The following is a 144,179-nucleotide window of genomic DNA, read 5'->3' on the forward strand; positions in this document are numbered from 1 at the left end:
TTTTGGATCTGCTAACTATAGTGGTGGCTTCTCTAGTCAACGAGAATTTTCCTGGTCCTGACAAAAGGCATCCCACTTTGTATCCAAGTTAAGCAATGGCATTTGGGAGCTACTCAAGATGAGTCAAGAAAGCTAGAGAGTTGATACAGTAGATAGGGGTCTTGCCTTTTACGTGGGCAGCTGGGTTTTCTCTGGCACTTCATAAGTTCCCCTGAGTACCAGCAAGAGTGATTCCTGAGGGCAAAACCAGGAATAATTCCTATGCACTATTGGGTATGTCATCATCCCCTACCCCACCCACCCCCAGAAAAGATTGTGTCTTAGCTTTACTCATAACTGTAGAGAATATTTAATATTCAACACACCAATCTATCTAATGTAGCTAGGTGAAATTCTTCTATTATGACACTGATCAATAGAATTGGTCATTGTTTTACTGATAATGGATATTTGTTTCATTCTTGAGATGCTTTATTCCTCTTCTCTCATATGTTAAGAAACACATCTATAAAGTTCTATCTCTTATGAATGTACTTACACATCCAGAATGTCAACCAACCAGAAAAAAAATAACTCAAGAGTTCTCACCAGACAGCTTATGTCTGTATATTTGAGCTTTTCATTGGCTCAACTCAACATTCAGTACCCAGATTTTTCTCTTTATTTTCTAACATTGTGATGATACAATTTTATTAATACATTGTTGTGTATCAAGAACTCCACAAAATCAAAGAAATACACTGTGGGCTAAGAATTCTAATCCACAAGATAAAATACAGAGAATCTAAGGTGAGAAAGGGAGGAAACTAGTTCTGAATTCTTTCCTTATCAGAGAAAGTTTGCTATTTCTTTAGTTATAACTTCAGCTCATATGACAACCCAAAATGTGCACATACGGGAAAGGACATATTTTAGTTAACTACCATCAAAATACTGTTTTAAGTGGTCATTAAGCACAATCATTTCCCCTTTGGAACTGAATGCTTATAGCTGCACATGAAAGGAAACTTAGAATCCATTAGTGTCAACGTACTGCCAACAGGATACTAGGAGAGGTTGTGTGAATAACATTATTTGATTTCTGGGTCTCAACCTTTTATAAAATTGCTGAAGATTTTTTCCTCCTTTCTGACAAAGTAAAATTTCTATCTCATCCTAAAATTCTACTTTAGGATAAAATGAAAAATTTTAGAATTAGGTCTTTGTAATATGTTCAAAATAATTTACTGCATTAATAAAGTTTATTGTTCAAAATATTATATCCTCAGGAATATGTTGGTAAAATTAACATATTGTTTTTTAAGAAACTTTAGGGCATATCTATGGAAATTAAATAAGATACATAGAATTACTCTGCCTACAGAAAGTTATCATCATCCTTACTCTATATACCAATCTCAAGTGGTACTAGATCCAAAGACTAAATCTCACCCAACAGCTTTAAATTTATATAAATATGCAATTAACTTTATTTTAGTGTCTTTATACTAAATACTAAATTCATCAATACAGTCATTTACACATATTCTGTTGCTAATGAGAAGAGGAGCTCCACCTGGGCATACTATCTTTTCCCCCATCCCCCCCAGAGGAGAGCGTAAACTCAATCCCCCACTCACCACAAATTATGCAACTGCTGTTTAACACATTTTGGAAATTGCTGAGATCAGCACACCCAGAATCTTAATGAACAATAAATTGCTGTCTTAAACTACTAATTTTTATGTTTTAAAAAAGGGCATCCAGACAAGTTCTCACTGACTTTTAGACATCAAAGCACTGAGAGAAGAAGGAAATCTAATGAATAAGCCAAATAAGCCAAATCTAATGAATAACCACCCCCTCAGTGGTGGTTTTCCCAGAGACCTCAGAGACCTCAGTGATCATGGAGTGTCACCTGCCAGATAAGTATGGGCATACTATCTTGTAGATCAGTTAACAATATAAAATAGTGGTTAAGAGCTCAGATTTAACTTCATTCTAGGGGGTTACACACAAGATCCATCATATGCCAAGCAATCTCAGATTATCTGTTCAACCAGTGTGAGGTTATGTAATCTCTAAGTCTAGATTTTTCCATTTGCAGTGTCAATAACAAACATTTCATGAGATTCTTATGTTAAGATGATGGAAATGTAGTTGGGGTAAAAATTCAAGAAATTAGATTTCCTTCTTCTCTCAGTGCTTTGATGTCTAAAAATCAGTGAAAATTTGTTTGAATGCCTTTTTTTTAACATAAAAATTAGTAATTTAAAGCAGCAATTTATTGTTGCTTAAGAATCTATAGCTTGACTAGTTCTGCATTGTTCGGTACCAGCTGAGGTGCTGAGAAAGGAAGAGGACTGTAAAGAGTCTTGCTCATGTGGTTGCCATTTGATGCCGGTCTAGCCTGATCATCCATCTGTATCTGACTGGGGACTCAACTCTCTTTCACATGAACAATTCCACGTGACTTCTTGGACTTTCTCACTGCATGATGATCTATAGATAATAGTCAAAATCCTTAGAGAGCAGCCAACTTTCAAGAACGTCACAGAGGCTTCTAGGAATTTTAAAGATTAGGTCTGGAATTGACAGTGCTATCTGTTTCCATACTTTCCAATGATAGAAATTCAAACCATATTGAAGGTGACATAGGTAAGATTCACTAAAATATTAATAGTTGGAGAAATTGCTGTTTTCCCCCAAGACCCTGAGAAACATATATCTATTTAGCACTGTCTGTAACACTGTCATCCATTGTTCATCAATTTGCTCGATCAGGTACCAGAAACGTCTCCATTGTGAGACTTGTTGTTACTGTTTTTGGCATATCGAATATGCCATGGGTAGCTTGCCAGGCTCTGCTGTGCAGGAAGGTAGCTTGCCGGACTCTCTGAGAGGGATGGAGGAATCAAACCCGGGTTGGCCACATGCAAGGCAAATGTCCTACCCGCTGTGCTATCACTCTAGTCTGTGTCTACTTAGAAGACCAGTAAAATTTATTTTCATGTTTAGCACTATTTTTAGGTGCTACAGTAATACCGTGGTGCTCTTGAGTTCTGGCTACTTTCTTGGTCTCTTTTCTCTGATGGGATGTCTTATAGAGTGTCTTTACAACACATACTAAGTGGTCTTAGGATGCAATGTGAAAATCACCAACTTCTTGTAAGAAAAAACATAGCTACAATACATATTATCAATAAACAGGTTTTCATAAAGAGCAGCTGCTCAGGCTTAGCAGAACACCATTTGTAGGAGAGGGGGAAGTAGAAAAACATGTTTGAGTGAATGTAGGACTTAAATAAGAAAAATAAGGGCCTTAACGCAATGTCTAATGACATTTAACCTTAAAGTTAACCTTTGCCTTATGGGAGAAAGGAAAATAATTGAGACTACAGAAAAATATCGGCATTTCACATAGAAGTCTAGTCTGGTCAATCATGCCAGGGGTGAATTCAGGGCTGCGCGAACAATTTAAGGGACATGAGGCTGGAGCGATAGCACAGCGGTTGGGCGTTCACCTTTCACGCAGCCGACCCGAGTTCGATTCCTCCACCCCTCTCGGAGAGCCTGGCAAGCTACCGAGAGTATCGAGCCCGCGCGTATTGGATATGCCAAGAACAGTAACAATAAAAGTCTCTCAATGAGAGACGTTACTGGTGCCCACTTGAACAAACCGATGACCAACAGGATGACAGTGACAGTGACTAGTAGAGGCTGACAGGTAAGATCTAAGGCACAATATAAATAGCACTATACCTCCTCACATATATTGTGGTCAGTCCTACAAAGGAAAGAAATCCATCCTTGGGTTCATTGCAAAACAAAAATTATAACCTAAAACCAAACCCCACCTTAGCTATTTACAGCATCAACTCGGGAACCAAAAGTGCCAGGTGAGGTGTTTATGAACACTCTCCAGAGACATAAATGGAAATTACTAAAATTAAAGATGACTTGGCTATTTAGGGGTCAGTTACACACATTTCTAAATTAGAATGATGCTTGGGTATGTTGAAGCCCTTGACATTCCAACCACCTTTCTTAAAACCACATAATATTAAAATTGGGGCCTGAATATATAAAGTCAGAGCAAAATGTTGATATTTGCAATTCTGTGCTTCTTAAATGGGATGGATCACACTTTGTAAATCTTGGCTGCTCAAGATATTTCAGCATTAGAATATTTGTCCTGGTATAGTAACAGCAATAATCTAGACTAGAAACCAAATGTTTATTTGTAAAATTTAGCCTTGTCCAAATTTGACAAAATTGGCTGTTTTTCTGCATTTGAACTATGTTTTTCTTCCCATCATAATCTTGTAATGCGGGGTCATATGTTAAAAGAACATATATTTCTCAGAAAAAATAGAACTATCACCCATGGGAAAAGTCAGCAAGATTTTTACTAGAACATATATAAGATTTGTGTGGAACTTGTTAATTCTTACTAACTTACTTGTTCATTCTTGTCTAAAAATGAGTCACAACACTTTTGGGATATATTCACTTTTGAGTGAAATTGAACTATCAAGAGCTGGACAAACTTAAGAGTGAGATAATAAGCTACTATGAGATGGGAACAAATTAGGTTGTAAAAAGTCTGATCAAGAGAGATAACCTTTTCCTCTGGTAATACAATTTTCTCATTTCAGAACTTCTAGGTCACTGGATTCAAGGTTGGCATGCTCTTTATATCATATCAAGTCAAATTTCAGATGGTTAAGTAACATGGAAGTAACAGAAATTATAAGTTAATGATCTTAGAGTAAGGAAGGGCTTTTCCTAGAATAACTCCATAGGCATAAATCAGAATGAAAAAATTATATATTTCAAGTTTTGCATACTAAATGTCATAAACAAAATGCAAAGTTGTGAAATTAAAGAGAATATGTTCAGTATGTATGACGAAAATGCCATGTAATTGCTATAGGAAACTCTTAAAAAATTGATTTGGAAAAGATAAAACCTGGTGTTGGGTTATAGGCAAATAATAGGTAAACAACTCAGAACAATATAAGGGTCAAGAGACTAATGTCTCTATCACTAGTTTTACAAGAACAAGATATTAAACAATAACACAGTTTTATACTAGAATGACGAAAAGGATAATGAAGGGTTATCAAGGATTTAAATAGGGTTCTCAGACATTACTAGCTGGATTCAACATGACACAAACTTTCAGGAAGGCAATTTGACAACCTATCACAAAAGCCCTTTTTTGTTATGAATAATGCAAAATAATTTGATCTCATTGATTGTTTCTGGATGTTGTAATAAGTGATTTTTCAGTTTTATGTGTCTATTTTCTCTACTTTTCAATATACATAATGAAAATGCTTCTTATTGTAATTAATCAAAATAATTTTTACAAGATACATCATGAAAGATCCAAGAATGTAAACAATGCCTCATTTTCAGTCTCTCTATGTTATTCTGGACCCTACAACACTTCTCCACTGGCTAGAGTTACTGGTGATCAGCTTGCTTTGCATTTCTCTTTTCCTTGTTTCACTGCCTTCTCCCCTTCAATCCAAACTTTCATTGTTCATTCATTACTTTCCTAAAGTCATTTCACTGCTCAGATTGTACATCAGCTCCCCAACTCCCTTAGCCTAGAATGCAAGACCCTCCCCACACCTTACAGGCCTCTCATCTGTGAACTTTTTTCTTATAGCCCTAGTATTATGAATCATATTCAAGCTATGCTACTCATTATTGCTCTAACTGCATTCTGTATTTTGTCTATTATTAGTAGTACTCAAACTATCTCACATCTCACATACCATATATTTCCTCCTCACTGTTTTCTTTGTGACATAGATAAAATTTGCCTATTCATGAGTCCTGGTCTCATCAACTCAAAAAAAAAAAAAACCAAAACACCAGTAGTTCTTTTCCAAGCCATTAATTCTAGCCCATTTACACAATGATACCACAAAAATTGGTTTTACCTTCCCTATTAGATTATAATTCTTTCCCAATACCCAGTAGCCTAGAAATAATAGACAATGAACGTTTGAACACAAGAGGCTTTCCAGACAAGAAATGAGTACATTTCTACAAGTCTTTAATAAGTAAATATATTAGATTTCAATCTGATGCAGGAACAGACTCCTGTGAAGTATTAGACCTCTGTGATGGAACCCTAGCAGAAGCCGACCAGCCTAAGGGTGCTGGGGAAGCTCTTGCGCATGCTCATGCACTTCTCCTGGTCGATGTAGAGAGTGTTGGCTTTGACCGCCAGCTCGTGCTCCAGGGTGGCTTTGTTGTGGGCCAGTGACTGCAGGGAGTCTTCTGCATCCCTTAAGCGCTGCTGCAGGGTCTGGATGGTGTCATCGACCTCATACACCTCATTAACAAGGCTGTCAAAGGGACAAAGAATACAGTTAGCACGGATCACTCGAATTAAGGCCATTTGTAGGTATTGAATTCCTGTTAGAAGCTTGGCTGCTGTGCTGGGTGCACTTGGAGCCTCACAGCAACTTCAGAACCAAGATGCAACGATATGTAGTTCTAGTATGGGGCCCCGGGCATTCCCATTAACTATACCCTTGATCCAAAAAGCAAAATGAAGCATATATACCAAAACATTTTTATATACACAATTATACACATTCATGTGTGTTAATATTTAAAGAAAATATTTAAACAGTCAATATTTTCAAAAATATAAAAAATAAGAAAAATCAAAACAAAGGGGTATTTTCTTACATTTGTTTTATAAATGAAACTATTTTTATGGTTAGAAAGAGGGAGATATACAACTTTTTTCAGTGGCTACTGGAATTCAATCACCTATCAACATACCTTGGTGGTGGTGGTGGAGAGGGGACAATTAACGGGATGGTCCTCAAATTATAATACTGACCTCAACCAGAAATGTTCAAAGTGATGCTTCAATGTTCCAGAATATATATATATATATATATATATATATATTTACAATTGTCTAAAATCTATTCAACTATAAAATGACTGCACTATTAAATTAGTTATATTAACCTTGAAATAACTTTGTTTTGATAATGCAACAATGATGGAAAATATTGAACACATTTTTGTAAGGACAGAAAGAGGGAAAAACATTTTAGATATATTCGGAAAAAAATCTAGTAAGTTTTTTAATCATTAAATCAGCATTGTCTTAATTTTAATGTCTTTGACTATTAAGAAAGCTTTCCTGGGGCTGGAGAGATAGCACAGCGGGTAGGGCGTTTGCCTTGCACGCGGCCGACCCGGGTTCAAATCCCAGCATCCCATATGGTCCCCTGAGCACGGCCAGAGGTAATTCCTGAGCGCAGAGCCAGGAGTAACCCCTGTGCATTGCCAGGTGTGACCCAAAAAGCGCAAAAAAAAAAAAAAAAAAAAAAAAAAAAAGCTTTCCTGAATATCTATTGGCTTTTTTTAATTTCTCCTGTACATTGCAACTATTTTTTTGCTTATTATTATATCATTTCAAAATTTCCATTCCTTATTTGTAAATAGAGTCTTTTGTTGGGGCTGGAGCAATAGCACAGCAGGTAGGGCGTTTGCCTTGCACCGGGCCAACCCGGGTTCGATTCCCAGCATCCCATATGGTCCCCTGAGCACTGCCAGGAGTAACTCCTGAATGCAAAGCCAGGAGGTAACCGCTGTGCATTGCCAGGTGTGACCCAAAAAGCAAAAAAAAGTAGAGTCTTTTGCCCCTGTGCTTGGCTGTCTTCACCAGGGCCACTCAGAGCAGGGCTGGTTGAGTTTCTCTCCTTACCCTGAGCAGAGCCCTGGCAGCCGAAGACCTCTGGAGCCCAGCCACAGCCATGCTCAAGGCCCCTCTCCACAAGTTCAGACGAGCCTCACGCATGAAGGAACCGGCAGAGGAACCCAGTGTGCAGAACCAGGGCTGAGATCTCCAAGTCTGCTTCAATTGGGACTGGACCTCTTTCACGCAGACCCCCCATTTTCCAGTAGCTAATCAGCAACACCCACAAACTGCCCCCGTGCCGTGTAATCCCATCAACGGCCAAGATCAAGAGATTAGATTTCAATTTGATGCAGATGCAGACTCCTGTGAAATATCAGACAACACTCTCAGAATTAGACCTCTTATAGCCTAGTTCTCCCTCTCAGAGAACCTGGCAAGGTACGAGAGCATGCTGCCCGCAAGGCAGAGCCTAGCAAGCTCTCCGTGGCATATTTGATATGCCAAATACAGTAACAACGATGGGTCTCATTCTCCTTACCCTGAAAGAGCCTCCAATGCGACATTACTGGGAAGAACGAGTAAAGAGAGGCTGCTAAAATCTCAAGGCTATGATGAATGGAGACATCTGGCGCCTGATTAAGCAAATTGATGATCAACAGGATGATAGGGATAGTGATAGTGATATTTGTAAATGACCCTTTAAGTATTGGGAGCTAAAGAGATAGTACAGTGGGCAGAGTGTTTGTTTTGCATGTAGCTAGCCAGGGTTCAATCCTGGCATTCCATATGATCTTCAAGCTTGCCAGGTGTGAATCCTGAGTGCAGAGCTAGGATAAGCCCTAAGAACTGCAGATGTGTTCCACAAACAAACAAACAAACAAATAATAGACATTAAAATAAACAATAGACATATTAATTTTTTCCAAAGGAGTGAGAATGGGGCTTGAGCAATAGTACAGCGGTAGGGCATTTGCCTTGCATGCAGCTGACCCAGGTTTGATCCCCGGCATTCCATATAGTCCCCCAAGCACCGCCAGGGATAATTCCTGAGTGCAAAGCCAGGAGTAACACCTGAGCATCTCTGGGTGTGACCCCAAAAACAAAAATAGGAAAAAAACCAAGGGAGTGAGAACACAGTACCCCACTACCACAAATGATGCAGTCGAGTTTCCCACATTTTAGGAAATCGCAAGGGTCAGCACCTCCGGACTGCAATGGAGAAGCTTCGCCTGGGAACACCACCTTCATGACCATGGTATCTCCCCCGCCAGGTGAGCTTATAATATCAATCTTTTTACCTGTTAAACTTGAAGCATTTTTGAATCTTATTTTAAACTTTTAATTTTATGATTTTCATAAATCACATTTCACTTTAAGTCAAATTTTCCTCTTTCTCGGTGCTTTTTGCTCTTGCGTTTATATTCAGATATTATATTCACAACTAACAATTAAGCAAGAGAGCTTTACCCACTGATCTGGCCAATAAAATCCAAGGGATAAAACTACTTTGTTACCTGAGAAAAATAATAATAATGATAATTGCAATGATTGATTGCTTTAGCAATACATATAATTTCATTTTTGGTTTGGGGAGGCCACACTTGGCTTTGCTCAGGGTTTACTCCTAGCTTTGCACTGAGTGAGCTCAGTCACTAGAACAACAGTATGAAGTAGTGTAAATATTCCCATCTAACAGATGAGGAATCTGAAGAAGGGACAAGGAATTTAGTTTAGGGATTTACAGTTTTGCACGGAACTACCTTTGGATCAGAGTCTTTTAATTACCTTTTAGCTCTTTTAACACTGGTCAGTTAAAAATAATTACACATTGATCAAAACTTAACCAGCTTCATAAAAATTAAGTTTTCTTTACATTGGAATCCATTTATCAGCAGACTGTGCATATATTAAATAAAAATATACAATAAAATAAAGAGAACAGTTACAATGAACAAATACAGATAGATGTTTCTAGATAGAATTTTGCTGTCACAGTAAACTATCCAGACCATGTTAAGCTGATTAGACCAAGGCAATGTCAATTGAGTTTCAGAACACTGCAAATGGATAATAAATGTTAGAGGTCATCAGACCCAGCTTCCGTGTTTTATAGGCAAGGAAATTAAGCTGGAGGATTGATAAATTGCCTTCTGCAGGGGCAAGCAGCCCACATGTGTTTGCATATAGTTATTCAGGAAGTTAAGGAGGAAATCAGGAGTTCTCAGTGGCCATAATCAGGACCTGGTTCCCATTTCCTGACCCCACCCACTAAGCTCCCTCAGAAAAAAGAACAGAAGCAGAAACCTGAAGTTGGCTTCAATATACTAAACCTGGTTATAATCAATCTGATTTGTAGGTGGAATACACAAATAAAGGATTACAGATAATTCTGTGAATGTCCAGTTTTTAATGAAAATTTTATATTTTAAATTATGGAAAATGCATGCCACATAAAATTAGAAATCTAAACTACCACCTTCCAGTCACAGAACTACATCTTAACATAATGAAACTCTGTCCCCTTTATCAGTTCTCCATTCCCATGACCCTGCCAACCCTGCAACCTCCCTTCTTTCTATCTCTATGAATTTGACCACTCTAGATACATTATACAAATGAAACAATAGAGCATTTTTTGTCCTGTGGCAGCATAAAGCAGAATTTTCTTTCCTTTTAAGCGAAATATATTCAATTATAATCAATTTTTATTTAATAAAAATATTTTCAAGGTAAATATTTCATGCAATATGTGGTATGTATTTATACTAAAAATATAACTTATTATTTGTCTGAAATTCAAATTCAATGGGCTTATCTGTGCTTTAATTTGTTAATCTGGCAACCCTACCATAGAAGCCAGAATAGAGCCAGGTACAAAGTGGGCTCTAACAATGACACCAAAGCAATAGCTTTTCTACTCAAGACCTCTCATGCTCTTCTCTTCTGAAAAGACAAACAGAAATTGTTCTTAGTAATGCATCCAATTGGCAGCTGTAGATGGGGCAGGGAGATAGGGGTGGGTAGAAAAGTCAACTCTGATTTCTTACTACATTTAGAGCTGTAGTATTTGGATTTATTTTAAAGTCAGAATGTGTATGTTCCTATCTAACTAAATTAAATACATTAACTTTTAGGAAAAATAAGGTGGACATTGTGGTTTGTAATATTGACACTGAGAAGTTATCAAGAATATCCCTTTACCTACTTTTCACATTCAGATCTTGTCCAGTGTGATCATTCCCAGCTATTATTATCATCATACTGGTCTCTTCTCTATTTTACCTACCCTCTGCCCCCCACACACTTGTGGTTGATTCCAACCATTGACCAGTCCCCCCTACCCCCATTTTCCCTGGCCATGGATATTAGTCTATACTACATATTTTATATACCACAAATGAATGCAGTCATTCTATATCTGTTCCTCTCCTTCTGACTCATTTCACTCAGCATAATATTCTCCATGTCCATCATTTATAGGCAAATTTCATGACTTAATTTTATCTAACAGCTGCATAGTATTCCATTGTGTAGATGTGCCATAGGCTGGGCAGTAGGGGGTGGGAGTGGGATGATGGAAGGGATCACTTGGGGACACTGGTGCTGTGAAATGTACACTGGTGGAACGATGGGTGTTGGAATCTTGTGTGACAAATCTAACCATGAACATCTTTGTACGAGTCTATCTCACAGTGATTCAATTGTAGCACTGTCGTCCCATTGTTCTTCAATTTGCGCGAGCGGGCACCAGTAACGTCTCCGTTGTGAGACTTGTTGTTACTGTTTTTGGCATAATAAATATGCCACGGGTAGCTTGCCAGGCTCTGCGTGTGGGCTGGACACTCTTGGTAGCTTGCCAGGCTCTCCGAAATGGATGGAGGAATCGAACCTGGATTGGTCTACCTGCTGTGCTAGCTCTTCTTAGGCTTGGGTCTGGGGTTAAACATCGGTGAAGGAGAGGTGTGGGAAGGATCAGACTTCCCTTGAGAGGTTTAAAAAGGTCAAAGAATTTTCTCAGGCTTTAGTGGCCGGTGTTAAATATGTTTCCTTTGGGGCCAGAGAGATAGTACAATGGATAGAGTGCTTGCCTTGCATGCAGTTGACCCAGATTCAGTTTCCAGCATCCCAGGTATTCTGAACCCACCAGGAGTGACCTCTAAGTAAGAAGTAAGTGAGCCAGGAGTAAGGTGTGCCCCCCAAACAAAAAAGTTTTAATTACCATACATTTATATCGTATTACACACATTCTTACCCCATCAAGAAAAAATCATTCATCTGGGCAGCAATTTCGTCTGGAGAGTCTCAGCAATGTGCTCTCAGTACTGAGATATTCCAAGAAAATGGAGAAGTGACTTATTTCATCGGGAATCTCATTCTACTGGGCCTTGGGTACCGATTTTATTTAAGTTTGGCAGGTGGGGGCATATCCAGCTGCACACTTAGTATTTACTCCTGGCTCTGTACACAAGAATCATTCCTGGTAGTGCCAGGGATCAAATCCATGTCAGTCAGTGGACAAAACAAGTGCCTTCCCACTATTCTATTTCTCTGATCCTAAGTACCAACTTTAACCAGTGTAATGGCATGTCTCTGCCTCAGGAAGGACACTGAAGGAATTCACTTTCTGAGCCTGCATATTTGGGAGCACCTACACGGGGATGGGTTGTGGAGGCTTGGGTCAAAGTAGGCAAGGATAATGCTGCCTTTCTGGAGGCTAGTCATGGAAGGAGACAGGCAATCACTGTGACAAGTGATACAAAGGAGAAACACAAGGGACTGGGCTAGAAGGGGAGGCCATGACAGAGAGGGTGAGGGAGGGTCTCGAGAAGGAGTTCCTTCAGTTGAGTCCCAAGGGAGGACCAGAGCATCCCAGCGCAAGGGAAAAGCAGGCGAGTCCCCTCGCTGAGGACTTGGCGGATCCAAGGCAGTGTGCTCAAGAGACACAGAGCCGAGGAACACAGCGATTCAATTAAAAAATTTAAATAAATAAATAAGGTGGGAAGCTTGCATAACATTAATGCTTTTACAATACTTTCTTCAATGTGTCATCTCATATTTAATAGTACGTGAGAGAAAAGAAATAGCACTAATAAGTAATAATGATTTGACAATGGTGCAGCTTAATAACACTGTATCACTGTATCACTGTCATCCCATTGCTCATCAATTTTCTTGAGCAGGCACCAGTAACATCTCCATTCTGAGACTTGTTGTTACTGTTTTTGGCATATCGAATATGCCCCCAGGCAACTTGCCAGGCTTTGCCGGCAGGTGGGATACTCTCAATAGCTTTCCGGGATCTCTGAGAGGGATGGAGGAATTGAACTCAGGTTGGCAGCATGCAAGGCAAATGCCCTACCTGCTGTGCTATTGCTCCAGCCCCAACACACACACATAGCAAAGCATTAAAAGGTAAAAATAATATCGGATCAGCCTGCTATTTGAATGTGAATGGGCAATAATAAATGCTTCTGAAGTGATAGCCTGAGTAATTTAAACATAGTCCTTAATTCTTACCTATGATAACACCATCCTATAGAACCAAGACCAAGATCTAAATTATGTTTGGTTTAACATAAAATTACAAAATACAGAGATTAAGCAGCTAGTCACCATATTTCTCTACTGTCATATCTGATAGAATATAATGAACTCTACTCAGTCAATACATATGGCAAACTGACTTTGTGTTTTCAACACTCAGGAGGTCCGAGGCCCCTCTTGGTCAGTCAGGCCAGCAGTTCAAGGCTCAGGCTAGAGGCTCTGGTGCTGCTCAGGCCCCGAAGCGAGGATTTCCTGGGCCACCCCTGGTGCTCAGGGGGACAGAGTGGTGCTAGAGACCCAGCTGAGGTCAGCTGCATGCAAAGCATGTTTGCCCCTATTGTCTCTCCTGCCTCACAAGCAGACTCGGCTTTCTGCTTACTATCCTATTATAAATTATAATTAAAATGCATACAGCAGCCCTTCCTTTTATATTCTTTTTCTGATGTGAAGTTCTTAAGAGTAATCAAACACTTAAAAGTCCTCCTAAATCTATGCTTTTAAATTAGCATTTCAAAATGTGTTCAATCGCACTATATACTCCCCCCCCATAGAAACACAAATTCACACAAAGAAACCCACCACTATCCAACATGCTTCTCAGAGAAAGCAAATACACCCTCCTTGTCACATTAAAATGGAAGGCTTTTAAGTGACTAGGATGTACTGAGATGAAGCAGCTCCAGAGCGAATGGTCACAGACCCTGAGAGCCACCTGCAGAAGTGAGTCTGCTGAGGGACGGGGCAGCAGGGAATGATACCTCAAGAGAGACGTGACAGGGCAAGGACTTTCTGGTGCAGAAATACAGGATGCCTAGATTACTATTAACTATTACTATTGCTATTAAGAATTGAGAATCATGGTACCAAAATTACAAAAAAGAAACCTCAAAATATAAAGTTGAACATTCATGTATAATTAAACTGAAAAAGAATGGTGGAAATTCGAACCCCTGACATCAAAGGTGAAAGTGAAAGGTGAAATTCAAAGTCCCAGCCCATCACAGAACTCTGGAGTAGGGATGGTGTTTGAAAGTAGAATTAAATTGAAAGGGTAGAGGATGAGGGCCAGAGAACAGAGGGTATAGCCTTGCACACAGTCAACCCAGGTTCAATCCCAGCACTGCACATGATTCCTGAGGACTATGGGGTGTGGTCCTAAACACAACTGCCCCCCCAAATAAAACCCCACAAAGGGTACAGAATAAAGGTAATCACAATCCTAACTAATAATTAATGGCAACAGATGTGGTGTAGCAGAAATAAAGTGCAAGCAGGCATGAGAACTGTACTCCATACAGACATATTTGCACCACACCCTTCATTCTATCTTCTCCCCCCCACCAACGTCTCAGTGCCCCCCACCGGTTATTTCCAACCACTCCCCCTGCCCCTACTTCCCATTCCCTGTCAACCCCTTTCATGGTGAACTCAGTTCTGAGATCAGGTTTTAGGTTTTGTTGCCTTTGGCCATTTTTTATTATTTTCCTGTGCTTCTTTATATTCTTTATATTCTAAAAATGAGATGATTCTATATCTGTCCCTCTTTTGTGTTCCAGGCTCAGCTTGATACTAATGAGATCCATTCACCTAGTAGCAAATTGTATTATTTCATCTTTTAATATAGCCACGTAGCATTCCATTATCTGCATAATACATATATTATTTACATATACAAAATATATTCCATTTTATATACATACAAAATAACTAAAGATAGATAAGATGATATATACATAATATAATATACATCTATCTCCAGTCATCTGATCTTGTACACTTGGATTGTTGGACTTTGCCTATTGTGAATAGTGCTGCAAAGGACACAAAAGAACAAAGGTATTTTCAAAACAAACCTACCTCCAATCCTTTACTGGCTTGTCCAGAAAGAAACAGGAACCCTCCCAAATACTTTCTATGAGACAAACATTACCCTGGTACCAAAAGCATACAGAAATATCATTTAAAAAGTAAACTATAGACCTATATTACTGGGGCTGGACTGAGCTATCATAATGAGCCCATGTAGACTGTACCGTACAATGGGCAGGAACATAGGGCCCCATGAAAATGGGCAAGATTTCTCCTGTGTCCTGACCGGATGGATGAAGTTGAACATTTTTCCCTTCCAAACTGCCTTCAGTAAATAATTTAATAAATTTCAGTATATTGAAAGGGGCAGTTTTCCTTTTCTCACAGAAGCCTGGCTGGTCTTTGACATGCAGATCTCAGGCATTAGCCTGGCCTGATCTTTGACATGTAAATTCCAGGACTCTGGCCCAGCCTAGTCTTTGGGATGCAGATTTCAGGTGCAGGCCCAGCCTTGTATTTGGGATGCAAACCCAAATACTTGTAGCCCAAGAAAGGTTTTGGTTTTGGTTTTGGTTTTGTATATTCTTTCCTGAGGCTGAAATTACTGGCCTGCAGACACAAGGGAACAATGCATGTTTTGCTACCTCAATGTTCTTTCTGTAACTTCTTTTGATGACATCACTGTATTGTGCCCTTTAGAGGTACCATGATCAGTAAAAGAAGATTTTAGGGCACTCTACTTATGTCACAGGCTTGAGAGAACCTAGACCCTCCATGACATAAATTTCTCTCACGTTCCTTGTCTCAGCGCTTTGGACTGAACAAATGTTCACGCAACACAATATTTTTGATTAATATAGATGCAATATAGATTGCATCTATATTTTGATTAATATAGATTATAAATAATCCCATCAATGGCCAACATCCAGAGAGAGACTTAAAAGCAAGCTCCCAGAAGCGCACGGCCGCTTTGTGGCCACAAGATATCTTTAGCCTTCTTCTCCCTCTGGGAGAAACTGGCAATCTTCTGAGAGTTTCCTGCCCACATGGGACAGCCTTACAAGCTTCCCATGGTGTATTCATATGCAAAATCCAGTAACAAGCTGGATCTCATTCCCCTGACCCTGAAGAGCCCCCAGTGCAACATCATTAGGAGGGCCGAGTCAAGATAGACTTCTAAGATCTCAGGGAAAGGACGAAATGAGATGTTACTGTGCCCGCCCAAGAAATCAGTGATTAACAGGATTTCATGATTTTGTGATCGTGATAGATGCAAAGATCCATAACAAAATATTAGCAAATTGAATCTAACAATATCAGAAAGACCTTACACCTTATGACCACGTAGTATTTATCCAAGGGATGCATTAATATTTGAAACTCAATCAACATAATGTGCCATATCAATACAAGGAAAAATAAAAACTATGAGAATATCAGTGAATATAAAGAAAACATTTTACAAGCTCCAATACACTTGTTAATGATAAATTAAAAAGTGAAAGTATCAATTTGCAAATGATACTAAGAAAACCATAAATACTTCAAAAACCTCTTTAAAATAATAAACATACAATAAGGTGGCAGTTTTCAAAATCAATGTGCAGAAATCCATGGCATTTCTTTTTCAAAGACTTTTTTTTCTTCTTTATTTTTCTTTTAGGGCCACAGCTGGTGATGCACAGGGGGTACTTCTGGCTCTTGCACTCAGGAATTACTCCTGGACATGCTCGGGGGATCATATGGGATGCTGGGGATCGAACCCGGGTTGGCTGTGTGCAAGGCAAACACCCTACCTGCTGTGCCATTGCTCCAGCCCTAATCCATGGCATTTCTACATGGAAACAATGAAGTAGAAGAGGGAGAGGAAGAAGGTGAAAGAGAGAGGTTTAAAAATAATATGGGTTCACAAAAAATCAAGTACCTAGGAATCAGCTTAACAAAAGAGGTTTTGTTAACAAAAGAATAACACAAAGAAAACTATACATTGCTATCAAAATAAATGAAGACAGAGAAAATGGAAACATATCTCACTTAGAGATTGGAAGGATTAATATTTTCAAATAGACGATTCTATGGGCTGGAACTATAGCACAGCGGGTAGGGCGCTTTCCTTGCATGCAACGAACCCAGGTTCAATTTCTCCACCCCTCTTGGAGAGCCTGGCAACCTACCAAGAGTATCTTGCCCAAACAGCAGAGTCTGGCAAGCTACTTGTGGCATATTTGATATGCCAAAAACAGTAACAACAAGTCTCACAATGGTGTCCACTTGAGCAAATTAATGAGCAACGGGATGGCAGTAATACAGTGATACAGACAATTCTACACATAAGATTCAATGCAGTTTCTACAAAAATACTTATAGCATTTTTTAAAAAAGCATAGACCAAAATGCTGTTGAAATTTATATGGAGTAATAAAAATTCCCAAATAGCCAAAGCTATCCTAGGAGGAGAAATAAGATGGGAAACTTCTCCTTCCCAGTCTTTAAACTGTAATATAAAGCTATAGTATTCAATTCAAATTAAAAGGTTTATGCACTGAGAAAGAAATGATGACCAAAATAGACATCCCAGAGACAAGAAGATATTTGCCCACCACTCATCTGACAAAGGGCTAATATCCAAGATATATAAAGCACTGGTAAGAAACGCGTCCAGATTTCGCATTAGGTTTAAAGTGCCGGGCCACCTCAGGTGGGATCAGGTTTTGTGCCTTGGCCTGTTCCCCCTGGCAGCTCGGTCACCACCATCTTCCAGAGGCCTATGGATGGCCAGGTAGGGGCCCACAGTGAGGAGACAGACAGGACCCATGGGATGGGGGTGGAGCCAGCCCTTTCCTCCCTCGCCCCAACGAGATCTTGCTGCCCATGAACGAGTACTCTGGAGACCAAGCAAGCTGCTTAACGGCCATTACCCCTGAAATCCCTCCAGATTTAATTATTAAAAGTTCAGAATTCTAAAATCACGTGATTGCAATAGCGGCTGCACAACATCATATGCTATTCATAACCAGCAATAGAAAACAAACTGCTAATGTTGCCTTTTCAGCAGATCTGAGTGTTGGGGTAAATCCCCCATTTTCTAGTAGCTAGGCAGTCACACCCAGAGACTGCCCCTGGTGCTGTGTAATCCCATCAACAGCCAACATCCAGAGACTATAAAACCAAATATGGCTTCCCGACATCTTATAGCCTAGTTCTCCCTCTTGGAGAACATAACAAGCTACTGAGAGTCTATTGCCCACTCGGGAGAGCCTGGCAAGCCCTCTGTGGCGTATTCATATCCCAAATACAGTAACAGATATATACACACCTCTTGGAGAGCCCTGGCAAGCTACCGAGAGTATCCCGCCCCCACAGCAGAGCCTGGCAAGCTACCTGTGGCATATTCAATATGCCAAAAACACTAACAATAGGTCTCATTCCCCTGACCCTGAAAGAGCCTCCAATCATTGGGAAAGACGAGTAAGGAGAGGATGCTAAATTCTCAGGGCTGAGTGTAATGGAGGTGTTAGTGGTGCCCACTCAAGTAAATCGATGAACAATAGGATGACAGTGATACAGTGATACACACACACACACACACACAAATATATATTATTCTCTATGATTTGTTGCCTACTATCTGAACTCCATTAAATATGGTGTGGTAATTATGGAAAATGGGTAGGAAGTGTCTTTATAATGTGTTGCATGGCCACTTCACGCTTCACAGCCGCATGGTCCAAAAAGCGGCCTGAAGCATTTTGTTGAAATATTGAATGTAATCCAAGTAGAGAGAGAACAATGTGGAAATCATCTGCCACAGAGGTAGGGGAGGGTGTGTGTGGGGGTGTATCCTGGGATTTTGGTGGTGGAAAATGTGCACTGGTGAAGGGATGGGTGTTTTATCATTGTTTGCCCGAGACTTAAATCCAAAAGCTTTGTAACTGCTCTCACGGTGATGCAATAAATAAATTTTAAAAAAAAATAAAGCACTTATAAAACTTAACTAGAAAAATACAAGCAACCACATCAAAAAATGAAGAGAAGGGATGATAAGTCATAGAGATGGGTAATAAATATCACTGTCTGTCACTGTCATCCCGTTGTTCATCAATTTGCTCGACCGGACACCAGTAACGTCTCCATTGTGAGACTTGTTACTGTTTTTGGCATATCAAATAGGCCATAGGTAGCCTGCCAGACTGCTGTGCGGGCGAGATACTCTTGGTAGCTTGCTGAGCTCTCCGAGAGGGGCGGAGGAATCAAACCTGGGTCAGCTGTGTGCAAGGTGAACACCCTACCCACTGCACTATCACTTCAGCTCTTAAAGGTAATAAATATATTAAAAATAATGCTTTCCATCACTTATTATTAGGTAAATGCAAATACAAACAGTACTGGTACACATCCAAAAGAACAAAAACTATCAGTTTTAGCATGGATGTGAGGAAAAAGGAATCTTCCTTCACTGATGATGAGAATGTCAATTGTTTTGGAATGTCAATTTTTTGAGGATGTCAGTGTTTTGGAAAACAACATGAACACTTCTTGAAAAACTAAGTACTTACTGATGACCCAACAATTCTGTTTCTTTTTTTACTTCTACCCAAAGGATTCAAGAAATCTATTCAAAAACAGACATTTGCGCTCCTAGGTTCATTGCAGCACTATTCTCAGTAGCCAAAATCTGGAAATAGTCCAAATGTCCAAGAACCCAAGACTGTATAAGGAAACTATGGTACACATACACAGGGTAATACTGGGTTATAAGAAAAGATGAAATCATGCAATTTAATTCTACATGGTATCATGCTGAGTGAAGTCAACCAGAAGGAGAGAGATGGAGATATGGAATTATAGCTGTCATATGTGGGAGATAAAAACCCATAGTAAGGGCAGTCAAATAGAGGAAACAACAAAAATATGTTAAAAAACTGTTGCCAAAAGACATTTGGCTTTTTCTTAAGACAAGAAATAGCACAGTGAACGTAAATGCTTTTAAAATAACTTAATTTTGAAGCACTTGAATTAATTGGTCCTTATGGAGGTTATCCAAAGTATCTCAGCTGACCTATATAATCTCTCCTAGCCAAAGAAAGAGCAAATAAATGGAGGGAATTGCAGACACCTAGGACAGGTCTCCCAGTCCACCTCCTAGCAAAGACTCCCTGGTGTACAATGCAGATAGTGACTGATGCAGGCTCAGGTGGAGTGATAAGTATATGTGTCACTCAAGCTACCTTTGACCCCATCTCATAAAATTTAAAGTCATCCTCACATACCCTAACTGAAACCAGAAAACCTCTGATTATCTTGACCTTGCCTCCTTTCTCATGCCTCCACATCCTCAGCCATAAAGTCTTGCTATTCTGTCTCCCAAAAACCTCACCATGTGCCACCATCCCATTATCTCTATGCTTCACAGGCATATCTTAGAATTGGTTTCTCTGCCTTTGATTTTAAGGGCTTCACCCCTTGTACCATCTCAGTCCAGGTGGCTCTTAATCCCACACTTGATCCTACTAATTTATTTAATTATCGGAAGCCCCTGTGACTAGACGCTGCTTCCATCTTTGGGATTGCTGTGTCCAGAGGTATCAACCCTTCCCTTCTGCACTTCTTAAGGCGCTAACCACCGTCACTTAGTTTATGTCTTCCCTTCAGGCCACTAATCTGCAAAAGCACCATCTACCTTGTTTGTGGATGTATCCAAAGCCCTTCCTTCAGCTGATAGGCAATGCAGAAAATAAAAAATCTTTTGGATAAGGACAGACTTCCAAGTCCTAGGTGAAGGTAGTTACCATCTTGGGAGAGAGCTTCCCAGAGATCTAAGGATCTTTCAATAACCAGAACCAAACCAGGAATCAAAGATAATACATAGGGCTCCTCTTCAAAGCGCCCTGCAGGCAGCACAAAAGAAAATATGAGCAGGGATTAGGAAGTACAAAGAATAAGGTCCCAGAAAATCTCATAGAAGTAATATGCAACAAGGAACCAAATTCAATTGGTGTATTGCTTTTAATCTTAGAACCTGTTTTTCTTTCAGTTAGGGAGAAAAGGAATTGACACATAACTGCTGAAGTTTCTTTTGGTTTCAGAGAGCTAAGTAATGAGAACAAACTTCTGGGATTCCATCGTTTTAGATCTTTTTCTATTTAGGTAAAGTTGGATTAAAAACAAAAATTTTAAACTAAAATCAAGTTGAATTAAAAGTATTAGATCTTTTTCAAAGATTCCAGGTATAAAGTTTCATAGTAAAGAGAGAGATTTTCCAGGAAGCATCTTCACGTGTGGTAACAAGATTTATACAGACTGTTGGTAATAACCATGGTAGATCTGCCTGTTGCTCACTCACCTGGTCTGCTTCCAATGGCTCCCCCATAAACGAACAAACCCTGAGTCCAAAGGTAGGAAATATGTGGCAGAAATTTTTGAAAATATGTATCATCTTAAAGTTCTTTCTTTTTTAAAAGGAAATAGACACAGATTGCAGTCATGGCATTGTTTTCCCACTGCTGTGCGAACAAGATAATAGGCACTACACTTCCCTTCAGTTTCACTGATGGAAATACTATTCCAAGATCTTTCAAGGCCAACATTTCACTTGCAGTTTCCTTGTCCCTGGTATATTTCAGACAGCTTTTCTACTGAAACCACGTATTTCAGGGGAGTTACAAGAACTGAAAATATTTTGCATTCAAATAAAAGAAAAGCTATCATGAAATGTTTTTTAAAATCAAGATTATTTAAGTAAAGCACAGACTGTCTGGTCTGCCACCAAAGATGCCAAGAATGTTTAATTACTTTTGAAAAAAAATTGGAAAAGTTTAAATGAAAATAAAAGTCAAAACATTTGGATTTTTCTCAATCCTCATTGTCAAGATTATGTTTTTTATTTTTTAAATATAGATAGCTACAGGGTTATTTTCATCATGATCAGTGGAATAAGTAAAATAATTCCTTCGCACAATTATAACCTTAAATTCCAGTGTTTATTTTCCATATTGATGGTGATAGTAATATTTTAGCAAAAACATTGTAGAAACAATAAGAAATTTTGTGATTAATTCAAAAGGGGAACAGAAAATAGATATAATATAAGATAAGGGAAAGCAAATTTTCTTCAGCTGTGAAGAAGCAGAAAGTGTAAAACTTATCCAGCTTTTCTGAAGTTGCTGTGAAAGCCTTGTTGTTTGATAACTCTGGTGTCAAATTGGACCACAACTTAAACCCTTTTAAACAGTGACTCTGTGTTCAATAGCAAGCTGGACAATTTATTTAATCCCATCTCCACTTTTGATGACTGCAGAAATTTGCAGAGAATGAAACTACAGCTCAGCCTCTTTTAATCTTTGCATAAAGGCACAATTCACGACCCAGTTCCAGCTGGCTAACTGGGTTTGTTTTTAATGCTAGGCTCCTGTGAAACAAGCGAGAATCCGAACTGACTGCTCTAGGCCTCTCTGGTCTAGAATAGGAGATTCTATGAAACCCACTCAAAATCCACATAGCCTGAGACAACTATTTGCCTAAACATCAATTCCACAGACAGAAATGCAGCTAATGCACACGATGCAGAGCATGCTATTTAGCATCCAACTCTAGCAACAAGACAATTAACAAAAAATGTCTAATTTATGTTAGACACAAAGGGTTTTTACAGTAATGACCTCCTCCATAACCATCAGTTTCATTCTCTGGGAAAGAGATGAGAATACTCTTCTTTTCCAGCTTTTATTGATGGGCTTTGTGAAGTCCATGAAATCAGTTCCCTAACAGAGGAAGGATAAAATCACCATGCAATGGATAAAGCAGGAATAAGTAGTCTGTCTGGTTGAAGAGAACTCTAAGTAATTAACCTGTGGCAAAATTATTTAAAGAGCTTGAGCTTCAGTTCCTACCTTCACTTCCCATCTGTAAGTGAAGATAACAAATTCTGTGCAAGTTGATGTGTTCATTGACAGTTTTTGTGAAGTTAGGATAGGCTAGGTTAGTTGAGTATTAACATATAGTAACTAAGATGATCAGGGAGTTCTTCGGAGGAACGGGTTCAATCAATTGTGGTCAAAGGACAATGCATGGAATGGTAAGAAAAATATCTGCGGCCGCTCCGGAAAGAGGCCACGCCCACTTTTGAGGCCACGCCCCCCAAATGAGAGGACATGCCCCTAACCTGTTCGGACTCGAGGGCAGGCTCAGGCGCGGTGGGCGAATGATGGGACCTGCCCGGCGGGGCTGGGGTGCTCCGAGCTGTCCCGCTGCTGCGGGCGGGCACGGGATGCGGGGGGAAGATAACAAATTATGTAGTTCAAAGTGCCAGGATAGTATCCAGCACAGAAAAAGATATTATTCTGTGAAATTCCAGCAATCATTATGGTCAAAACTACTATTTTTTATTACTTTCATTATTTCCAGACTCACAAAGACTACCTTTTCTTTTCCCGCCTAAAAATTCACACTTATTTCATTGGTAGAACTTGACATTATTTATCCCTGGGATAAATTGCTGGTGGTGACCAGCGACTAAGAGCTTCCACAAGCAAGGCCCAGGTATGCGGCTTCCAGGACTAAATCTCCATGCTGCATGGCAGCAGAGGCACCAGACTGTCTCTCCCCAGCTCCCCACCTGACTGTCACCCCTACAATGCACCTCTGGGTGTCATCTTAGCGCACCAACAGTCCTGGCCCAGAGATGCCCAGTTGAATCCCAAAATGATTTAGTGCCTTACAGAAATGTCTCTGGAACCCAATCATTTACAATCTAGGATTCCAGAAGTGCGCAGCCATGGCACCCATGATATTCAAAATGAGCAATGGACAATAAATGAGCTATCATCTGCCCCTGGCAAGCAGGTTTGAATGGTGGTGGGAAAATTTGAGCAAATCATAATGCCCAAAAGTAGAGAGAGTATTGGGGAAGTTGTCTCCCATGGAGGCAGGGTGAGGACTGGGATGGGGGAGGGGAGGAATATACTGGGGACACTGGTGGTGGAAAGTGTGCATTGGTGGAGGGATGGGTATGGCTGAATCTCAAACATGAAAACTTTGTAACAGTATCTCAGGGTGATTCAATAAAAATCATAAAATGTAATGTGGCGTTCATGCCCAATTCAATCATCTTAATCAATAGCTGAATAAATAGCAGTACTCCTACATTAAAAAATATCTGTTGTTGGTGGTTGGTGGTGTGAATTCCTTTTCTCATTGTTTTTTGTTGTTGTTGTTTGGATAACTGTTCATAAGTCTGTACTCAGGGGTCATTCCTGGCACGGGTTGGGGGAGGACTTATGGGGTACAAGGCAAGTGCTTTAACCCTGTGCTATCCTTTTGGCTCCCACATCACACTATTTTTGGCTTGAGGGCTACACCGGTCAGTTCTCAGGGCTTTTCTCTCAGGGGTCACTCCTGATGAGCTCAGAGGACCTTATGGGATGTTGGGGATCAAACCCAGGTTAGTTCCATGCAAAGAAAATGACCTACTCACTGTACTATTTCTCCATCCCTGATTATGTGAATTCTATCACCAGAGCAGGCAAAAGACATACTAGTGGAATCACCCTACTACTACACCATAAAGGATTTTGTAGTTCAAGTGCTGGATCTTTGTTCTTTCAGGTTGCTACAAATTTGTTTTGACTCTGCATGGAGTATTTCTTGACCTAAGAATAACAATGATGACATCTTGAAAGCAAAGGCAGGCTGACAGCATTGAGCAATTGTAAATGAGTTCAGTATTCAGGTGGAGGGGGAGAGGACAGTTGTAGAGTCCTTAAAATCCATCCGAAAAGGAATATTGAAAGTTAAATTATAACAAGAATAACATTCATTCAATATTTAGTAGATAAACTACACTGTTAAATTTCTTCTGTATAAACCACATTGTATAAACTACACTGCTAAATTTCTTCTAAATAATCAAAACCATCTGCTTTTGATTTCCACTGAGAACTGAAATGAGCCTGAGTAAGACTCTCAGGGGTTTTATGGGATTGTAAAGAGAATAGTAATGACAAAAGCAGATTTTAACCACCCAAAGAGGCCCGTCAGAGCAAATGGGTGATAGGAAATATGGCCACTGGAACTGGTACACAAATACTTTTCTGAAAAGTTTCCAGTATCAAGAAATACACAGAAAGTAATGAACTTTGTGACTTTGAGAAGTGTTCAAGAAATTCTAGAAAAGTATTAGGTAACCCAAGTACAACTTTAGGTCCCACTGAATGAAGTTTGATAAATTTTTATTAACATTGTTTATGCACCTTTCTAAAACAGTGGCAAGACTATGTATAACATGAAATTTACCATCTTCACTATTTTAAAATATATATTTATGAATGGGCTGGAGCAATAGCCCAGTGGGTAAGGCATTTGCCTTGTATGCAGCCAACCTGGGTTCGTTTCCTCCACCCCTCTAGGAGAGCCCGGAAAGCTACTGAGAATATCTTGCCCGAATAACAGAGCCTGGCAAGCTACCCGTGGCATATTCAATAGGCCAAAAACTGTAACAAGTCTCACAATGGAGACGTTACTGGTGCCCGCTTGAGCAAGTCGATGAGTAATGGGATGACAGTGAGAGTGTTACAGTGATATTTATAAATATATATGCTACAGTGACATTCACAATGTTCAGCAATAACCATCACTATATGATCTTTCATCATCTCAAACTGAAGAAACCTCATGTCCATTAAAGCAAAACTCACATTATGGATATTTTAAAAGAAGTCTCCAACACAATGACAATATGTCCCTTCTATAGTACGTGTTTGCAGAAAGTACCTTTTATAAAGCACATGGCCTGCCCTCAGACCCTGAATCTGCTCCTGTGCAAGGGCAAAAGCCTCACCGTAGCTGAGCCATGTCTCTGCACAGCTCAATGTTTGGTCTCCTCGTGCGCTCGTCCAGTCTGGTCTGAGCTACCTTTAGGAAGGCAGACTTTTCCTTGATGGCTTTCTTGATGGATTCTATGGTCATTTCAGTCTGGAAAATCTCCTGGAGGGTCTGCAGGAAGAGCAGATGTCCAAGGCTTATGTTATGCCTTGCTTTCTCATTCTGACCTATCCATTAGTGCCAGGCATAACCCTTGCCCTCCCTGATGGAGAGGTCCAACACTGTGGGTCTTGCTCCCCTCAAGAGGCTCTGCAATGTGATGCTGCTCTCTTACACCCACTCTGCAGCACTGAGGATTTGTATGAACAATTCCCAACTCCCAATTTAGCCCTCAGTAGAATTAATTACAAAACCAACAAATGCTACAAACTAGAGTTTTCACCCCACCCACATTACTGCTCATTAACTTGTCCAGTATTTACCAACTCAGATTTGTAGGAAACTCTGAGAAAAGGGGGGTTCAAAGCATTGGGTGGCCCTGAACACCATCACCCCAATATCTTCTTCCCTCCTTAACTTCCCACTCTCTTCCTTATCGCTCTCTAGTGGAAAATTTTCTTTGAAGTGAATCAAATTCCATCTTCAGGATGTCTCATTTTTAAGAAAGTAAGACTGACAAATTTTAGTACTCATTTTAATATGCTGTTTTCTTAGAGTACTCCAATTATATAAACCTAAAACCTTCCCTAATTTGTCCTCTACAAAGTGAGTTCCCTCCCATGCTAAAAAATCTTCTTGGCCTAAATTTACCTTTGAAATCAACTCCTGTTCACTGCTCTTTTCTCTTTTTTTGGGCGGAGGATCACACCCAGAGATGCTCAGGGATTACTTCTGGTACTGCACTCAGAAATTACTCCTGGGGAACCGTATGAGGAGCTGGGGATCGAACCCAGGTCGGCTGCATGCAAGGCAAATGCCCTACCCACTGTGCTATCACTACGGCCCCTGTTCTCTTCTTTTTCTAACCTTTCTTAATTCTCTACTCTCTGGCCCCAAGAGGAGCACCCAAATGGGACCTTGGTTCTTTTAAAACTTTATATTTTCAGCACTACTCTCTTATCTAGTCCCAGCTAGATCCTCTCCAATTGGTACCTATCCTCTCGTAATGTTTACCAAATATATTTAATAATATTTTTTACTAGCTGCTCCACTGACAACTTGCCCAATCAGAAAATGGCTTTGTAGTCAACCACTGGTCCCTGACACTGCACTTACAAAACTGATGTCTCTCCAATGTTCCCCTATCCTTGGAACTCTTTTCTTGCTGATATTCTATGAACAGTTGTAGTTCTCATTCCTTTATTTTCTCAAATTTTGCTTTATCAGGTGAGTGTAGGGTTTAGTCTCATACCACCTCTTTACGACGACCTTTCTCTTCTTGAGAGATCTCATGAAAACAGGCATATTTCAGGCAATTTGCGTGAGCCAGAAAAGTATTTTTAAGCCAGGCACTTTAAAATCTGTCATTTAAGCTTTGACAATCTGTTGGAAATTATTAGATTACTAGGTGGAGCTCCCTATTCCATGAAGTCATCCTTATAATTAGAAACAAATACTCTTCTCAACATGTTTAACATCTATAACTCCCAGAGCTTCTCTCCTCACCTTTTTATAGATCTTACTTTCTAATGGAATGTTTTATTGTTTCATTTTGATCTACAAGGTGGCAGGTTGAGTGTGCAGTTATGTATGTATGCCCAAATATTCCAACCATACCACCAAATACAGCTCAGATTTAATTAAATCCACCCTCTTCAAATCTTTATAATTCATATGTTGAAGTTTCAAAATCCAGTGCCGTAGAAGTGACTGACTTTATATATCAATTCTTCAAAGATAATATTTAGTTAAAATGAAGTCATTAAAGTTAGACTCCAATCCAATATTACTGAGTCTATAGAAGAAGAAATTAGAGCACATAAAAACACAGAGGTTGGACCATATTAAGACTGAGGGAGAAGATGGCCAATTGTAAGTCAAGGAGAAAGTAGAGAAGAAACCAACCTTGCCAATGGTTGGTCTCAAATCTTCAACTGTGAGAAAATTAAGTTCTGGTATTCTCTCCATGTTACTGGTAATGCTGTGTTATGGCAGTACAAGCAAATTAGGAGACTAACACAACTTTTGAATGAAAATATTCTATTAAGTCATCCTTCTAGAGGAATATAGAATAGTTGCTTGTCACAGCCCAAAAGATACCTACCCATCAATGTTCTCAAAAGTCTGGCTCCAACCTAATTATCCAAGTGTCTCTTGCAGGACACACTTCCGGCACAAACAAACCCAACATATGTTGTCTACCTCCTGAGACTTTGTTCAAGATGTCTTGCCACTTGGACTTTTTTACTTCTTACACATTTCCCCAAATACCTGCTATATGTGTTTGCTTGGCAACCACAACTTTGAAATTCTTATATTATTATTCATTGTTTATAAGATTTTTATATGTAGCATAAGTTTCCTGGAAACAAAACTAGATTTTAGTTTTTTTCTGTCCTTCACTATATATAGCTCACTATCTGGTTTAACAGCTGTTTGCTACCCAAAGATGACACTCAAAAAGATAAGGTTAATTCTGGTGGCCTGGGAAAAGTAGGGAGTCCTCTGCTGGACAGAATTACCTGAAAACAATATGAGTATAAGGCTCTTTAAAAAAAACTAAATGTACCTTAATTTAGAGAAATAAGAGTTTTAAGACTGATACATTTTTAAAAAGAATTTCTTTTAAAAAATTAACAGATAATTTCTACTTGAATACCTCATTGTACTTTTTAATAAAACTTAGAGCACTTTGAAAAGTTCAATAACAGGAAAACTTTGAATTACCTAACAGTTTCCTGTATTTGGTTTTAATTTAACAGCAGTAATTTAACAGAAAACATTCCTGCCATATGTTCTAATAATAAATTTGCTTCCCAATTCCATACAGTTAAATTTTTTAAACTTTAACAATATTTTTGTTTCTATTAAATACTAGGGAACTTTTATTACATTTTTATGTTCAACAAATAGTGGATTCCAATTTGATCTTAACAGCTGGAAACCTGGCTAAAGTAAACAGTGTGCTTTGCACTTTGTGTTTTTAAAATACTTTTAGACCACAGGTCATGTGCCTGATGGTCTCTTTCTCTCTCTCTCTCTGGTAGTAGTGAGAGATTTGTTGTCCTAGAATCCATGACTCTCTAGCTCACCTAAAGCAAACTGCCAGTGCTTGATTTACCTTTGCCAAGTGAGTCTGAATCTTATTTTTAGCATCTGCAGTCTCAGCAATGCGATTGGTGAAAGCCATATTCACTTTGTTGAAATGATTCCACATCTCATTGGCAGTTACAACTAAGAGGTTTTGAATATCTTCTCTCAGCTTGGAAGATGCAGCTCGTTCACTCTGGGAGCGGAGAATATTGTCATCTGTAAATTTGGCCCAGGACTCAGGCACTGAGATCCTGATAAAAGGAAAACAGAACCAAACAATGGTGACAATGATGAATCCATGCCAGTGAAACTTGAAAACCTCAATTCACAAATCCTGCTTAAACTGAATTAAATGTCAATATCTGAACACAGTTTAAACATTTTTTAATTGCTCTTTATTTTACTGTTTAGTTTCTATAAATTGAAAGCATAAAATAATCCTCTGCAAAATTTGGGGAACAGGAGAATTAGTGAAAGGTATAGATTATGGATGCTTCTCCCAAAAGGGAGCATAAAATGAGGCCCCCATAATTATGCCACCAGACTCCATGCCAGGATGTTTTCACTTGGGGTGCCCCAGAGGGGAGGGGGTAGGTGAGAGTCCACCCGCCCCAAGGAACCCAACCCCAGCAGCAACCTCTACTACCCAACCACCACCATGCTCCAGGCCGCTTTCCACATGCTCGGGCTGAGCCTTACACATGAGTGAACATATTCCTAGACCGCATGGCTGCATAATCATAGAGGGAAATAAATATATATATATGCTTCTTGGAGAGCCCAGCAAGCTACTGAGAGTATCTGCCCGCACGGAAGAGCCTGGCAAACTTCCCGTGGCATATTCGATATGCCAAAAACAGTAACAATAACAGGTCTCATTCCCCTGACCCTGAAAGAAGCCTTTAATCATTGGGAAAGATGAGTAAGGGGAGGCTGTTAAAATCTCAGGGCTGGGATGAATGGAGATATTACTGGTGCCCACTCAAGTAAATTGATGAACAACGGGATGACAGTGATACAGTGATAGACATTTAAGATCATTGTCAATGTGTCCCATCAGTGTAATAAACAGAAGGAAAAAATTCAACATCAAAAATTAAAAAGTAGTAATGATGAAAGAAATAGCCTTTCATAATTTAGCTTTTATCATAGTAACAAATAAGCCTTTATCATAGTAACAAAGAAAAAGAGAATGATAATTTGCTTCTGAGTATGTAGAGAGATTTTCTTACATGCTACAGGTGAGAATGTTGGGAGACCATGTTGAAGAAAAGAGGAAACAAAATCCAAAACTTTGAAAAACTACTTTTATAAATATAATTGGCACATAGTGTTGTATGATTTGTGAACAAAATAATGTATGAACAAAATAATGCATAAAGAAAATATTTTATGTATTTGTGAACAAATTAATGACTCAATATTGATATGTTCTACGAAAATGTTAGCCACCAAAAAAGTCTAGTTATCATCATCACTGAACATTATAATTTCATAATTTCTGGGGAGGGGTTAAGATTACATAATTTCTTTTCTGATACTATGTAATATCTACTCCTTTAGCAACTTTCAGATATACTCATATGTAATTTCATGACACTTTGGTCTGTGACAGACCACATGTACTAGTGTCACATGAATGGTTTCAGACTGTTGGAAATTCCTGCCAGCTTATGTAAAGGTTGTTTCTATTTAACCGACAGCAGGTTTCAACCACTAAACCATGAACTGCTGCCAGCCTGTGAGATTAAATATTAAAATTAATGACATATTCAATGAAAGTCCCAATAGTCTCTATCATATAGCCTTGTTATACAGTTGGTTAGTGATCTAGGTCTGTTTAATTGTATTCAATGACATTTTAATATATTTATGCTTATTTTTAATTAATGCACTATTATTTACAAAGTTGTTCATAACAGAATTGTTTTAGGCATACAATGTTTTAGTACAAATTCCATAACTTGTATCCCCTGGGTCTCTGCTATTTCTCAGCCTGCTCCATTGGTATGCATATAAAAAAATTATTTTATATTTCTTGCCCCCCAAAACTTAAAGAAATGGCAAATTGAATTATCAGAAGAAAAGTCAGTTTGTAATGATTAACTATTATATGATTTTAACCCATGTAATAAGGAAATTCAAATTATTTAATACAATACAGTAAAATGCCTATTTTCACATAACTAAGCTTTCAACTATGGCAACTAAAACATATTGCATTAAATTTTATTTTGTACTTGAACCTTGTGGTAATCATCACATCTTCCCTACTTTACATGTGTCTTCTTTTTTTTGTCCCCTTAGCAGGCACATAAGAAATTTATTTTATATTCCTTGTTTCAAAACACTTAAAATATGGAAAATAGAATTATTAGAAAATAAACAAGTAAATTTGTGATGATTAATTGTTATATGTTTTTAGCATTTCTTAGTCTAGTAGAGGATAGCCATATACACAGCAATAGTGAGTGCAGTACTCAACACTACATGACTGGAAGTTTCTCTTGTCTTTTAAAGGAGCTCTTTCAATGCTTCTTGCAAAACTGGTTCCAAGACCATAAATTTCCTGAGCTGTTGCTTATATGTGAATTTCCATAGAGTTCCTTCAAATATGAATAATAATCTAGCTGTATAGAGTATTTTTGGTGAGGTGTTCAGTTCATTAAGTTTTTGTACTATATCTTTCCATAATCTTCTAGCTTCTAGAGTTTAATTTGAAACATCTGCTGTACACCTAATGAACGTTCCTTTGTGTATAAATTCCTTTTTTGATCTTGCTGCTTTTAATACTCTGCCTCTATCTTTAGATTTTGTCATTTTGAGTATAATATGTCTTAGAATTTTCTTAATTGGGTCTATTATCACTGGGGTCCTTAAGGTCTCTTGGATCTTGGTTCCTGTAATCCTCAAGTCTGGGAAGTTTTTATCAATGATGTCTTTAACTATTGTTTCTTCACATTTGCCTTTCTGTTGTTCAGGGACTCCAGTGGCTCCCTATTGTTCTTCTTGAACTCACCCCATAGTTCTCTGATATGCTGTTCATTTTTTTCAGACAGTTTCCACTTTCTGTTGTTTCTTAGTGGTTTCCTCCTTCCCATCTTTGAGTTTATCAATCTTTTGCTCAGTTTCTATTAATCTGCTATTTAGAGATTCTATTGATTTTTTGTCACGTGCCATATTTTTTATTTCTGTCCTTCCTGATAATGATGGTTTTTATATTTTTTCTATGACATTTTGTAAATGTTAAAATTGTCTAATGATGTGTTTCTCAGACTAGATTTCTACCATTAAGCACAACTGTATACAATACAGTGCTGTTAACTATAGTCACCATGTTCTAGGTTATATTCCCTATATAAAGGGGAAATAGGGACTAAAAAAGGAAAGCTTTAGGAATTTGTACATCATCTTTGTCTCCTATCACAGGGGCCATGCTGTCTTCTATGTACCACTTTAGTTTTAACATGTATTGCTGTTGAGATGAGAACTCAAGGAAACTTATCCTAAAGAAAATGTGCCCCAAAATATATATGGAGGACGTTCATTTTAGCAATATTTATACCAATCCTTGAAAAACTGAAAATGACTAAAACAAATGTCCAAAAGTAATGAGAAAGTTGAGCAACATATGATCCATTTTAAAAAGTAATCCACATTAGCATATAGACACATATGGTATAAGAATATGTTCACATGGACCATCACAATGTTTTTTAATATAACAAAGTGAAAAAGGTAGGCAAACATTATAAGCCCCTCACCTTGCACCAACAAGGAAAAAAATGTAAAATTATTTAACTTTGTGGAATAATATTGGAATAACTAATAGTAAATTATTTACATTGGTTTTCTCTAGATAGCAGATTTATGGAGATATATTTTGGATGTTGGTATAATAGAATATTAAATGAGACTTACTGTTGTGTTGGGTGGATGCTTTAGCTCAGGCTTTAATGACCTGAAATACGCTCCATATGCTGTTCTATGGCTAAGAACTTATTTCTTCTAGAAGTGGAAGGCCCTTTACTAAAGGAGAGCTTAGCATTCATGAAGTCAAAGCAATAGTACAGTGGGGAAGGCTTTTGTCTTGCATGCAGTCAACCCAGGTTTGATTCCCACACCCTATATGATCCCCTGAGCCCTACCAGGAGTGTTCCCTGAGCATAGAGCCAGGAGAAAGCCCTGGGTTCCACCTGTGTGGCCCAAAACCAAATAAGTAAACAAATAAATTAATTTTTTTAAAAACCTACAAAACAGAAATCCAAGTATTCAGAGTGTATGGTCAAATCCTAGACCACCACTGCCAAGGAAGGAGAATAGGAAATTTGCCCCATGCTCATCAATAGTCAAGTAAGTGGTATTTCATGAACTCACTTAGGAAATAAGGTTTGAATCTGATTCATACTGAAGAATCTCAAATTCAAACTTAGTAATGGTGCTGTTCCTACCACAGAAAGTTGAGATTTTAATGATAGAGGCTCCTTGGCAGGGGGGTCTTAGGGATCTGTGTAGGAGGGGTGGCACACAGGGGATGGGAGGTGGTGATCAGTTCCCATAGAAGATAATTCATTTGGAAGTTTTTTAAAGGGGGGAGACATATCAAAGTTGGAAGGACACAAGGAAAGTTTTTGAAAAAACAAAGATATTTTTTCGATTGATGTAGTCATGGAAATATTGACAGACATTTATAATAAGTCATAAAAATAGAGTCAAAGAAATAGGGCTGGGGCTTGCTGTTGCTGGCCTGATTGAGTTTCCAGGAGCACATAGTTCCTTGAGCATCGTGGAGTGTAGCCCTGGAGAGCCCTGAACACTGCTGCATATGGCCTTAAAGGTCCTCTAGCACCACTAAGATGCTATTTGTCACCAGAACCACAGGGACCAAGTAGTACTATATTCTTGAGTTTTCAAATTGAGCCGTTGGATTTGATGTCAAAAGTTCCCAAGAAGAACCACTGGCCCCTGACAACAGCTTGGGAGCCCCTCACCTTGCACCAACAAGGAAAAAAATCATCAAAATATATCCTAGATAAATTTTATTGTAGTTGAATTTTACCTCAATTAAATTTATTTTTAAGGAATAGCTAGAAAAATGATGAACCCATGATAGCATGCAAGGTTTTAAGGAAAGCCTATTTTAAGGAAAGAAACCGTTACCAGAACAAACTTAACAAACTCATAAGGAAAATCTACATGTGTTTGTCAGGTTAGTTAACCACTGAAATTAGAATATCTAAACACTGGCAAAATTTTATTTTTATTTGTATTTATCTGTTTTTTCTAACTTTATTCACATAGCACATGTTTATAATTAGAAAAATAAATATTCTTTCACCAAAAACCAAAGAATGCAAATGCCAGAGTATAAACTGTAGAATATGCATGACTTATTGGACACCTATAAAGCATGATGTGCCTTTGAATAATAAACATCTTTTCATGTTTTTCATTTTAACCCACAAGGTGTAAAAGTTTAAAAAAAATTAAAACGAATTAATGTATATGAACATCAAGGCATGCTGTCTGTCCAACATACGTTGCATCAACCTTCTCAACACCACGGTAGAAGCTGACTCCATCTGAAGTGTTTTGCAGGTGTTGGCATTTGTCATCAATCCTGTAAGCTGTTTGTTTATCACTTAGGTCCTTCTCCAGCTCATGCTGGGCAGCTCTGTTAGACCTGGAACACAGTGTGGAGGAGTAAAACCTTAAATTTAGGTAACAATGTGTAGGAAGAAGCATACCTTTCTTCGTTGATACCCATACCTCTAATTATCTGGATTTCTCCTTTTATTCTGCTTTTTACTGAAAACAAAGTTTCTGTGGTGATATCTATACATGTGAATAAATAGGCCCTCTTTTGTGGGGGTGGGGTGGACAAATGTGGTGGGGTAAATACAGATAAACACAGTTGGGTATCTTGAATCAAGAAAGGACATTGGTTTAAAGTAATCTGTCTATATATGTGCCTATTTTTCCTTCTTCCTTTCCCTCTTCCACATCCTAACTCCTTTCTCCATCACTGAGTGTAATTCTTTGATGAGTTGTGAATTGTCTGTAAGCTTATTTTCCTTACATCAATAGTTTGTCATTATGCTAGGCCTGAATTTTCAGGAGAAAGAAACCAGTGGTTTCTAAAAGCAGCCTCCAGGGGAAAGCTATTGAAAAGAGATCAGAACTCCCTTTTCAGGCTCCAGTTCTTCAGTAGTCATCTATCCCTAGCCCAGGAACCAAGAGGAATTGTTGAGCTCTGAGCTACATGGGTATGAGGTAGAAAAGAGACCAGTGTTTACTACCAAAAAGATAGGTGTGTGAGAGCAGGAGGAAGCATGTGAGTAGGAGTGAACCACATTTCTTCTCCTGTGGTAGTTTGTGAAATAAATAATTATTGTGTGCCTATTTTATTCCCAGATCTTCTAAAAGTCTGGCATGTATAAATACAAAGGGGAAAAGCAAACTTCTCTTCCCTTAACTGAGCTTATATTCTACTGCTAAGAAATAAGCATTAAGCATTGCCCACAATGAGTAAACATATAATGTGACTTGTTAGCAGAACACTGCAATAAATTAAGTGGAAAAGGAGAATCAGAAGTATAAGTAAAAATTTCAAATACCATGGTCAGGTTATATCTCCCTGGGGAGGCAATTGCAGTATGAGAACCAGAGTTCTAACGGCCTCTCCAATCTGTTGAAGGAATCATGTTTTCCTCTGAGTGAAATGAGAGACCATTGACTTGCTAACTTTAAGGATTATTCGAATTTGGGGATGAAAACAGACTCAAGGGTCAGGAAGACCATTAGCAGAGCAATGCTATTACCCAGAGGAGAGATGATTGCTTGGACAGGGACATGGTGATGAAGGAGGTGAGAAACTTTGAATGTGTTTTAAAATTAGAAGCAAGAGATCGAATAGGAGTTTCTCATTGAATAACAATGAGAAACAAAGAGCTGAAGGTGAGTTATTACAATCTCAAAATTTTATCAGTCGAGATGGGCAAGGATATGGGTAAGGAGACAAGAATAATAGAGGACATAAGTTGAGCTGATGCACTGATCCCTGAGCTGATCACTGTCCTTTAAACCAGTGATTCCAACTGTGGTTCCCTTCTGAACTCATTTACTTCTTGTGGCCCCACTTCCTCACTGATCAGCTCCCTAATCTCACTCTATAGTCCCCTGCTTACACTTTTTCACCTGTGTCTCCCTTGGAACATTCTGGGAGCCCATTTAGGGCCATATAGCCCCTGGTTGAAAAAAATCTTATTTAAACATCCATGTTGAGGTACCAACCAAATAGGATGTTGGCATAAGGGAGAAAAGCATAAGTTAAAAACTGTTTGATCTAGATATCATGAAAAATGGAAATCATCTGGCAAAGCAGGACAATTGGTGATCTAACTCATTTCAGTATGCCCACATCTAAAAATTGTCTCAGCATAGAGGAGCTACTCAGTAAAATCATTAAATTGAATGAGTAATTCTAGTTGAGCTAATTCTAGCTTCCTTTAACCTTACCTTCCCCTTTGAGTACCAGTTACTGGACTAACTAAACACTCTCTTCTTTAATTTTTAAGGTAGAAATGAGGAAAGATACAAACTATCTACATTTTGCGAATTCAAAAACTATATACTTAGGCACTTGACAAAAAGGGTCTTTCTGTAACCCCTCATGTGACTTCAGCATCTCCTTCAGAAGATAGGCAGTTGAGGAAGCAACCTATCAATATATCTCATAGTCAAAAGTAGGGAGATTCTTGGCTGGGATGTTGGTGCCTTATAAGATCTATTTATAACTGAGATACAAACTGTAGCTTTCACTGTGCCTCCAGAACAAATGGAGTTGAAAAATCATCCCCCTATCACATCATCATAAATATATATATGCATATATATATACATATATACGCATATATATGCACCTCTCAGAGAGCTCAGCAGGCTACAGAGAGTATTCCACCCACATGGAAGAGCTCGGCAAGCTCCCCATGGCATATTCAATATGCCAAATACAGTAACAATAACAGGTCTCATTCTCCTGACCTTGAAAAGAGCCTCCAATTGTTGGGAAAAACGAGTAAGGAGAAACTGCTAAAATCTCAGGGCTGAGACAAATGGAGATGTTACTGGCTCCTGCTTGAGTAAATGGATGAACAACAGGATGACAGTGATACAGTGATACAGTGATCACTTTACCAGATTGTGCCCGGTGGCCATGTTAAAGATTCAGGCCCACACAAATCCAAAATATGCCATCTCAGAAAATGACATATTGAGTAGTAAAGGAAAGTCTTATTAGTGAAAATTGAAAAAGGACACACAGAACTTACAATAGGGCCACTAATGAGGTCATTTTTAAAAAACATGGCTAGGAAGTGTTTTCAAGTATTCATCTCAATCTTTGAATAAAATATGTACATGAATATGTGCTCACATGTGTGTATGCATGTGGACACATGTATTTTATCTATATGTGAGAAATTCTTCTGAACCATCTGTATAGGAGGCAAAAAAATGTAGAGTCATGATATATTCTAAGATATACAGAGAGGTTAAGCTCTTACGCAAGTTGGGCAATAGCCTTATCCAAATGTAGCTTCATTCTTTCTTGACAGCATAGAATAATATCAACTTCCTACTCAATAGAGAAAAAGATTAGTTTTTATTAATGATCACAATATTCAAAATTAACGAAATAGCAAAATATCAAGAAGGTAAAATTCTGTGAAGTAAAACAAGAAAATAATTTTATTTATATAACTGCCCTTAAAATGCTGCTACTTAAATATTGGCCTGAGATTTATCCCTTCTAGATCTAAAGAGAAATTATATTATGAAATAAGTTGGGACAGATTTAAACTTTTAGGGGCTTCCTTCTCTTTATGATTATTTAAACAATATAAATAATAAATAATTTAATTCCAATTATATACAAGGTTGAATTTAAATACATAAATAGTATTCTATAGTATTCTTAAGACAATGCAAGTCCTGAAAAAAAGGTGACTTGTTTCTGGCATTGCATATAACCTTTAACAATTCTCATCTTCCATCCAAATACAGAAAGATCAGACTTGACTTCACTTCAGAGACCAGCTTCCTTTCTGTCCTGTCTGTGTCTTGCTGCCCAGCTCTTATGCACACATATAGAAGTGCCTAATCACATACTCTACTTCAACATAACTTGTGACTTGATTCTGATAAGATATATGGGTTGTTAAACAGCAGATGAAAAAAAATTTAAACAAGTATTTACTTCACTATGAAGTTAAAATTCACACTAGAAAATCTATATATGCAAAGCAGTGTCAAGAAGACATTATAAAAATCCAAATATTTCATACATTTTTCTGTTTGTTTTATATTTGGGGCCATGACATTCGCAGTGCTCATAGATTACTCCTGACTGTATGGTTAGGGATTCTAACTCAAACTTCTGGGGAAATATATGAGGTACCAGAGATCAAACATAGGTCTGCCACTTGCAAGGCAAGCACACTACCTGCAGCACTATTTCTCCAATTCCTTTATTCCTCTTTCATAGCAAAAAGAGATCATATTAAACATGCTGTTTGGTAGTCTATGTTTCATTTTTAACTTTAACACTTTCCCATAGCATTAAACAATCTCTGATGAACAATCTCAATATATGAACAATCTCACTGCCAAAGGACTTTGACAACTTAAGTTAAATTGTCAGAAGAGTTGTACCCATTTACAACAATAAACATGTTTCCACTTCTCCAAATAGCCATTGTCACTACTCTCAGTCTTTATCAAAGTGACAGAATACCCCTTTACCCCCCAAAAAACAGACCTGTGCAAATTTACAGGTTAATATTACTATGAAATGTTCATCAATCGATTTTTCCTTTGTGAATCATGTTTGCAAACTTGTCCACTTTTTCTGTTGGTATTTTCTTCTTTTGCTTTTTTTCCCCATTATTTTCACAGTGGGGGACACACCTGATGGTGCTCATGCCTTATTCCTGGCTTTGGGCTCAGGGATCATTCCTGATATGGCTCCAAAACTATTATATGATGTGTTGAGGGATCAAACCCAAGTTGGATATGTGCAAGGTAAATGCCTTATCTGCTGTACTATCTTTCTGTACAAACCCCATGTTTGTTCTTTTTTTATTAATATATGTGTACTTAATACTTAGAACTTAATCATTAGGATTATTTTTTTCTTAAAAAATGTCTAAGTTTTAACTCCTGTGAACAGCAGGCAAAGTTATTTCAAGCACTGTCAATTTGAATTAACTGTTTTGTAAAAGCTAAAAGTCTTAATAAAAAATGATGTTGAAGTACTCTTAAAAATTTCCATAGAAATCTTTTAAATTATGTTAGCTTTTCAAAAAATATTTTTATTGAGTATCTGCGAGATAGATCATTACAAAGCTGTTCATGAGATTGGATTTCACACAATGGTCCAACACCCATCTCTCCACCAGTGCACGTTTCCCACCACCAGTGTCCCCACGGTCATTCTTGCCACCCTCCCCCCAGCCTGTCTCTATGGCAGATGCTTTTCTTCTCTCTCTCTCTCTCTCTCTCTCTCTCTCTCTCTCTCTCTCTCTCTCTCTCTCTCCTTTTCCTTCTGTGCATTAGGGTTTGCAGTACAGGTACTAAGAGGTCATTGTATTTGTTCAGGGCATTCAGTATTTCTATTGGGAAGGTAAGGCTGGAGTTGCTTTTTAACTGAGTGGTAGCTTTGGGTTGTGGACATGGCTGTGGTGGCTTTCAGAAGAACAGTGAGGTGGGCAGAAGTAGCCCATCCCAACCCCGAGAAAGCCGAGGGGTTTCAGTCACAAAACCTGTATATCCGAATTTCCAACAGTTTAATATTTTGGTGAGGACTGTGTTGGGATGGTGGTGTCTCGGCATGGCTTCGATTTGAGATTTTGGGAGCTAGTACTGCCTGGGACTTTGCTCGGGCGGGCACCAGGCCGACCCACCCCCCTTTCGATTAATCTTGGTCTGTTCAGCCTTGCTCAGGTCAGAGATTAACTGCTGCTTTTCATCTCTTTAGAGATTTATTTATGGGTCTCTGAAGCAAGGTCTATAGGAGAATTTGTGTGACTGAGCCACGGGTGGTTTGTGGGCGTAAAAACATACCTAACTTTTGGCAGTTTAGTTTCTCAGGAAACTTGGTCCTGAGTTGTTGGGGTCTGGCCAGAGCACAACCGCAGTTTTGGGGTATCAGGAAGCCTGAAGACTGCTGATGTACTTGCCCCACAGGTACAGGTTGACCTGCTGGTGGCATCACACCCCCTACATTATGTTAGCTTTATTTCTAGCTCCCTATGAAGAGTATATGAGTGATCACAAATAGAAACCTTCAGCACTGCACCTTTTATATTTTGCACTTAGGCATTTAACAATTTCTAGAAGACAGTCTTAAGAGATCAATCTGTTTGCTATAGCAAAGCGGGTAGAGCATTCGCCTTACACGCGGCTGACCCAGGTTCAAATCGTCCGTCCCTCTCGAAGAGTCTGGCAAGCTACTGCACAGCAGAGCCTGAAAAGCTACCAGCATAGTCAATATGCCAAAAACAGTAACAACAAGACTCACAATGGAGATGTTACTGGTGCCCGCTCAAGCAAATCAATGAACAATGGATGACAGTGCTACAGTGCTACTAATTATTGTCATAATAGTTATATATTAAAATATTTAAATGTACATATGTACATTTTTTTGCTTTTTGGGGTCACACCCGGTGATGCACGGGGTTACTCCTGGCTTTGCACTCAGGAATCACCCCTGGCATTGCTCAGGGGACCATATGGGATGCTGGGAATCAAACTCAGGTCGACCTCGTGCAAGGCAAATGCCCTACCTGCTGTGCTATCACTCCAGCCCCTACATATGTACATTTTTAAACCAGTTTGGCCCTTGTATTTTGGGGCCTGGAAATTTTTGAAATGAAGCTATTTTTATTTCTATGATATCAAATTTGTAGAATATTTCCTTTTGGTTTTGACTTTGTTATTTGACTACAAATTTTTCACTCCAAATTTAATCATAACATACTGCTTAATATGAAATATTAACAATATGTACAGTTTACCTATGTTAGAACCCTTTTCTGATTCTTTAATATTAAAAATAAAAAGAATATATTAAAAACTAAATTCCCACAATACATTATCAATATTGCTCCTGCCCATACAAGTAGCAAAGGATTCCCACACACTTTCACAGTAGGTTTTGATCAGTTTTAGTATTTTTTCCTTAAATAAAAGAACAAATCCTTGCCCCCTCCAAAATTTTGCTATGTTTGGAGGGTAGAGGTGTTAGAGATGTACCTTTTACATGTTCATGTGATGATGGTTAGAAAATTCCACGTAAAAATGAAAATCCTAGTGAGGTTTTATACTCTGGATATAAAATGGGAATGGAGTGGGAATTCCTGGGTGGGACTTTTAATAAGAAAATAATATTATATCTAAGGAGAACTTTGTTACAAATATTTTAATAATAATTGCTATATAATAATTCAAATAATGTTAACTGGTAAAGGAGGAGAATTCATGTAAATAAGAAATACAGTAAGCCAGTGACTTTTGGAACTGCCGTAATGTGAACTTACTTATAAGCCTGCACTCACAGACTAAACTGTTCTTGAAATGCCTTGGTGTAAGGAAAAGGGGACAGAGGTTTTGTTACTTCAACTGGTAGATACTGATGGAAGTTGGATGTGAGTGGAATCAGTAACAGCTGCCTGATACCTGAAAAGGTGAAGATGATAATAGAACACAAAAAATGCTCACAGAGGTCCTGCATGTGGGTCTGTTCCTTCTGAATTTTAGACATGAGGAGGAATAATGAATTCTTAACAACAAAAGAACCACAATGACTTCTAGGAATTTTTCAGAATATCAATGATCAAATGATCCTGTGACTAAAGATGGAAAACTAATCAAAAATCACTATGGCTGAGGCAAATAATAAACTTAGGGTACTAATACTCATCTTTCTATTACTGGGTGGATAATTACATGTCTAACTTATGGTAAGTGCCCAATAAGTTGTAGATTTTATAATGCAATATGGATTATTATTTTTTGCTAGAACTTAATATTCATGAATAAGATATGACATGAGGATTTTTCAATCCTCAGCTGGGAAATATGATCACATCACAGAACAATTCATTCTAACCATAAATATGGGCCTTTGCTTACTCTCAGCTCTACTCTAAATTGTAGAGATACAATCATTTCTTGGATCTTTTATTTGTTTAAATTTTTTTGGCCACACGCAGTGGTGCTCAGGACTTCCTCTTGATTCTGTGCTCAGGAATTATTCCTGGTGGTGCTTAGGGAACCAGATGAGTGTTGGTTCTCTACAGCCTCCATTTCTTGGATCTTATTGTCAAAACCGGATTCTGCATCCAGTATATTGAAGTTTCATTACCATTATTATTATGTTGGTTTGGGGACCATCATGGTAGTGCTCAGTGATTATGTAGACTCAGGGCTCACTCCTGGCAGAACTCAGGGGATTATACTGAGGGCCAGGGATCAAACCCAGGCCCCCAGTATAACCCACAAGCAAAGCAAGTGCCCTGTCCTTTCTATCTCTGCAGTCTATAGTTGAGGTTTATATGTGCTGTATTTATGTTTACCCATATTAAAGGGAGACATTTTAATATTGGAAAAGTGAGTAAATTATCTAATATAGGAAATAATTTTATTGAAATACAAATCCAGATGGCATATAGCTAATGACAAATAACATTCAGAAACCAGCACTCTATTTCTATCACCCAAACATGTTGATGCTATTCTTGTATTCTCCGTTTTCTCTGAATTAGTAAGCACAGATGTTTCCGTAGCAATATGAATTCTCAGTATTTATTCTGGACAAACCAGTGATGACCCAGCAAGCATCTGTTTTCTACATAGCTGGTGGCAGGCCACCTCTGGCCCACACTCTAGTTAGAAGTGGAAATCATTCGTGAAGAAGTCAGTTTTTATGCCTGATTGTGAGGTCCCTCACAGCATTTCCAGACTGGCATCAGTGTCTCATAGCACAAACTTCCTGGGATGGAATGTACCAAGTATGTATCCCATGATCTAAAGTTCTAAAATGTCTCTGGAAGTAAATCCAAACTAATAGCCCACGAATCCCGGTTCTACAACATAAAGAGAAGCCTCAGAACTCCAACCTGAACTCAAAGCCACAGGACTTACCCCTCATGCCCAAATAAGGCCAACCTAGATGTGAGATAACTCTGAAGGTACATTTGGCTTCAGAGTTTAAAGCTTAGTTGTTTACAAAGACCATATCATTACTAGTAAAAATAATTCTGTAATAATATCGAGAATATTGTTAAATATTGCTAGCAACAGTGAACAGAATTCATGAAAAGATACTTCCCCATATACATTTTTCAAAAATTACATTTTAAGGATGTTTCTTTTCTTTGCTAATATATTTGGTTGTTCAAAGAGGTTGATTTTGGGAAAGAAAAAAAAGATATGCTAATATCACCACATTGACTAACCTTCACAAAACGTTTACTACTTACATTAATTGACAATAACCAAAGTATTCTCTCAACTGATAGGTCATTATACTAACCACAGTTAGATTTGACATAGCCAGTTATTATGAGGTAAAAGAGCCCCTACCACTTGTCACTTGTCACTTGTCATCCCATTAAACTTCAATTTGCTGGAGCAGGCACCAGTAATGTCTCCATTTGTCCCTGTCGCGTGCTAGTGCAGCCCAATGATATCTGCTTGCTCCAGGCACAGGAAGAGCCTCAAATTGTTCATTCAGAGTTTTGACAAAGAAATCTGACCATCTAGTGGGTGGGTGGCCACGAGATCTTCTGACGTCCCATGGAATCCAGTCAGTAACAGCTCTAGTCCAGCGGTTGTCTCTGAATCGCATTACATAACCAGCCCATCTGATTTTTGATGCCTTGGAAAACGGGACAGCATCCCTGATGTTTGACCATCAACGGAGGTCAGAACTCCGGATTCCTCCTCTCACTTCAGTGAGATGTGATACCCCAGCATAGCTCTTTCGATTCCTCTTTGGGATACCCTAATAGCATTCTCATTATGTTTGCGTAGGGCCCAGGTCTCTGAGGCATATGTTAGTGCAGGAAGAACAGTGGAATCAAAAAGGTGTGCCCAGAGTCAGAGGTTCTTTGTTCTCTTAACCACTTCTTTGACGCTCTTGAAGGCATTCCACACTGCTCTTTTCCTCCTGCTCAGTTCTGGCACCAAGTCGTTCCTCATGTTGATTTCTCGACCCAGGTACATAAAATAGCTGCTGCATTCGGAAATGTTCATTCCATTGAGAGCAAATGGAGCTCCAGGGACCAGTTCATTTTTCATGAACATCATCTTGATGAGATTCAGCTGCAATCCGACCTTTCCACGCTCGTGGTCGAAGTCGGCCAGCATTTCTGCCGCTTGGATAATGTTTGGTGTTATGAGAAAGATGTCATCAGTGAAGCGGAGGTGGTGTAATTGTCAACCGTCTATCTTCACTCCCATTCCTTCCCATTCCAGTCTTCGCATGATGTTCTCGAGGTGGCACTAAAGAGTTTTGGTGAAATGGTACCACCCTGCCGCACTCCTCTCTATACATCAATGATCACTTACTTGTAGAATGGTGAGATCCTGGTGGTGAATCCACAATACAGATTTTGATATACTGATTTTGAATGCCCTGTTTGGCCAGGGCTTCAATGACTGCCTCAGTCTCAATAGAATTTAAGGCCTTCTTTAAGTCCTACCACTGCTTTAGAAAATATAATATTCTAGGAAATTATTGCTTCTTAAAAATAAAAGCTATTTTTAGATAAGAGATAAGAATCACTCACAATATCATTGATCATTTGAGTTGTATAATGCAATGGTTTTCAGAATAAACATATACTCCTATACACACAGCCCCAATTTTCAGTTACCCCATCCCTATATTCTCTTTCTTCTAGACAACCTTTAATCTGTTTCATTTTAATAGAATCATAAATTATGTAACCCTTCATACTGTACTCATTTCCCCCCTCCCTTTTGATTTATGCTGCTGTTATTACAGTGACTAAGGGTCTCATATCTGGTTGCAGATGTGCACCTGGCTTTTCACAGGAGATGGCATACTGTGGAGACCACGCTCAGGACACTGATCTGCTAGGCACAGAGATAGAATTTATAGTTCCATGCTTATAGGACAGGCATCTTTGGTTATGGAATTATTCCCTTGCTTCCATGATCTGTGTCTTTCACTTTGACATGTTTTTTAAGGCTCAACCATGTTATAGAATGTATCAGCACTTTATTCCTATCTGTTGGCTGAATAACATTCTAAAGTTATATCATGTCTTATTTTCCACTATCAGTTGTTGAGTATATTTGGATTGCTTCCAAATGACTGTTATAAGTTATGCTCCTATAAATATTCATATTTAAATTTTTACAGACAGGTATTTTTTTCTTTTGATAGAATAACATATTATTTATTGACATATATTTCAAGGGCTGGAGCAATAGCACAGCGGTTGAGCCTTCGCCTTTCACGCAGCCGACCCGAGTTCGATTCCTCCACCCCTCTCGGAGAGCCCGGCAAGCTACTGAGAGTATCGAGCCCGAATGGCAGAGCCTGGCAAGCTACCCGTGCATATTTGATATGCCAAAAACAGTAACAATAAGTCTCTCAATGAGAGACGTTACTGGTGCCCTCTCAAACAAATCAATGAGCCACTGGGATATATTTCAAGTCTTGTAGAACTGGAATCACCGAATGAACCAATTCATAGTTCCATATTTAAGCTTTTGCAACTATATTATTTGATATTCTCACCACTGTATGAATTTGTACATTTTTAATTTATCCACATTATTTCTTAACATCACTTGTCACAAATTTTTTAATTTTTAATTATTTAGATTCTTACCAATGCTGTTTTTTACTGCAGTGAGCAAGGTAAGCACTGAAACCCTTTATCATTGCCCCAGTCCTACATTATTTTATAGTTTTAAAATCAATCATTTTCATATGTACATTTCCTTGTCAAGATAGCTCTTTCACTTAGGAATATAAATTTATGGTTCTTCTGTGTCTGTTCATGAGATTTTTAGTGCTGAATTAACTACCTCATTGTTTGAATGTACCACAATGCATTTATGCACTCACCAAACTAAAGATATCCTGCTTGATTTCAAGTTTTAACAATTATTTATAGATTTGCTACATAAAGAAGGAATGATTTTTAATTATGGATGTTCATTGCAACTATCTGTGGAAAAACTATAAATATCAATGTCCAGTGCCCAGACTTGAATCAGAATCTCTGCATGCACGACACACTCTTAGATATTTTAAAAATACTTACCAGGGGCTTGAATGATAGCACAGAGGGGAGGATGCTGGCCTTACAAGCAGCTGACCGGAATTCATTCCCAGCATCCCATATAGTTCCCTGTGCACCTCCAGGAGTGATTCCTGAGTGCAGAGCCTGGAGGAACTCCAGAGCATCACTGGGTGTGACCAAAAAAAAGCCAAAAAAAATAATACTTACCAAATGACGCTAAGATATAGCCTTAGTTTAACTGGAATAATAAAATTATTGAAGTAGCTAATTTCTTTTACAAGTACCATATTCTCTTCCTAAGTAAACTGGTATAAAAATGTTTAGAAGTCATTTAAATTATATCATATAGAACATGATAGAAATGGACAAAAGATATTCACTGGAAAAATTTCCATAATTGATTTAAAATGAGAAAATAGATGCCCAATTACAATTAAACTTGTTCATAGAGGCTGTGAGAGATGAAATGGAATAAAAGGGGCCCTCGTTATTGTAAATCTATTTCACTTAGGATAACCATAACCTATATACGTCTCAGGCATGGATGTTAGAAACTATGGTTTTCACAAAGTCAATTGGCATAGCTTTCTGTAACGGCAAAAACTTCACTGTATCACTGTATTACTCTTATCCTGTTGCTCATCGATTTGCTCGAGCGGGCATCAGTAACGTCTCCATTGTGAGACTTGTTACTGTTTTTGGCATATCAAATATGCCATGGGTAGCTTGCCAGGCTCTGCCCTGTGGGTGGGATACTCTCGGTAGCTTGCCAGGCTCTCTGAGAGAGGCGGAGGAATCAAACCTGGGTCAGCTGCATGCAAGGCAAATGCCCTACCTGCTGAGCTATCGCTCCAGCTTCCATAAATATATTATTTCAATTCATATTTCTTTCAGGCAATCAGGAAATAAAGAGAATATGAAATAAATTCAGATAATAATGAGTTTCTAAAAAATGTGTGGTGTTAAAAACGACACTTGGTGACTTGTGAGGATAAAAATTACTAGTGACCAGCTGGCCACTTAGTCATAGTTACTACTTATCAAGGATTCATTTTTTACCAAGAACTGGTGAAACAAAGACTTAAAACAGTAAGGTCTTGCAAAACTAATTTGAAGATAGTAAACTGATTGACTGAAGTAGAAATTTGGCAACTCAGAATAGGAAATGAGATAGAGAAGGTCTATGAATCAGATAATGAAAGGCCACAGTAAATTTTATCTCATATAAATTAAGGAACCAAGAAAAATCTTTTTTCACAAAGGAAAAATTGAAAGTCATGTGCAGTGAAAATCCAAGTGAAACTGGGAAAAGGAAAGACATTGTCGGATTTCACAATAATTAGGCACCTATCTTTTTATTTAGAAAAAGATAGGTCAGAAGCAAGTAAGAGGAACTTTTATAATTATCGGAGCTAGAAAAATGTATGGAGGTCAAGGAGATGATGGTTAGGAAGTCATATTATGAAACCAGAGAACCTTGTTGTCAGGGCAAAAAGGAGACAGAGGAATCAAAATATAAATTTACATTGAGGATCTATAAACTATGAACATAAATTGAATCACTAACATAAATATGTTTTTCAGGTATTTGGGGGTGGAGAGTTAGTACCAAAGATAGTGTCTGGACTATAAAAAGAGAGATATGTGATGGCTTAAGTCTCAAGGAATATCATGGAATATGTGGATCAATGCCATAGTCTAAGTGAGTAAAGGTTAGAGACCTTAGAACTAAATCATATTTAATTAGTGAAAGAAAACTTAGTGAGGAAAATCATCATAGTAATGCACATTAGATTTCAGCTTCTGGAAGGTCATTTGGTTATAAACATCAAAAGTGTGTAATCACAAAAAAAGGAAGGGGGTACCACACCGGGCATAAGGCAGCGGCGCTCTATCTCTCCCACTGCCTGAGTTCGGTAGTCTCCAGCCGCTTCCCCTACCCCGGGGAGGTTGATGGCGATGATGAGCCAGGCGAAGGAAGGAACGAGAGTCAGGCTGGTTGGTCTCAGTTGCAGTTTATTCCATTCCCATCTCCATTCTCCTCTGATTATCCTCCTGTTTTTTCCTCCCCCAGGCTACTTCATTCTCCTTTTCCTCTGGATCTGGATCTCAATCTGGCTTCTCCAGATCTGGCACTGGCAACTGGCCCCCAGTCCATTCTCACAGCCTAGTAAAATCTCCCAGCATGAGGGGTTGTGGCTTACACATAAGTGTGGTCACAATCAATAGGGGTAAAATTCTTTTCCTCAGCGGATGCTTCTTTTAGGACAGATTCTCTTTCAGCAGGACGACCCGCCCAAGAGCAGAGTCCCATGGATGTGTTTCTCCTCTCCTTGTACAACTAACATATAAGCATTCATAATATTAATATTTTGTATGGACATAGCAAGAGATGCATTAAGCTTATAGAATTGCTCTCCTGGGGTCATCTTGATCTCAGACTACAGTGCTCAGGCCAGATTAGTCTTTCCTATCCCTAGCAGGGCCCTAGTCTCGTCGTTGCTTTTGGATCATGACAACATTTGTCCATGACCAAGAATTAGGCACTTTGGTCAGGCCCATCTCGATGCCAGGGTAGCACATAACTCACTGCTTGCCCTGGGTCCGTCTCGTCCCTCGTTGGGACCCTGCTTTTGGGGTGCTAGGAAGTAAGGGCAGCTGAGGCTTAAGTCGAGAAAGCAGATGCCCGGGAGTGAATAATATTCGAAACCAATTAAATCCCATGTTACCAAAGCATATTAACAACTGTCTTTCTTTGTTCATACAAAAAGGACATTGCTTTAAAGTAAACTATTCAAAAGACACAAGGAGAGGAGAAAGGCAATATTAACTTACAATACAAGTTCAGTGTCTTAGAAAGGTCTGACCTTACAAATTAACAGTCTGATCAGGGGGAAAAGTTGATGAACTGTTTGGGGAAGAGAGCATAGAGAAGTAGTGACAGATAGACAAAGGAATGGAGTGACTCGGGAGCACTTTGATGGGTGTGACCCGGTATACCTAAGCTCCTTGTGGCAAGGAGAACAGGACATACCAATGTTGTCTTAAAATGTTTAGAGATTATTACCAGATAAACCCAAACTCTTTGTGACAAGAGAGAAATGACAAACCAATGGTATCCTACAAAAAGTTTCATAAATACATACCCTTTGACATAGCACTTGCATTTTAAAGTGCATTCTAAGAAAATAATCAGAAAGTTATCAATAATAATTTTTTAACATCACATGTTACTAAAGTAGCAAAAATGGAATGATAACAAGAAAACTATTTCAAAAAAGAGGATGGACTTTTAATAGTGTGATAGAATTTTCACATTATGGAAATTTTTAACATAAACATTAAAATTATATTTCAGTGCTGGAGAAATAGTAAAGCAGAGAAAGCTTGCCTTGCAATATGGGCAAGCCAGGTTCAATACACAGCATCTCACAAGGAACGCCCACCTTGCCAAGAGTGATCTCTGAGTGCAGAGCCAGGAAAAAACCCTGACCACTGCTGGCTATGCCTCTCCCAAAGTAACTTTAATAAGGCAGTATTTGGGAGGCAGGATTAAATAGGTGAAATATGAAAGATTCAAAACCTAATGGTAAACTGTGGACTTTGGGTGATTAAATTATATCAGTGAATTATCAGTTTCAAAAAAATGAACCTCTGTGGTGGGGTATAGTTATAATGGAGATTTTTTCGGCAATGGGATCATGTGGAAAATCTCTCTACTTCCCTCTCAATTTTTCTAAATTAAACTGTTCTAAAAAATAAAGCCTTTAATTTTTTTCACATTTATATTTAAGAATAAATATTGTTAAGCATTTAGCCAAAAATCACTACTTAGATTAATTTGTTTTATTCAAAATTTGAGGTCATTTTTGTGTCTTTGAATTGGGTAATGTATATAAAAATATGGTTAATAGAAAGACTGAAAATTAACAGGAATTTATGTCTAATTAAGTTTCAGGTAAATTTTATCTTACTTTATCCTTGTCTGAATTTTCAGATTTTCTCAATAAGTATCTATTATTACTTATACAACTAAAAAAATTCTAAGTTCTATAGATATGATTATAGTTTATAAGTATCTTTAAGTAACCAACATATTTTATACATTAAGCATGTTTGCAACCAACTTTCTTATTACTGAAGCATTTTTCCCATTTTTACCATAAGTAGATTTGTTTCCACTTCATCATGAACTAGATCAATTCCCATTCTTTTCTCTCGATGAAATAAACATTCTCGAGCTACCTACAGATATAAAAATTATGGAAAACATTAATATAACCTGATTAATATTACAGAGCAGCATATTTAATAGTCTTTTTCTAAATATGTCCATAGAACTTTGTCATAGTCATTTGTCAATATGAACTTTTCAAGCCATACTTTTGGAAAGTTAACATGAAATCAACTGTGACAACTAAGAAAATCCCTATTGTTAGGCAAAAGATAATACTAGTCCGTCAAGACACTGTTTCAAAATATTTTCTTTGAGAAGAATGAAGAAAAAGTGATGTTTTGCATTTATTTTTAAATAATTTTTATTTAATTAAAGAACTGTATTTACAAAGCGAGTGATAGTTGAGTTTTAGGCATATAATATTTCAATGCCAATCCCATTCATATTTTCACTCATATGAAAGCATATTCAAAGCTATATATGCTTTGAATGTATATCTATACCACAACTGAAGCTCCAATCCCTGTTCCCATTACTTTCCTTTTGCATTTTTTTTCTTTTACCCCTGGTTTCTTTCCTTCTCTGTCCTTCTCTCTAAATTTTGGGGTCAAGGGTGATATAGGCATCCTTCTTTTACTACATTAAATTTCCTCATCTCTAAAGACACCAAAATATTGGCGGTAGAGAGATAGCACAGCAGGTAAGTTGTTTGTGATTAGCCTGGATTCCACCCTGGCTTCCTGTATTGTGCCCCCAGCCCACCAGGAGTGATCCCTGAGTGCAGAGACAGAAGTCCTGAGCACTGACCCAGCCAAGTGTGTCTTTCCCTCCCCACACCCCCAAAAAAAGACAGCAAAATTTTTCTTTTTCTTTTCTTTTCTTGAAGTAAAAACAGTTCTTATTAGAAATTTTGAGGAAGGGGAGGGAGGGAGAACAAGTAACGTTTAAAAGAAAACATGGGTTTCTCCAAAGGCAGAGAGAGCCCCAGTACACATTCCAGTGTTAAAGTATGAAAGTACATATCTAGGAGCTGGAGTGACAGCACAGCAGGTAGTGTGTATGCCTTGCATGCAAAAGACCTGGGTTCAATTCCCGGCATCCCATATGGTCCCGAGCACCACCAAGAGTGTTTCCTGAGTACAGAGCCAAGAGTAAATCCTGAGCGTCACTGGGTGTGACCCAAAAAAACAAACAAAAGAAAAAAGAAACTCCATATCTCAAGAGGGGACGTTTGCTCGACATATGTGCCAGGTGTCACCTGTGCATAGAAGCCGCATGTGTGTCCAAAAAGCATTTGTGGCACAAAAATATTTATTTAGCCTAAATTCTAAGTGATTATTTTTCAAGTACCATTTACTGCTCATCCAATTATTTTTAAAGGACAATCATATTTTATAGGCAAAAACACAGAAAAAGGAAATTTATCAATATTCTTATTACTATTTTGTTTGTAATGAAATAAATTCCAATTGCCACACAATTTTATATTAAACTTTTTAGGGTGTTTGCCTTGCACGCGGTCGACCAGAGTTCGATTCCTTCATCCCTCTCGGAGAGTTTGGCAAGCTATCAAGAGTATCCTGCCCGCACGGCAGAGCCTGGAAAGTTACCCGTGGTGTATTCGATATGCCAAAACCAGTAACAACAAGTCTCATAATGGAGATATTACTGGTGCCTGCTAGAGCAAATCGATGAATAATGGGACAACAGAGTACAGTGCTACAGACTTCACATTAAATAGTAGGACCTCATCATGAAATAGTCTTCAAGACAAAGTATGTTAATGACTCAAGCAGAAAACACTTTAGATAACTAACAATAAGCTATGAGTTGAAAACATTATGTAACTGCAAAAATACTTTTTTCAAAGACATTCATAACAGTATACTGCTGTTTGTTGTTGGTAATGTTTGTTGTTTGGTTGCACCACACAGTACCCAGGGATTGTTCCTGGCAGGACTCTGGGGACTCCAGAGGGAAGTGTGGGCGACATATATATAGTGCCAGGGATTGAAACCTGATGGTCCCTTAATGTTAATTTTTGAAGGCATAAGAACAATATGTGCATGTGATAAAATGAAGTTAGGCAACTCGGTAAGGGGGAGAGAAGGGGAACTAGAGTAACAAATTAAAAATATATATAAACATGAAACCAAGATATATACATATGAAGGTGTCCATTTTGGGAACTGGAACCAATCCTATATGCTATCAATTTTCACTTCTGTACATTTGGTGAGCTAACATGGTTGCTTTATTCATTTAATTTGTAATTAAATTACAATGATGATGACGATAAATTTGTTTATGTGGATACATTCAATTTTAATTACAGCTTTCTGACACGATTAATAACAGATATTCTAGTACACAAGAATATCTCAACAAAAATTGTATAAACTTTCTAAAATGGACCCAGATCCCTAAATACAGGTCTTGGCATTGTTGTGGGAAGAAAGGGACTCTCCTTCACTGCTGGTGGGAATGCCGGCTCATTCAGCCCTTTTGGAAAACAATATGGACGATTCTCAAAAAATTAGAAATTGAGCTCCCATTTGACCCAGTAATACCACTCCTGGGAATATAACCCGGAGAGGCAAAAAGGTATAGATAGTAGAAATGACATCTGCATTTCTATGTTTATTGCAGCACTGTTTACAATAGCCAAAATCTGGAAAAAAACGGAGTGCCCAAAAACAGATGACTGGGTAAAGAAACTTTGGTACATATACACAATGGAATACTATGCAGATTGTTATATACTATGCAGCTGTTAGAAAACATGAAGTCATGAAATTTGCATATAAGTGGATCAACATGGAAAGTATCATGCTGAGTGAAATGAGTCAGAAAGAAAGAGACAGACATAGAAAGATCGCACTCATATGTGGATTATAAAGTAGCAGAATGGGATACTAACACCCAAGAGTAGTAGAGATAAGAACCAGAAAGTTTGCCCCACGATCTCAACCCAGCATCCAGCGGGCAGGGACCCCCACCCCCAGCCACCGCTTCCGACCCTGCTCTTCCTGCTTCCTCATTCAGGTGTGCCAGCTCCCATCACTGATCATCCCAGTCTTCCGTGCCTGCGCACTCTGCCTACGGCCCCAGGATCCGATCTCAACCCAACATCCAGTGGCCAGAAGGGGCATGGCCTCTGTGGTAGTGGGTATGGCTTCCGCTGCAGGGTTGTGGTCTCCGGGGGTGGCCGCCGGCAGCAGTTATTTTCCCCTGTTTTGGTATACTTGACAGACATCTCAATCTCCATTACCTAACTTTGTGGAGATCTCCCCAGCTACCTCAAACACAAAAGGCAAATAAGCTACTAGCCTACTCCAATTGCGCTAAAATATCGAAACCTCACAAAAAGAGAGATTAGCTCTAGTGAACTGGAAGGTCCCATGACAGCATGAAGAAACATCGCAAATCCCCATAGCCAGGAGAGGACCAAGAAAAGAGTTCAAAAGCCTCAGCAGGGGTTTCCCACAAATATGATCTCTCCAACAAAGAACTCAGAGAAGAAATTCTGAGAATGTTCATCGAACTTAAAGAAATGGTGGAGCAGTCAGCAAAGAAATTACGGTAAGAAATGAGAGCAGAAATAGGAAAGCTACATTCAGAAATGTCATGAATAAAAGGCACTGTAGAAGAAATAGAAAACACAGTGGAACCCTCAACAGTAGAATGGCTACAGCTGAAGATAGAATTAGTGAGCTTGAAGATGAGCAGCAGAAAGCCCACAGGCTACAACAAACAATTGGAAAAGACCTAAAAATAGCTCTAGGGCGAATCAGAGACCTAGGGGATGATGCCAAGAGGAATAACATAAGAATCATTGGAGTTCCAGAAGGACAGGGAGGCAACCCTAATGAGAAAGCCACAGTTAAAGAAATCATTGCTGAAAAGTTCCCAGAGCTGGATAATGCAGATGTTCAGATCCTAGGAGCCCAAAGGGTGCCAGATAGAAGAGACCCTAATAAAAAGACTCCAAGACATATCATAGTCAGAATGATGGATGCCACAGATAGGGACACAATACTGCAAGCAGCAAGGTCAAAAAAGAAATCACATACAAAGGAGCACCCCTTAGATTCACAGGAGAGGAAACCCTCCAAGCCAGAAAACAGTGGTGGGATAGAGTGAAAAAACTCAATGAAATAAACACCTCACCTGCGGGGCTGGAGCGATAGCACAGCTGGTAGGGCGTTTGCCTTGCACGCAACCGACCCGGGTTTGATTCCCAGCATCCCATATGGTCCCCTGAGCACTGCCAGGGATAATTCCTGAGTGCAGAGCCAGGAGTAACCCCTGTGCAGAGCCAGGTGTGACCCAAAAAGCAAAAAAAAAAAAAAAAAAACAAAAAAAAACACCTCACCTTGAATACTTTATCTGGCTAAGCTCTCACTCAAACTCGAAGGAACCATACACAATTTTGTGGATAAACAACAGCTCAGGAACTTCATAGACTCAAAACCAAACTTAAAATAAGGACTAAAGGGGCTCCTGTAAAAAAAAGAAAAACCCCTACAAGCACAACAAACTCCTACAGAAAGATGGCACAAAACTCCATGACAATAATCTCTCACAACGTCAATGGTCTAAATGCACCCATCAAGAGACACAGAGTGGCACAATGGATTCAGAAACTGAACCCTGCATTCTGCTGCCTACAAGAAACATATCTGAATGGTCAGAGCAAACACAGATCCAAAGTCAAAGGATGGAAAACAATCCTTCAAGCAAACAACTCCCTCAAAAAAGCCAGGGTGGCCATACTAGTATTGGACAATATAGATTTCAGGTTGAAAAAGATTAGAAGGGACAGCAATGGCCATTTCTTACTAATCAACACATACATACAGCAGGAAGAACTCACACTCTTAAATGTATATACACCTAATGAGGGACCAACAAAATACTTAAAACAACTGCTAACAGATTTTAGAGAGGACATTGCTAGCAACACAATATAGTTGGAGACTTCAACACTACCTTATCACCTCTGGATAGATCAACAAAATCAAAACTCAGAAAGAATACACTGGCCTCAAAGGAAGAAATCGAAGAGAGAGGGCTAATAAATCTATACAGGGCTTTGCATCCCCATGAAAAAGAATACACATTCTTTTCCAGTGACACGGAACATTTTCCAAAATAGATCATGCGTTGGACTACAAAGCATACCTCCATAGAATCAGGAAGATGGAAATTGTATCAACTATCTTCTCAGACCATGATGCATTGAAGATAGAAGTTAATCATGCACGGATGCAGAGGACCAAACCATACACCTGAAAATTAAACAACTCAGTGTTGAACAATGAGTGGGTCAGGGAGGAAATCAAGGAAGAAATCAAAAGGTGCCTGGAAACAAATGAGAATGAAGACATGAGCTACCAGAACTTGTGGGACACAGCTAAAGCTGTCTTAAGGGGAAAATTTATAGCTCTGCAAGCATATCTCAGGAAGGAAGAAAGGGCCCACATAAATAACCGGACCTCACAGCTCAAGACCTTAGAAAAGGACCAACAAAAGGAGCCCAAATCAGGCAGAAGGAAAGAAATAATAAAACTTAGAGCAGAAATCAATGGTATGGAAGCCCAAAAAACAATCCGAAAGATCAATGAATCTAACAGCTGGTTCTTTGAGAAAATAAATAGGATTGATAAGACACTAGCAAGACTCACAAAGAAAGAGAGAGAACTCTAATAAACTGAATCAGAAATGAAAGGGGGAACATCACAACAGAAACCAAAGAAATTCAAAAGATCATTAGAGACTACTTCAAAAGTCTGTACACCACAAAACAAGAGAATCTAGAAGAAATGGATAAATTCCCGAATTCTTATAGCTTCCAAAGGCTGAACCAAGATGATTTGGAATACCTATATAGACCCATTACTATCAAGGAAATCAAAACTGTAATAAAAAGTCTCTCCAGAAACAAAAGTCCAGGTCCAGATGGATTCACTAGTGAATTCTTCCAAACATTTAAAGAGGACATATTGCCAGTTCTTTTCAAGCTTTTCCAGGAAATCGAGGAAACAGAAACACTCCCAAACAGTTTATATGAGGCACATACCACCCTAATACCAAAAGCAAACAGAGACACCACAAAAAAAGAAAACTACAGGCCTATATCTCTGATGAACATGGATGTGAAGATCCTCAACAAAATATTAGTGAATAGAATCCAGCAACTCATCAAAAAGATCATACACCACGACCAAGTGGGATTCCCCAGGGATGCAAGGATGGTTCAACATTCAGAAGTCAATCAGCATAATCCACCATATCAACAAAGAAAAGATAAAAACCATATGATGATATTAATAGATGCAGAAAAAGCGTTTGACAAGATCCAGCACCCATTCATGATGAAAACGCTCACCAAAATGGTCATAGAAGGGAACTTCCTCAATATAGTCAAAGCCATCTACCACAAGTCTATAGCAAGCATTATTCTCAATGGGAAAAAAGTAAGGTCCTTCCCTCTAAGAATAGGGACAAGGCAAGGATGCCCACTCTCACCACTTCTGTACAATATAGTATTGGAAGTACTTGCACTAGCGATCAGGCAAGAAAAAGACATTAAGGGCATCCATATAGGAAAGGAAGAAATCAAGCTCTCACTATTCGCAGATGATATGATATTTAGAGAACCCCAAAGCCTCTAACAAGAAACTCCTCGAAACAATAGACTCATATAGTAAAGTCGCAGTCTATAAAATGAATACCCAAAACTCCATGGTTTTCCTATATGCAAATAATGAGAGAGAAGAAAGTGATATAAAAAAGCAACCCCGTTCACAATCATGCCTCAAAAAATCAAGTACCTCAGAATCAACTTAACCAAGGAGGTGAAGGACCTGTACAGGGAAAATTACAATATGTTACTTCACGAAATAAAAGAGGACATGAGGAAATGGAAGAACATCCCCTGTTCATGGATTGGAAGAATTAACATTGTCAAAATGGCAATATTTCCCAAAGCATTATACAGATTCAATGTGATCCCTATAAGGATACTCATGACATTATTCAAGGAAGTGAACCAAACACTCCTAAAATTCATATGGAACAACAAACCTCCACAAACAGCTAAAGCAATTTTGGGGAAAAAGAAGATGGGAGGCACCACCTTCCCCAACCTCAAGCTCTACTACAAAGCAGTAATAATTAAAACTGCATGGTACTGGAACAAAGCAGAGCAGTAGACCAATGGAACAGGGTAGAATATCCTTACACACACCCTCAAATATATGATCATCTAATCTTTGATAAGAGAGCAAGAAATGTAAAGTGGAGCAAGGAAAGCCTCTTTAACAAATGGTGCTGGAACACTGGACAGCTACATGCAAAAAAATGGGCTCAGACTTATACCTAACACCATGCACAAAAGTCAGATGAAAATGGATTAAAGACCTCAACATTAGACCAGAATCCATAAGTTACATTGAAGACAAGGTCGGCAAAACGCTCCACGACATTGAAGCTATAAGTATCTTCAAAGAGGACTCACCACTGACCAGGCAAGTGGAAACAGAGATAAACAAATGGGACTATCTTAAACTGAGAAGCTTCTGTACCTCAAAAGATACAGCAACCAGAATACAAAGACAGTCTACAGAATGGGAAAGGATATTCACTCAATACCCATCAGATAAGGGTTTGATATCAAGGATTTACAAGGCACTGGTTGAACTCCACAAGAAGAAAACATCCAACCCCATCAGAAAATGGGGCGATAAAATGAACAGAAACTTTCTCAGGGAAGAAATCTGAATGGCTAAAAGACACATGAAAAAATGCTCCTCATCGCTACTCATCAGGGAGGTGCAGATCAAAACAACAATGAGATACCATCTCACACCACAGAGACTGGCCCACATCCAAAAGAACAAAAGCGACCGGTGTTGACACGGATGTGGGGAGAAAGGGACTCTCCTTTACTGCTGGTGGGAATGTCGACTGGTTCAGCTCTTTTGGAAAACAGTATGGACGATTCTCAAAAAATTAGAAATTGAGCTCCCATTTGACCCAGCAATACCACTTCTGGGGATATATCCCAGAGATGCAAAAAAGTATAGTAAATGTGACATCTGCACCTATATGTTCATTGCAGCACTGTTCACAATAGCCAGAATCTGGAAAAAACCCGACTGCCGAGAACAGATGACTGGTTAAGGAAACTTTGGTACATCTACACAATGGAATACTATGCAGCTATTAGAAAAGATGAAGTCATGAAATTTTCATATAGGTGGATCAACATGGAAAGTATCATGTTAAATGAAATGAGTCAGAAATAGAGGGACAGACATGGAAAGATTGTACTCATTTGTGGAATATAAAATAACAGAATGAGAGACTAACACCCAAGAATAATGTAGATAAGTACTAAGAGGAGTACTCCACAGCTTGGAAGCTGACCTCACATGCTAGGTGAAGAAGCAGCTCTGATAGAGAAGGGTGCTAGGCTGACCCACTAGGGATGGTAGATACGGGCTGAAAATAGACTATAGACTGAACATGATGCCTACTTAATACCTCTGTAACAAACCACAAGACCCCAAAAGAGAGTGTGAGCAAATAGGAATGCCCTGCCACAGAGGTATGGTGGGGTGAAGGGGACAGAATGGGGGTGGTGGGAGGGATGTTGGGACCATTGCTGGTGGAAAATGGGCACTGGTAGAGGGATGGGTACTCGATCATTGTATGACTGAAACGTAAGCATGAAAACCTGTAAGTTTGTAACTTTGTCTCATGGTTATTCACTAATAAAAGAAAAAAAGTCTGCCCCACAGCTTGGAAACTTGCCTCACATGCGGGGGGAAAAGGCAGCAGAGACAGAGAACGGAACATCTAGTAGAGAATGTTGGGAGGATCCACTCAGGTTGAAAGCTGCGTACCAAAAGTAGACCATAGACCGAACATAATATCCACTCAATACCTTTATTGCAAACTACAACATCCAACTAGAGAGAGAACAAAAGGGAATACCCTGCCGCAGAGGCAGGATGGGGTGGTGGGGGTTGGGATGGGGGTGGTAAGAGGGATACTGGGATCATTGGGAAGGAAAATGGGCATTGATGGAGGGATGTAAACTAAATACAAACATAAAAGTTCATAAGTTTGTAACTGTACCCCATGGTGATTCACTAATAAAAAACTAAAAAATAAATAAAAGGTAATAAAGGAAGAAACTAAAATATAAAACATATATGGTTATCATTTTAAGGGTAAACTAAGAGATAGCTGAGGTAGATCAGAAATCCTCAAAAGTTTTCCAGTGCTCAAAGAAACTATGTATTTCTGATCTTAAATAACAACGCATGGTACAAGATATGTTGCTTATAGAAGTAGCACATAAATGCCTGCCATATGCAATGTTCCAAGTAATATCCCTGGCATCACTTATTACATGCTTCCTAACTCTTACCGCTGCATATAGCTGTAGCAGTTCCAGAGTACTGCATTGTGGCCCTGGTGACCTCCAGCACTAGTGAAGTTTCAGCACCACAATGCAGAGCCAAGTACTGAACTATCTGGCCCATACCACAGATCTGCAGACCACTGAGAGTAGCTCCCAGACTGCTCCCTCCCAGCACCACAGGGTATGTCCCCTATTTGAAAAATTTTATTATATATGAGAGACTCATTGTCCTTCCTTCTCAGAAGAGAACATAAAATGACTTGCCATAGCCATGCCGCTGGACCCTATGCCGGGGGGTTTCATTTGGGGCGCCCCAGAGAGGGGCAGGTGAGGCCCCTCTCCACCCACAGGGACTCAGCCCTGGCATCTGAAAACCTTCAGAACTCAACCCCACCATGCTCACGGCCACTCTCCACACACTCATACCAAGCCTTACCCACGAGTGAATCCACAGAAAATATGGTGGTGGGAAGGGGTAATGGTGGTAAGATTGGTGTTTGAATATTAAAAGTAATTAAATATTGTGAACTACTTTCTTTTTTAAAAAATTTTTATTGAATCGCTGCGAGATAGTTACAAACTTTCATGTTTGGGTTACAATCACAAAATGATCAAACACCCATCCCTCCACCAGTGCACTTTCCCCACCACCAATATCCCGGGTATACCCCCCTTTCCCACCTACCTCCTACCTCCATGGCAGACAATATTTCCCATACTCTCTCTCTACTTTTGGGCATATGGCTTGCAACACAGACACTGAGAGGTCATCATGCTTGGTCCATTATCTACTTTCAGCACACATCTCCCATTCCAACTGATTCCTTCGGCAATCATTTTCTTAGTGATCCCTTCTCTGTTCCATCTGCCTTCTCCCCTCCACTCATGAAGCAGGCTTCCAGCTATGGGGCAATCCTCCTGGCCCTTGTATCTACTGTCTTTGAGTGTCAGCTTCATCTTATGTTATTCCATACTCCACAAATGAGTGCAGCCCTTCAATGTCTGTCCTTCTCTTTCTGACTCATTTCACTTAGCATGATACTCTCCATGTCTATCCACTTGTAAGCAAATTTCATGACTTTATCTCTCCTAACAGCTGCATAGTATTCCATTGTGTAGATGTACCAAAGTTTCTTTAACCAGTCATCTGTTCTAGGGCACTCAGTTTGTTTCCAGATTTTGGCTATTGTGAACAGTACTGCAATAAACATATAGGTACTTTCACTTGTATCATTTGTCATCCCATTGCTCATTGATTTCCTTGAGCAGGTGCCAGTAACATCTCCATTTGTCCCTGCCATGTGCGAGTATAGCCCAATGACATCTGCTTGCTCCAGGAATGTGAAGAGCCTCAAACCGTTCATTCAGGGTTTTGATGAAGAAGTCTGACCATCTCGTAAGTGAGTGACCATGCATTCTTCTGACATTCTGTGGAATCCAGTCAGTAACAGCTCTAGTCCAGCAGTCGTCTCTAAATCACATTATGTGTCCGGCCCATTAGATATTTGATGCCTTGGCAAATGAGACAGTGTCCTTGATTCTTAATCTTCAACAGAGGTCAGAACACTGAATTCCTTCCTTCTCTCACTTGAGTGAAACGTGAAATTCCAAGCATAGCTCTTTCAATTCCTCTTTGCAAGACCTGAGTAGCGTTCTCATCCTGTTTTCATAGGGCCCAGGTCTCTGAGGCGTATATTAGTGCAGGAAGAATGGTGGAGTAGAAAATATGTGCCTGAAGCTGGGGGTTCTTTGTCCTCTTAAACACTTCTTCAACACTCTTGAAGGCATTCCACATTGCTCTCTTCCTCCTGCGCAGCTCAGGGTCAAGAACCCATCATCTTGGGTTCTTGACCTAGGGAAACATAACTGCTGCATTCAGAGATGTTGGTTCCATTGAGAGCAAATGAAATGTCAGGAACTAGTGCATTTCTCATGAACATTGTCTTCGTGAGATTCAGCTGCAGTCCGACCTTTCCACACTCACGGTTGAAGTCGGCCAGCATTCATGCTGCTTGGCTGATATTTGGTGTTATCAGAATGATGTCATCAGCAAAGTGGAGGTGGTGTAGTTGCCAATCATCTATGTTCACTCCTATTCCTTCCCATTCCAGTCATCGCATGATGTTCTCAGGGTGACACTGGAGAGTTTCGGTGAAATAGTATCACCCTGTCAAACCCTTTTCTTTACGTTGATGATCACTTCCTTGTAGAATGGTGAGGTCCTGTTGATGAATCTGTAATTCAGCTCATGGAGGATCCTGATGTACTGAGTTTGAATGCCCTGTTTGATTGAGGCTTCGATGACTGCTCCAGTCTCAACAGAATCAAAGGCCTTTTTTAAATTGATGAATGTTAGACAGAGCAGCATCTTAAACTCTTGCAAAACCTCAATGAGCTTGGTCACTGTGTGGATATGGTAGATCATGCTGAATCCCTTTTGGAACCCGGCTTGCACCCATGGTTGTCCTTCATCTAGTGTTCTTCCAATCCTATTCAGGATCACTCAAGTGAATAACTTGTAGAAGATATACAACATGCAGATCAGGTGATAGTTGCCAATGTTGTGGGTGTTTCCCTTCTTGTACAACAGAACGGTCCTGCTGGTTTTCCATTGGGATGGAACCATACATTCAGACAGGTAGCATGTGAAGAGCCAAGCCAGTGTATTGACGAATACTGGCAGCAGATTCTTCAGGTGTTTGGGTCTTACCTTAGCTGGACTACTTTACTGATGAAATGGCATGTTGGATTTTAGAAGGGAGAACACTGGAAATGACATATCCGTCTGTGGAATTTAGTATGTGGGCAGGTGGACATGGCTATCGAAGATATCTGACTAGAAGTCATGTATAACCTTTTCCATTGCCCTTCTGGAAGACGTGATAGATTCATCAGGACGTCGGAGGGCAGTCATCTTGGTCTTATAGTTGGTGAAGGACAGGCAGGCGTTGTGAATAGTTTTTCTGGCATCTGCTGCATCAGCCAACACTGCTGCTCTTCTCTCTTTGAGCTCTTCCTTTTTCACTTCTCTGCACAGCTTTGCAAACTCAAACGTTACCTTGTGATTGCCTGAGGCTTCCACCAAACCACGTTGGTGAATGAGCTCGAAGAAGTTTCCAAAGACAGACATCTGTTTGTGGCTTTCTCTCTCTTGGTGTTCCTCGCGCAATCATAGAGGTGCTGAACCAGTCGATCATATTTCTTATCAATGTTGTCAACAATGGCATCTTCCCACATTGCCACAATAGTGCCAAAGAGCTCCCAGTTGGTGATCATTCTGGGAGTTCTCTTCTTAAACTTTGCAGCCCTTTCTCCCTACTCTGTGAAGTAGTATTTTGCACAAAGGAGACGGTGGTCTGATCCTGTTGGGAATTTTGGGACAACAGCTACATCTGTCAGGCAAAACCATCGAATGAATATGAGTTTATCAATTTTGTTGTGGAACTGTCCACCGGGAGACTCCCATGTCTAATGTTTAGATTTGGCCTCTGGAACTGCGAGTTACCATGGATGATCTTGGTCAACATGATGAACTCAGTCTCTCACTCTGTTCGTTCCATTCTAGGCCCTGGGTCCCAATGTGGAGTTCTTTGGGCGACCTTCTCGGTCCTATCTTGGCATTAAAATCACCAACAATGACCTTGTAGAAGGTGTAGTCTTCTTTATAGAACTTCTCCAGCTCCATGTAGAACTCAATTTCTTCTTCGTCGTAGTTGGATGTTGGTGCATAAACGATGAAGATAGAAACTGCTGGAAACTCATTGGAGCCACATCTATTCAAACATAAGCGTCCGATTCGGGTTGTTAGGCATTCAAATGAATCAATGCTCATGGCCAAGTTCATGTTGACGAGGACACTAACACCACCGATGCCTCTACTGTCAAATGTTTTGAGGAACAGTTCTTCCCCATTGTCAAAAACTATTTGATGTGATCGATGCCTTCTTGTCTCGGTCAATCCAATGACATGGTACTTGGTCTTCTCTGCTTGCACCATCAGGTCCTTGATGGATGCTTCCAATGCCAGCATACATGCATTAAAAGTGCAGACACTCATTTTAATCCTTCTTCATTTTGGCAGCTTAGTTCGGCCCTGAGATTTTAGAGTGTAGATTTTAGCATTTTGTTCGTCCTTCTCAACATTCCACATTGGGGACTACTCCAGGGTCAGGGGAATGAGGCCCATTTTTGTTACTGTTTTTGGCATATCAAATATGCCACAGGTAGCTTGCCAGGCTCGGCCATGCGGTGGCTTGTTGTAACACTCTGCACGCTGATGAACATGCCATACACCTTGTGCATGGACGTGCTGCTCACACACAGAAAGTACTGGCCAGATCGACATGGTCGATGCAAGGAGTATAGCCCTGCACCTGCCTGCATCTCTGGGCAGCACTTGTTGGTTCGCTCTTCACCGGTTGGCACCGTTGCCACCCTCTTGCTACTATGAGGTGGTGAACCATCGAGGTTGGTGAACCTTCCTACTTCTCACTTATCTACAATAGCTTGTCCCCTGCCTGTTCCTCCCTTATCTACAGTAGCTGGCCCCCTCCCTACTCCTCCTTTATCTACAGAACTACTTTATAAAAATAAAATTAAAAAATGAAATAAATAAAAAATTTTAGCATCTAAAATGCTTCTGTAAAATGAAAAAAAAATTTTTATCATATGTGAGTTTTAAAAAGACATCATTAGTAGACCATCATCCTTACTGGGGATCTCTGCTGGTTGTGTGTTTAATGGGGAATAAATACAATAAGAAATAACAATGTGCAGACGTCTCTAAACAATTACCTAATTTCAAAGTTCTTCAACAGTAAATGTTTAATAAAGTCCACTGCAAATTCTTATTACATTGCATATAGGTCATATAAACACAAAAATAGGTTTAGCATTGTTCATCAAAATGCATTTCAAAATTTTTGTGTAATTTTCATATCTCCAAGTACAGAAAGTTTTCATTTTAGGAGGATCAATAGATTCACACACTCAAGACAAGAGGGTTAGGAGAAATTTGAGTCCACTCAGAAGTCTGATCTAAGTTAAACAAACAAGTGAAATGCTACTCCCTGACTATCTCAATTGGCTTAACTCAGTCCCATTGCTCTATTTAACCAACTTATATACCATATCACCTAAAATAGTCACATTTGATCATTTCACTGTACCCTGCAATAGAATACTAATATATTCACAAGCATTTTATGTAAAATACTCAAATTATGCTTTGTTTTCTCATATTTTCTCTGCTAATTCAGAGATAGCAATGGCCAAGTAGCTTTTAAAGGTGTGAAAAGAATTCATGTTCTCCATATAATATTGTTGTGACCTATGAGTCTATCATTAATTAGTCTCCTTAGCTTTTTATTTCAAATATTTCTACCTGAATTATTAGTCTTTATAATTCATAAAATGGAAGCGAGTTAAATATGACTGAAAAAAATTCAACCCTCATGAGAAAAAATGAACAAAAACTTACTCAAAGAATTAATACAAATGGCCAAAATATTCAGTTGGAGTGATAGTACACTTGCCTTGCATGTAGCTGACCTGAATTCAATCCTCAGCACCCAGATGGTACCATCAGAAGTAAGTCCTGACCATGGCAGTGTGTGACCCCCAAACAAAGCAAAACAAAAATCAAATGGACAAAAGAATGAAAAAGCATGAAAAATGCTCTATATCACAATCATCAGGGAAATGCAAATTAAAGCAACAATGAGGTACCACCTCACACCACAGAGACTGGCACTCATCATACAAAATAACAATAAACAGTTTTGGTGAGGCTGTGAGGGGAAAGAAACCCTAATTCATGATGGTAGGACTATTGACTGGCCCAGCCTTTTTGGAAGACATTATGGACATTCCTTAAAAAATCAAGAATTGATCTTCCATATGACCCAGCAATTTCACTTTGAAGAATGTATCCCAAATGCTCAAAGGCAGAAATCAGAAAAGACATCTGCATTCCTATGTTCATTGAAGCACTATTCACAATAGCCCAACTCTGGAAACAACGCAAGTGTTTAAGAGTAGATGATTGGATAAAGTAACTGCAAAACCACAATGGAATACTACTCACCTGTAAGGAAAAATGAACTCATGCTATTTGATGCTATATGGATGGATCTGGAGAGTATCATGTTGAGTCAGAGGAAGAGGAACAGACTTTGAATGATCTTCACAGGGCAAGATAAAATTTCCAAAGGCAACAGAAAGGAAGAGCAGAAGTGCTCTTCAGTAGGAAGCTACTCACAGGTGAAGTGGGGCAGGGGAATATGTTTGGGAAAGGAACCATTAGAACAATGGTGGAGAGAAAAATCCCCTGCCACAGAGGCGGGCAGGGGTGTGGAAATGAAAGTTGGGACATTAGTGAAGGGTAATGGTGATGAAGTTGGTCTTAGAATATTGAATACCTGAAACTCTATCATACATATCTTTATAACTTTGTAATTTATGGTGATTCACTAGAATAATAAAATTAATAAGAGTTATGTCTCTTCAGAGGTGTTGAAAACAAAACTCAAGAGATAAATGATATCATTAAAATTATAATTCAGTAATAGATATTATTAAAAACACAATTTAATAACCTCAGATATTCAGTCAGTGAGCTATAGTAATAAAAACAATTTTTTTATTATAACATCTTGTATTTACCTGAAGTGGGGCTTCTGTCTCCATCAAAGACCGTTCCATAGTTTTCTTAATATCAGTTAATTCATTTGTCTCCCCAATCATTCCATCCAATTCATGAATGATTTCAGATTTCCAGAATCCTATGTCATTGACTCGTTCTCCCAAATTTTGGGTGGAGTCTCTCTGAGATTTTCTTGTTTTTTGATATTTGTCTTGAATCAGTCGAGATGTGTCCACCCTAAGTTTTTCTGAATTATGCCAGGATGTTTTAGATTCTAGAAAGTTAGCTAAGTTGGCTCTGTACCAATCATCAGGAGTATATCTTGTGAAGAGTGTGGTTCTGTTAGAAACAAAGGGGAGCATAGTGCTCTCAGAAACCCTTTGAGATCTGATGCTGTACGGACCCAAGGTTGGTAAGTTGGAGGCCACTTTGTAGTATGTACTTGGTCTCCAAGGCAGGCTTAAGCTATGGGTGAAATTGGAGTGAGGGAAATGATTCTTATAGCTCGATGTCATCGTAGTGATGGCCGGTAGAAAGTTGGCTGATGTTGGTTGAGAGTGGGCATGAGTTGCCATTATAGCAGGACGTAAAAGGTCCATGATGGTCAAACACAATGTGCAATCTATCCTGTTTAAAAGGAAAATGGAGAAAGACGGTATATTGTCACTTAAATTAATCTTGGTGCAAACTTAAAAATAAAAAAGGTAATGAATATTTTGGTGTAATCCCACTGTTTCCTAACTCCTTACCATTTATTAAATTTGATATATACCTTTATTAGTGATTATGTATTCTAAAAATATTTTATCTATGTGTTCCAAAAATGTATTAATATTGCATTTATTAGATTGATAATATTATTCTTTGAAATAGTTTTAAATTATAAGAATTATTATTTTGGTTTGTTTGTTTGTTTTTGCTTTATGGGTCACACCCAGCGATACTCAGGGATTACTTCTGGCTCTGAACTCAGGAATTACTCCTGGTGGTGCCCGGGGGACCATATAGAATGCTGGGAATCACATGCAAGGCAAACGCCCTACCCTCTGTTCCATTGCTCCAGCTCAAATTATTATTTTGGAACAAAATCTCATTGAGTCTGAACCACACACTGTATAGGACAGGAATTCAAAACTATTGCATTTGCTATTTGTGTGATACATTAACAAATTACTTAAACTCTCTATGCCTTCAGTTATTTTTCTCAAAGTTGGGAACAACAAAATTTATTTCTTTGAATACTTAACAGTACTAGCAACCACGGGTTACTAAGAAACTTCTATTCTTACCGTCAAGTCATTCTAGATAAATACACAATCTGTATAACAATGGTATAATTGGCATATAAACATCTTCAAGGCACAGACCCTCTTTCCCTTTTACTAGCAACTTGCTACCTCTAGGCAATTCCAATACTGAGCTTCTAGGGCAGAGTTGAAGACTGAGGAAGATAATCCCAAGAATGTGGAATGCTAAACACAGTTCTGGGCACAGAAAATTTTAATTTTAACAATTAGTAACAAAGAAAATTACATAAAGGAAAAGAAATTTCCATTTTTCTCCTAAAATGAACTCTTCAGAAGTAGACACAGAAGTTTATTAATAATGTGTTTCATTAGATTTTAATAGTGTAATTTTCATATTCATTTATCAGACTATTTTATTTTACTTTATGGAATATTTAGACCACATCTGGTTCTGTGCTCAGAAATCACTCCTGGTAGGCTCATGAAACTACTTGGAGTGACACAGATTGAACCCAGGTCGGCCACATTTAAGACACGTGTGGCTGGCTGACCTGTTGTCAGACCCACTGTTGTATCATTCCAGCCCCAAACCAATACATTATTTTAGAACCTATATACACCTACATAGATATTATTTACACACATGCACAAAACTATTTAATACAGAAAATGAATTATCTTAATTATTACATGTGTTAGTCTAGAACATGCACTAAAACACATTTTGGAACTCTCCCATTATTAGAATTGTTAGACTCTATATATCTTCTTTAGCCTTTATATCATTTTGAAAAATTTTATCATTTTGAAAAATGTATTCTCTAGAACTTCTAGTTGCAGCTGTTGCAGAAAACCAAGTATTCCAGACTGTGACATACTTTTCAGGAAGCATGAATTAATTGCAAAGGAAAATAAAAACATCTAATTCTTAGTCTTCTCAGGAGGAAAGTTCAATGATTAACTTGTTAGCTATATATTTTTTATCCAAACCACAAAATAATTTATTTGTAGAATTGTGATAAAATCAAGATCCACTCAAACTATAATGATGAAGCAGCCATCCATTGACAGCTGAATTTTTCCCAAATTAGTTTTCCTTGACTTTTTTTTAAGTCCCTAGTTCCCCTCCCTCCTTACACTGGTCAATATTTGAGTATTAAGTGAAAAAAGAAATTTCAAACACTTGTGATCACTAACATCAGTATAAAACTTTAACACCTTTTTCTAAAAAGCAAATTTAATGTAATTTGAAAAAAATACATTTTTAAAAAGCAAATTATAGCTATAATTATATAATATAATTAGAGCTATATTACCACATTACATAATTACATATGCAATTAGGGACATTTTAACTACCTTGAATTCTAACCTTTTTCCCCAGTGAAATCTAGAAATAATTCGATGTCATTTCAGCAAGGAGTTTCGAATTTCCATTTATTAAGTAAGGCTGAACCATTCCTATTTGATTTTTCTTATTTTATGTTTTAATTTTAAGGGTGTGTTTGGAGGAACACTTGGTAGTATTTAAGCTCACTACTCCTGGCTCTGTGATCAGGGAACCACTCCTGTGGGAATCACATTATGGTGCTCAGGAAACATCTGTCGGGCCAAGGGATTGAACCAGGGTCACCTGCATTTAAGGAAACTGTCTGTACTGTAGATAGTCTGATATATTTCTTAATTTTTGATGACAAAATACTTAACTACTGGCATCTCTTGGTCCTTCAACCACAGAATTTCAACTGTGGAATTATCACATGTATTTACCCCAAAACTACTATGTTGAAATCTTGAGTTACAACAAACATGTTTGTCAAATATTGAACCATGAGTCACTTACTTTAATGGGTAATATGTGAGATGAAAAGGTTCATAAGTCAGAGAAGATATGAATTAAGAAAAATTGCATAATTTACAAAAGAACTCAGAAAATATTTAGGAAAAAATATATAACCTTAATCCTTAGGCAATTTCTCTTCACCCACATATTAGACAATGTCGGAAAATGTGAATAATCTCTCTTTACATAACATGATATGGAACTGGAATTCTTTTCATTGATGGTAGAAATACATATTATTATACGTTAGTGAGCAGGTTGGCAGTATCTAGTAAAGTATTTTTTAAAGCATTTTCCCTATGAGCCAGCAATTTTTTTATATACCCAAGATGTATTCAACTAAATTTAACAAAAATTTTCTAATAATTTCAGAGAGAAACAGTTTAAAAAGTCATCTCAGAAATATGAATAGTTTGTGGCAGACTCCTACAAAAAGTTTCATACAATAGCCGATCTGAATGACCTTTTAAATGACCTATATTATGATACACAGAATAGGTATAGCATATTATTACTACATAAACTTTAAAAATAAGTTATGTAGTTATTTGGGGATACACATAAATAGAAAAAGTATAAAAATATGAAGGATATTGACAGTAAATTCTTATGGGTGGACGCAGTTGTGGGAGAGAAAATTATATTTAAAAGGATAGAGAAGGCCCCGTGTGTACTTGTTAACAATTCTGACTTTCATTGTAACTGCTGTGTTCGAAGTGAGGCGTCAGTGTGTGTATTTTAAACACCATTTGTTGAGTGGGATATTTGCTTTTAAAAAAGTTTTAAGTATTCCAACACCCATCCCTCCACCAGTATGATTGCAATCTAATCATGAACAACTTTGTAACGATCTATCTCACAGTGATTCAATTTAAAAAAAATAGTTTTAAGTAAAATGTTTTCTCATTTACAATATACCTTGCCTTAGGACTGGAGCGATAGCACAGCGGGGTGGGGGGTTTGCCTTGCTTTCCTCTTCTCCTCCCTCCCTCTGTCCCCCTCCTCCTCTCCCCCTGTCCCTCCCTCTCCCTCTCCCTCTCCCTCCCTCTCTCCCTCCCGCCCTCCCTCTGTCCCCCTCTTCCTGTTCCCCGTCTTCCTCCCTCTCTCTCTCCCTCTCTCTTCTTCCCTCTCCCCCCCTCCTTTTCTCTCCCTCTCCTCTCTCTCTCTCCTCTCTCTCTCTCCACTCTCTTCTCTCTCCTCTCTCTCTTTCTCCCCCTCCCCCCTCCCTCTCCTCCCTTCCCCCCTCTCTGAGACCTGCAAGCTACCAGAGTATCTGCCTGCATGGCAGAGCCTGGCAAGTTACCCATGGTGTATTCCATATGCCAAAAACAGTAACAAGTCTCACAATGGAGACATGGAGACATTACTGATGCCCAACGGGAAGACTAGTGGTACAGTACTACCTTGCCTATTAGTAATACTATTTGTTTACTTTTCCCACAATAATCAAACAATGTATTTTACCCGTTTCTAAAATGTGCACTTATCAATGAGTAAACATGGGGGGAGGGAAGAGTCGACAGTCAACTTACAATAATATAGCAACCAGAGCTAAACAGAAATGCCTACAAGCCCTGAGAGAGACCTGCACTGGTCAGGACTTCGGGAGCTGGGCCTTTCTGGGTTTCACTCTGAAGACCAGGTTTCTGAGCACAAGCACACACCACAGTGGGAAAGCACATCGCTTGCTAAGGTTAAGAGATCTCAAGAGTTTGCAGGTATTGGGAGCTCAGGCTCCCTTTCCGGATTCCGCACTTAGATGCACTTTACAATCCTTAAGCGCATCTGAAACTTACGGGACTGAAATATGAGGTGGAGAGCGTGTGGGGGTGGGGGTGAGGGGGTCGGGGGTGGGGAGCGTGGGTCTGTGTGGCCTTACTTGAAGGTTACGGGAGAAGGGGGTATAGCTTCGGGCTGCCCAGGACTTCGCCCCACTCCGCGGCGAGCGCGCCCCTTCTCCTGTTTATAGAGGACCCCGCAGGTGGCCCAGAGACTCGGGACTCGGAGAGAGCACTCACCAGTTAGCGGATGGCCGGGAAAGCGGCAAGTGAGTGCTTAGGGTCGCAGCCCCATCACTCCCGCGGCGGTCAGACCCACCTGAAAGCCCGGTCCCGAGCCCCCTGTGACGTCAGCGCCCACGGGCCACTCGGAGGCCGCCACTGCGGCAGCCCGGGACCCCATTGGCCGGGGGGCGCGTCACGCACGGGAGCCAGCGGGAGTCCCGGTGGAAACCGGGCCCCGGGAGGTTGCCAGGGACGCACCATGCTTGGTAACCAGAGTGAGGAAGGGACGCCCGGACACTGCACTGAGAGGTCCAAAGGGCTGCGCGGAGCCGGGCGACTCCCTAGGCGCCCGCAGTGCCCGACTCTGAATTCACCTGCAGGAGCGCAGCCGCTCACCCTGAAGCACAGGAGGCTGACAGTGCCCACGTAAGCCTGCTCAGGCCTCCACACCCACGGCAGGTGTTCAGTAATTGTGCCCATCCCTCCTCGCCACCCCGCCACCCGCAGCCCCACCTCCGCCCCCACCCCCAGCCTGTCTTGCTCTAAGGACATGGTTCGGGATGCTCTCTTTTTAAAGGGGGGTGCTCTGTAAGAGGGTGGTTCTCTTGAGCAAATAACTATGTGGACTAGCTTTTATCAGTTTCTCCAGGCACTGAGCCAGATGTCTTTCAAACATACATCCATATTGCAACTGTATAATTTGAATTGACATTTAACACACAAAACGTTGAAGAAATTGATGAAAGTTAGGCAAAAATCACCTAAATACCTAAATTCCTAAAACTAAGAACTTCCAGAGGGTGGTATCTAGATGTGTGAAGGACAAAAGAGTACTGATTGTCTATTAGTTCAAAAGTTCTCAGTCACTCATCAAACTCACAGGAATTTGTCTGGGTTCTCCTGTGTACAACCCCATCAAAGGGTGGCACGGAGTACTTGCAGTTAGAACACGTCAAACAGGTGAGTAAGGATAGAGACTTTAACTTTGCCTATTTGGAATTTGGTTCTGTTCTTCAAATTTGTTAAAGGCTAACTTGGGTTAACTAAACTCATGGGAACCTAAGCTAGCAATGCTAGCACAGTGGGTAGGGCATTTGCTTTGCATGCAGCCGACCTGGGTTCGATTCTTCCTACCCTCTTGGAGAGCCCGGCAAGCTACCGAGAGTATCCTGCTGGCCAGGCAGGATACTGGCAAGCTACCAGTGGCGTATTTGATATGCCAAAAACAGTAACAATAAGTCTCACAACAGAGACATTACTGGTGCCCACTGGAGCAAATCGATGAGAAATGGAATGACAGTGCTACAGTGATACAGTGAGTACTTTCCCCAGCTAAGCAAACTACAGTCAATGATCAGAAACTATTCATTAGCCTGTCCATAGGCTTGCAGAGGCCAATTCTAGTACCCTAGACCCCAAGTCAAACAATGTCAGTGCTACTTGGTTGTCTTCCTAAGTTCTTTACCAGCAACTCTATGTATGACCAGGTGATACTCTGACCTATAACTTAAAAGTGATTTCATTATGTATAGCACTATAGCACTGTCATCCCGTTGTTCATCGATTTGCTCAAGCCGGCACCAGTAACGTCTCCATTGTGAGACTTGTTACTGTTTTTGGCATATCAAATACGCCACGAGTAGCTTGCCAGGCTCTGCTGTGCGGGTGGGATACTCTCGGTAGCTTGCTGGGCTCTTCTAGACGGATGGCCGCGTGCAAGGCAAACGCCCTACCCGTCTTGCTATAGTGATTATGCATAGAATATTAATTTGTGTTAACTCTGTGAATTGCTCATAGATCATGGTGACTGTGAACAAGTTAGTACTACTCTAAGGAAGCATTAATTTGTCCAACAGGATACCTGAATCAATTAAAAGGCCTATATAGTCCAAAACAGATTTGATTGTATACAATGCCTGGAGCATTATGCAGTCTTTGCTCTTCACATATAATTACAAATTCCATTACTTATTAAATATCAAATTTATGTGATATCTGCTTTTTTAAAAAAGTGAATGAAATTATCACCAAATACGGTCTTTTTTTTTGGGGGGGGGTTTAATAATTTATTTATTTTTAATTAGAGAATCACCGTGAGGGTACAGTTACAGATTTATACACTTTTGTGCTTATACTTCCCTCATACAAAGTTCGGGAACCCATCCCTTCACCAGTGCCCATTCTCCACCACCCGTAAACCCGGCATCCCTCCCACCCTCCCCAATCCCATCTCCCCCCCACCGCACCCTGCCACTGTGGCAGGGCATTCCCTTCTGTTCTCTCTCTCTAATTAGCTGTTGTGGTTTGCAATAAAGGTGTTGAGTGGCCTCTGTGCTCAGTCTCTAGCCCTCATTCAGCCCACAACTCCCTTCCCCCACATGGCCTTCAACTACAATGTAGTTGGTGATCGCTTCTCTGAGTTGCCCTTTCCCCGGAACGTGAGGCCAGCCTCGAAGCCATGGGGTCAACCTCCTGGTACTTATTTCTACAGTTCTTGGGTATTAGTCTCCCACTCTGATATTCTATATACCATAGATGAGTGCAGTCTTTCTATGTCTGTCTCTCTCTTTCTGACTCATTTCACTCAGCATGAAACTTTTCATGCCCATCCACTTAACTACAAAATTCTTGACTTCCTTTTTTCTAACAGCTGCATAGTATTCCATTGTATAGATGTACCAAAGTTTCTTCAACCAGTCATCCGTTTTGGGGCATTCGGGTTTTTTCCAGATTCTGGCTATTGTAAACAGTGCTGCGATGAACATACATGTGCAGATGTTGTTTCGATTGTACTTTTTTGCCTCTCTGGGATATATTCCCAGCAGTGGTATTGCTGGGTCAAATGGGAGCTCAACCTCTAGTTTTCTGAGAATCGTCCATACTGTTTTCCAAAAGGGCTGAACTAGCCGGCATTCCCACCAGCAGTGTAGAAGGGTCCCTTTCTCCCCACATCCTCTCCAACAGCGGTTGCTTTTGTTCTTTTGGATGTGTGCCAGTCTCTGTGGTGTGAGGTGGTATTTAAATGATAAAATAAGTCAATGAAATTTTAAAACCTCATCAAAATTTTAGGTCAACTATCCAAAGAAAAAAATGAAATGCAAAACAATTTAGATACTCCATCAAAAAATTTGTTTCATGATTATCAAAGTTTTGCCAGAATTGAGAGGATATCTCACTGTTCAGTTTTATTTTACAATGAAAATCTCCCAAAATGCCTATTATGCTCTGCTTATGAAGAGAAGAAACAACGCAATTTGCATTTGGTCATTTCTTGAAGAAGAGATTTGCTGTGAGCACAAACTCTAATGCGATGATAAGGGCATTGGGCTCAGACAACTCTTGTGTCAGGAGCCCAAGACTGCCTTGTGAGATCTTTCATTAAGGGAATGAATGCAGATTTTAAAAATTATTTTTAGTAATCAATCATAATAAGCAATACAAAATAAACCATTTAGGGCCTGCTGGGTGGTGGTTGGGAAAATAGAAAATAATGGTGGTGGGAGGATTCAATGGTGGTGAGATTGGTGTTAGAATAATGAAATGCAATAAATCATCATAAACCTTATAAAAATAAAAAGGTTGCAAAAGGAAATATGTAAAGCCACTTTTAAAAAGGAAATAAAACTTCATATGTTAAAACCATATTTTACCAAAGGGCATTATTCAGTTAGGAATCTAATTTTTCAGTCTTACTGTAGAATTATTTTTTCTATTGATTCTCTCTCATATATGTGTGTGTAGTATATGATATATATATGAAATTTCCTTTTTTTGAACTAGATTTACCACTCTGCTGACTCCATTATAAGGGAGGGAGGGAGGGAGGGAGGGAGGGAGGGAGCGGGGAGGGAGGGAGGGAGGGAGGGAGGGAGGGAGGGAGGGAAGGAAGGAAGGAAGGAAGGAAGGAAGGAAGGAAGGAAGGAAGGAAGGAAGGAAGGAAGGAAGGAAGGAAGGAAGGAAGGAAGGAAGGAAGGAAGGAAGGAAGGAAGGAAGGAAGGAAGGAAGGAAGGAAGGAAGGAAGGAAGGAAGGAAGGAAGGAAGGAAGGAAGGAAGGACGGACGGACAGCAGGTCATTACAAAAGAGCTGAGAAGTTTCTACTCACCCTGGATGCAGAGTAGGAGATGACAGGAATGAACAGCTTTCCTCAAAGAACTTTGAGAAGTACTTAAGGTGTCCCATGCCTCCTGCAACTCTGAGAGGGAGGGAAGTAGGAAGAAGAGAAGGGAGATGGCAGCAGACTTTGAAGGTTGATTGAGTTCCTTTTCTCTATTATCTATCCCAGAGAAAACATTTTCGATGAATTGGATGGACGTTTCTCAACATGTATTCTCTTACCTTTAAAGAAGCTATTCTGCCAATAACATTCTAGGCCAGAGCTATAGGACAGGGAGTATTGTCTTGAACTCGGTCTATGTGGATTCAAATTCCAGAACCCTCATATGGTCCCTCCAGGAGTGAACTCGGAGTGAAGTGGCAGGAGTGAGCCCTAAGCACCACTGGATGTGGCCCCAAAAGCAATAAGATAAAAAAGAAAAGAAAAGAAAAGAAAAGAAAAGAAAAGAAAAGAAAGAAAAACAATAATAACCAAATAAGTGTGAATTTTCAGCACAAGTGAATTAGCTAGATCTTGATTTGATGAATTCTCAATATGCTCATTTAAATTTCCTCACACAATTCTAACCATGGAGTTTTTTAAAACTCAGAATTCTAAGTATGTTCCATAGATTCTAATTTCTTAAACTATGTGTTGTGACTCCACATGAGATCACTTGTGGAAACGGGTGTGGGTGGGCAAAACTTGGACAAGAGGAAAATGGTTTCTGAAATGCTCCAACAAAAAATTAATTTAAAATCAAAATGTAATGAATCTGAGGTATTTATAACAGCACTCACCTGTTTTTGCTTATCTTGTGCAAAAAAGATCACAAGTTGGCAAAACACTTAAGAAATCCTGCCACAGAACAGTTTAGGAAAACTTGGTTTAGAATTGAGTATGTCGTAAAAATTTGTGACAAAAGAAAAATTTATGTATGTGTTAGCTAATTGTTTACAGAATTATCTAAAGCAATATATAAATAACAAATATTGAATCTGTATATTCAATAAAATTGATTCATCGGCTGGGATTAGATGACAATTCCCATTTGAAATATTCCTCTAGGGACAGGGTGGAAGGTGAGGGTAGTTTGCTAATGGGTGACTTATGGAAACATTAAGGAGTAAAATGTAAAATTGGTGGAAGAATTATATGAAGATAAGTATATTGGGATGAAGGTGGATGTATAGGGAAAGGAAACAGTAAGTGGTTTTTTGTATCTAAAGTCTCTGATTTTTCTTACTAAGTTACTAGGAAAGTGAAATATTTGTGCTATGAAAGTCAAATTCTTTTCTGTCTGAATTTCAAAACATTAAAGGTTTTTAAATGTATTTATGATTGTTCATGGAAACCTTAGAAACATATATGTGATGTTATACTCCAGTTTGCATCAACATCAGTGGTATTATTTTCTTTGAGTCTTGTGTTAGGAATCAACTATTTCAGAAACCATAGAGTTGCTATCTATAAACTAGGCAAGTGATGTAAATGAACTTAAGTTATACACTAACATGTTATAATATTACAGAAAGAAATGATTCATGGAGGATTTATTGGAAGACTAAATTGAATGTGATAAAATTGAGAATTCTATCATTTCTATCAAGTGATAAGATTATATCACTTTATGTTTTTCTTATGTTACTAAGCTATTTACATGGGTGTGTATTATTGTCAGCTTTTTTAATAAGAAAGATATTTTTCATAAGATGAAATTGTAGGGCACACCTCATTGGGAGTTCCTTCAGTCAAGGTACAGAGACTATCAAATTATAACTGTTTCCCTGAGTCACTTGTTTATCAGGTGAGGAGGTGATTCACACAGCTAAATGACATGCCTATGGTCACATTTTTGTTTGTGGTCTTCTAATCAAATGGGTGGAAAATGATAGGTTCTCATGTCTCTATTTCTTTATGTTTCCTTCAGAACAATTAACTCAATATAATTATTCACATATTGTCTCCCCATATGCATGGTGAGCTCTGTAAGATCAAAGACTATTTCTTCCAGGCTTGGTCACAGATTTCAGCTTGGAATCACTTGCTCTGTATCAGTTTTATTAAATATCATCTGGAGTTGCAGTTTAAATAAGTTGACCAAGATCATGTTGAGAAAGAGGGTACAGAGTTGGAGTCCAGGTTAGGTCACATTTATTCCAAAGTTTATGGTCTGTCCTCTAAAACAACTCCATGTTTTTTCTGTATTTTTTTTCTTACAACTTACTATTGACCATGGGTTGTGAATCATACATGATTGTTGAATGAATTAATACAACTCAGAGAAAGAGAAATTACTTTGTCCCCTTACACATATTTGTGATGTGATACTGGAAGCAGTCCCTAAATAATACCAGGTCAATTGAACATTTTCATTAAATTATGGCAATGATATTTTACTAAATTGAGTAGAAGTACATGCTCTAATATATTTAAATATATATTTCCATAAAATATACTTAAGTTTAGAGGCTCATTTGCAAGTGGTTCTGAAAGAGCTTAGAGTCTATAGTCCATTTAAATAAAATGCTACTTCTATAGGATTTGGGGGCAAAACTACTCCTCTTTCTTCCTGAAGAAAAAAAAAAAACTCAAGAGAAGAGCTATCCAGATTAGAAATATTAGGTAGGATGCACTATGGAATAATTTATCAGCAAGCTGTTGAGATGATGAGAAAAGGTTATCAACCTCCATAAGCTAATGCCTTTATTATAGTTGTTAATTTAATCTAATGTTCCACTTAGAAAATTCTATAATGTATTTATTATCCAGTGTCATCAATTAATCAAAATTTTTAACAAAAATGACTCATAGTAAGTGCTAATAGAAGATTTTAACAATCAAAAAGTTTTTAATTTGCTTTAAGTTTTAATATTTATCTCCCCAAGTGAGCCTAGCCTGCACTCTCCTTGGATAAATTTTACAAGCTTGTTTTTTGCTGCTTCTAGTTTTAAACTTTAACTATGTTTTTGATGACAGGAATGCTATAAAAATACTCTAGTTCAACAGAAATAATTATGATCACAAAGTAATCTTTATCCATCATAGTGTTTCAGAATTACCAGTGGATTTTTAAAGACAAAGTTTATCTAGATGTTAATGTTCCTAATCTGGGATGTTTCTGATAGCAAACTCCTATCCATGCAATGCTTGTACCCAAAGGGGTGTGACCAGAAAGCTAGGTGGTTAGTAGTCTAAAGTGACTAACACAAAGTCATTGGGGGCAGACACTAACCTGTAAAGTTTGATCTTTAGTCATACATGCAGTAGATGAGTCTTCATACTTGATTTATATAACTGCAGATGTGATTCATAAACTCAGGTCATAAGGGACAAAAAAATAATCCTGTCACTGCTATCCTGTTATATACTTATAAGTTTCCAACTTCTAAATATTACCCTTTTCCATCAGACTTCTTTTTTTCTGCATGTCTTCCTTTAGTACTCAATACTCAAAGTAATTAGATGTCTCTGTTACTCAGTCTAAAATATAAATTCAGGATCACCTCATTCTGGTCACTCAGTGCCATATAAGCGTTTCAGGACAAGTTTCCTGAAAATTATCAAGAAGACCTTAATTATCTGAGTAAAAGCAATATGAAACCAAATTGGCATTCAAATATATAATCAAATAATGTAAAAATATTTGTTTGAGATAGTAAAAAGCTAACGGAGGCAGACTTTAACTTGAGTAGGAATAGCACCTCCTCCTCTCAACTTATAGCCAGCAAGAGACTATACAAGTATAGGGAAGATGGGGTAGGAAGAGTGGAAATATAAAACACGACTATTATGGAATTATAAAACCTGTGAATGTTGAACCCTGAGTTACAGGTGCCATTTAAGTCTGCCAATTACTTTCCTTCAAGAAAATAATTTTATTGATTAAAAAAACCAGACTAGATGAGCAACTGAAATATGTTACCTAGGACTGCTAAGGTTTGCTATATAACTAGATTTAAAAGGAACTTGTGAATAGGCTAGATCACTGCGATCCCCAAACAGGCAAGAACTCAAAGATATCTTTATTCATAAATGTAGGTTAAAATGATCTTTGGGGTATTTTAAAAGTTACAACACTCTAATCTCTTCAGTGTGTAAAATGGAATGCCAGACAGAACATTACAGATATAATCAAATGCAAAGTTATGCAACTCATGCTTCACTTAACATCAACATCCCCTCCACCACCGCCTAAATCCCACTTTTCTAGAATGTTCATAAAAATATTGTCACAGAATCCAAAAATTAGTGATCAGCCATAGTACATAACCTTCTTTGTTCTACTTTATTAGTCATAATTTTATTTGCTATTATTATTATTTTAATTAAAATCGCACACAATACAGCACTAAGTATGGATTCCAGGGTTTCTTCCCAAGATTGATTCAGTAAGTCTAGTGTGAGGACTGAGAACCTATAAAAGCTTTATTAAACTCTGACTTTTCTTGGATTTAAGCTATGATACCAGATCTTACTTTTTTCTCAAATGGCCCTTAATTTGGTCTTAAGGAATTGCAGTTGGCTGTGGGGGCATGGGGGTGAGGATAAAGTCTGGCTCTGCATTCAAGGATAACTCTTGGCAGGACTCAGGGACTATATGGGTCCTGGGAATTAAACCCAGATTGGCTGCATGAAAGGCTATGCTGTTGCAGTTCAAGTATTTAAATATTTATTTACCCACATACTCTCTATTGCCCCAATAATAAGGATTTTTAAAGGCAAAGAAGGCACTCTTTGTATCCTTACTTCCTTCAAGATAGGTATTTCTAAATTTACACAACCTACACTATAAATAAATTTATAAGTTTATAAATAAGTCTAGTCCATGCCTTGCATTTACTAGACCCTGCAATCACTAGCATTGCACAGGTCCCCCAAGTGTTGCCTGCTTTAGTCTTGGTAGCTTCTAACCACCACTAGGTAGGAACCAACATCGTGCTACATCACATCACAGGGACATAGCAGCAAAGCACTGGACACCACCAGGCCAGATATCATCAGAAGTGGCTCTTGGGGCCCCAAAGAACCTAATCCTAGTCCTTCAAAAATGCTTACAATTCTAATTTAAAATAAGTAGAAAAATGAGTATCTAAGAAAAATCATTTTTTCTTATTTTTTTGCTGGAGTTGGGGGGGTACACACCCAATAGTACCCCTAGGTTCACCAGGGATTGACCCTAGGACTCCTGCATGCCAGGCATTTATTCCAGTCCACTGAGCTGTCTCCAAGAGGATATTTTCTCTTCTTTCCTGGGAGGTATAAAAAGTATAAAGTTTAAAATCCCACACTTTATTACCTTAGCTGATCTTACTCAGCACAGTCCTTTGTTATCCAACTGAAAGTGAATGAGAGAGAGAGTGCAGTAAGCAATATTATTATCTAGATAATCTTGTGCCATTCTCTGACTCCCAAGAACAGGAGACATTGCCCATACTGTTGTCATTCCACTTCATTTTATATCACTATTCAAAGTCACTAATTCTCTGGGGACACTAACAGCTTTAAGATTCAGTTTCGGAGCTGGAGAGATAGCACAGTGGGTGGGGCGTTTGCCTTGCATGCGGCCAAACCAGGTTCGATTCCCAGCATCCCATATGGTCCCCTGAGTACCGCCAGGGGTACTTCCTGAGTGCAGAACCAGGAGTGACCCCTGTGCATCGCCAGGTGTGACCAAAAAAGAAAAAAAAAACAAGACTCTGTCTTTATTTATAAAGTTGACAATATCAGATTTACAGGTAAAGAATACAAGTGAAAAAACCACTACTTCTTTCTCCCCCCCGCCCCAGTAGATCTTATTGTTGTTTCTATGAAGTAAGAGAGGAATTATTGGGAGAAGTCCGTGAGTCTCCACAGCCACATTTCATTCCAGTTGCTTTTCTCTTGGCCTCCTCCCACCTCAGCAGGACAGAAAAGGAAGCCTTGCCTTATCCTGTAGTAGAAGCACAGCGCAGGGAGGCGGGGAGGGGGAGACGGAGGCTCGGAGCCAGCGAAGAATTTAATTATATGTGTCTGCAAGGTATCCACAGCATTTGGATGAGCTCATCTGTTCTTAGAGAAAATAACCTAGGGTTTCTTGAAAGATGACAACTATTTTTAAATAACTAGACTTAAAAAAAAAAACACCTCTTCTTTATCCTCTCAAAGACCTAATTTAGATCAGAGTCTAACAGTGAGTCCTATGCTATTTCTCCCCTTGATTCTGTGTATTTGACATTCATATGTACTTACAAGCAGACACTTTAGAAATCATAATATAATCATATTATTGATTCCCGACATATCCATCCACACACACAGTTTCACACAGAAAGTTAAAATTATATGCCCAGCTCTATTCTCTTTCTATGGAGTATCTAAGTGAACTGTGAAGAGGCTGAAGAGGCATCATTTATGGCCCTAGCAGCTACTATTAGGAAGCATAGGTAAGTTAAGAAGCCAGAGCTTGGCTTAGTCCTACTAGGTCTTGGCATCACAGTAAATTTATCTCCTCTAGCCTAGTGGAGGCTACCAGACTCTTAGACTTGTCTATTAGATAAGGCAAGATTGGAGGCATTAAAGGCTTTCTTAGGAGGTGATAGGTGCTAAAATACTTTTAGAACTTCAACCTCCAGACTGGCACATCAGCATAAACTTATGTCTACAACTTATTTATCTGCAAGGGATCACTGTCTATTAATCTGTTCCTTTCGGAAAATATCCCCTTATGATTAAGTATTTTACTCAGGTGACTAGATCACAGGGCACTAAATAAAGGAGTGGTTCAAAGACCTGGTAATAAGCAAAGAATGTGTATAACACTCACTCATCGGGTAATCGGGTAATCTGGTAACATGACAACCACGTGGTTTCAAATTTGTTTCCTACAAGATTGAAGTGAAAGCTAAATAGTTATCCACTGCTCAAAACATTTTTGGTGATAAATGATCTTATTTGGGGCATATAACAGTTATATTTTAAATGAAATAATAATGACAAAAGATAACACACTTAAGCATTATATAATCTGTATACACAAGATGTCTTAACAGTGATATCTATGAAAATAAGACATTGACACAGAACTAATACAAAGCAGCTTAGTTTAACAATGACATATGTATTTATAATAAAATATATTTCATGAAGAGTTATATTCCAGTAAAATTTTTCAAGGGTTTAATAATAAAGTTACATTAATAATTAGCAATTATACAAATTATTAAAAGTTTTCAACTGTTGACACCTGATATATAATGAAGAATTTTTAAATTCTTTATTTTCATCTTTTTTAAACATAGTAGGGTGATCAATTGTTGTATTTTTAGCTTAAATAAATATACAGAATTTCTCACAGATTAAAAAGGGCTGGTTATCTCATCTGGAGGGATGATAGTGGGTATTCAATATGATAATATTTTACTGCATATATTAAGAATAGAATAATATTTGTTTTTAAATATAGCATGTATATAGATTCAGCTATGAGGAAAGATGAAATTTTGGCTTTTGTGACAACCTTTTGGGAGCTGGAGGGGCTCATGCTAAATAAAATAAATCCAAAGGAGAAAGGTAAGTACTGAATGAATTCACTCATATGTAGGATATAAAGAAATAAATCTGGGGAAAGACAAAGTCAATTGCATAAAAATCCTTGTACTCTGACTTTAGGAGTAAAATTACCAGAGTTGGGAGTGATAAGGGTATAAAAGGATGGGGGAGTCCAATGGACTGTGTTGGAGGGATGATGGTACTTTGTGACGGTGGGTGTGAAATGCTAACATACATCTGAAGAGGTGTAAAATGATACTTCTAAGACATACACAAGTGTTTTAAATTAAAATAATCAAAGAAAAATGAGCAATATTTATAATCTACGGAAAAGTATTCTGTGCAATGACTAATTTTAAGACAATAAATATTATTATAATGCTATATTATTATTGCATTACTATATTATTATTAGCACTGTAGCACTGTTTTCCCATTATTCATTGATTTACTCAAGCAGGCACCAGTAACATCTCAATTTTGAGACTTGTTGTTACTGTTTTTGGCGTATTGAATATACCACGGGTAGCTTTCCAGGCTCTGCCATGAGGGTGGGATACTCTCAGTAGCTTGCCGGGCTCTCCAAGAGAGGGACGGAGGAATTGAATCTGGGTTAGCCACGTGCAAGGCTAACACTCTATCTGCTGTGCTATTGCTCCAGGACTGGAGCAATAATATTATTATAATCAATAATTATTATTTGATAAAATAAATATTTTAACAATGACATATGTAAAACAGTTATTTTAATGACAAGGTTTAAATTACAAAGTACACTTCAAAAATTTTAATTAAGGTTAATGACACAATCTTCAAAGATTTAGTGTTTTAAAACTATAGATGCAGGTGATTCAGCTCTTCCTGTCACTGCTTCCCACCCTTTTAACTTTCATAGCTGTTGATTACTACCCTGCCACAGAGGGATGGCCCTGTTCACGAGAAAGATACATTTCATATTGTATTTGTTAGTCATTATCTTTCCATAAAACATAAAAACTAATGTAAATGATTGTGGCAATTATTGTGAATAGTTATATGTAAATGTGATATAATACATTACTGTTATATGTTAATGTGAATAATAAGGTTTTATAAGAACATGGAATAATATGAGTAATTGTGCTTATTGAGAGAAGGCATAGACAAGAGAAGAAAAGTGATCAAAATATTACCTAGTACTAGTTAAATAATAACAGTTTGTGGGAAACAATCAATGGTTTTTATCTGTGCTCAGACAGAAACTAGAGGTTGACCACAGAGAAAGGACATAGAGGGCCACTAGAGGTCAACTAGAGGTTGACCACAGAGAAAGGACATAGAGGGCCACTAGACATCATCCAGAGATACAGATGACTCTAGACCCTAATCTTAAGGTATGGGCCCTTTCCCAATCACTCTGAGGAAGAACATGTCCTTCACTGATGTCATCATTAGTCAATCCCATATTGACCTGCCAGACAGATATAAAGTTATAGTTGTTAGTTCCTTGTACATTTGATAAGGAGACAGGAGCATGGACCAAGGATGGAACTGCATACATGAAACTTCCCAGGGATATTCCACAAAGTTGAAAACCTGCCAACAAATGGATATGAGTTAATACAACTGACTACTGGAAGACCTATTCCTGTGTAAAAGTAAAGAAAAATGAGTATAACTTAGCAAGCAGGAGGCACAGAGCCCATGAAATAAAGGAGGGAACATTAGCTTTCCAAGAGGATCACCAAACCTAGAAGCTGGACATAGGTATTGGACATACTGGACTTCATCAGCTACACAGTTTCCCAAGGCCTGGTCCATGTTGCTTTCCACTGGGTAGAAATAAGTACAAATTTACAGACCAGTGGTGGTTTACACCACGTGCAGTATCACAAGTGCATGATTTACAAAATCTTGGTTTTTCTTATACATGCATTAATTGTTATATTGCTTTCTTATAAAGCATGAATTTCTTGCATAGTTTTCAGAATTATTTTGTGGCTTTCTTCTGAACTTAAGAGCTTTGTTCACAATATATAGTAATAAAAACAACACAATATTTACAAATAGTGCTGTTAATGTATATCATAGTAGAAATATTCTACAAGATATCACTTTGCAGTACTTTACAGATTTTATTTTTTCTTTAAATTTTTTATTACTGAATCACCGTGCGGTACAGTTACAAACTTATGAACTTTTATGTTTGCATTTCAGTCATACAGTGATTGTTTACATCCCTTCACCAGTGCCCATTCTCCTCCACCAATGTTCCCAATATCCCTCCCACCACCTCCACCACTTTACAGATTTATAGAAAATAATCCTCTGCTTTTCCTTTAAGAATGGGCTCATCAAAGTCTAATCCACTGTGCTTGCTGCTCAGTGTGTGATCCACGGATCAGCAGTAATACCTGAAATGAACTGAAATTCTATTTCATGACAAATCAATTGATTCCAATGTGAATATCCAGATGAGTTGCACACAAAATAAATTTTAAGAATTACTTGACAATGTTATTGTTACTCCGAATACAGCTAAATAGAAAAGGGTGCAAATTCAACTTGATGTATAATAAACAATTCAGATTTTGGAGAATATCTTAACTAAGAAACAATATCAAGGTAAAGCACATACTTGGTTGCCATCCTTTCTGGGGTATCTTATATATAGAGTATCTTAATATATTATTTGGACAAGCATTCTTTTTTAAGAGTCTGGAGCAAAGAAAGGGCCCACATAAATAACTTGACTTCACAGCTTAAGATATCTTCGAAAAGGACTAACAAAAGGACCCCAAATCAGGCAGAAGGAAAGAAATAAAAAACTTAGAGCAGAAATTAACTATATGGAAACCCAAAAAACAATCCAAATGATCCATGAAACCAAGAGCTGGTTCTTTGAGAAAATAAACAAGATTGATAAACCACTAGCAAGACTCACAAAGAGAGAGAGAGAGGGAGAGACTTAACAAACCGAATCAGTAATGAAAAGGGGGATATCACAACAGAAACCAAAGTAATACAAAACATCATCAGAGACTACTTTGAAAGTGTATGCCACAAAACAAGAGAAACTAGAAGAAAGGGATAAATTTCTGAATTCCTTTACTCTCCCAAGACTGAACCAAGTAGATTTGAATTCCTAAATAGACCTATCACTATCAAGGAAATTGAAACTGTAATCAAAATTCTTCCCAAAAACAAAAGCCTAGGTCCAGATGGATTCACTAGAGAATTCTTCCAGACATTTAAAGAGGTCCTATTGTCAGCTCTTCTCAAGCTTTTCCAGGAAACTGAAGAAACAAAAACTCTCCCAGTTTCTGGGACACATATTTTCCTAATACCAAAAGCAAAAAAAGACACCATTTCCCAGCCACCCCAGCCCGTGTCCTCTGCGCCCCGGCTCCTCCCCGGGCCCCCTAACTGCGGCCCGCCCTCTCAGGTACCTTCCGGGACCCCCGGCCACGCCCTCCCGTGCCCCGCTTCCCGCCGCCTGGACTCCCCGAGACCTTCCAGCCGCCCCAGCCGTGTCCTCTGCGCCCCGGCTTCTCCCCGGGCCCCCTAACTGCGGCCCGCCCTCTTAGGTACCTTCCCGGACCCCCGGCCACGCCCTCCCGTGCCCCGCTTCCCGCCGCCTGGACTCCCCGAGACCTTCCAGCCGCCCCAGCCCGTGTCCTCTGCGCCCCGGCTCCTCCTGGGGCCCCCTAACTGCGGCCCGCCCTCTCAGGTACCTTCCCCGACCCCCGGCCACGCCCTCCCGTGCCCCGCTTCCCGACGCCTGGACTCCCCGAGACCTTCCAGCCGCCCCAGCCCGTGTCCTCTGCGCCCCGGCTCCTCCCCGGGCCCCCTAACTGCGGCCCGCCCTCTCAGGTACCTTCCCGGACCCTCGGCCACGCCCTCCCGTGCCCCGCTTCCCGCCGCCTGGACTCCCCGAGACCTTCCAGCCGCCCCAGCCCGTGTCCTCTGCGCCCCGGCTCCTCCCCGGGCCCCCTAACTGCGGCCCGCCCTCTCAGGTACCTTCCCGGACCCTCGGCCACGCCCTCCCGTGCCCCGCTTCCCGCCGCCTGGACTCCCCGAGACCTTCCAGCCGCCCCAGCCCGTGTCCTCTGCGCCCCGGCTCCTCCCCGGGCCCCCTAACTGCGGCCCGCCCTCTCAGGTACCTTCCCGGACCCTCGGCCACGCCCTCCCGTGCCCCGCTTCCCGCCGCCTGGACTCCCCGAGACCTTCCAGCCGCCCCAGCCCGTGTCCTCTGCGCCCCGGCTTCTCCCCGGGCCCCCTAACTGCGGCCCGCCCTCTCAGGTACCTTCCTTGGAACCCCGGCCACGCCCTCCCGTGCCCCGCTTCCCGCCGCCTGGACTCCCCGAGACCTTCCAGCCGCCCCAGCCCGTGTCCTCTGCGCCCCGGCTCCTCCCCGGGCCCCCTAACTGCGGCCCGCCCTCTCAGGTACCTTCCCGGACCCTCGGCCACGCCCTCCCGTGCCCCGCTTCCCGCCGCCTGGACTCCCCGAGACCTTCCAGCCGCCCCAGCCCGTGTCCTCTGCGCCCCGGCTTCTCCCCGGGCCCCCTAACTGCGGCCCGCCCTCTCAGGTACCTTCCCGGAACCCCGGCCACGCCCTCCCGTGCCCCGCTTCCCGCCGCCTGGACTCCCCGAGACCTTCCAGCCGCCCCAGCCCGTGTCCTCTGCGCCCCGGCTCCTCCCCGGGCCCCCTAACTGCGGCCCGCCCTCTCAGGTACCTTCCCGGACCCTCGGCCACGCCCTCCCGTGCCCCGCTTCCCGCCGCCTGGACTCCCCGAGACCTTCCAGCCGCCCCAGCCCGTGTCCTCTGCGCCCCGGCTCCTCCCCGGGCCCCCTAACTGCGGCCCGCCCTCTCAGGTACCTTCCCGGACCCTCGGCCACGCCCTCCCGTGCCCCGCTTCCCGCCGCCTGGACTCCCCGAGACCTTCCAGCTGCCCCAGCCCGTGTCCTCTGCGCCCCGGCTTCTCCCCGGGCCCCCTAACTGCGGCCCGCCCTCTCAGGTACCTTCCCGGAACCCCGGCCACGCCCTCCCGTGCCCCGCTTCCCGCCGCCTGGACTCCCCGAGACCTTCCAGCCGCCCCAGCCCGTGTCCTCTGCGCCCCGGCTCCTCCCCGGGCCCCCTAACTGCGGCCCGCCCTCGCAGGAAGACACTGGGGGCATGTCCTGTATGTTAGTGGGCGTGGTCTAAAAGTGGGCGTGGCCTCCTCTCAGATCGGCGGCCGCTACCGCGGCCGCAGTTATTCTTTGTTACCTCAGCTCAATCAGTACTTGTATGTTTTTGAAAATTTACTTTTGCAATCTCTAACACACAAAATAGCCATTAGCTTAGTCTGACACTATAAAAGCTCTCAGTTAATAAGGGAAGTTTAGCACGATTAGAAAACCTTCTTTCCACAAGAAGGAAAAAGGAACAAATAACTACAGAGCTCCAACTCTATACTTCCGTAACAATATGAAGAAGCAGCGAAAATCCCCTCCACCAAGAGAGGGAGAAGAAAAAATTCCAGAAACATCAATGGGGGCTACTCACATCTATGACCTCTCAGATAAACAATTTAGAGAGGAGATCTGGAGGAGAGTCGACCTACTCCAAGCAACCATGGAACAGACATCCAATAAACTAAGGGAGGAGATGAATCAAGCGCTGGAACGGTCTACCAAGAAAATTCAGGAAGAAATGAGAGCAGAAATGAGAGCAGAAATTTCAAATCTTCGAACGGAAATCTCACAAATAAAGGAATCGGTAGATGAAATAAAAATCTCACTAGATGCCCTCAACAGTAGAATGACTACAGCTGAAGAAAGAATCAGCGACCTGGAAGATGAGCTGCAGAAAGCTTATAGACAACAACAAATCATGGCCAAAGACCTCAAAATGGCTATAGAGCGAATCAGAGCCCTGGGGGATGACTTCAAGAGAAACAACATAAGAATCATTGGAGTACCAGAACCACAGGGAAGTAACCCCAATGAAAAAAACACAGTCAAAGACATCATTGCTAAGAAATTCCCAGAGCTGGAGAAGGCAGGCATCCAGATACAAGGAGTCCGAAGAGTACCAGCAAAAAGAGACCCGAATAAAAAGACTCCAAGGCATATCATAGTCAGAATGATGGATGCTATGGATAGAGACACAATTCTGCAAGCAGCAAGGTCAAAGAAGGAAATTACATACAAAGGAGCACCCCTCAGATTTACAGCAGACCTGTCAGAGGAAACCCTCCGAGCCCGAAGACAATGGTGGGACATAGTGAAAAGACTCAACGAAATGAATGCCTCACCAAGAATACTTTATCCGGCTAAACTCTCACTCAAACTCGAAGGAACCATACACTACTTCTCGGATAAACAACAGCTCAGGTCCTTCATAGACTCAAAACCAAACTTGAAAGAAGGTCTCAAGGGGCTACTGTAAGACAAGGTGGAGCCACATAAAAACAACAAATACCACAGAAATATGACACAAAATCCTATCACAATAATCTCTCTCAACGTCAACGGCCTAAATGCACCCATCAAGAGACACAGAGTGGCAAAATGGATCCAGAAATTAAACCCATCATTCTGCTGCCTGCAAGAAACACACCTGAACAAACAGAGTAAACATAGACTCAAAGTCAAAGGATGGAAAACAATCCTGCAAGCAAACAACCCCCGTAAAAAAGCTGGAGTGGCCATCCTAATATCCGACAACATAGATTTCAGGTTGAAAAAGATTAAAAGGGACAGCGAAGGTCATTTTCTGTTTATCAAGGGATATGTTCAACAGGAAGAAATCACACTCTTAAACATATATGCACCTAATGATCGACCAGCTAAATATTTAAAACAACTCCTAGCAGACTTCAAAGAGGACATCACTAACAGCACAATAGTAGTCGGAGACTTCAATATGGCCTTATCGCCTCTAGATAGATCGACAAGAACAAAACTCAACAAGGAAACACTGACTCTGAAAGAAGAAATTGAAGAGAGAGGCCTAATAGACCTACACAGGGCCTTACACCCCCAAAAGAAAGAATACACATTCTTTTCCAGTGCACACGGAACATTTTCTAAAATAGACCATGTACTGGGCCCCAGAACATACCTCAATAGAATCGGAAAAATAGAAATTGTATCAACCATCTTTTCAGACCACGATGCGCTGAAGATAGAAGCTAACCACTCACTGACACGGAGAATCAAGTCAAACACTTGGAAATTAAACAATTCAATGTTGAACAATGAGTGGGTCAGGAAGGAAATCAAGGAAGAAATCAAAAAATACTTAGAAACAAATGAGAATGAAGACACGAGCTGCCAAAACCTATGGGACGCAGCTAAAGCCGTGTTAAGGGGAAAATTTATAGCTCTCCAAGCATTCCTCAGGAAGGAAGAAAGGGCCCACATAGACAGCTTGACTTCACGACTCAAGACCTTAGAAAAGGACCAGAAAAGGGAACCCAAACCAGATCGAAGGAAAGAAATAATAAAAATTAGAGCAGAAATTAATGACATGGAAACCAAAAAGACAATCCGAAAGATCAATGAAACAAAGAGCTGGTTCTTCGAGAAAATAAACAAGATTGATAAACCGCTAGCAAGACTCACAAAGAAAGAAAGAGAAAGAACCCTAATAAATCGAATCAGAAATGAAAAGGGGGACATCATAACAGAAACCAGTGAGATTCAAAAGATCATTAGAGACTACTTCGAAAGTCTATATGCCACAAAACAGGAGAACCTAAAAGAAATGGATGGATTCCTCGATTCTTACAATCTCCCAAGACTGAACAAAGAAGACTTGGAATACCTGAATAGACCCATCAATGTTAAGGAAATTGAAACGGTAATCAAAAACCTCCCCAAAAACAAAAGCCCAGGCCCAGATGGCTTCACTGGCGAATTCTTCCAAACATTTAAAGAAGACCTGCTGCCTGTTTTCCTCAAACTTTTCCAGGAAATTGAAAAAACAGGAAATCTCCCAAACAGTTTCTATGAAGCACACATCTCCCTAATACCAAAAGCAAACAAAGACATCACTAAGAAAGAAAATTACAGACCAATATCCCTGATGAACACCGATGCGAAGATCCTCAACAAAATACTGGCAAATAGGATCCAACAACTCATCAAAAAGATCATACATCACGACCAAGTGGGATTCATCCCAGGGATGCAAGGATGGTTTAACATTCGGAAATCAATCAACATAATCCAGCATATCAACAAAAGTAAAGATAAAAACCATATGATCATATCAATAGATGCAGAGAAAGCATTTGACAAGATCCAACATCCTTTCATGATGAAAACCCTCGCCAAAATGGGGTTTGGAGGAACTTTCCTCAAGATAGTCGAAGCCATCTATCACAAGCCTACGGCAAGCATTATCCTCAACGGGGAAAAACTAAGGGCCTTTCCTCTGAGATCAGGCACAAGACAAGGATGCCCACTCTCACCACTCCTCTTCAATATAGTACTGGAAGTACTTGCGATAGCTATTAGACAAGAAAAAGAGATTAAGGGCATCCAGATAGGAAGGGAAGAAATCAAACTCTCACTATTTGCAGACGACATGATACTATATCTAGAGAAGCCTAAAACCTCTACTAAGAAACTCTTAGAAACAATAGACTTATACAGTAAAGTTGCAGGCTACAAAATCAATACCCAAAAATCCATGGCCTTCATATATGCAAACAATGAGGCAGAGGAAAGGGACATGAAAAAAGCAATCCCATTCACAATCGTGCCCCAGAAAATCAAGTACCTTGGAATCAGCTTAACCAAGGAAGTAAAAGACCTTTACAAAGAAAACTACATAACGCTACTCCATGAAATCAAAGAGGACATGAGGAAATGGAAACATATACCCTGCTCGTGGATAGGGAGAATCAATGTTGTCAAAATGGCAATACTCCCTAAAGCATTATACAGATTCAATGCGATCCCTATAAATATACCCATGACACTCTTCAAAGAAATGGATCAAGCAATCCTAAAATTCATATGGAATAACAAACGTCCAAGGATAGCTAAAACAATTCTTGGGAAAAAGATGATGGGAGGCATCACCATCCCCAACCTCAAACTTTACTACAAAGCAGTAACAATTAAAACAGCATGGTACTGGAACAAAGGCAGAGCCGTAGACCAATGGAACAGGGTGGAATATCCCTACACACAACCCCAAATGTATGACCATCTAATCTTTGATAAGGGAGCAAGAGATGTGAAGTGGAGCAAGGAAAGCCTCTTTAACAAATGGTGCTGGCACAACTGGACAACCACATGCAAAAAAATGGGTTTAGACCTTGACCTGACACCATGCACAAAAGTCAGATCAAAATGGATTAAAGACCTCAACATTAGACCACAAACCATAAGGTACATTGAAGACAATGTCGGCGAAACCCTCCACGATATTGAAGATAAAGGTATCTTCAAAGGTGGCACGGAACTAAGCAATCTAGTAAAAACAGAGATCAACAAATGGGACTACATTAAACTAAAAAGCTTCTGCACCACAAGAGATACATTGACCAGAATCCAAAGACTATCCACAGAATGGGAAAGGATATTTACACAATACCCATCAGATAAGGGGTTGATATCAATGGTATATAAAGCACTGGTTGAACTCTACAAGAAGAAAACATCCAACCCCATCAAAAAATGGGGCGAAGAAATGAACAGAAACTTTACCAAGGAAGAAATACGAATGGCCAAAAGGCACATGAAAAAGTGCTCTGCATCACTAATCATCAGAGAGATGCAGATCAAAACAACTTTGAGATACCACCTCACACCACAGAGACTAGCACACATCCAAAAGAACAAAAGCAACCGCTGTTGGAGAGGATGTGGGGAGAAAGGGACCCTTCTTCACTGCTGGTGGGAATGCCGACTGGTTCAGCCCTTCTGGAAAACAATTTGGACGATTCTCAAAAAATTAGATATTGAATTCCCATTTGACCCAGCAATACCACTGCTGGGAATATATCCCAGAGAGGCAAAAAAGTACAATCGAAATAACATCTGCACATGTATGTTCATCGCAGCACTGTTTACAATAGCCAGAATCTGGAAAAAACCCGAATGCCCCAGAACGGATGACTGGTTGAGGAAACTTTGGTACATTTATACAATGGAATACTATGCAGCTGTTAGAAAAAAGGAGGTCAAGAATTTTTTAGTTAAGTGGATGGGCATGAAAAGTTTCATGCTGAGTGAAATGAGTCAGAAAGAGAGAGACAGACATAGAAAGATTGCACTCATCTATGGTATATAGAATAACAGAGTGGGAGACTATCACCCAAGAACTGTAGAAATAAGTACCAGGAGGTTGACTCCATGGCTTCGAGGCTGGCCTCACGTTCCGGGGAAAGGTCAACTCAGAGAAGCGATCACCAACTACATTGTAGTCGAAGGCCATGTGGGGGAAGGGAGTTGCGGGCTGAATGAGGGCTAGAGACTGAGCACAGCGGCCACTCAACACCTTTATTGCAAACCACAACAGCTAATTAGAGAGAGAGAACAGAAGGGAATGCCTTGCCACAGTGGCAGGGTGGGGTGGGGGGGAGATGGGATTGGGGAGGGTGGGAGGGACGCTGGGTTTACGGGTGGTGGAGAATGGGCACTGGTGAAGGGATGGGTTCCCGAACTTTGTATGAGGGAAGTATAAGCACAAAAGTGTATAAATCTGTAACTGTACCCTCACGGTGATTCTCTAATTAAAAATAAATAAAATTAAAAAAAATAAAAAATAAAAAAAAATAAAAAAAAGACACCATTAAAAGAGAAAACTGCAGGAAGATATACCTTACAAACACAAGTGCAAAGATCCTCAACAAAATATTAGCAAATAGAATCCAACAACTCATCAAGAAGATCATACACCACAACCAAGTGGGATTCATCCCAGGAATGCAAGGATGGTTTAACATTCAGAAATCAATCAACATAATCCATCATAGCAACAAAAAAAGATAAAAAAAGATCATATCAGTAGATAGAGAAAGCATTTGTCAAGATCTAGCACCCATTTATAATGAAAACTCTCACCAAAATGGGTCTCAAAGGAACTTTTCTCAATATAGTCAAAGCCATCTACCACAAACCTATAATAAGCATTATCCTCAATGGGGAAAAACTAAGAGCCTTCCCTCTAAGATAAGGGACAAGGCAATGATGCCCACTCTCACCACTTCTGTTCAATATAGTACTGGAATTACTTGCAATAGCAGTTAGGTAAGAAAAAGATATTTAAGGGCATCCAGTTAGGAAAGGAAGAAATCAAGTTCTCACTATTCGCAAATGTTATGATACTATATTTATAGAACCCCAAAGCCTCTACCAAGAAATTCCGAGAAACTATAGACTTGTATAGTAAAGTTGCAGGCTATAAAATCAATATCAAAAAGTTCATGGCTTTCCTATAACGCAAATAATGAGAGAGGAAAGTGACATGAAAAAATCAATCCATTCAGAATCATGCCTCAGAAAATGAAGTACCTCAGAATCAGCTTAACTAAGGAGGTAAAGGACCTGTACAAAGAAAACTACAAAATGCTACTTTATGAAATAAAAGAGGACATGAAGAAATGAAAAGATATCCCCTGCTCATGGATTGAGGGAATTAACATTGTCAAAATGGCAATGCTCCCCAAACTGTTACACAGATTCAATGCGATCCCTATAAGGATACCCATGACATTCTTCAAAGAAAAGAATCAAACACTCCTGAAATTCGGAATAACAAACCCTCACGAATAGCTTAAGCAATTCTCGGGAAAAAGAAGATGAGAGGCATCGCCTTCCCCAGCCTTAAACTCTACCACAAAGCTATAATAATTAGAAAAGCATGGTACTGGAACAAAGGCAGTCACAAATGATGGAACAGGCTGGAATATCCTTACACACACTCGCCAATTATGATCATCTAATCTTTGATAAGGGAGCAAGAAATGTGAGATGGAGTAAGGAACGCCTCTTTAAAAAATGGTGCTGGCAAAACTGGACAGCTACATGCAAAAACGGGGGGGGGGGCTCACACATCTACCTAACACCATGCACAAAACTCAAATCAAAATGGAATAAAGACCTCAACATTAGACCAGGATCTATAAGGTACATTGAAGACAAGGTCGGCAAAACCCTCCATTACACTGAAGCTAAAGGTATCTTCGAAGATGACACACCACTGACCAAACAAGTGGAAACAGAGATAAACAAATGGGACTATCTTTTTTTTAATTTTTAATTTAAAAAATTTTATTAAAAAACTGTGACTTACAAAGTTACTGATATTTGCATTTTACACATATAATGCCTTAGCACTAATCACATCATCAGTTTCAGTTTCTTTCCACAGGTGTTCCCAAGTTCTCTCCCAAAGCCTCCTTGCCCATTTCCCCCAAACTGCCACCTTGGCAGGTAAGTTTTCAAGCTTTGGTTGCTATTTACTGAAGCTCATGTTTTCAGTGTTGTTGACTCTGTGGTTTGGATATACAGCTGTACCATTCTCCCACGTGACCAATGCCCTGGATCCCTGCCCTGCTCCCTTTTTACTTCCCTTCCTCATCTTCTTACTTCCCCCCTCAATCAGAAGAGTAAATATTTTAAAATTCAGTTTACTATTCATATGTTTTACCTCAACAACAATTTAAAAAATTATTAGCAAATCACTGTGAAGTATAGTTACAAACTTATGAACTTTCATGTTTGCATTTCAGTCATACAGTGATCGTTTCCATCCCTCCACCAGTGCCCACTCTCCTCCACCAATGTTTCCAGTAACCCTCCAACAATTTTTTTAAAAATCTGCACAAGTACCAGGATGTCTGCCCCACAACTTGGAAACTGGACTCATGTGCTGGGGGAAAATGCAGCTCCACCAAGTAGAGGATGTTGGGAGGACCCATTTGGGTTGAAAGACGCATGCTGAAGACTGAACATGACTACCTCTGAACATCAATACTTCTATTGCAAACTACAACACCCCAAAGGAGAGAGAACAAAAGGGAATGCCCTGCCGCAGAGGCAGGGTGGGGTGGTGGGGGATGGGCAGGGGTGGTGGGAGGGATACTGGGAACATTGGTGGAGGGATGGGTAAATGATCACTGTATGACTGAAATGCAAATACGAAAGTTTATACATTTGTAACTGTACCTTACGGTGATTCACCAATAAAAAAAATCTGGCACTCAGAGCTCCTGGCTTCTTTTTGTTCTTCTTCAGTAAGTCTGTTTTATTTTGTGATCAAAATAAATTTTCTTTTGTTTTTCAAGATTATAATGACCACAAGCACGGGCTGGGAGCATTCTAACAAAAATTTATGAAAGCTTAGAAACAAACAGCAAAAAACAAGTGGCTATTTTGCATAATTCATCATATTCATCAATGTCTTTGGACCTACTTTATTTCTCTGCAAACTGAAGATAACTGAGGCAATGTAAATGACATTTTTTCTATCATTCTGTTAATTCTGTCTAACAGCATTTAACTTTCACCATAGTCTTGTAGAAACCAGAATTCATTTTTCAAGTTTATATTATTTTTTAGACTCTACACACATGTGTTCCTTTCCATCTAAACATTAGAATTAGTTTTACTGCTTCTTAGAATACTTTTGACATTTTCACTGGAGTTGAATTAAACTTATAGATTGGGTTGAAACCATTACAAAATGGTTGCTTGATAAAATTTAGTCTCAATGCTCAAGAATAAAAATTATCCATTAAATTTATTAAAGCCTTCTCTTTTGCCCCTGACAAATGAGACTATCTTAAACTAAGAAGCTTCTGTACCTCAAAAGATACCATGACCAGACTACAGAAACAATCTACAGAATGGGAAAAGATATTCACCCAATACCCATCTGATAAGGGACTGATATCAAGGATATACAAGGCACTGGTTGAACTCTACAAGAAGAAAACATCCAACCTCATCAGAAAATGGGGTGATGAAATGAACAGAAACGTTCTCAAAGAAGAAGTCTGAATGGCCAAAAGGCACATGAAAAAAATGCTCTTTATCACTAATCATCAGGAAGATGCATATCAAAACAACAATGAGATATCATCTCACACAACAGAGACTGGCCCACATCCAAAAGAACAAAAGCAACTGGTGTTGGCAAGGATGTGGGAGAGAGGGACCCTCCTTCACTGCTGGTGTGAATGCCAACTGGTTGAACCCTTTTGGAAAACCGTATGGACACTTCTCAAAAAATTAGAAATTGAGCTCCCATTTGACCCAGCAATAGAATTTCTGGTAATATATCCTGGAGATGCAAAAAAAGTATATTAGAAATGACGTCTGCAGTTGTATGTTCATTGCAGCACTGTTTGCAATAGCCAGAATTTGGAAAAGACCCGAGTGCCCGAGAACAGATGACTGGTTAAAGAAACTTTGGTACATCTACACAATAGAATACTATGCAGATGTTAAAAAGAATGAAGTCATGAAATTTGCATATAAGTGGATCAGCATGGAGAGTACCAAGTTAAGTGAAGGAAGACCTCAAAGAGAGAAGAGCAGCAGTGTTGGTTGATGCAGCAGAAGCGGGGACAAGTATTTGCGACACCTGCCTGTCCTTTGACAACTGTAAGACCAAGATGACTGCCCTCTGATGTCCTGATGGATCTATCACATCTTCCAGAAGGGCAATAGAAAAGGTTATCCACAACTTCTACTCAGATCTCTTTGATAGCCATGTCCACCTGCCCACATACCAAATTCCACAGGATGGATATGTCGTTTCCAGTGCTCTCCTTCCGAAATCTGGCACGCCATTTTGTCAGTAAAGAAGTGTACAGCACCCGGTTCAGACAAGGTCAGATCTGAACACCTGAAGAATTTAAATTTTCTCTAGCGATAGCATAGGAGGGGTAGGGTGCTTGCGTTGCACGTGGCCGATCCAGGTTCGATTCCTCCACCCCTCTCAGAGAGCCTGGTAAGCTACTGAGACTATCTTGCCCGCACAGCACAGCCTGACAAGCTACCTGTGGTGTATTCGATATGCCAAAATTTTTCAATCTGATTTTTTAATCAAAAGATTTTCTTGATTTTACCATTTGATGTATGATTTATTTTCACAATTAGTCATTTATTTCATATGTTAAGTTTTTATTATAAAATTATTTTAATATTTGCATTAATTTCAAGATTTTTTTCTAGACTAATAATTCTTATGTTTTCCTTTGTATTAAAGAGTACATCTTTGTATTTGGATTTGGCTTGTTTTCACTACTATAGTCAAAGTGATTTTGAGGGAAATGTTTTGGGTGTAGTGAGTCTCTATACCTTTTGTGTTTGTAGCCTTTGGGCAAATTTTCTTTCCCTCTTAGTCCCAAATGCCACATCACAGGCCACGTTAATATGTAAGTTACTGGATGGATAGATAGATGGAAGGAAGGAAGGAAGGAAGGAAGGAAGGAAGGAAGGAAGGAAGGAAGGAAGGAAGGAAGGAAGGAAGGAAGGAAGGAAGGAAGGAAGGAAGGAAGGAAGGATGATATATTTGGTTTTGGAGCCACACTGGTGATGCTCAGGGCTTACTCTTGGCTTTGCACTCAGGAATGACTCCTGGTGGTGCTTGAAGGATATGGGTTGCTGGGAATCAAATTCAGGTCATGTTGGTGCCCAAGGGTTAGCAGCGTGCAAGGTATGCCCCTTGCATGCTATACTATTGCTCTGGCCCTAAGTCACCGTATCCTTTTTTTTTTTCTTTGGCTTTTCTGTATCTTTTTTTTTTTTGGTCACACCCGGCGATACACAGGGGTTACTCCTGGCTCTGCACTCAGGAATTAACTCCTAGTGGTGCTCAGGGAACCATATGGGATGCTGGGAATCGAACCCGGGTCAGCCGAATGCAAGGCAAACGCCCTACCTATCACTATCACTCCAGCCCCAAGTCACTGTATCTTGAAGTAAGAATTTGGGAAAGGAGCTGCCCAGGCTGGCTGGCATTACAAATGGAGCATTCCAATGAACCCCTGAAGAAACCCCAGGAATATTGCCCATGTCTTTGCTTCTCTGAATGCATGATTTCCTCACCCTACAGCACAGCTTCTCACAAAGATTGTCTTTTCTGTTATTGTTGTTTGTTTTTCATATCCTTAAAGTGGCCTCCAGTATATATGATAAACAATCAATTTTGTTTTAGTACTGTTATGGCTTAATATTCAAGAAGTTTTTGCATACCTATATGTAATCCACCTCTTTATCACACTTATTTGTTCTCAAAAACCTTCCTTGGGTGAGGTTATATTTCTTTATAGGTTAACAGTGAGCTGGTGGGTTTCACACTTCGGAATGACATCAAATGACTCCTCACACTTCTGTTGGCCCCATAGAGCCAATCATAGCTACATGTGACTCAGTAAACAAAGGGGACCCTTATGAACCAGTGGATAGTGCTTTTCTCCGCAGGAAGCTAGGTTAATGGACCTGATCATTTCTCACATACCACAGTCTCTAGAGAGCTTCCCTAGTTGGCAAGGGAAACTGACTTACAGCGTTCCACGACTGGGAGTCAAGAGAAAACACTGGCAGTCTTGATCCCAACACTATAAAGAATCAATGCACAGCCATGGGGTAGAGAAAGACATAGGCATCCTTTTGTTAAGCAGCAATTAATACATTCCAGTAGAGCCAGTTCTGGGCAGTGGACAGAAGGAGTAGCCATAAAATGGTCTTTGTCAGAACTCCCATAAAAAATTCCAGCCAGTGGGAGTGAACACAGACATAGTCCAGAGAATCGATTGTAGATGTCCTGGATTTTGGCTTCTACAGCAGAACTATTTCAGGAATTCATATACTGTGGTCTATCAAAGGAAGAGGAAAGCAAATACCTCCTCAGTAAGGGGTGCCACTTAAGTGAGAATTGTTTTTATGGTTGAGAACTTAATGCTTATGAAGACAATGGTATGTAGAATGTCTGGTAAGTCAAATGATTATTAACATATAGAAGCAACCTTAGAAAAAAACACCTTTCTTTAACCTCCATACACACCCTCAGTCCCTCATACACAAACTAGAAATATGCATTTGGCCATTTTGATTCATAGCTAAATATTTTTAAAGTTTGTAACATAATTTATCATTTTTAACTATAGATTCACTCATGAGGTAGGTGTTATTATTCCCATTTTAGAACTGAGAAACAAGACTAAAAGGTTAAGTAGCTTAACTCAGGTCAACTGGAAGGAGTAAAAATGATCTATTTCCACTTTACTGCATTGCCTTGATACAATACTTCTTCAAAAGTTGAGGGGAAAGACTGGAAAATAGTATAGTGGGTAGTGCACACAGCCAATCTGGTTCAGTCTGTGACACTCGATATGATCTCCCAATCCACCAGGAGTGATCCCTGAGTGCAAAGCCAGGAGTAAGACCTGAACACAACCAGGTATGGTTAAAAGAAGTAATAAATAAATATATAGAAGAAAAGAAGTATTGGCATCATGGTAAGACAGCCTAGGTCTGAATGTTACCTCATCTAACCGTAGTTATACGACAAGCACATGTCTGTGTTTTGTTTTCCTCAACTTTATCATGGTCATGGTGAGAGTATCTCCATCATGAAACTTGAAGGGCACTAAATGATGGCACTAGAACAGTACGTGGGATTTAGTATTTTGTAAAAAGGCAATTATGTCAAAAGCCCCAGAAAAAAGGCTTAATCAGGATCAGTACCATATACATTGAAAGGTTTTTTTTTCAGCCTCTGATTTCATAGAAATGCACATTTTAAGTCTCTTTAGAGATAGAAGAGTGGCGACACTTCATGGCCATTCAGATATTAGATAAGCTCAGAAGTCTTAAGTTTGGACCATCAATGGAAAAAGCAGAAATTTAACCAGGAGCACACTACATCCAGTGTCCATTCTAAGACACTCTACATTCATCTCATTCCCAAGAGGACAGAATTTATTCCATCAAACAGAAAGAGAGAGAGAGAGCAACCCAAGTGGAATTCATGGGATCTAGATTTAAGGCTGTATCATTCATTAACTGAGAGAAACTTAATATCTTCACCTGCACAAATGAGGAAAGAAAATTAATTTAAACCTAAGTTTTCTTATAGCTCTAATGTTACATAATCCTGTAGCTCTATTTCTTTGTTCAAATTAATCATGCTTAGCTCAAGACCTATTATGAACAACTTTAGTAAATCACATAGCCTAAATAAAAGAGAAATCATCAAAAACAAGGAAACATCTTGTTTTGATAGTACACCTGGTAGGGCACTTGCCTTGTATGGTTTGATCCTCATGCACCACCAAGAGTAACTCCTGAATGCAGAACCTGGAGTAACCCCTGAGTATCACCAGTGTGCCCCCTCCAAAAAAAAAAAAAGAAAAAAGAAAATAGGAAAACATAGCAAAGCTTAATCTTTGAATGATAACAGATTATCTTAATTGAATTAATACACTCTGAGCTGCCAAATTTGGAAAGTAGGAGCAAACACTTTCAAAATAATAATAATGAAATATAGTAAGACATAGTTGAATCCTTACTAAGTGAGTGGTTGTAGTAGATTCATCTTCCAGCTTTATACAGGATGTTTCATATTTTTATTAGGAGTTTCCTCTCTAGTGATTCTTTCCCACTGAAATATCACAACTGTACTTTTATGAAGTTTGAACTTTGCATTTAGCAGAATAGTAGTAACAAGATGTGAGCTAATGCCTATCTTAGAAATCATCTAGTTGGTCCATCCCAATCCACCTGAAGTGATTTTGAGTGTCATAATTAATAACTTAGTATTTTTTAATGAATCATCATGAGCTACAGTTACAAAGCTTTCATGCTTGAGTTTCAGTCATACAATGATCGAACACCCATCCCTCCACCAGTGCACATTTTCCACCACCAATGTCCCCAGTATTTCACCCTCTCCTCCCCTTCCCCTCCCTCTGCCTCTATGGCAGAAAATTTCCCTCTTACTCTCTCTCTTCTTATGGGTATTATGGTTTGTAATACAGCTAATGAGAGGCCATCATGTTTGATCTTTCATCTACTTTGAGCACACATCTTCCATTCTGATCATTATGTCCCAAGACCTCACAATGTAATTAAATAACACACAACTCAAAAAGAGAAAGGCTTTTTTAAAAGGTCTCCCAGTTAGTTCCAATTAAGAAGTAACATTTCTATCCTACAGCAGTCTTCACTACAATAGATCAATTTAATACTGCTTAAATTTAGTTGCTGCTAAAGTTTGGTTAAGATAATATAGCAAAAATTATCACTGTATCACTAATCCTGTTGCTCATTGATTTGCTTGAACAGGCAGTAGTAATGTCTCCATTGTGAGACTTGTTCTTACTATTTTCGGCATATTGAATACACCCTGGGTAGCTTGTCAGGCTCTGCTGTGCAGGTGAAATACTCTCGGTAGCTTGCCAGGTTTTCTGAGAGTGGTGGAGGAAAAAGTACGATTGATTATTATTATTCAGTTTTTAATGGTTTTTACAATGACCAATACCATTGAATAAGTCAATATTGAACTAATATTCCTGGATAAAACAGTTATGATTCTATTAGGCTTTGGTTACAAATTTATTAACCAATCAAAACAAGCTCTTACTCCCTTATTTTATGTGTAGTTCTGCTTAAAGACATTTTATTTTACATATATGTATCTAGCCCGCATGGCAGAGCTTGGCAAGCTACCCGTGCGTATTCAATATGCCCAAAACAGTAAGCACAAGTCTCACAATGGAGACGTTACTGGTTACCCGCTCGATCAAATCGATGAGCAATGGGATGACAGTAACAGTGACAGTGATGTGTAATTTATTCATAAGCACTGATTTCACTTAATTTTGCCTGATAGAACACAAGTCATCAGAAAAAGCACAAAAAGTGTGGAAATTTTGGCATTAAATATACTTCAAAATGACACTTGTTTATGGTCATTATCATCATCATCATCATCATCATCCCGTTGATCGTCGAATTTCTTGAGCGGTCTCAGTAACATCTCCATTCATCCTAGCCCTGAGATTTTAGAAGTCTCTCTCTACTCATCCTTCCCAACGATGCCACATTGGAGGCTCTTTCAGGGTCAGGGGAATGAGACCCAGCTTGTTACTGGTTTTGGCATATTAATACACCATGGGGACCTTGCGAGGCTCTCTCATGTAGGCAGGAAACTCCTGGTAGTTTGCCAGATTCTCCCAGAGGGAGAAGTAGGCTATAAGATACTAGGCTATAAGATACCACGTGGCTGCAAAGCAGCCTCGCACTTCCAGGAGCTTGCTTTTAAGTCTCTGGATGCTGGCCATGGATGGGATTCCACGGCGCCAGGGGCAGTCCCTGGGTGGGACATGGGAAATCTGAGCGGAGGAGGCCCAGTCCCGATCCAAGCAGGCTTAGAGGTCTCATCCCCGGGTCCCACACACCTGGGTTCCTCTGTCGGTACCTTCATGTGTGAGACTCATCCAAACGTGTGGAGAGGGGCCTTGATCATGGCTGTGGCTAAGCTCTGGAGGTCTTCAGCCACCGGGAGCTCTGCTTGGGGTGGGGAGGGAAGCTGGAGCCCATCCCTTCCTAGGGGCCCCAGGGAAGACAGCCAGGCTTGAGGACAAGAGACTCTCTGCTTGTTTACAGTAAATACTTAAAACAAAGAAAGCAGAAATTATCTTGCTCTCACACCAGAAGCTTCATATTTTTGGTACTCTCTTTACACGTGTATGAGAAGGACCAGAACACATGTGAATGTCACCAAAAAACATATAATTAGGTGTTACAACAAATTCACAAATTCACAAATATGAAATCCACATATTATTATGAGAATCGCCTATAGTTTACAATCTAGAGTTATATGAAGAGGCAGAATAATGTAAGGCTAAGAGCTAGGTATGTTCAAATAAGTGAACATATTAAAGTGGATCTCAGCTCTACTATCTGTGAAATCAAATGAATAAAAGTACTTTCTATACGGGGTTCATGTGAAAACTAAAATAGTTGATATATATATAAAGTTCATAGAACAGTATAAAGCATATAGCAAATGTTGAGAAGTATTGGCTAATACTCTTTTCTCTCCTGGCATATTCTCTTTGAGTGACTAGAAGAGGACTAACTCCAAACTAAGAGGATTTTATTTTGGAATTCCATTTTTTTTAAAAAGGCAAAAAAGAAAAAAAAAACACCTTTTATACCTAAAAAAGAAAAAAATGAATAAAACATTTACTATTCCTGATAATAATAGCCAAGTTCACACAAGTGAGCTACCAAACATTTCTGAGATTTCTACCCATTTGTTTTATTTTTTGTGGGAGGAGGACCTCCCAAATAGTACTCAGGGACCCAGGGGCATTTTCTGAAAACACTTTGCCAAGCAGGCCAGCTATTTAGTGCAAGAGTGAGGGTGCAGGTTAGCTCAGGTCCTGTTGCACAGGGGCTCCACGGCCATACCGTGATGCTCAGGAAGTCATGTTTTGTTGCTGAGGGTCAGACCTGGAATGGGTGCATGCAGATCATGTCTCCCTGGTTCCTATCTTTCTCTTTTATGATAGCTCATTTCCTTTGGACTTTGACATAAAATTTTCTTTATGATGTTTAATATTTTACCCACTATTAGAGTCAAAAATGAGGATAAGGTCAATGTTTACCTTACATATATGATGCCAATTTGGTCCAAAGCCAAAAGGCATAGATCACTGTCATACATGCTGATTTTACCTCTATAAAAGCCTTTTAAAAATATGAGTCATATTTTTTAAATATAGAAAGAGAGGCCACCTCAGCATGCTCAGCGGGTTTTGAGGGGCATTCCTAGGTTTTTATCACCTAGTGGTGCAAGCCTGTTATCCCGGTGATGTTGAATTATTTTGGCCAGATAGTGCTCAGGCCTTCAGGGTACCAAAGACCTTGCACAAACTGGCATGTACCCTACCACTTGAAATAACTCTCTGGCTTCTAAATACATTTTTTTAAATAAGAAGTTGGAAGTGCTTTGGCATACAAAATGAAAATTAAAGAAAAATGAACTGTCATGTGAATAAAAACAAGCAAAAGGTTTGCAATGTTTGTGAAATTATGAGAAAATATTAGAAAAGAAAAATATGTGGTATGGAAGACAAGTTAGATTTTGCCAGTCTTTACAAATTATAATCAGAAGTTTATGTTTTAATTCACAGAGCCATTTACACATTCATATTGCATTATTTTTCTTGCAGCGCAACTACAAACTATACCAAATATAACCAAAAACTTCAGCTGCCTGAAATTATTGGAGGCATGTACAGAAATTTTTGAAGAATGACAAAATTTAGAGGAGAAATTTCTTGCATTTTATAGTTTCAGGTCTGAGAGTAGGGCTAACATTTTGCATATAGCTAAAAATGTATATTGACAAATACACATCTTAAATATACTTCTTTTATGGTTGAAACTGCAAAAGGAATTTATGAAAAAAATAAATTATAACCACGTAGTGTATGGTGCCTATAGTTAATAATAAATAAAGCATAGTTATAGTATATAACTCATAATAATAATTTTATAAATTATAAACATAAATTCATAGTTACTAGGGATTGTAGCATGAAATGTATGGTAAAACAGCAATTGATAAAGAGATTATAAGAAAAACCAAAATAGCATCAGTAATAGCAATTTCAAGTACTAACAAATAAGAATTATATTAACTTTGAGTGTAACAATCTAAAACACAGGATTGAAAATATCAAATTAAGGAAGGTTATCATTGTTTTTATGAACCTCTGACTTGTCCCTGGGGAAGAAAATGAGGAAGGTTTCTTGATGGACAGCACACTATGGGGAAAATCGCTTCCAGTGGTGAGAAAGAATGACTTAGACAAGCAAAGTCTGCATTGTCATTGTTGAAATGATATAGAAACATCTAAGAAATTATATCACAAAAACAAAACAAATAAGTGGTCTCCTATTATTAGTTCTGTCTTATTGAGGTGGTCCCTCAGAGTCCTATTGGTAAAAGCTCAGTTTCAGTGGTCAACAAACATCCAGCAAATAAACTACTTCTCCATATAGGAGCAATAATAAATGTCTCTTACTACTTGCTCATGGATTCCTCACAATCGACGCCATTAATATTCCCATTATATTAGCAAAGATACTTGCTTCAGACCAAGAATATCTGGTTGCTAAAGTTTTTTGGTCATTACCAGCGTGGATTTTAGGTCCATGGGAAGCAATGCACTTGCCAGAAAATAGTTTCTAGTGATAACACTTGGTTACCACGGAACCTTGCACACTTCCAACCTCTCTATCCTTCCATTTCCTAATCCATGTACTTAAGGTAATGAAAACAATTCTGTACCACAAGCAAACAGTGCATGGCAAGTATGTAGAGCAGTGTCTTGAAGACAGTAAGTGTATGATGAACATTGGTCATTGCTACTGAAAGTGTAAGTTCTTGGGCAAACTTTGGGAGATGACCTCTGTGTGGCATCCCAGTCTTACTCAGGTAGGTAGTATGCAAAGTCCCTTGATGGGAAAACATAGGCTCATTCAAAAGAGATAAAGCTTACTCTTATGAGAAAACTTTGATTATGCCAAATCAAATAATCTGTTCTTTTTTGAAATCCATCAAATAATCTGTCTTTGGGGGAAAATAATAAACTGGCAGGCAGTATGAAATTCTTCTCCTAAAGACCCTAAAAACTATATCATATATACCACCTGAATGTATTTTATTATAGAAATTGTTGTAGGGAACTGGAGTTAAAGTACTATGGCCTAAACACACACACACACACACACACACACACAGCTTATTGCATAATAGAAAACAACACAACTGACGCATTAAAAAAGAACAAGAACAACCAGTGCTGGTGCAGATGTGGGGAGAAAGAGACACTTTCATTGTTGGTGGGAATGCCAACTGGTCCAGCCTTTTTGAAAAACAATATGAGCATTCCTTCAAAAACTAGAAATTGAGCTTCCATATGACCCCACAATACCACTTCTGGAACTATATCCCACGGGTGCAAAAATGCACAGTATAAATGATATCTGCACCTGTATGTTCATTGCAGCACTGTTCACAATAGCCAGAATCTGTAAACAACCCGTGTGCCCGAGAACATACAACTGGTTAAAGAAACTTTGGTACATCTACACAGTGGAATACTATGCAGCTGTTAGGAAAAATGGAGTCATGGAATTTGTTTATAAGTGGATGGTCATGGAGAAATGAGTCAGAAAGAGAGGCACAGACATAGAATGACTGCACTCATTTGTGGAATGTAAAATAACATGAGACTGACACCCAACAACAGTAGAAATAAGGGCCAGGAATATTGCTCCATGGTTGGTAGCCTGCCCCATGAGCTGGGGGAGAAGGCAGCTGGAATAGAGAAGGGATCACTAAGTCAATGGTGGTTTCAGGGATCATTCAGGATGGAAGATGTGTGCTGAAAGTAGATAAAGAACCAAACATGATAGCCTCTCAGTATCTGTATTGCAAACCATAATGCCCAAAAGTAGAGGGAGAGTAAGGGGGAAATTGTCTGCCACAGAGGCAGGGGGAGGGTTGCAATGATGGGGGTGGGGGTGATTTTGGGGACATTGGTGGTGGAAAATGTGCACTGGTGGAGGGATGGGTGTTGGATCATTGTATGACTGAAACTCAAACATAAAAGCTTTGTAACTATCTCATGGTGATTCAATAAAAAAATTTAAAATAAATAAAAATAAAACAACACAACTGAACAAAAAATACAAAGTACCATCCACAATGCAGTTTTGAGGACATATTTGCATATAATTTAACAGAGTTTTTGATTTTTTTGTCTTTGGGCTATACCACATGCCAGGGATTGAACCAAGTTGGCCATGTACAAAGTATATGCCCTACCTGTTGCACTATTGCTCCAGCTCGACAGAATTTTTCAACACATATCTATTATATGTGTACTTATTTTTCACAGATCTATGATCTACTTTTGTGACACAGTATTTCATTTGATTTTTCCCTTTTTTTATTTGTTTTTAGGCCACAGCCGGCAGTGACCAGGGAGTGCTCAGAGGTTATTTCTAGCTCTGCACTCAGGAATTACTCCTGGAAGTGCTCAGGCGACCATATGAGATCCTGGAAACTGGACTCAGGTTAGCATATGAAAGGCAAGTGCCCCTAACTGCTGTACCATCGCTCTGGTCCCATGATCTATTACATATTTTCAAATAAGTGAAAATTCCTGCTATAATGGAACCCTGGCAGCCTGCCAGCCAGTGTCTCTCCAAAACATTTCTTCTGAACCATTATTGGCATTATTAAAACCATGCTAGTAATGGAAAAATCGAAAAAATAATTATAATTCTTAATAAAAATAATGTTTGGATAACATATAAATTTGCCAAAATCCACAGAACCAGCCAGAAGCAAAGGCTGGCTTCGTCCTAGACATCAAATTCTGTTTCAAAATCAATTGTTCAACATCAGTCACAATGATTTCAGGGTCTTCATATACCCACTACTTGCCACATTTTGCTTGGCTGGTCCCCCCTCCCCTTAATATGCATTTGGAATTCTGGCAGTATTTTCACTATTAAATATCCTTATATATTCTTTGTCTATTTATTAGAAAAAAGTGACTGAAACTTAAATTGCTATATTAAAAGACTTGATCATTTTAAGTCTCTTGATAAAGAGTCTCCAGAATATCATCTAAGATCCTCTTATGAACAGGGGAATCAGTGGTCACTTCCTCCTTCCATATTATAAATTAATATTGTTTAAATACCTATTAGATATAAGATACTTATTAAGCATAATATAGTAATTAGATTTAAAAATTATAATTCATAAAATGTATTAATTTTTTATGTTGGTCCTCATAATAGTTTGGAAGAAGGGAATTATACAGAAGAGGAAATGGGTAATGCATGAGTATTGTAACTCAACCAAGGTCACACAGCTGGTGAGGGACAGAGCTAGGATCAGAGCCAAGCCTTCAGCCTCCAAACACAGTGCTCTTGCCTTCAAACATCCAGGATCATCTGAGGGCCTTTGTGCAATTTCCTGTCCCTCCCTTACAAACAGCTGCAAATTCTGAGCAAAGGCCATCTGAGGAGAATGTGCTGATGAAGAGAAGGTTAGAAATGGAGTGAGACTCAAGACTAATTTGAGTGTTGTGCTGTGGAAACCATGATTCTGAGTCTGGAGACACCCAGCAACAGATACATGTGAGGTGACAGATATATAGTCCAGTTGCAAAGCATGTTAAAATTTGGAAGAAATTCTAGAAATCACTAGAATCAAACCCTTTATCTTACAACTGTCAAAGTGGCCATACTAAGGGAATTACAGTCTTCTCTGCATTGGGTTGCTAAGTAGCTGTCTCATGAGGATTACACAGAATAAAAAGTCCCCAAAGACGATAGCTGTGATCCTCATTATGTATCACTCTTAAAGCATCAAAAGTATAGAGATGAAAAGCAGATTAGCTACGATGGATATATAGGGGTATGAGTATGTATATAAAAAGTCAACATAAAGAATTTTTGTGGTATATTTTTTGTAACTTTGACACATGTCTGTGCTCGTGCATTCATCACAACAGATATTGTGTATCTTGGCTGAGGTAGTGGATACATCAATTTGCATATGTGACAAAGTTGCATGGAACTAAATATGCACAAATATGCAACTGAGTAAAAATAAAACTAGGGAACTTTAAACAAGATCTGTATTAATATCATTATCCTGACTGCTGTATTTTTACTGTAGCTTTGTAAAATGTCACTATTGAGAGAAATTGAATAAAGATACTACTTTTTGCAGCTGCCTCATGAGCCTATAATTTTTCAAATTTTACTTACCATGTGGCTTAGTCATTCCATCCCTTGTATGTATTCCCAAAGCAATGAAATCATATGCCTATGTGAAAACATACCTAAATGTTTGTTATAATTTACTTCTAATAGCTTTTGAGGCTATTGAACATACCAAACATCCATCATAGGTAAATGAGTAAATAAATTGTGTCAAATCAATATACAGCAATATAACTACTCAGCATAAAAAAAGGGAGGATTGGACTATTGTTACTTTCAACTAAATTGAATAATTTTAAAATCATTATGTCCGCCACCATCCCCTAATACTACTAACTATATTATCCTCTTTGTACAAAATTGTGAATAATGCAAATAACTATACAAGCATATCAGTATTTCCAGGGGACAGGGTGAGAGTAGGAATAGATAGAAGACAAAGATAATAAAAATAGATAAAGGAAATTTTGGTGAGTGATGAGTGTTTTTGTTATCTTGAGATTATGATGATTGTTTCCCCTACATACATAAATATGTCATGCATATACAAACTTTAAAATGATTGTTCTATGTCAAACTTATCTTCATAACTCCTTTTTTTTCTTTTGGTTCACATCGGCCATGCACAGAGCTTACTCCTGGCTCTGCACTCAGAAATTACCCCTGGTAGTGCTCAGGGTACCATATGGGATGCTGGGAATCAAACCGGGGTTGGTCGTGTGCAAGGCAAATGCCCTACCCGCTGTGCTATTGCTCCAGCCCCTTCATAACTCTTTTAAAAATAAAATGATTTGAAGCTTTTCCTGACATAAATCAATCATGTCATACCTTATTCTTTCTAGTCATTCTATTTACTTGAGTATTCTATTCTCCTACAGATATTTGTCCTTTAATATATTATTCACTGAAATAATCTTTGTTCTCTTTTCTTCCTATCAGTCTTTAATTACTTTTTTCTTGAAAGCAGAAACTATGTTTTATTCTTCTTCATATTCCTCAACATTCCTTGCCCAAAGAAGGTGCTCTAACAAATAATAAAACAAAAATAAGTCATGTTTCTATATGTTTCTATATTACTTGGCATATACATGAAGTCTTATAAAAGGGTTCAAACTAAACTTTTTTCTCACTTTTGAAATCACATTCAGAAAGTATCAAATGTACTACATCGGGATCCAGATCAGAAAACAGCTCTGAGGTACTGGTGAAGAGTTCTTCCTGATCAATATTTGTCTCACACGTGGCAGGGAGAGTAGTGGCTGGCTCCTCGTGCCTAGCAACACTGGATCCAACAACTTTCTGAGAGTTTGCAGTCTTCCGAAAAGGATTTCCCCCAACATTTTTCCTTCTCCTTGGCATTCTGACTTCCACAACTAAAGGGCTCCCCTTTTCTTATTTAAGATGCTTGATATTTAAGTCATACCTCAAATAAAACAGGGTTAAATATCTTGCACAATCCAGAGGAAGTAGGACAAGGGTCTTCCTCTCTGCTATGTTGCAAATACACATTTTCCAAATCTTGGTTCAAATGTCACACGATTCCTCCCTGTTTTTTGTTTTTCTTTTATTTGTTTGGCAAACCAAGAGTCTCATACCTTTTAATTAAATTTATTGTGTCAAAGCTTTCTCCATCTTCCAGAACTGCACTCTCAATATGGCAGCCACCAGTCAAATGTGCCAATTCAGTGCGCCAACGCCACTGTTACCTGCTCCGCGGCGCGGGCACCCGGACCAGCGCGGTCGCGTCGGCACCGCGGGGCACCGCAGCCCTCGTCTTAAATTATTTAATAACCGTAAGCAATGTTGGAGACCCCTCTGGAGAGATAATAGAGAAGTTATCTTCTGGAGAGATAATAGAGAAGTTAAGGCACTCGCTTATCTGAACCTGACCCAGCTTTAATCCTCAGTACTTCACATGAACTTCCAAGCGTGCCAGGAATGATCCCTGGGCACAGAGCGAAGAAGTAAGTACTGAGAACTTCCAGATGTGGCCCCCCCAAACACCCACCCCCGCAAAAAAAATGTTATTTTTTCTGACTTGTTAGGTACTTGAACCAAACACAAACTTGCAAATGATAGCAAAAACAAACAAATCATCTCAACAAACAAATCAGCCCTCTATCATGGAGAAGGGAAATTCTATGATCTGTGTAAAATACTGGTCCAGTTATGTTTCTACTCCACCTAATGTTATATTGCCCTCCTTTTTGGACATGAAAACAGAATACTTCTCCCTTTGTGCCAAAACTTCAGTCTCAGCCCAAAGAAATTACTAAAATTTTCCACCTGAGAAATAGATGGTCCCCAAAGGAGTAGGGTCTGATGAGCTGGTTGGTGAGAGTCTAAGAAATTCATTGGGAAAAGTTTGGCAAGGAAGTGGGGTCACCGAATTAATGATGGATATGTATATGTGGTTCGCATAGTTTCCAATCCTCTGTATCCCAGACTGAATACCCAAGTCTTGGAGTAAGTTAAAGTCTTGTCTGATCTTGAGTAACCACTCCAGATATCACCTGGGATCGGAGTCAGTGAGATATCATCTCCAAACTTATTTTCTCAATTCAGTTTTAGTGGAGAGTACTTGCGAGTGGGGAATTTTCAGCTTACCTTGTGTATTTCTGTCTTAGCAGAAGAGGTATGCACCAGAATTTAAAATATTAAAAAGTATAAAATCCCTAATTTGTGCACCAACTTCATCCTGCCACAGCCCATCTCCTCCAAAATTTCAAGTCATGGAACTTGAAATATATAGTTCCCCTGTAGAATCATATGTGCATGTGTATGCTCATTTTATGATCCCACTAGATTCCCCAAAATCCATCAAATAGTATTCAAATGGAATCAGTGTATCAAAAAACACTAGTTGACCACTATAATCACCATTTATTCTCTTTAGTAAAAGCAACCAAATTCTCCACTGGTGATATTGTTGAGGTGGAAGGAATTATCGCCAGCCTCACTTATAGATATCTCCAGGACCTGATCTGCAGCAACTGAAGCTGTGTTAAGAAGCATTCATTCATCCTGGAAAGAAGCAAGTTTAAACACAGTGCCTGAGCAAGGAAGGGCTAATATTACCTCCTTTCTGTTGCCTGGAATGTGAATAACTATAGCTGAAATTCCGTTAGCCACCAAAGACTAGATGATAAAAAAGTCACATATGGAAAATGGTTTAGTGACTAAAACCTGTAATCCTTTTGGTCATGAGACATATTATCACCCTGAATTGCCTAGTTCTGGACTTTTTTGATGTAATTTTGAGTGTCTTTTGCATTATTTGATCTTGATGTTACATAATTTAGTCTTCTCTCTTTCATCCCTAATAGCTTTACATTACTTTGTGGGGGGTTTATCTCTCTCAGCTCACAATTCTCCATTGAATTATGAATCTGATAAGAAAGTATATCACATTTAAATAGTCTTCAAACTTTCCTTTCTACCTGGTATACAGCATCTACTGGTTTAATATTTTTAAAATGTTTGAAGTAATACATTTTCAAGATAAAGTTCAAAAAACGGCCTAGAGTTGGAATGCCCATTAATCCATATTCCAGGGTTAACTTCCTCCTCTCCATATGTCTCATAATGATTGACTTTTTTTCTGGCAAGTTTAACTATCTAGGGACCAGAAATATGGTATAAAGAAACCAACTGTCCACTATTCTTTCACTTTTAGTGGATATCCATAATTGGCAACTACTGGCTTCCTCTCACAGTTGATAAATTGAGATGATCCTAGGAAAAAGTTCAGTTTACATCTCTTTGAAACAGTCATACAGTCACATCTAGCTGCAAGGAATATGTGGGCTGTCCTAATTGTGAGTGAACATATAAATTGTAAATATATTGTGGAGGTTGATGAGAACCAATTTTGGAGGACAGTCTTATCAATGTCTGTTACAATACAGAACTACCTAATTTATACAACCTTTAATCCCATTTCATTTTTTCTGCAAAGCATTTTTCCCTTTGTTGAAATCCTTCACTAGTGCATATGATTCGCTGTCCTAGAACATGTTACTTAATATTCTTTTAAGCTGATTTATTTTATTACGTCACCAAATGAACATCCTTAGGGCACTATTTTGTGTTGAATTATTTTATTTTTTTTCCACAGAGAAGGAACAACTGTTTTTTATTAGTAGTTGGGGGGCGGATACAACTTGTCTTAGAAATGGTCTTCCCAAGGAATCACTTCATTACTGCTGCTGTGGTGAGATCTGCAAAAGCCCGCCTTTCCAACAGACTGCCGAGCAGGGTGCAGTCCCCAGAAGACTCGGTCCAGCTCATGTGTGCCACCTGGCAAGTCGCAAGCAGGACCCATGGACCTGGTGTTTGGCACATGCAATGGGGGACAAACGGCTGTCTGATCAGTTGGACTTGCAGGCACACATGGATTCAAGAGTAACCATTTCAGGAATAAGACACCAAGATAATCTTTAAAACTAAAATTGGATTTTCAGTACTTTGCTTCTAGAACAGCAAAAACTTAAACTACTTTATCAACATACCACTGACCATGTGAACACACTCCTTCCCCTAAAAGAGTACCGTCAATATAAAACTAAAGAGCCCAAATGCTAAGATAAATACATTGAAGGGAAACTGAGGTACACAATGAGCTGTCAGATTATGGATGAATTCTGTATTTCATAATGAAAATCTAAGAGAAGCAGAAAACTTTGATTTACAAAAAAAGGGTTCTTTTGGGAATTCTTCAGTAAGTGCACATTATGAGAGAAACCAGAGAACCACTCTCCCGATCAGCAACACCCGAAGGTCTGTGCGGATGTCCACTAGGGAGCAGGCCGGCTGCTCCCAGGCACGTGTGTGTCCCTGGAAGGAAGGGGGGCTTGCAGGGAGAGACCCTCACCTAGCCTACCTTGTTTTGGGGATTGGATGTGTTCATTACACTTCGAGTTCCTTTCCCAGTATAAATGACAACACCTATTAACAGTACCTGACGCCAGCATAGTGCTCGCCCACAAGGTATTCTCTATGCCTAGGCTCCCGTGAACAGGCGGGTCTGTGTTCTCCGGGGTAATGGTGCTTCAAAACTATGAATATCCAGGTGTGGCTTCTGCGCATGCACGTACGCACTGCTGGAGAAGAGGCCCCCAGAGCCGGCAGCCTCTGCTTGCAGCTCGCCGCCACTTTCAGCGTCCAGTCCGTCTCTCCACCCAGCTGGTCCGTTCGAATAAACCTACTTTTTCTGAAGCCCGAAGAAACACCATATCTGATGGGATTCTTTGATTCTTTTCCACTATGATGAGGTCTCCAGCTTGTATGTCTGAACTCTGAACTTGCACTTGACCTCTCACTGCGAGTTTGCTATGCAGCTGCGAGTTCACTTGTCACGCTGACAACGCCGAAACCATCCACGGCTTCTCTCGTTATAGTGACAGCCAAAACGAAGCCCAGAGGAGCCCAGCAGGTGTAGAGATAGCCTGTTTGCAATGCAGGCACAAACTGTGAGCAGGATCCTACCAGGAAACAGATTCCAGAAAAACTTGGATTGTTCATATAAAACCCCAGGAATGAAAGTCAGTACTGTATTTCTGGTTCTTCATAAGTTTCTGGGATGCTTCTCGTCACACTTCTCAGGGTGTCCGAGCCAGACTGTGCGAGCTCTCAGCTCTTCCCTTCTCTGACACACACTCACCAGCCAATCGCAGCAACTGGTACAGAGGAGCTTCCAGCCACCACAAAGCAGCCACTGCAGGCCTCGTCTGCGCGTGGCCCTGGCTCGCGGTAGCGTGTGGCAATCGCTTTCATCGTTCTCAAAACCCTCTTCAGACATCATAAGGGGCATCTCATCCAAATGTGCAGATTCATCTTCCAGACGGTACCTGCTGCGCCGCCCCGCCCCGCCGCGCTGGAGCAGGCGCGTGCTTGCGGAGGGCCGAGGCCGGGCCGCGCGGGCACAGAGGGATGCTGTCCGCCTTGTCCGCCCGCCGGCCGCCCGCGCTCCGCCCCTCGGCGTCGCCTGCGTTGAATTATTTTACATTTCTCCTGTCTTCACCACAGTTGAAGGCATTTACTATGATGAGTCTGAAAAATGTTGGCCAATCTCATTCTGACGGTCTATGAACATACTTAGTAACACAGCCACGTTCTGCTTTTATTTCCATACCCTCTTTTCCTGGAATCCAGATACATACTGTGTCATACTAAGAATGTGCTGTACTGGGGATGAACTTCATGAGTGACACCAAAGAGAATCACTTCTCCCTTGCAGTGATAGAATCATATCATACCTGGTATTCATGTCTTAAGATATGCACCTTCCCAGAACTGCCCTTTATCCTCTTGTGAAAATATACTTAACAGAGTCCACACAATCTCTCTTATACAGTCATGTCTGAACTCTATCTCAGGCATATAAGAAGTTACATAATCACAAGCTATAGTACAAATCACTTTGAACTGTTATATAAACAGTACTCAAGACCTCCAATTTTGTCCAAATAAACAGTACTACAATCATTTGGTGGTTGGAAGATTATTGCCTCCAATTTACCAGCTTTCTAAATCATTTGATAAGGCATAAATGCTGAGCAATTTTGAAATTCAAATGGATAGTCATAGAATATCAACTGAATTTACATCTAATAAGAATAGAGGATATAAGTTATAAATAGAACCCTTGTCATAGGTAGGAAAGTGAAGGCAATGTACAGAGCTATCTTTCAATCTTCAAACAAAAATAATTTCTTATGTTCTAAGAACACAATTAGGAGCTTATTGTGCATTGTTTCTTTTTAATTTTCCTTTTTCTTTTTAAATTTTAATCACAATCCTTTACAAAGTTAAAAGACTGCCGTGCTATAGGTTTCACAAATACAATTTTCCAACACCAGACCCACCCACCAGTGCATTATTTTCCTCCACCCGAACTGTCCCTCTGTCCTCCATGCTACAACCAACTCCCACCCCCTCCCAAGTCTACCAATGTGAGGTCCTTTTCACATACCAGTCCTTAGCTTCTGTGATTTTTGTCCATTTGTTATTCCCTTTCTGTGCTTCTTTATATCCCACATAGGAAAGAGGCCATTCTATATCTGTGAATTGTTTCTTAACCTCACTTTAAATAAGAAGATCCTCATTCTATACAAAAAGAAACAAAGGCTCAGAGAACATATTGGGCCACATCAGCAAACTTTAGATCTGAATTCAGCTATGTCTGATTGCAGAGACAATGAGGTTTCTGCTATTGCATGAATTATCAGACAGTTGGTGAACTTGCGTAATAGGAAAAAAAATCTTTGGAACATGTTCAAATAGGTTTAGGGGTGCATCAATACTGAGACCACTTGGGCTCAGTGGCAAAATGGTGTTCCAGGATGTAAATGGTAAAGCTCTCAGAGTAGTGCGCTACTGTCCAGAGGTTTGAGCAGAAGTCTCAGCTCTATATATTAGGACACTGCAATTAGCTGTAGGTTGTAGCACTGTTCCTAAAGTCCTACTGACTCTGAAACTGCAACTGCGTGAGTATTCTTAATCAGGGGCTAGAGAGAAAACCGTTAATAAAAATTCAACTCATCTTTTCTTCTAAGTAGTAGTTCCATTGTACACAAATACTGAAGTTTTTTTATCCAGAACTCATGCAATTTACCACTACCTGGTTGGAACTAGATGGTGTCATGCTAAATGAAATAGAAAGAGAGGGACAAATGCAGAATTCTCTCTCTCACTTGCTATTTCTCTCATATGTGGGCTATAAAACATAGTAAGGGAATACTATGTTGGACACTCTGTTGGAGAATGTGGCATTGAATTGCATGTATAAATCCATATCATAAAAAAGTACTGCAAGTCACAAGGCCTCAATTTTGTTTTAAATGCAGATCAAGAATTAAAAATTCAGAGGAGGTTGTACAACAATGTGCTTGTACTAAATGCCACTAAACTATATACTTCACAATGTCTAAAATTTACAATTTAGTGTTAAGAATATTTCAGACAATAAAAACCTGTCTATGGAAGAAAAGTGACAGATCCTTTACTTGATTAAACAATGGGCCCAAACACAGGAGATTTCCAGTATCATCATAAAGAAAGATATTTGGCTTCAGCCTTTAGACTTCAGGCAAAAGAAACATCTTTGCAACGAAACTGAACACGTCTTGGAATTTGAGTAAAGAGCAGCAACAACAAAATTTAGTGAACAGCATCTTTGTCTGCCCACTATGCTTACAGAACTATCTATGTTCATTGGGCAGCTCTGAGTTCCACTTCCCTCACAGACCAACTGTTAACCCATTCAAGCTTATAGAGGGATCAATATAGTTTAGTTGCAATTATTAAAAACTGGCATTAGCAATGAAAACAATGCTGTACGTGCAAAAGTTTCCCTATTAAATTATTATAGATAATAATATGATAGATAAAACTGATTTAATTCAGTTCATACTTCCTTGGAGATGTCTTATTTTCTTTCTTTACTTGGGTTAAGGAGCTCTAAATTGGCATCTCGAGGGGATTAGACCCAAAGGGAAGGGTGAGAAAATGGGGACAGAAAGGACTAGGCTTCAGGCCTGATGATATGTGGGCACGGTTTTACTGCCATTCTGGACAGTGGAGCTTAGTTCTGTCTGTGGTCACAGATTGATAACAGATGGAGAAATTTCTTAATAAAATATGCTTTTATCTTTATTTAATGTCTTTTTTTTGACTGGGATTCTTTCAATGAATCAAAAGAACCACATTTATAAAACTAGTGTTTGTATTTGCTAAAAGGTTTGCATTATGTTTTGTATGCAGGAGGCCCAGGTTTGACCCCTGAACACCATTGGGATCTGAACAGCAGTCATCCATGATCAATATGATTCTAAAACAAAAAATCAAAAACAGAAAATTTGTATTGAGAGACACTGTGTCCTAGGAGAATGAATGAGCAGTTACAAGAACAGTGAGCACTTGCTTTGGCCAGGGAGTGGGTGTTCCATTTGTGGGTTTGCTGTATTTTTCTCATTGCCATCCCATTCCTATCCACTACTTTCAACCTTTCATACACTCAGATTTTTTGCTCTTCAAGTCATTCCTGTATCAACTTCTCCAGACCACAATCTAAACATTCAGTTGTAGACAAGCCTCTCTGAAGTCCTGTTTCTGCCACTAGATTATTTTGCTTAGAAGTCCAGGCAGGATGTGTCTTCCTAACCCTGAGCCCCTGTTTGGCATTATTATGACCCTCAGCATTTACTTCTTCACTTTTTATTCCTGCCCACCCTGTACCATCCTCCATTAGCGCAAGCCACACTCATCTTTTTTAACAACCTTCCTGAACTCTCTGCTTATTATGAATCATCATTCCGCCTATCATAAAACCTCCTCTCCCCAAGCCGGTCCAGAGTCTCCTCTTCCTATAGGATTCAGTGTTCCTAAATGCCTGTTTGAGTCCATTGTGCCTAGGGTCACCCAGTCCAGGGAAATTTTGTTTAAATGTCTCTAGGGAGAAATATTTCTATCACCTGTCGATGCTGGCATGTCTGGGTATTGGGAAGTTTTTGTGTTTCAAATTGGGCTTATTTTTGGCTTTCTTCACTCACGGATTGCAGGATAGCAATAAAATTTATGTATCTACTAAGTCAGTTACTAGTTAGTTGCCTTTAGACCTTTCAAAGTTTTACTGCAATTGACCTCACCCACATATTTTTTGTCCTTAGTCTGCACTTTTCACACATCTCCTTCTATAATGTTCATTGCATTTTATGCACATGTACCAAACCTGCTCACTAAACTAGAATCCATTGTTGAAAAATCTTTCTTGCGTGGACTACATTTAGAATCCCAACTGTATTAGAGACCTCCGATAGCCACCATGGTTTGTGCTTCTTCAGATAGGCTCAGAAACTGTTTTTAACAGAGGTACTGAGGAGCCTTTATTGATTGTGAGGTTTGGAGCCCATCACATGTGAGCTGTCCTGTGCTCTATAAATCCCCACACTTTCTCTACCATCTTATTTTGGATGCTCATACAGAAGCCATACACTCTCCTATTTTGCTAATGAGAGAGAGCAATGGAGGTCAATTGAGCTACATTCCCTGTCATGCCACGGGCCTGAAGGAGGCCTACTGGGAAGTAGGAACACGGTGTCAGTAAGACAGGCAGCCTCTGCTGCCTGCACATTCTCATTTCCCCACAGGATGCTGCTTTAGGTTTTAGCAGGTCCACACTAAATGCATTTTAGGTTAGAGCAGGTTCACCTCTTATATGTTCATCCTCTGCAGTGCTATGTCCAGTAAAGTAGAAACAAGGGAAACATGACTTGGCTTACTGGGATAGTCACTCCTTCTACCTATATTTTTGGAATATAATTATTGGTGAGGAGTTCAGATATAAATTCAGATAATAAGTACTGAAAGTGCCAAATTTAGTGAGATTTGTGAGAGGGAAGGCATCCTAAAAGTCAAACTTTATAGTATGAAACTAACACCCAAGGACAGAAGAGACAAAGCTAGAATTACTCTACATTTGGAAGGCTGCCTCAAGTGCTGGGGGAGAAGGCAGCTGGGATAGAGAAAGGATCACTAAGTCAATAATGGCTGGAGGGAGATATGTGTTGAAAGTAGACACAGAACCAAACATGATGGCCTCTCAGTATCTGTATTGTAAGCCATAATGCCCATAAGTATAAAGAGAGTAAAATGAAAAATGCCTGCCATAAAGCCAGGGGGAGTGTGGGGTGGGAGTCGTGGGAGAGATACTCGGGACATTGGTGGTGTGAAACATACACTAGTGGAGGGATGGGTGTTCCATCATTGTATGAAACTCAATCATGAAAGCTTTGTAACTCTATCTCATGGTGATTCAATTAAAATAAAAAAGTAGGGAGGCTGGAACAATAGCACAGCAGGTAAGGCATTTGCCTTGCACGTGGCCGACCCAGGTTTGATTCCCAGCATCCCATATGGTTCCCTGAGCACTGCCAGGAGTAATTCTTTAGTGTAGAGCCAGGAAAAACCCACGTGCATCGTCAGGTGTGACCCAAAAAATGGGGGGAAAAAGTAGAAACAGTGGCAGTCTCAAATAAGAATGCTAGATTAATTCATAAATTAAGAATTAAGTTGTCTTAGTTAATTGACCTGTTTGCTTAATTAAGTAATGAGTAAATCCCTTCTCTGTGAAACCCCCATGTCAGGACCTGAGTATAATAGGAAAGCAAGGAGACATCACCTGACATCACCCCGTGTTTAGACCTACGTGTACTAGGAAAGCAAGGATCATAGAGTCTATGAAAGACAGGTATCACTGTATCACTGTCATTCCGTTGTTCATTGATTTACTTGAACGGGCACCAGTAACATCTCTATTACACTCAGTCCTGAGATTTTAGCAGTCTCTCCTTCTCATCTTTCCCAATGATTGGAGGCTCTTTCAGGGTCAGGGGAATGAGACCTATTACTGTTTTTGGCGTATTGAATAAGCCATGGGTAGCTTGCCAGGCTCTGCCATGCCGGCGGGATACTCTCGGTAGCTTGTTGGGCTCTCTGAGAGGTATGTATATATCTTTTACTGTATTGGGGACATGAATACACTATAGGGAGCTTGCAAGGATCTCCTGTGCGGGCAATAGACTCTTGGTAGCTTGTCAGGTTCTCTAAGAGGGAAAACAAGGCTATTAGATGTTGCGCAGCCACATTGTGGCCATGTGCTTCCGGGAGCTTGGTCTTATAGTCTCTGGCTGTTGGCTGTTGGTGGGATTACATAGCACCAGGGGCAGTTTGTGGGTGTGGCTGCCAAGCTACTGGAAAATGGGGGGTCTGGGTGGAGAAGGTCCAGTCCCAATCTGAACAGGCTTGGAGATCTCAGCCCTGAGTCCCACACTCCTGAGTATCTCTGCCAGTCCCTTCATGCATGAGGCTTGTCCAAACAAGAGGTACAGCCAGGTGATTTCTAGGGGATGAGTGTTTTTCAGATGTTAGAAGAGAGCAGAGGATGAGTTGAGACAAGAGTCCAACTATGGCTTTCATAAAAGATGCCCTTATGTGAAAAGTGTGTGATAGTTTGCAACAAAAACTGCAGAAAGAAGCTTGACCATGGTGTTTACATAAAGTGGGGTAGGGAGGTGGGGAGAGAGAATATGTTTTGAACAAAAAAATAACAAATTCTGAAGGGTCTAGCCAAGAGTTGCAAAGGAATAGTGGGACATGAAGGTATTGGAGGCCCACACAAATCTCATAAAGAGTTTGGACTTAACTCCAGGAACAGGAACGCTTTCCACTGGACAGTTTCAAACAGGAGAGTGATTTGCATTTTGGAGAGACTCTGTGATGACTGAGTACAAACCTTCTGACAAGAGGAGGGATACTAGCTATGGCAAGCTCATTGACAGGATGGAAACTTTCACATAGTGGGGCAAAGAAGCTCAACTCAACTCAGGCAGGGTCACTTTTGGGATGTGGAAGTAATTTTACTTCACTTGGGGAAATAAGTTTCAGGAAGGACCCTGAGTAGTGGTCACATTAGAAAGATGAAATTCAACAAAGCAGTTACAACACAGATTTCAGAGTAAGCCACAGTAAAGCATTATCCTTTTTTTAGTCACTAGGGAGGAGTACTGCCTCTTGTAAACTGAGAATTTAGACAGGTGGGATTACAGAGGGTACAGCTAGAACAGCAAGCCTTTCTAAGGAGAAAGGAACCAGTGAGCTAGGCTCAGTGCTGGGACTGATCTGATCTAGGACAAGTCACAAAAAAAAAAACCCAAAAAAACTGGAGTGGTGGAGCAGGGAAACAGGAGCCATTAAGGAGAAACTGGAATGTCCTTCCTTGTTTCTAAGTGGAGACAAAAACATTCCAGGTTTGTTAAGCAAGGAAGTGACATGCAAAAAGAATAGTGGCTGACCAGATGAACTGGCAGAGAGGAAGTGGAAACAGACCAGTTGCAGGCTTCTTTGAAGCAAAGGAGAAACCCGTGAGTAATTTTTGTCCTAATTACTCTTCTTAAATATTTATTTCATGTTTGCATACATAAACAATATAAAAGCCTAGATGCAGTCACTTCTCTCCAGCTTTTAAGACTTCTGTCGAAGTGTTCCTGGAAATGACAGTTAATGTCTTTGCCCCTTTACTCTGAAATTGATTTCTGAAAAGTAGCGCCCTGCATTTGAGAGCTGGCTGCAAGCAGGATTTCTTAGGCCCATCATACCCCTTGGGTGGGTATTTGATGAGACTTAGAAGATTAGGTTTCCAAAGAGAGTAGTCTTTAGAAATTCAGCAAGGAGGTGGCTAATGAATAAATAAAAGTGCTCACAATGCCCTGTCTATTTACAAATACTCTTCTGTTTAACCTTTTATCAGAATGATGTGAGCATGACTTCAGTTAAGCATGACTTCAGTTTTACTGCAAAAATAAAGATTGGCTATGTCAAACCACTTTTTCCAATTTATCCAAGGAGTAAAAAGTTGTAAGTAGCTTGGATATTATTTACCAGAGCACTCCTATTTTAGAGATGATTATACTGAGGCACACAGAGAGATTTTCTTGGTCTTTGAGTTTACTTGTACCCATACATAACACTGGAACACAGTGTTATAATACTTTGAGCCCAGTGTTATAATACTCAACACCTAACAACGAAGCATTGCCAAATAGAAGTGGAATTCAAGTTATGACTCTCATTTAAAATTTTCAAATAGCACATTTAAAAATTTAAAAAAAGAGGGGCTGGAGCAATAGCACAGCGGGTAGAGCATGCAGCCAAACCGGGTTCGATTCCCAGCATCCCAGATGGTCTCCTGAGCACTGCCATGGATGAATCCTGAGAGCAGAGCCAGGAGTGACCCCTGTGCAGTGCTGGGTGTGACCCAAAAAGACCAAAAAAAAATTAAAAGAACAAAGTGGAAATTAACATTACTAATGTGTTTCATTCCTTTTTACACACATCTTATTCCATGAGCTCATGGCTCTGCTTGAACTTCGCAGGGATAAGGGAAGGGGGTTCTGGGGTCAGACCCTAAATAGCAATCTCTCTAGGAAGAGCATCCAATGTCCAGGCCTATTAAACCAGACATTTTGCAAAATATCTGCACTTCTCTCCAGAACATTAAACATATAGAGAAATATTTCCGTAATGAAAGTGTAGGCTGCAATAGACATTGTCCCGGCCTACAACACACAGAGGACTTTTTATCCAGCCACCCATTTCCAGGGTTCTTTTAGCTGACAAAGGCCTCTTGTGGGCTGCTGGTATTCCATCCATCTCCTGAGGTGGCTGTACGTAGGTGGCAGTGCTAACTCCTGGGTGGAATGCTGGGACAGAGAGCCTGGGTAAATAGATTGTCCCTCATACTGGAACCCATGTGAGGTTAGCTCAGATGACTAATAAGGAATTCCCAACTCCCTTAGGCCCAGAAAAATACACTCACTTTCAGAGTTCTGTCTGGAACTATTTTAACTCCCAAAGTTCTACTTTTCCCCAACAATTTGAAGTTCCATTTGCATTCCTTTAAAAGTTTCTGAGAGGCGTGAAATATAATATAGGGGTTAAGGCATGTGCCTTGCATGCAGAGGACCTGGTTCAATCTCCAACATCATATGGTTCCTCCAGCTTCCCTGGGTGCAGCCCTGGAGACCCCTGAGCACCTCTGGCTATTTTTCTAGAAGCATCTTAAATACCACTAGAATAGCTCAGCTAAGTACCAGCACCAGAGGGCCCAAGTGGAGCCATATCCTAGGACCAAATTGAACCAGCCATCCAGCTGGCCAAGAATTACTCATAAAGGAACCTGGGTCACCTGAGCAATGCCAGGAGACTTAAAAAAATAATGAATAAAAGTTAAAAGTTCTCAATGAGTTCATAGGAGTAGATCAGCTCTTCTATCAGAGTATGGTCATTGGTTAAGTTAGATGGACCTGATTTTATCCTAGAGAGATGAACTCAACTATAAGTTCCATTTCATTTTATGGTAAGGGGATGTTAACATTACTGAATTCAAAGTCCCTTCCATTTTGGTGGTAGTTGATCTGAAGAGAATCCAGTTTTCAAGGCTTTTAGTAGAACCAGTCTGAAATGTGGTTGGTATTAATTCTCTATTTGAGTGAGACAAAATAGCATTTCCATGTTCCTGATGCACCTGTCCTGATTTAATAATATGCTTAGTTAATGCTAGAAACAAGTTAAATCTTGTTTTTAAAACAAGATTTAAAACAAGTTAAAACTTGTTTTTAAAACAAGTCTTAAAAACAAGATTTAAAACAAGTTAAATCTTGTTTTTAAGAAAATAAGACTTTTCTCTAAAAGTTAAATATCATACCGTTTACAGAAGATCAGTAGAAATAAGAGCTAAAGCTTTCGTTTATAACAAACTTATCAGACTGCATAAGAAAGGAACAAAAGCTTATGCTTGGCCATTATTTTCTTATTTTCTTAAATACACTACCCTCTCTGGATGAAGGGAAAGCATTTAACTCTAATCAGGACCTATTTTTTTAAAAATTATTGTCTAATCTATCTGATTTCTCTTTTAAACTTAAAACTCTGAAACCCAATACATTATTGCCTAGGCCACATTAATACTAAGTTAACATAAGATTCTACTCCCTTACATAAGTAGTCCCACACCATCTACAAGCAGGAAGCAGTTATAGAAAATATACCTTCATCCATGTACCCCTTAAAGATTTTAGGGGGAGAAATCTCTAAGATGTAATCTTGCAGGCAGGTATGTAGGGGACTGATAATGACTTTCCCAGAAAACAACAAAACTAAGAAGAAACTGCCTAGTCCTGAATTATATCGGAGATTTAGGAACACATCCCTTTGAGATGCAAATACTGAATATTTTGGAGATGGAGAAACAGGCACCGTTCAGATGCATAAACTAAGGCACCACCCAAGGATGGACTCCTTCAGAAAAAGAAAGCTAAGGAGAACCTAAGGGTTATGATAAGAATATAAAAGGACCAAGAGGAGTCCAAGGCTTACCCCTGTGACAACACCCAACTGTTATGTACACAATAAAATGAAGGACAAGATAACTGGACAAAATTGTATATAATCTCCTCCAAAAAATAATTCTGTCTTTTTTTACCATGTTGGATCATTCCATACCTTGTCTTTAGCACATCTCTCTTTCTCTCACCTTGATTTCCCAAGTAAACTTGTTTTCCTTGAAAATAAAATAAAGTTACTAGCTGCTTGTATTATCTCCACCTTGTCCAAAAGTATCATCAGTAACCTCACAATCAAGTTCTTATTCTCTAATCTCTAGCAAATTCTGATGGTGAGGCTACTAAATATGTGTAGCAATGAGGACTGCCAATAGACAACAGGTTCCCCAACAACAGGTTGGGGGTGGCATAGAGGGGTGGGAGGGAAACTGGGGACATTGGTGCGGGAAAATTACACTGGTGGAGGGATGGGTGATGGAACACTGTATGACTGAAACCCAATCATGAACAACTTTATAATTCTCTATCTCGTGGTGATTCAATAAAAAAATTAATTGAAAAAAGGTGAAGGCTGATATATTTCCTATAACCAGTAATTCCATAAGCATTGGTTACTCAAGTTCCCATTATAACAGGTGCCCAAATTTGTGGAATTAATAATCTTCTCAGACAGAAAATGGTTGTAGGATAACATGGGGTTTGTCCTTTCAGCCTTGCTGCAGGGAACTTAGTTTACCTTAAAGCAATGTCCTTTCTGTATGGACACAGGAAGACAGTTAACGTTATGCTTTGTAACTTGGGAGCCGATTGACTCCAACAATATCTATTCCCAGGCATCTGATTTCTCCACTCAGTTGCCCTTAGTTCCTAGCACCCCAAAATCAGGGTTCCAACGAGGGATGGAATGGACCCAGGCAAGCTGTGAGCTACCCTGGCATCAAAATGGGCCAGGCCAAAGTGCCACAATACTCAACTATAAGTTGAGAGCATGGTCATAGACAAATGCTGTCATGATCCAAAAGTAACGATGAGACTAGGACCCTTCTGGGGTTAGGAAGACTAACCTAGCCAGAGGACTGTGGTCTGGAATATATAGTGAATGTCCTCAGGAAGAACCAAAGTTTAAGTCTGATATATCTCTCACTGTGCTCATACAGAATGACATTGCTAGAAATATTAGAAGTAAATTTACTATAACTAAGCGGATTACTAGCTGAGGAAGGAAGAAAGGGACACACCCTGACACACCCTTGTTTGGACCCCACCCTTGAACAGATCTCCTAGTAATCTCCTTAGATGAGATTTTGTTAATCTCCTTGAGAAACGGTCTTACCCTTCTTTGTTGATTTGTTAATGTTCAACCCACCTTTGTGTTACTGCCCTATGTATTTGCTATATAAACTAAGACTGTGGGGGGAGATGGGGGAGACAGAAGAAGAAGACAACAGAGACAGAAGAAGACAGAAGAGACAGAGGGAAAGACACATGAGAGGACACAGGAGAAGAACAGAGAAGACACAGAAGCAGAGACAGAGAGAGGGCGGAAAAGACCAGAGGAGAGACTACAGAGATAGAGTCAGAGAGAGACAGAAGAGAGCACAGCGGCACACACAGAAGCAGAGTACAAGGAGGAGCTGTCCCAATCTGGTCCATACACACAGGCTCGAGAACACTGAACAAGAGCGGTGCGTGAGAGAGAGAGCTGCCCCAAATGCCCGAGGACAACAGAACAACACAACACATCATTGTGTCTCCCCATCCCGTGCGCCGCCTTTGTAATTTTTTACAGATGGTCACATCCTGATTGTGGAAATATTCTGACCAATACACATAGCTGTTAACCCCTTAAAATGTGCTGGTCCAAACTGAGATGATCATAAAGTGCAATATAAAGCAATATATATTGAATAATTTGTGTGTGCGGGGGCGGGGGGAAGTGATGTAAGATACACCCAGTGAAAATGTCTATAATGATTATATGTTATAATGATAATCGTTTGCATATATCAATTAAGGACTGGAGCAATAGCACCTCGGGTAGGGCATTTGCCTTGCATGTGGCCAACCTGGGTTTGATTCCTCTGGCCCTCTTGGAGAGCTTGGCAAGTTACTGAGAGTATCCAGCCCACATGGCAGAGCCTGGCAGGCTACCTGTGGCGTATTCAACATGCCAAAAACAGTAACAACAAGTCTCACAATGGAGACGTTACTGGTGCCCGCTCGAACAAATCAATATACAACGGGACAACAGTGATACAATGCATATTGATTAGAAACAGCAGAGCCCCCTGAAGCCGAAGACCTCTGGAACCTAGCTACAGCCATGCTCAAGGCCCCTTTCTACACATTCAGATGAGCCTCTTCCACCCAGATGCCCAGATCTCCCATTTTCTAGTAGCTAAGCAGTCACACCCAGAAACTACCCCCCCCCCCCGCCATGTAATCCCATCAATGGCCAACATCCAGAGACTATAAAACCAAGCTCCAAGAAGTTTGTAGCCTAGTTCTCACTCTCAGAGAACCTGGCAAGCTACCGAGAGTTTCCTGCCCAGATGGGAGAGCCTGGTAAACTCCCCATGGCATATTCAAATGCAAAAACCAGTAACAATGATGGGTTTCATTCCCCTGACTCTGAAAGAGCCTCAAATGCACCGTTGGGAGGAGAGACTTCTAAAATCTCAGGGCTAGGACAGATGGAGACAATACTGAGACGACTCAAGAAAATCGACCATCAACAAGATGAGGATGAGGATGATGATGATGATGATGATTAAAATTAATTCATGTGCTTTTAACTTTTTTGTCTTGCTTTCACTGTGATTACTTTAAAATTTATGTTACATATGCAACTCTCATTTTATTCTCATTGGAAAGCACTGTTTTAATGGAAGAATTATTTTGAGGGTTGCATTCTCAATTGCATGTAAGACTTACCCTGTTAGGGGCTGGGGGACCATATGTGGTATTGGAAATCAAATCCAGATCAGCTGTGTAAGGCAAGGACCCTACCTGCTGTACTATCTCTTTGGCCCTAGTGGAAGCATTTTACTTGAGAAGCCACTTTCTGGTATTTAATTCTAACAATGTTGGTTGGAATTTTACTGAGTGCAAATTAATGAGCATAGTGATTGCTGACCAGGATGAGGGATATGAAATGGAAGTGCTGGCTGAAGGGCAGCTGGGCTGCAGGGGACATTACCATATACCCCTTGAATTTGTATTCCTATATTCTTACTAACCTGGATACACAGCTTAGATTTAAGGTGAGGAAACAGTACACAAGCATTATCTCCAGCTGAGGGCAAAATTTTGTGATTGCTTCTAATTTTAGAGGTGAAACATAAAACATAGGACTGTTCATCTGTGTACTACAACCCAAAGGATTCTTATAGGAATAGGATTGTTCTATATCTTCCCATTAAAGATGGATGTATAAATATACAAAAGTAATAAAGTTGCAAATATTCATGCACACAGATATCATACACCATATATTGCTTCTCATAACTATATGTGAATTTGTGATTAACTCAGAAAAAATTTTAATCCCAAAAATTAGGTCTTGTGAGGAACAGGCCCAGAACAGACCACAGAAATTAATTTAGCTTTCTCAAGACTCTTTCTACAGGAACCCACATCACAAAATAACTGGTTTTTCTGCCTCTGAGCAAGGAACTTGGATACAGGTGCCTGGAGTTGCAAGTCACGAGAAGGGTGTTGATCAGACCAGATAACCAGACGCCTCTCACAAGACCCATGACTGCCCTAAAAACCAGGATGTTCCTAAGTACTGATGCAAATGCTAAGGGGTGATGTCCTTTTAAATGGGTTGGTTAGGAAAGTATGTATTATTACAAATCTATTGACTATGAAATGCGAGGGCTCTGCTGTAATGGCCAATGAAGGCCTATATAAGATCTCCTTTGGAGAAGCTCGGGGTCTTGCCCAACCCGCTGGACCTGCATGTCTGTGTAGGCAGCTCGACCCTGGCTAGCCAGTCTTACAATAAACCCTGCTTGCTGTTTGCAGTCTCTGGAGTCTCTTTGTCATTAAACAGAGATCTCGATCCTCGCCCTAACAGGGTTATAGATAGAAGAAAATAGTAGATTGCTCTAGACATTTAGTTGTGGGTTCCAGGAAATTCTATATATCTACAGAGGTATATACTACTAAAGCTCTATAGTATTGAAAATCAGTGATAAACCAATAACAAATTAATTTAAGTAGGATCATTATTGTGAACATGCTGTATTAACCACAGAAGTTAAAAATGGTTATGATTGCAAAATTGATACTACATCAATTTTACCACAATTTTTAAAATTTGGAAAATCAGAGCAATTTAGCCCCAAAATCAATGACTCTTCTTCCTAACTATCCCTATTCAAAGTGAAACATTTAATTATTGAGCATGTTTTCAGAAGGAGCCAGATGCTCTGCATATAGGTGATTAAACTGTAACAGAAGTAAAATCAGAGAATGTCCAGGAAAACATACTGAATCTTAGGGAAGTAAGGGTTAAGTAATCACACCAATATCATCCATACCTTAGTTTAAATATCAGAGATGGATCTCTATACTACTCAGAACATTTATATAAATCTGTTATTACAGAAATAATCTTGATTTAGAAATATTAATGAATGTGGGAGTCAGACACCTAAAAGCCTAGATGGTCATGTCCATGCCTAAAACTTAAATGGTCTAAGAATAACAAGAGCTTACACTCGTACTAGCAGATCAGACCAGTTATAATACTCAAGGTGGAAATAGAATTTGGGTAAATATTTTTTGGTACCATATAACAAAAGTTACAAAGTTTTTTTTTTGACAAATCAAAGTATGGTTGACTTTATGAACCATCCCACCTGGATAGCCAAAACAGTCCTAAGTTTGTCAATTGACAGGAGGAGTGTGAAAGAAGAAACTAAGCTGAGGAAGGCAGGAATAGAGGGTATTTGCCTCCAAAAAGTGAGCCACACAAGGGAGATAACTTGAGTGTTCATGCTGGAGATGGAAGAGGAGGGAGCCTTTGCTTGACTATTCCCTTATCCAGTGGTCACAGAATATAAAATATCAAAGGATCCCATTTGATAAGAACCACTTCAGAAGGTCCTTATTTATTTTCCCTTGAATTTATACAGACTAACCAGAAAACCCTGAACTACCTAAATGTTTTATTACAAATATTAGCTATCTTGCAATGATTCTCAAGCACAGGTAATTTATTAAGATAAGCAGTGATACTACCATTCTCCCCTAACCATCACCTTGCTCATCTCACAAGTTCAGTGGTTCTGTATCTGACCTTGACAGAGATATGTAGGTATTTGTATGAATCTGTGGTGGTTTTTGTTCCTGCAGTTTCCTGAGTTGAGACCTTCAACAATTTATGAAAAACAGCATTGTTTTCCTTCTTAATCATCTAATTCATGGAAAATTTTTGTGTGGTGGTATATAAATCACAGTAAATTTGATTAAAAGTCTTCTCTAAAGTGTGGGTGGTGAGGCTGGAGTGATAGCACAGCGGGTAGGGCGTTTGCCTTGCACGAGGCCGACCTGGGTTCGATTCCCAGCATCCCATATGATCCCCTGAGCATGGCCAAGGGTAATTCCTGAGTGCAGAGCCAGAAATGACCCCTGAGCATCGCTGGGTGTGACCCAAAAAGCAAAAAATAAAAAATAAAAAAAAATAAAGTGTAGATGGTTCCTCAAGTTTATATATACTTACTGAATATCATGTAGCAAAAAAAAAAAAGCACAGAGGAGTCAACCAAAACCCTCCCCTAACTCAAAGCCCCTTTGGATTAATGAGTCCCCTCAAGAGTGAATTTTGGCAACTATTAGATGTAGGACTCAAAATTTAAGTAAATTTACAGGCCAGAATTAGTGGGGTTTATGGAGAATATTATGTTTTAACTCAGTGAAGCCAATCCTCCTATGAACCAAAATCCTCCGATAAAGTCATTTTAATTTGTTCCAGGGAAATTAGCTGTTCGCTTTGATAAATATTTCATTGACGTTTTACTTAATTTACCAAGAATCTGAGGAGCTGGAGAGATAGAGGAGCAGGTAGCAGACTTGTCTTGCATGCAGCTTAGATCAGCTCCGCAGAAATGCACCTAGTCCCCTGAACACTCCCAAGGATGACTCCTGAGCATGAGCCAGCAGTGAGCTTCAGGTACAGCCCAAGAGACAGAACATAATTCTCTTATTGATGCCATCCCAGGTATGGCAGTGTCACAGACTCGAATTGTTTCTCCTATAATCACTCTTCCTCATTATCAAGAAAATAACTTGCCTATGACCCTTCTACAGTTACTACACTAAAACTAATGTTGCAATAAGTGTATTGATATGGAATGATGGAAACATCTACAAAACAGCTGCATTTAATTCCATTTTTGTAAATACATGATGAATCTGTACTTCATCATGTATTTATTCCTATTTTTCTAATATATAGGCAGGTTTATTATTACAACAATCAGACTTTATAGTATGAATTCATTTACTACCCTATATACATTAACACAAATTTCACTGCATCGCTGTATCACTGTCATCCTGTTGTTCATTGATTTACCTGAGCTGGCACCACTAACGCCTCCATTCGTCTCAGCCCTGAGATTTTTAACAGCCTCTCCTTACTCATCTTTCCCAACAATTGGAGGCTCTTTCAGGATCAGGGGAATGAGACCTGTTATTGTTACTGTATTTGGCATATTGAATACGCTACAGAGAGCTTGCCAGACTCTTCCCTGCAGGCAGAATACTCTCAGTAGCTTGATAGGTTCTCCAAGAGGCAATAACAATGATGGGTCTCATTCCCCTGACTCTGAAAGAGCCTCCAATGTGGGCATCGTTGGGAAGGACAAGTAAAGAGAAGCTTCTAAAATCTCAGGGCTAGGATGAATGGAGACGTTACTGAGACCGCTCGAGAAATTCAACGATTAACGGGATGATGATGATGATGATAATAATGATATATAGATATATCATCATCATAAAAGGTAAATATATGCACATATATTTCCCTTTATGATGATGTGTCCAGGAATATGTTCACTCATGCGTGAGACTTGGCGAGCGTGTGGAAAGTGGCCTGGAGCATGGTGGTGGTGGGGTAGTGAAGGTCAGCTGCTGGGGCTGGGTCCCTTAGGGCGAGGAGGGCTCTCACCCACCCCCCTCTGGGGTGCCCCGAGTGAAAACAGCCTGATGCATGTTGGACAAAGAGCAGGGCAGGAGTGACTCCATCATGCCTGGTTCCTGCTTCACATCCTGTTTTACTTAAACCTTTTTGTTTTCTTTAAAACCCCCACTTCTTCCTCCGGCCATTTGTGAGGGAAGGTCATTTGGGCTGAAAACTTGGCCTTGACAAATAGTTTCATAACTGCTATTCACTGTCTATAGAAGCCACCCAGATACAAGCAAGGTGGGTAGCTGCCAGAATGTTCTGAAAACATGTCTAGATTACCTATCTGTAACTGCTTGTTTGTACTATTTGAAAGTATGTTTTCTTCTGCATCATGAAACTTACATTTTTACTCATGCTTTTGTTAAAATTCATACGTGCAGGTTGGAATGTAAGCAGATGTAAGCACTGGCTATGAAATTTTCAGCTGTTCCCTTGTTTGGGGTCTTGCTTGGGCTTGCATGCCTACCAGCTTGACCCCAGTTAGCTGGCTAATAAACTCCGCTTGCTTTTTACATTACTGGCTCAGCTCTTTGTGTGGATTCGGAGGGGGAAAATATCGACACCGAACCCTAACAGTGCAGAGTCCCGCGTCATGGTTATGGGGGCCTCATTTTATGCTCCCTTCCGGGAAAAGCAGCTGTGACTTCTGGAGGGTGGCCAATGAGGAGATTATCTGGTGCTGGCAGGAGGTGGCTTATGGGTTTAACCCCTGGGTTGCTGGAGATTGGGTTGCAGCAGGCAGAGGATCTCTGCTTCCTAGTCCCCTTGAGCCCAGAGTCCAAGATCACAAAGTTCCTCATTTCTTGGGTTCCATGGTACTTTGCTCATGCGTGAGGCTCTGCCCAAGCGTGTGGAAAGCGGCCTGAAGCATGGCAGCGGTGGGGTAGTGACAAATTTAGGTATATTTAGGTATATTATATATTAGGTATATTGTTGGGGCTGGACTGAGCTACCAGGATGAGACCATGTAAACTGCTCCACACAAGGGCAGGAACATAGGGACCCATGAAAATGAATGAGATTTCTCATGTGTCCTGACTGGTTTGGATGAGGCTGAACATCTTCTTCTTTTGGCTTCCTTAGCAAATAATTTCCTAAATTTTGGTATACTGAAATTGTCAGTCTTCCTTTTCTCACAGATCCCTGGTTCTACTTAGCTTGTTTGTTGTCAGTATGCAGATTCTAGGTACTTATCCTGTTTGTTGTCAGTATGCAGATCCTGGGTAGTTTGTTTGTTTCCAGTATGCAGAAGAACTTTATATGATCTTCTTGTAACTCCTTTGTTGATGACCTCACTGTATTGAGTCCTATGAACTGTAGGATGGTAATGAAAGGAGATTTCAGGGCTCTTTACCTTTGTCAAAGGTCTGCGAGAACCTGGGCCCTCCATGACATAAATTTCTTTTGAGTTCCTTGTCCCAGCACCTCCGACTGAATGAATGTTCATGCAACAGTATATTATTTATGTGAGATGTACCAAGCTAGCTATCTATTATACTCCAAATACACCTTAATTTGTGCACTATAAACAGTAGCACAAATAATTACACATGAAGTAACTTAGCAATCGTTCTAATATCAGTACCATTAAAATCAGTACCATTAAAAAAAGATTAAGTGATATCTTTGAAATGTTTTCTGGAAAATAAATAAGAAATCTCCTCTGGTCTTGTTTAAGCCAAAGGCTGGAGAAGACAACAGTAAAAAAACCTCAGAAATACTAAATTTATCTTCATATGGAAGAGAGCATGTTACAAAAGAAGGAAATACACAAAATGGGAAGGAAGTTAAAAAAGCTTGAACAGAGATGGGAAGGGGAAGCAGAGAAGCAGCAGCAAAGCTGGGGCTTCTCAGGGGAAAAAGAAAAGTGAGATAATATACTTGAGTGCCTGCAATGTCAGTATTAATCAAAAGAAACTACAACATAGCACATTTTCCTATCTCATGAAACCTGCAGTAAAGAGCTACTTTGCTCTTTGAGATCTGAGAATTGGGTTTGTGTCTCTGTGGAATGTGTTCCTTCTCATAGCAACAACAGTCTCCTTATCTTATCAGAATGATATGATAAGGGAATCAGTTGAAAAATTAAGGTGAAGTCAAGGAGAAGCCCTAGGGAAAAGCCTGGGTTGTCTTTTCTGGGCAAAAAACGAAGGACAGTTTTTTGTCTCTGAACCCTTCTTCCTCCTGCCATTTCCTGCAACTGGCACACAAGTCACAGTCTCAAGGTTGCCATGTGGCTGACCCTAACCGTAGACTGTTACTCATACTTAAGGCTTTCTGTAACAAAGCACAAAAATTTGGGCTAACCGAAGAAACTGAATTGCCTTGTAGTTTTAGAAATTTTAGAAATCAGAAGTCAAAAAGCAAGGTGTTCTTCAAGTTGGTGTCCACTGAAGACCTGGAAGTATGGGCTCCATGCCTCATTTCTGGGACTGTAGTATCATCCTCTCCCCACATAATCTTTGCCCCTGTGTGTGACTGTGTTAGAACCAGCCAAAATTACCTAATTTTAACATGATTGTCTCTGTAAAGACTTGGTTCCCAACTCATATCATTTTTTGAGATGCCAGAGACTAAGACTTTAGCATACTCACTGGGGTAAGAGGATACAGATTCCATTTTTAAATTCCCTCTGACAGCTGCATGTCCCTTGTGGACCCCTGGCCCCCGCAGATTCCGTCTTGTGGTAACCTCCAGTGAAGCTCCACTTTCCTTCACACACACTCACTCCCCAGGCTGACCTATTTTCCTGTCCTTATGGAGTCTTACAGAAATTTCTTGGAAATCTGGCATGGTGACCTCACCCTTTCATATTTTCAGTCAATGCTCCAAATTTTTTCCCTATTTTTTCATTTCTCTGGTAGCTTAGGAGGAATTGAATAAGGGGAGCCTCTGACATCTCACATCCCCTGGGCTCAAAGCCCCCACTGAGACCAAGGCTTTCACTTGGTGGTCACTGATTATAGCCTAAGGATGGGTCAGACAAACAGGTGTCTGCTCCTGCCCAGCCCATGCCTCAGGGCAGACAGATTTAAGCTTCTTCTACATTTCTTATGGAGTTCCGTGCCATGGGTCCTGCATGGCAGATACCAGGATCTGCTGCTGGAAACTGGAAAGTAACACATCAGGTCACTCAGTCTCCTCTGTAAAGGCATGAAAGAGGGTTGATCTGTGTGTTGGCATCTATGTATTGGGGTGGCACAGAGATTTGATCTGAAAACACCAGGATTTCCATGGGACACTCAGCACTCGAGAGAAGAGCATTTTACATTTGAAAAAATATATAAAAATCATGTATTAGAGGATTTATGAGTGTAGTACTTCTCAAAGCAGTGCTGTCCTCCTGGAATTGGTTTTGTCCAAGGGTCTCAGGATATACTAAAATTTCACACATGTGGGAGAGAGCATATTCCAGAGCACCCCTCATATTCTTTGCCAACTTGGTCCTGCTTCCAAGCAGAAGTTCTCAATGTCAACTATTTAATATTGTAATTCTTCCACATAATTTCATTCAAATAAAGTTCTCCATAATTACAAAAGGTAAACACATATTTGAATATATTGTCATTATCATTAATATTTTTAATGTTACACATGACACTTATTAAGCCAGTTTTTTATTTTATTTTTATAAAGTTTTTCACAATAATTTATTGCATTCAATATTCCAACACCAATCCTATTACACCTTTTACACCTTCACACACCCATACTATATTTCAAATTTTTTAACCCCTCCCCCAAAGCCTGCCCCCAAAGCAGGACCTAAATAATTTATTTCAAGTTGCTTGTTATGAATAATCTGCTAAAAATTATTCCAAAAGTTTTCCTTAGAGGAAAGTGTATGTGAAGAGTGCTGTTTCTCACCCTGGAGCCATTAAGGACTTGTAAGCTAATTAGTTTTTATGTAAAATTATTTAACAGGAAGGGAAAACTAGGCATCAAATGTGGTGCTATCTCTATTACTCTATAAACTGGACTACAAAACTAAGGACAAAGAAGGAAATAAGCTGAAGGGGGGAAAAAAGAAGAGGTGGATGGAAGGTAACGAGCCCCCAGACGTAATAGTGCTGAAGAGGTATTGTGTGACTATATATCTGAGTCAGAGAACCAAAAAAATGAAAGCAGATCCAAACCACAATAACCAAACTCAAAAATGTGCTTGTAAGTGGGGGGTATAAGTTAAAGGGGGTTTGGCATTTGTGGAGGGAAGTTGACACTGGTAACTGGATGGGTGTTGAACAATTGCATACCTGAGACTATGTTCAACTCTAAATAATTTTGAAAATCACTGTCACTGTCACTGTCATCCCGTTGCTCATCGATTTGTTCAAGTAGGCACCAAAATGTCTCTCATTCTGAGACTTATTGTTACTGTTTTTGGCATATCCAATACACCACGGGTAGCTTGCCAGGCTCTGCTGTGCAGGTGCGATACTCTCGGTTGCTTGCCAGGCTCTCCGAGAGGGGCAGAGGAATTGAACACAGGTCGGCCAGGTGAAAGGCGAACGTCCTACCGCTGTGCTATCACTCCAGCTCTTGAAAATCACAGTAACTAAATAAAAATAATTATAAAAAATATAGCAACATAAAACCTGTGATTTCTTTTCAAATTCATATATACTACATGAAGCTGAAACATATGTCTATAATTAATTTCTAATGAATGAAAAAGATTGTCTTTGATACAATATGTGAACAAACATCAACTTGAGTCAGAGCTGTCTCCAGATGACAGTGATCTGGGAAAAGGAGATATATTGAAGGACTAAAAATATTGAACCTAACTATGCTGGTAGGTTAGATATGTACCAAACTGTCACTTCAGAAACTATGCCAATTGAAAGAACTAAGCCAAAGAGAATCCCAGGGCGTCTTGAAGAGAGCTTAAATGTTCACAAATCTGGCTATCTCCATAAGCACCATCCTCTAAAAAAGGCAGACCCAAGCTCTGAGGACCTTATCTTTTCCCATAAGCTGAAACTATCTGCATAGATTCTATGCTGTTTTAAGAAAACAGACCCAGGAAGCCATTTTTCCAATACTCCTATCCTGAGAAACCAAGTTATTATATTTGGGCAGGTGGTGCAGTAGGAAGTGGTTAGAAGAGAGATCATGTGACTGCCTCTGTGCAGTCCCCTTTAATTGTGCTCCCTGGTTCTCTCTGCAGTACTTCCTATCAATAAGGAAGCACTCTTTTGGTGTTGAGTAAATGAGAAGGAACAATCCTTAAGCCCTTTAGGGGCTTCTGGAGCAGTTGATGGGAGGGAGATGGTCTTTCACATTGATGACTGAATGGTCTGTAGAAGATCTATCAGAAAGATGTCCTAATTTATTCAATAAGTACCAAGGCAAGGACAGGTCATTCTAAGATATCTGCACTTCTATGTTTATTGCAGCACTATTTACAATAGCCAGAATCTAGAAAAAACCCAAGTGCCTGAGAACAGATGACTGATGACTGGTTAAAGAAAAAGTTTCTTTAATACCACCAAAGTGGTATATATACACAACGGAAAACTATGCAGCCATTAGAAAAGATAAAATCATGAAATTTGCATGTAAGTGGATCAACATGGAGAATATCATGCTAAGTAAAATGAGTTAGAGAGAGAGGGACAGACATAGAATGACTGCACCCATTTGTGGAATATAAAGTTACAGAATGGGAGACTAATACCCAAGGATAATAGAGATAAGGGCCAGGAGGATTGCTCCTCGGCTTAGAAGATGGCCTCACATGCTGAGGGAAAAGGCAGCTGGGATAGAGAAAGGACCACTAAGTGAATGATGCTTGGAAAGCTTGCTCAAGATGTGAGATGCGTGCTCAATGTAGACCAAACATGATGGCCACTTACTACCTGTATTGTAAACCATAACACCCCAAAAGGAGAGAAAGAGTAAAAGGGACTGTGCCTGCCACATCGGCAGGGGGTGAGGGGATGGGGTGGGGGTGGTGGGAGGGTTACTGGAAACATTGGCGATGGAGAATGGGCACTGGTGGAGGCATGGGCACTCAATCATTGTATGACTGAAATATAATCACGAAAGTTTGTAAGTCTGTAACTGTATTTCATGGTGATTCATTAATTTTTTTAAATTAAAAATAAATAAATAAAACCCAGAACATTTTCTCTAACATCTAAAAAACTCAAGTGCATGCCCTTAGGGTACTTTCTACATGGATTATTAATCTATAAATTCTTCAAGCAATATATGCACTTTCACAGAATTTGTTATTTTGTGCACACTAAGCCCAACACTGGGCTGATGTTAGAAGGCCCTCCTAGAAAACCTTCCCAGAAAGCAAGTTTTTATTTCTTTCAGAGCAGGAGACTCATTCCATGCAGAGTGGGACTTGGGCCACTTAGGAAGCCACTGAGCAGCATCTTCTCTGTACAGACTGCTTCCAGCTCTGGGAGTGTGAACACCAAGAAGGATGTTCCCTCTGTATCTATCTGGCTTGTTTGGTATGTCTGGCACCCCAGGCGCCAGGATTGCAGGCCTTAGATTTCGTCTCAAATGGTGTAACTGAGCAGTCAGCTGCCAGCACTCACTCTGAACACATGCAGCCCTTTAGGGCGCAGCCTGTGCCTCTCCCACAGCCAGCACAGGACACGGGATCAGAGCAAAGCACCTGGTGCCCTCCAAGATTCATTCCCCTGCCCAGCCGTGGGGCCTGCAGTAACCTAAGATTTAGGAGGGCTCTGACAGGCTCCTCATGAGCTCAGAGCTGTCTGGAGGTGCACAGTGCTTTATTCACACATACTCTTCACCGTGCTTGTAGACTTTTAATTACATTCAGTTCACTTTATTTTTGTCATTGCTCAGGAGTTCAGTCGTTTATTTCAAATGAACTGTAGAAACTACAGTTCATGGATGCATAGGGGCTATGCTTCTACTGAGTATCTCCCTATTATAGCATGTTATTCAAATCACTGGTAGCCTCTGTCCAAAGTATCCTGAAGTATATTTCTCAATCCCTCTTATAATCCTGATATCACCTTTTCTTGACTTCTGTGGAATTTTCTGTATACTTTTTTCTAGTAACTACTCCCCCATAATCTGCCTCCCACTGTTTCCCATTAGGTTTGACTCCCTAATCCTACTCCTCTTGAGATACCAGCAGAAAAGAATTTTGTTTCATCAGGCTCTTATCTCCTTTGAAGCATACATAGTGGATTTCAACGAATATTTGTTCAGTGAAGAAATGAACGTTATTTGAGACCTGTTCTCAAAAAATTCAGTCTATACAGAGGACAGGAAGTTACAAATCACTGTAAATAAGCAGGAGGATAGTGTACAGGCAATGTAGATGATAACTATATCAGTCAACAACTGGGAGTTCTAAGTAGACTCCTAATTTGACTGCTGGAAAACTAAGATACACATGTATCATACATCTTATATTCTGCTTTTAACTATTATGTACAAATATCAAACCATCTACTAAAATACTACTTCAAGAAATAAAAGAGGACACTAGGAAATGGGGACATATCTCCTGCTCATGGATCGGGAGGACTGACATTGTCATCTATTAAAATAAAACACATTGTTTATTTATGAAAATCATGGCAATTACATTTATACAATGATTTGACATTTTGTGAACAGAGCATTTAAATATACCAATGATGTATTTTGGGGGGTATTATATCTCGATTTATGAGCAAGTAGATTCCAAAGAACATTCTTGAGTTTCTGAGATGGAAACACTGCTCAAACAGTGTTTAACTGTTTATGGTGTAACTGAGCAGTCAGCTGCCAGCACTCACTCCGAACACATGCAGCCCTTTAGGGCGCAGCCTGTGCCTCTCCCACAGCCAGCACAGGACACGGGATCAGAGCAAAGCACCTGGTGCCCTCCAAGATTCATTCCCCTGCCAGCCGTGGGGCCTGCAGTAACCTAAGATTTAGGAGGGCTCTGACAGGCTTCTCATGAGCTCAGAGCTGGCTGGAGGTGCACAGTGCTTTATTCACACATACTCTTCACCGTGCTTGTAGACTTTTAATTACATTCAGTTCACTTTATTTTTGTCATTGTTCAGGTCTCATCCAAAATCAAATTCATTTGAAATAAATGACTGAAGACTCAAGGAGCTATGTATTACCCCATGCTAACCACGTATGTGCGTGCGCACGCGCACACACACACACACGCACAGAGCTACCTCTTTTGCTCTTTTGCAGGAGCTTCTTCTGGAGTAATCCTTTCTTTTAACATTTGCTCTCAAATGATCTCAGTAATGAGCAGCATCTTTGCAATCAGAAAACAATTGTACAGTGATGGCAAGTTACATATGGTTTTCTGTGACTCTGTATTTAAAGTTTATTCAAACTATTTACCCCTGATGATACCTTACTCTTTAAGACCTCTTTTTCTTTCTACCACATTAATCCCAAATAATACAATTTCCCTGATTGGATTTTATTAGTTTGATGAAGATATTTTCTCCATTTAAAATTATGAATGAGGGAGGCTGGAGCGATTAGCACAGCGGGGAGGGTGTTTGCCTTACACACAGCCAACCCAGGTTCCCATAAGATCCCCTGAGCACCACCAGGGGTAATTCCTGAGTGCAGAGTCAGGAGTGACCCCTGTGCATCACCAGGTGTGACCCAAAAAGAAAAAAAAAAGAATGAGGGGCTGGAGTGATAGTACAACCCGGAGGGCTTTTGCCTTGCACGCAGTCCACCAGGGTTCTATCCCCTGCGTCCCATATGGTTCCCCAAGCACCACCAGGAGTAATTCCTAAGTGCAGAGCCAGTCGTAACCCCTGAGCATTGCCAGGTGTACCCAGAAAGCAAATAAAAATTTTTTAAATCTTTTTAAAATTTTTTAAAAAATCAATGAGGGACTGGAGTGATAGTACAGTGGGTAGGCCACTTGCTTGCACACTGCTAACCTGGACTCAATCCCTGGTACCCCATACAGTTCCTGTGCCCTGCCAGAGGTGATCCATGAGTACAGAGCTAGGAATAAGTCCTGACTACTGCCACTGTAGGTCAAAAATAAAACAAAAATAATCTGGAACACTAATTTTAGTGCATTAATTTTAGCATGATCCAATTAAAAATTATTTCTATGCCAATAGGTGTATATTTGTAGCCATGGTGGTGAATTGGGTCTCCAAATTAAAAAAAAAATACCCTAAGTAAAAAATATTGGTTGGTAGTATTATGACTTATGTGGTGTAAATACTCTCACAATGGTCAGTTTCCAAGTGCTGATGTCACTATATAAAACATTGAAAGGAGAGGTGAACAATGTATTCTTTGAGGCAAGTGGCTATGCCAGCCACCATATCTAAGGAGACCTGTGGTAGACTGGTTTGAGGGGCAGGGGGCAGTGTTCAGGAACTACTGTGAGTATATTTCCTTGGAATCACTCCTGGCAGTACTCAAAGGATAATGTAGTGGCAGAAATCAAACCTGAACTTCCTGCATGCAAATTATGCACTCCAGTTCATTGAACTGTCTCTCTGGCCCTCTAGTAAGATTTTTTGCATGAGATGGTTTTCTTTTAGCTCCCTGAGTAGTACTTTACCATGATTTACTATATAAATAGGAATAACAAAATGTAAGTTTTTGAGGATTGAATGTAGTACACTTAATGGCTTAGACCAGAGCCTTAAATGCAGGAGGCATTTAGTAAACAAAGACTATTCCTGTTACCATTGCTGCACATATCATTCAATATAATCTATCAACAGCCATATGGATCAAATGTCCATAGGAGCCCTCCTGGGGAGTATCATTGTGGCCAGACCTAGCAATATTGTGTACTAGTCTCTGGAGAAGGCAACAACACACTTTCATCTTTGAATTTAACTCCCAATTTAGCATAACTACATGAGGTTGGCTATCGTGGTAAATTTTACAAGTGGAAGCCCAAATTACTGATTAAACATTATTTTTGTATGTTGTTGAGGATGTTTCTTACTTGAGTCGGTAGGCTGAGTAAATAAAATCACCCTTACCATGCAAATGGTAAACAAATCATCCAATTCATTGAGGGATTATATAGAACATATGTATTTTTAAAAAGGGCAGTATTTTTAAAAAGGCAAATTCTCTCCCCTCCTCCCTCCCCCCGCCCCCCCCAGCCATTCCTCCCTCTCTACTACTGCTTATTCCTTATTCCTTTGGAGAACTCTGACAAACTCAATGACAAAGTTGAGAAATCTGGAAAGACAGTAGCACAAATAAATATTTTTTTTAACAAAAAGAAAATTTTACTAACAAGATTAACAGTCCAAGTGAATAAGACAGGAGTAATTTCAGAGGGCTAATGAGAACCAGCTAAGACAGTCACATTCGAGACAAAGGTGGGGGCAGCACCAACATCCATGAAGACATATCACAGATCTGTGTGTTGGTCCATATTGCTCTACTCCTTAAGCAGACTGCAAATCTTCCCTCATGGTGCAGCAAAAGAGGGCTGTTGTATTGCACAGGCAGAAGAAAAGTAACTTCTTATGCCCTGAACAGAACTTATAGCTGATTAATTTCAATTGAAATGTTCCTGTCTTCACCTCCCTTATTCCAGACAAATCAAAACTTCCTTCAAGAAAGATATGAGGGGGCCAGTGAGAGATAGTACAGTGGAGAAGGCTCTTGCCTTTTACACAGCTAGGCTCAATCGCCAGTTCTTCATATGGTCACCAAAGGCATCAGGAACTATCCATGAGTTCAGAGCCAGGAATAAATCCTAAGCAGTCAGATGTGGCCCAAAGATGAAGGAAAAGAAAGAACAAATGAACAACTGAAAGAAATAGAGAGAAGTCCATCTCTAAGAGTGTGCAGTCCCAGGTGAGTGAATATAAAGTAGGATCGTTTTCGCCTACAATGCTCCAGGTATCTACTTTCTTTCATGAGGTCTCAGCGATTTCTCACCTAGCTA

General features: G+C 39.7%; 1 protein-coding gene, 1 non-coding gene and 1 pseudogene across 2 annotated transcripts; all 3 read right to left on the reverse strand.

Moving 5' to 3' along the window:
- Nucleotides 1-6,130: 6,130 nt before the first annotated feature.
- On the reverse strand, nucleotides 6,131-71,814 carry TEKT3 (tektin 3). The gene is made up of 8 exons (XM_004603887.2): nucleotides 71,802-71,814; nucleotides 66,714-67,320; nucleotides 50,599-50,682; nucleotides 37,657-37,727; nucleotides 34,632-34,775; nucleotides 29,121-29,343; nucleotides 25,857-26,011; nucleotides 6,131-6,347 (listed from the first exon to the last, which is right to left on the reverse strand). Exons 2-8 carry the CDS (start codon nucleotides 67,290-67,292, stop codon nucleotides 6,131-6,133), a joined length of 1,473 nt encoding a protein of 490 aa, XP_004603944.1. The 5' UTR covers nucleotides 67,293-67,320; nucleotides 71,802-71,814.
- LOC129406287 (U1 spliceosomal RNA) lies at nucleotides 8,785-8,945 on the reverse strand. Its single transcript, XR_008630907.1, has one exon. It is a non-coding gene; the product is annotated as a U1 spliceosomal RNA (small nuclear RNA).
- On the reverse strand, nucleotides 62,776-64,107 carry LOC129405535 (uncharacterized; annotated as a pseudogene).
- Nucleotides 71,815-144,179: the final 72,365 nt, after the last annotated feature.

This window comes from Sorex araneus, chromosome 6 (assembly GCF_027595985.1).
Source record: "Sorex araneus isolate mSorAra2 chromosome 6, mSorAra2.pri, whole genome shotgun sequence".
NCBI classification, from domain to species: domain Eukaryota; kingdom Metazoa; phylum Chordata; class Mammalia; order Eulipotyphla; family Soricidae; genus Sorex; species Sorex araneus.

Bases quoted from the DNA above. Each gene is read 5' to 3' on its own strand.
- TEKT3 (XM_004603887.2), bottom strand. From the start codon at position 67,292: ATGGACCTTTTACGTCCTGCTATAATGGCAACTCATGCCCACTCTCAA. The intron at 26,012-29,120 runs GTAAATCAAGCA...CTCTTCCTGCAG, and splicing joins TTCAGACTCACTTGGCAAAG to ACCCTCCAGGAGATTTTCCA. The intron at 6,348-25,856 runs GTGAGGCTTTTG...TCCCTTTGACAG, and splicing joins AGAGACATGGCTCAGCTACG to CCTTGTTAATGAGGTGTATG.